Source organism: Populus alba, chromosome 10 (assembly GCF_005239225.2).
Source record: "Populus alba chromosome 10, ASM523922v2, whole genome shotgun sequence".
Classification (NCBI taxonomy): Eukaryota; Viridiplantae; Streptophyta; class Magnoliopsida; order Malpighiales; family Salicaceae; genus Populus; species Populus alba.
Window position 1 is genome coordinate 15,980,769 of NC_133293.1, and position 136,137 is coordinate 16,116,905.

Sequence of the window (136,137 nt, forward strand, 5' to 3'; positions counted from 1 at the left end):
TATTTACGATAATGCCATCACCTTCAACCTTTCAATCATTACTAGCGTCTCCAATAATGACAGATGCAAGAGTACAGTTCTGGAAACAAGCATCATATCTGGGATTGCTGCCTGCTTCTTTTTCTAAAAGCACTTGCTCCATTTGTATCTCTTCCTCCCTACGTTTCTAGGAAGGCAACAAATTAATGAAGGAGGCATACCAAACCCCAAGAACTCCATCGTCCTCCCAGGGGCAAGTACCGTCCAACCCAATCCCTGATTGTGCAGTTTGAGGTGCTGTCTGATAAATTTTTAATTTACGATAATGCCATCAATCCCAACCATGTCCTCACCATTATCTAGCGCCTGCAAAACTGTACCCGTCTTGTAGTTATTGATCGCAGTTCATTCGTTTTGAAGAGTAACATGCACGCTAGAGAAGACACGAGAAGCCGTTGTTGTTGCTAATTGTCATTGGTTGCCGTGCTGTGTCAAAATAATTTTTTTTAGTTTTTAAATTTTATTTTTAACCTCAGGCACGCGACAGAAGCCATCCTTGCTGTTATATTAAGCTCTACTTCATGGGCTTCTGCTGCTGGCTGCTGCTACGGTTTCCTGTCCTGATTTGGATCGAGTGGTATTTCTTCAAGGCAATTCTGCTCTGTATCAATATTGTTTGCGTAAAGAACCAGAAAAGGCAGTGACCAAGAAGACTCGTTAGCCAGATGTTTATTTAACATGATGGACATCAAGATAGAGGATTGTAGGCGTCCACATACCCAGAATTGCAAGGATAATATTTGTAGTAAAATCTTCACTTGGATTTTGGAAGATCGAACTCCATACATATGTCTCTCGCATATTCATGAATCGTATGTAATAACAGTACATCAAATGTGGGGTTTACACCATTATAGATCGCACCCCCCGCCCTGCAGATATAATCAATTCAAGGCAATAGAACAGGTTGGATCCTCCATATGTCTCTTGCATATTCGTGAATCGTTCTGTCACTGCTGAACTTGTATGAGCCAGCCGTATTCAAAATCGACATTTTTGTCCATCTCTGCTCCAGTTATCATTGAGTTATCAGCACACATCTAGCACTGTAATCAATCCACTAGGCATGCCTCTATATATAATAATTCCATACATCTATAAATATAAACTTTAGGCATAAATGTAAACATGATTTTACCTGTGGAACAAATTACCTCCAGCCACATATTTTACAGGGTTGAATTTGCAAGGGAGCACATACATGCAGGATATTCATGGACATTGTACATGTATGTTTCATTGAAGTTCAAAGATGATTAGTCATATAGATTTGTGTGTGCGAGCGTGTCTAGCAAATACTACTTACTTTCTGATCTTTATATGCCTCGTCAACCTTCTCCTGGCACTCCACATAACTAGGGAAATCCTTGCCAACAAGGAAATAATCAGCTCGGCCATAACCTTCATTTCCTTCCAAGGATCCCATGAGTTCTTCATAGTTGTAATGGCCAAAAACACCATTTCTGACGAACGCCTTTACTTCTTCGAACCTCGGATCAGGGATAAACTGCAAACAAGATGAGATAGATAAAGTGAATTGGATAATGATAGACTCACTTTCTTTCTTTTTTTTGCCTCAGTTTACTTTAAAACAGGGAGTTGGTAGCGGAGTTTTGGTCAAATGTCATGAGAAGTTCTGGAAATCAGAAGAGAATGTCTGGGAAAGTAAAAAAAGAGTTTAGTCTTGTACAGCAGGCCTACTTTTCCCTCAGCCCTTTCCTTTCTTAGGCCTGCAATTTCGTGTGCCTCTGCACCAAAGAGGAAAAAGTTATCTTCGCCAACCTCTTGCCTTATTTCAACATTAGCTCCATCTAAGGTGCCAATAAGAATGCAGCCATTCATTGCAAACTTCATATTGCTGGTTCCGCTGGCCTCCATTCCAGCCGTGCTGAGCAATCAAATAATAAGATACAGTTGAATCAACAACTAAAATCTTGAATTAATAATGGAGCCAACATCCTGCAGAACTACCAGCAATAATTAGCAATCTCGATGTAATTTGGGTGGCAGTTTTTGCAGTAATTCACATGCTTATTTTGTCAGATTTGTGGTAGAAGGTGCCAAGGATATTGAACACATCTTATTCATATGAATTGTAAGGAAGAAAAGAAAGGAAACTCTGCAATTCTGAAGTAACATGAATACCTGATGTGCTGCGAAAGCTCGCTTCCTGGAATCAGTAACTCTGCCACACTGACATTGTAATCAGGTACAAAGACAACCTGAAATATGGGTGACAAGCAAGAACGCAAATATGAGAAGAAGCCCACGATTTTCAGCCATCAGCATTTGGACATAATTGATGAGTATCGATGATCACTTAGCCAAGCTATACCTTCAAAAGGTCGCCTATGTCTGCATCATGATTAACAGTAGTTCCCACATCTGTGATAAATTTCACAATCCTCTTGGCTTGGACATATGTAGCAAATGCTTTGCCTCCAAATATACATACCCTAGGCACATACCTCGCCCTTCTTTCCTCAGGACTCATTTCTTTCATTTTCTTATAGCGATACACAATTCCCATTATATTCAGTAACTGCCGCTTGTATTCGTGGATGCGCTTTACCTGAGAATTAGAGTTATTATACTACTTATAGACTCGAGATACTTTTCATTTGTAAATAAAATAAAGACGAAGAAGTTATCCTTTAAGATGAATTTTATTTTTTGCTCAACATCACTTGTATCAACAAAGGTGAGACCAGTACAATTCAAGAAATGATTGTCGCCATTGATCATCATCATCGCCAACTATTCAATTTAAAGTGTCAATGTTTTACTCGGAGCTTTTTAGGACCAGAAACCAGATATCAAGAACCAGGACTAAAGACCGAAATGACTTCTATAGAGTCGTATGATCAGATAAAACAGAAACAGATCAAGGTAAGGGTAGGCAGGAAATAACCTGTACATCAAACATTGCGTCAGGATTGACAATATATCCAGTCTTTTCCTTAAGGAAGTCCGCAACCTTGATCTTGTTTCTTTTTTTGGCTTCCCTCCACTCAGATTGGAGGTCCTCATTATCAGAAAACTGCGAAAAACTTGCATTTGTCTGTCAAAATCTAATACGTATGAAGCTGATGAGGTCAAATTTACTGTTGTCCTGAAATGTAAAAGGAAAGACTCGCACACATGCAAGATGGCACATCAAAATATGGGCGTCAGAAAACATTTCGAGTGAAGTTCCAATTGAAATGTCACCATAGATCTAAGTTGAGCACAGGGCAACCAGTAGGTTGTAATGTAACAAATAACAATTTACCTCTGCAAGTGTCGACAGTTTCTCAGTGTTTAAGGTCCAATCATCTGTTCCAGTCCACTTGGTTATGATTTTACTGAGATCTGGATTGCAAAAACGAATCCATCTTCTTAGTGTCACCCCATTTGTTTTATTCTGAAATTTCTCAGGCCACAACTGCCAAAAAGTAATGGATACTGAAATTACTTTAATCCCGAAGAAAATTCAATGCACAGTAGTCCTGAAGAAATACAAGATCTCATTATTTACTTTTATCCTCAAGAATATTCATGCAATTTCATGATCAGAAAGTGATATGAGAAGCAGAACAGAATACTAATTTACTTGCCTTATAGAACTCATTAAATACTTCATTTTTTACTATTTCACTGTGAATCTCAGCAACTCCATTTACAGCAGACCCGCCGACAACACATAGATTAGCCATGCGGACCATCTTTGGCAGATTTGGATCTGGATCAAATGTCACCACATCTTTCGCATCAGTGTCCTGTTCTTCAGCCTGTTCTTCATCAGCAGATTCAGTTTCTTTATCTGAGACTTTATCTTCCTTAATGGAGTCAACAGCAGAACTTTCTTCTTGTTTAACTAACAATTCTAGAACTGAGTCAGGCAGCTCAATATTATCAAGAATTCTCATTTGCTTTAGCTTATGCTGCAACAAGTCGAGATCCTCTGTGCCATACTCCGCAATTATGGTATGAATCAGCTGGATAACATAAGGAATGGATGACAAATGACAACAGAATTGAAGAGGAAAAAGTCTAAATAATTGATGTCTGTAAAAATCATCCCACCTCTTTAATCTTACCTCTTCATCAATCATCCTAATGATCTCAACATGTCGTGGCAGAAGTTTCTGCAAAAGGTCTAAGCTCCATTTCTCCAGAGCCTCAGGCAAAACTGTGTGATTTGTGTATGCAACAGTTCTGCATAAATCACAAAATCCTGGGGATTATTAGCAACCACAACTAGAAGCCAACATATAGCCAATCGATGTGTAACAAAATTATTATACTGGAACGGTGATCTTTGTATGGATCAACTATAAATTAATTCAAGTGCAAGCAGATGTGCAGCAGACACATTCATACGCTGTGGAACAAGCATAGTTTAATTACTGCCCCACTGGTTGCCACAGAAGTGCAAAGCCCATGTAGAGAAGTACCTCTGAGTAATATCCCATGATTCCTTCCAGCTCAAACCCTTCAAATCTATCAAAATTCTTATCAGCTCCGGGATGCAAAGTGTTGGATGAGTGTCATTCATTTGCACTGCAACCTTATCTGGAAAATTTTCCCAATTTACAGGCTTCCCTGATCTCCTTTCAAAGTGAGCAATGATATCTTGGAGAGATGCAGAGCATAGTGTATATTGTTGCTTCAACCGTAAAATCTTGCCCTCAATTGATTCATCTCCAGGGTATAATATGTAGCAAATCTGATCACAACAAATCAACAAATGGAACCATCAGCTTTGGTAATAGAAACACTAATAAACCGTTTCTAATCCCTATAGATATGTACTGAGGTGCTGTCAACAAATCTGGACAGAAACACACTCTCACATATAATTTGCCATATAGTGTCCGAGTGGATCTTAAAATTTCAGTGTCTTAGTTTGTTGATCATAAACAGATTCATGAAATTAACTGCTATATGATTGTTACTTCACAGACCTTTTCGGCATTCTTTAGAGCTGCACACGCCTTGGCATGATCGCCAGCATTATAAGCACGTAAATCAAATTCATTCGGTGCAACTTTAGTGGACCACAATCTAAGGTTTATTGTGGTTTTAGTTTTATATCCAGGAATTGGGACATCATACGCAACAGCTGTGATGTTTTCTCCTCCAATCCATTCTTTACTTCCATCAGGCTTGGAAATAACTTCTCCATAGAATTTAACAGAATAGGAGACATCATTTCTTACAATTTCCCATGGATTGCCCATCTGCCAAGAGATGCTTTAATTATTAAACAAATAGAGGAACATATAAATTATGCATTATGCATAAAAGCAATCAGCTTTGAAATTTTTGAACAATACTAAACTCAAATGAATACCTCAAGCCAATTTTCTGCAACTTCCTCCTGCCCATCTTTTGTGATGAGCTGTTTGAACAAGCCATATTTGTACCTGAGTCCATACCCCCAAGCAGGATAATTCAGTGTTGCTAACGAATCCAGAAAGCAGGAAGCAAGCCGCCCTAAGCCCCCATTCCCCAGTGCAGCATCTGGTTCCTGACATTCGTAAATTTAACAGAAAGATTTCAGAATGCTTATACACAATGTTGCTATGTTCAATAAATGTATTTATAGGAATGCCTGATAGAGAACAACATATAAAGCCTGGCAAAGTTTTCAATGAGTGTGTGTTCCAAATCCCGATACAATAGCATAAGATTTAGTAAATAATTTAATTCATTCCATGTAAAAACTGTTTCGAAGCCAGTCATTTTATGGAAAGAAAGTCAGACTGTTGTAGGAGTTGGATGCTGTTTTGAGTTAAGAAAGTCCAATTTACCAATACCTATAAGCAAATCATTTGTATTGCACTCATAAATCAGGAGACGTGGCATAAAGGAGTGATTCGAACATCTCCTTTGTAACCCAAAAAAAAGGAAGCGGTCAGCCATGATGATTGAACAAAACACTTATCATAAGAACATCTTACCTGTCCAGCTACATCCTCTAACTCGTGGCCCAACTCTCTCAAAGCATCAGCGTAAGCTCCTGAAAGCTCCAAGTTCCCGATGGCATTTAGCAATGCTCTGCCCTGCGACATAAAAAAACACGGTACATAACAAATCATCAGCAAGAACTAACCGAGCTAGCACAGTAGGATTGGTTTTTAGTAGTTGTAGCCACCAGAAAACCGATAGTACTGAACCTGTAGAAACTCCATAGACAGGTAATAAGCCTGCTTTACATTCATCTTCTCGTAGTACTTATATGTGGCATTCCAATTTATAATTATCGAATCGCGAACGCTTTCTGCAGTTGCCACAAACGCCTTGGGAAGATCAAAATGTTCTGGAGAGAATAATGGTGTGAATTCTGCATGGTATTGAATACTGGCTGCAATAGATGCAGAATCAGGTTCGAGGGTCTCTAAAGAAGCTGTAAACACACAAAAACACATGAAAAATACCAGTACACGCTATTGAACGAGAGAACGCCAAACTGAAAAAGAGACTAGAAAGGGAAGAAATTTATTAGTAGCACAACAAGAACCTTCTCCATTGACAGAGGGATCTTTCAATTCTTGCCTTTGGTCACTAGCAATGTTCTTGACGGACAAGTTTCTTCTTTTTAAACGATTGAAAAATCGTGGGGCTCTAACAAAGAAAAGATTGGAATGACGGGCTCTGTAGTTGAAGCCCGAAACTGAAATCGATTGAGCTGCAGAGAATGGTAAAGTAGCCATTAATTGTTTTTGCTCTCTGCTCTTGGTTTGATAGATTGAACAGGAAATGAGTGAAAGAGAGAGTAGCGTTTTGTCTTCTTATCTTCGTTTTATTTTGGTGCCAGTAGCATGACTTCATGTTCAAAACGAGGGAAATATTATTGATTGTCGTTTTCCGTCACTTGTTAATTACTACTTGGAAATAACTCCCCGCTAGTTTGATGATAGTCTATCTGCTGGTTCCAAATTTCCAAAACTGGAAGTCTTTTTTCAGAAAGATATTTTTGCTCTGCTTCAGAGAAGAAGGATAGCCATCCATTCAGGGTTGCTGTTGGCCCAATTCTATGAGGGGAGTACCTGAAGACATTAGTGTCTGTATGTCTTCAGCCTTTCTTGCAAGATTAATATTATTATTAGTATTACGTTTTAAAAGTATTTTTAAAAAATTTAATTTTTTTTATTTTAAATTAATATATTTTTTATATTTTATTTAAAAAATAAAAAATATATTTTTTAATATATTTTAAACTAAAAAATACTTTAAAAAGTAATCATAATAACAATTTCAAATACGCTCGCAAGAGTGTTTGACTTTGTAGTACCGATTATTTTTTAAATTTTTTATTTACATTTTTTTTAGAATAAATATATATTTTTATTTTTTAAAAAATTATTTTTAATATTATAATAATAATAAAATATTAAAAAATAATTTAAAAAAATAAAATTTTTAAAAACAGCGCAAAAACACAAAAACAATTGAGGTCCCATCTTGTTGAGCACCAAGAATTGAGCCCATATTCCCTTTTTGAGTCAACAACCAGTTAGGCTTGATCCCGTAGGAAACAAAATTTGAAAACTAATTGGGCCTGGCTAGAAGCATCGAACATGGACCTTGACCCATCCAAAAACTAATAAGCTAAATATTCTTTCCTTAAAAACTGAAAACGCCAATTATTTTATTAAATTATAGAGAAGGGAAAAAGGACAAAGGAATCGCAACGGTCTGAAAATTCACAAGGGGAACTTATATAACATAAGTACTCTTCTTCCATTTCCATGGGGACGAGATTTCAGATTAGAGAGGGAGAAAGAAGAGCCTTTCTTGTTTTTCGCGGCGCCTCCCATCTGCTTGAGTTTTTCAAACACAGACAGATAGACACAGAATATTGCTAAAAATTCTCTCTCTTCCTTGTATTACTTGTATCAGAAGGAGTTTAATAAACAAACCTCCCTCTGATTCCCATCCTCTGGCTCTGGTCTTCTGCGTGAAACTTTCTTGGCAATCGCCCAAGAATTATAATATCTCCTCTCATTCTTTCATTCGGGTCTAAGGTACCCATTCTTTTATGGCTTTCCCTTTTTTAATTAGTTCTAGTGATATGGTTTTGAATTTCCATTTATCTTGCATTTCTTTAAAGCAAGATTTTTTTTTTTTTTTACTTTTTCCTTCGTTGTTTGATTCTTATGCTTTTCTTCGTGATCTCTTCTTCTTGAAAATATGACTCAATTGTCTGGATAAGATGGAAAGACCAGGAATTTACTATTTTGTATTCGTTGGAACGTTAATTTTCACTCTTCTGCGCCAAATTCCGTTGTGCGTTTCATTAATTTGGCTTCTCTTTTTGCTGTTGTTCAAGACCCGAGATAACCAGAAGGAGCAGTTGGGATCCGTTCATGTTTGTTTAACTTTAATGTCTTCCGAAATGCAGCTTACAGTTTCTGGTTCTCTCTCGTTTTTCTCATCTGCTTGTGTCAATTGGAGTTGTGTTAGTTATTAATTTCTGGGTTTTTCTAATGTTTGTGTTCGTCTTGAGATTTAATAAAAATGGTTGGAAAATCACCTGTTAGCATCATGAAGCATTTATTTCGTTAAGGAAAGAAAATGGAAAGGAAGAAAAATCTTCGTTGTCGTTGCAGCTGATTGGCATTGTTTATCTTTAGGTGCCAGAATTGAAGTTTCACGCAGACACTATTGTTCTCTTTTCCTGGTTTTGCACTCCCAACCAAGCAAGTCTTCAATTGATGTGTTCAGTCTTTGCTCATACTCAAAATGTTTGGATTTAGGAAATCACCTGCGAATAATAAAGCTACCAAGCAAAGTTCAGTGAGCCCTCCAGCCTCTTCTACCTCTAACCCTTTTGATTCAGATGATGAATCCAATGCCAAGCAAACACTTCATCTCGGAAAACGAGCTTCTTCCGAGGCCATGCTTAATGTTCCCGATAATGCTTTCGATGATAAAGACAGATACAAGAATGATTTCCGTGACTCGGGAGGGCTAGAAAACCAAAGCGTTCAAGAACTGGAGAAATACGCTGCCTACAAGGCTGAGGAGACAACAAACAGTGTTAATAACTGCCTCAGGATTGCTGAGGACATCAAACAAGATGCTACAAGGACTCTAGATACGTTGCATGCTCAGGGTGAACAAATCACCAGGACCCATAACATGGCTGTTGATATGGATAAGGATCTCAGTAAGGTAAGCTCAATGTGTTGTTATGAAATCATTTTCCGTACGCATTACTCGAGGCGGAAAACCGATTTTTGTTCTATTAAAAAGAATGGTGAGAAGATGATGATGATAATACTGAAATTCTAGTCTTTATTATCTTCAGAGTTCAGGCTTGGTTCATTTTGGCTGATTTTGCTCTTTGAATATAAATAAATCCATCAGCCTAGGGATCAGCATTCAACAAATTTTCATGTTCTCTGACTCGCTGCAATAGCAATCCATAGTGCATCATGTTAGGTTGAGCAATTTGTATGTTTATGTCACCAAATTTTCATGTTCTCAGACTCGCTGCAATAGCAATCCATAGCAATCCAAATTTTCATGTTCTCTGACTCTACGAAGATAAATCTGTTTCGGTTGAATTTGATAACACCACCAAGGATTTTTCCAAACAAATCTCTATGCAATTACTGAGCATATGCTTGAAAGGAAAAACAGAGTCTTGGAATGCAACACTTTTTCTATGCCCCTAACCAGATATGCTTGGCGTTTGGTCCATGCTATTATGAGAGAGAATTTATGTTGGCATCAGTTCGATTCAATAACTTGGTTGAATTCTTTGTTTTCTCTCTGAGATGTGAGAATTTATTTAGAAAGAAAGGAAACCATGATGCTATGCTGCGTACCTAAGGCTTAGTATTAAAATTCTACAAGGATAATGTAATTTCATTTCAACAGTCTGCCTGGCAAGAGAAACCTCAACAGGGAAAAAAAAATACAGTTGCAAAAGAAGGGAACTTTTTACTTTGCTTGAACGTTCAAAACATACACATAACCTAATAATGGATTACCATCGAAGAGCATACTGATTACCATCAAAGAGCATATCTGATTGTTTTAAAAAGACCTTTTTTTCCCTTTGATTCCATTGGGTCTTGTTACTGGGATTCCCTCCACAGACATATTACTACTGTCAGGGATAACTTCTGATGATTTTATACTGCTATTGTCAGGGAGAGAAGCTCTTAAACAATCTTGGGGGCATCTTCTCTAAGCCTTGGAAGCCAAAGAAGACCCGGGACATAACAGAACCTTTGATCACAGCAGGTTTCCATCATCACTGGTTTGTTTTATTTTATAAAAACCGTTGCCTTGAACATAAGCTTATGTTCTTCTACGATCTGCTTTACTGGCTACAGATAAACCATCCAAAGTAAACCAATACAGCAAAGGAGAAAGAGAGAAGCTGGGATTAGCTCCTAAAGGACGTTCAGCTTTTACAACACCGCCTCCTGAACCAACAAATGCCCTGCAGGAAGTTGAGGTTAGTGTACTTCACTGGTGATTAGAACTTGGGAGAATAGAAGTGTGGTGTAATGTTGAGATTTATATGGGTGTGCTGATACCAGGTAGAGAATGCAAAGCAAGATGATGCGCTTTCAGATTTAAGCAACATCCTGGGTGATTTAAAAGGCATGGCAGTTGATATGGGAAGTGAACTTGACAGGTCAGTTTGATGTCACTCGTAATTGAAAAAGTAAAATGTTTTGGGGCATTACAAGTTCATTATCAACATTTTTTGCTTCTCTTCCAAGAATATTTCTCATTATCAACCTTGAAAAGCAACATTTTATCTGAGCAAAGTTACTTGCTGTTCTAACCAATGTCACCAACGCAGGCAAAATAAAGCCCTTGATCACCTTGGTGATGATGTGGATGAGCTGAACTCTCGAGTGAAAGGAGCTAATCAACGTACACGTCATTTGCTTGGGAAGTGAAACCTTCAGCATAACTGCTGTTTTAGCTGTTGCAACGGCATTCATTTGACATCTTGAAATCCCAGTTGTATTCAAAGAGAAAGTCTCTTTCAAGATATTGTTAATAAAAAACTATATTCTTTGTTTCTTCGGCATATAATTTATCCATATGATCTACTTCACAAACTCATAGGTAGGAGAAATGGGGTTTCTGATCTTCTACTGACCCGAAAATAGAACAGCAAATCTTCCCGTGAAATTATGTCAGCTCTGTAGCGATTAGCAGTGAAATTCAGAATACGTGTTAGAAGCACGGCCGGTAGAGCACATTGTGTTACCTAACCTAAAAGGGAATGCAATTTATAAACACAACGCAATCGACTTTACAAACAGATTAGTTTTTGCTCCATCAAAACATATTGCTACAAAAGCGAATGCTATCATACAATCCTTTTTAATGCTTTTATTCTCACAAAATACAGAACATAGATTTAGTATTTAGTATTTACAGTATACAAGTACGATAAGGTAGTTTTTTAGCAAACCTTATTTGCCAAAAGTAGTAGGAGGGCTTCATCTTCTCAGAAAACAATTAGAGAGGGCTTCATTTTAGCGCACCAGAAACTTTAACGACACATTGCACACAAGCTCCAAAAATACGAGGAACCATGTCCTGCATGTATAGCCCAGCATCATAATTTCCTCGTAATCTTTCATATATCCTCACTTTTCACAGGAGTCCAGCTGGCCTTGTTACCATTTTGCTTCCTGGAATGGGATGCGTAGCCAAGAATATAGCCCACAAAAGCCCCAAGGACAAGAACACTTGCCCCCTTGACATACCATGAGAACGTAGAATCAACCACCCCAATCCTGGCTCCAGCATCCACACTAATGCTGTCATCACCACTGAGAACTTCTCCAGATGCCAAAAACTCAACCATATCGTGCATCTCTCCATCATGGTTACCTACATAAGTAAGTGTTAGCTTCTCCTTTGTGGCAACCAATTTGGTGTACCCGAACTCCCCCCCGCGGAACATAGACCTGGCTGGCTGTGGAAAAATTGGATCATTTGGGTGGTCTGGTCTTGGCTCCCAGATGGATTGCCAGTCTTGTCCTCCCATGCCAATCACAGCATGGACTGGAAATCCCTTCCAAGTGCTTCCGCAGATGAAGTTATTCACTGGACAAAACCTTTCGTATCTATGCACATGACCCCACAGTGCAAGGGTAACATTGTATTTCGCAAACAAAGGTTCCAAGTGCTCAAGCAGTTTGTTCCTCATTGGGGTATCCCTGTTTTCATTGCTAGTAGTATACATTGGTCTGTGCCCTTGGACTACCACAAAAGGAGTCTTGCTCCGGTCAACTGATTCCAGATCTTGCTTTATAAAGTTATATTGGCTGCTCCCAGCAACAAAATTGGTCTCAGTTGATATGTACACAAAATGCACAGCCCCTGTGTCAAAAGAGTAGTAAAGGTTTCGGGTTGCAGGAGCACGGGTCCCGGTTGAGTCTGAAGAGTTCCCTGGCATGTTAAATTTAAGGCTGTAAGGAACCCCACATTCACCACCACCATCAGTTCCGTAAACTGCATTGGCCCAATCTGGTTTCCAGGGCTGTAAGGGCCAATCGTACTCATGATTGCCAATGCACACATGGTATGGCACTTTGGAAGCAACAGGTTCTATTTGGGTAAAAAAATGGTCCCACAACCATGAGTACCCTCTTGCATAGCTGATATCTCCTATATGAGAAACAAAAGCATGCTTGTCACCAATAGCTTCTATGTCTCGGAGGATCCACTTCATGGTTGATATGCTTTCATCTTGTGTACGGATAAAGGTAGCATATGGTGTTGAAGTTCCCATGTCTCCAAACAGGAAGGCTATTGTTTCATCCGAGTCTCCATTCCGAGAGACAAAGCTCCTAGTTTTGCTCCAACCCTTAGAGTCGCTTCCAACCTGTTATCAAGATTTTCTAATTAATGATGGTGGGCAAGCTAGCTAACTGAACTTCATCAACTACAGTTGTTGCTGCAGTGAAGTTAGAAGTGTGTCATCTGGGTAAGAAGCAGATAATACTACCAGATTTATCCACTCATGAACGTGACATGGAGAAATAAGGTGAATACAGATCAAAGCGCAGCTGGTCATATGAAAAGAGCCAGCGAAGGCAGAATTTTACACTGTGGATGACCATGAAAACTATGATTGACTCCAGATTTGACAATTGATGTCAGAATGTTTCTCAAAACGTTATGTTGTTTGGCAGGCAGCGCAAAACAAGGAAAATGAAGTGAGATTGAAACAACTTGTCAAGCCAATAACATGTAGTTTTAAGAATGATATTCGTAGTAGAATGCAATCTACAATTAAATAGCAAGCGGAAGAAAAGGAAAAATGCACATTAGAAAAGCAACCAAATTCCAAAAATCATTCTTTCACTCAATTATCAATCTCGTGAAAAGCATGAGCCTGGCACATGCAGCAGAAAACTTTGCCTTTTTCCATCTAGCTTTCATCCCTAAAGGCATGGATTTATGTGATTTTGAAAATAGAAAAAGAAATTCTAACATGCTGCAAAACCAAGGTAGCTCCAGAAAAGCAACCACTAAACCGTGCAGCAAAACAAAATTGAACTCTTCCAAACTAAATCATGGACTAGAAGAATGGAAATGAGCAAAAACAAAAACAAAAAAAAGGATATTTCTCATGCCTGAATTATAAATTATAAAGAAAAAAACAGAGATTAAACATCAATTAAAAATTAGATTACCTGATAACAATACCTGACACCTTTCTTCAAATCCTTCATTACCCCATCATGGATCCAACCCGGATCTCTCCACCCAATACTCCCATTTGCCGGAGCATCACACATATCCTCCCTTTCGTACCTCACCACACGTGCCACACTCACGTGACTCCACTCCCCGTCCCTCTCTCCCCACTTCACACTCCTCTCCTCTCCATCACCCACCACAAACATCACCCTCATCTCGTCCTCAACATCCGTGTATGCCAAATGGATCTGCTCAGGCCCATGACCCGACTCGAACCCGACAACATCCGACTCCGCCAGAAAATGGGCCGTCCCAGGGAGGGGGTTGTGATCATGGTCATGGCGTTTGGGGTTGATTTCGGATTCGGTCCAATGGAAGATCCGGAAAGAGTAATTAGAGCGGAGGTTGGTGATGGGCAAGGAAATGGAACCCGAACCGGATTGCCATGAAGGAGAGGAAGAAAGGAACTTGTAGCCAATGAAGTGGTCGTGAGGTGAGTCAGGAGGTGAATAGAGCCCGAGCCAGTCGAGTTTGGAAGGTGAATCAACGTTGGACCAGGAAATGGTTACAGTGTCACCGGATTTCTGGAGGGTTGTTGGAGTCACGGAGATGGTGACTTTGGAGAGGGAAGTTTGAGTGGTGAGGGAGAGGAGGAGGAGGAAGATAGGGAGCTTCATCATCTTTTGTTCGTAATAATGAAGGCAAGGCAGAAACAAGAAGGTGACTTTGATTAATGTTGTTGAGATCTGGAAAAGAAGGGTTCGACTTTTTTTCTTTGTTTTGGAGGTTAGATTGGAAGGCAATTATCTTATTTTATATGTTTTTGTTTTTTATAAAAATATCTTGGCATGCTCTTATAGCTATAGAGGGTGGGATGGTTAAAACAAATAGTAATAATCGAGTTACCGTGTGTGAAAAATCAAAAAATAAATATAAATCAATATATAAAAAAACAAACTCTCAAAACTCTAGAAAGAGAAAAGGAAAAAAAGGAAAGAAGCTAGGAGTATTGGGGGGGCCTAACAGACTTTTGGAGTCCTGTCGTTTTCAAGACCACAGTGAGCACGCTTCGCATATCGAAGGAATAAAGAGAATGGATGGTATCTGGATCTTCTATAAACGTAAGAACCTCAGAAGGCCATGGCAGGATCTTGAATTAAAAAACAGAGGCCTTTCGAGACGGCAATGAGGCCACGTTCCTCGTGATCTCATCAACCGTCATATATAAATTACAATGTCCTTGTTGTGTGTAGGAATTTACGTAAAAATTAATTGGGGTTGTGATTGTTTTTGTTTTTTAAAATATTTTTTATTTATAAATATATTAAAATAATATTTTTTTATTTTTAAAAAAATATTATTAATATCATTGCAATAAAATGATTTAAAATACAAAAAATATATTCATTTAAAAAAAATTAAAAAAAAAATTAAAAAAAAATAAAATATAAAAAACTAACAATATCTCAATCTTTAAGACCATAGCATTTATCTGCAATGCCCGTGAAGAGATTGGAATTAGACTGCAAATTCTTTTTACTCGCACCTACGGTCTCCAGTCTCCACCTCTTCTTCCCTAATGGCACTCGTACTTAATGCGCATAAAGTTCGAGTTCCGAATCCATGTGACCTCTCTCTCTCTCTCTCTCTCTCTCTCTCTCTATATATATATATATATATATATATAATCACGGAAATTGAATGATTATTAAATCAAACGGTAGAGGCATACGTGGTTCCTAGATTTACACACACCTTGTCCGCTGCCCTCGCAATTTAGAGCCGTTTTATATCCAAATAAATATTATTTTTTAAAAAAATATTTAATATATTAAAATAATTTTTTTTTTTTTTTAAATTTATTTTTTACATCAAAAACATTAAAATAAATAAAAAAAATTTTTTTTACAGTCACTTTTAAGATATAAAAATAAAATTTATTTTTGGTATATAAATATAAATTATAGTTATTAGCATAGTTATCTTACATGGTCTAGTATAACAAGTTAACTTCGGTGTATAAATATAAATTGTAGTTATTAACAATATGTTTCTTTGGTATCAAGAATTGAACTAAAATTATCGCGGATCACTGCAAAAATAGAATGTTAATGTTACAACAGACAATGCAATAAAATTTCATGAAAAAAAAAAGATTGAATGTTATTTAATCAATCAACACAAAGGGCTGTTTAAAGAGAGCATTTGTTAATAATTAACATATATAAAAAAAGCTATGATTTTGTGGAAAAAAAATTCAATGATACTCAATAAAAAAAATACCAAACTATCCTTTAGTAATGGATTAAAGTGTAAAATATAGAGAAAAAAGAGAATAAAAAAGTCCAAGTGCACACATGCGAACTTCCGCTGCCTCTTCAATTTTATATTTTTAAAATCAAGGGATAAATAAATATGTCATCTTGTATATCTAGTTTTAAGTTATTAGAGGGCTGCTGAAAACTCAGGTCATGAAGTTTTTTTTATCAAAAAAATTTATTTTTTAATTTATTTTTAATTTAAAAAAATTATCAAGTTTAAATTTACTATTTCAGACAATAAAAATAATAAAAAACACGTATTAAGTGAAACCAATCAATATCAAAATTAATATTTTTTATGGTAATAATTAGTATCAACCAAAACTTTCTCGCTCTCAAATTAAAAGCTAAAAAAAAAAAAAATTATACCATAATTAAATTCTTGAAATATTGAGAAATTGAAATGTTATCATATTTTAAAAAGGATCAAAATGAATTTTTCATCTTTAATTTTGAATTGCCATTTATTTTCTTATTTTTTTCCACCTTTGATCCTCCATCTTTAATTAATATTGTAATTTATTTAAATTGGCTATCAAATTGATCTTAAAATGGCGTAATTAAAAAAAATAGGAATGAAAAAAAAGTGCACAAGTGGCAATTACAATGATCTGTGTTTCCGTTTTGTGCGGCATGGTAAACAGTATTTTCACCACGTCTTCTTTTAGTATTTGTTTATTAAATTAAATAATTGATCATCAAAATAGATTAGTCAATTTCACCCAAAAAAAAAAAAAAGAGTCAACACCCAATTATTCACCACCCGCCCTCCCCTCCCCTCCCCCCAACCATCTTAAAGAATTGTCTTTGATCATCCCTACAATCAATTAAGTGAAAAATAAATCTTGGGTTTCTAGGCTATATACCCTACAATATTTTCACATACATATATTCGTGACTAATTTGATGAGAAAGGTAATGTCGAAAGTGGCCCCCTTGTTCTTGGGCGAAATTATATTCGTTCATGTGTCTCTTGCTTGGCATTAAAACCCCTTTTCTTCTATCCCCACCCTCCCTCCCTTTCTCATTTCTCTCCAAGCCATCCCTTCAACAATCGCCATCTCCCTTTGACCTCTCTATCGATCCCTTCCAACCATGAAGAGCCCTCTTTCTTCAACCAGCTCCCTGTCTAGTCACCGCCTTCTAATCTTGACGCTACTCCTCTTCTTTGTCATGTCAACTGCAGCCACTAGAATCCCTAACCATGCTTCGCTTGATACCTCTTCAAGAAACCACCACGACAGCTTCAAGATTCAACGCGCCATTCTCCTAGTTCTTTCCCTCGTAAAAGTACTTCAAGTTATTGGTGCAATCAGTTTCAAAGAATGAAAGGGGGGCTACATCTCGGGCCGCCGCCGCCACCACCTAGCGAGATTGATCCAATATACGGTGTAGAGAAGAGGCTAGTACCTTCTGGGCCTAACCCTCTTCATAATTGATCAGAGTTCTTGATTTTCATCGCCGTAACTTTATATTTAACCAGAACTGTCAATACCATCCTTTTTCTCTTCAGTATTAGCACTTGCTACTAAATATATATGGCCAACTTCTTCCTATATTTGGCCAATATCTTCCTCTTCATTGAATTATAAATGATCTTTTCATTACATTTCTTCCGGTCTTTCTTGGCCTCTAACCCTTCTCATGCCTGCCTTAATTATTTCTCGAGCATCCGATCGATCGATGGATTTCTTGGAAGGAGAGTTGATATGTTAATGGATATACAGTGACTACTATGCATGCAGAAAAGGATCAACTGTATATCTTTGCCGGCTTTCGGGTCTGTTACATAGCAAGGTCCGAGGAGACAGTTAATATATATATATATATATATATATATATATATATCATGAACTTACTGCTATTTTCACGCTTGTTTTTTATTATTAATTAGCTAGGTTGTGTTTTATGAGATGATGACTAGCTTGTAATGTGTAATGTGAGAGATCGGGCAAACAATTTTTGGGGCCGGGATTAAGCATCTCACACAAGCAAGGAAATGGTCTGCTTGCCATGACCGTTTTAGCTGTGGATGAATTTTGCTGGAGCTGGTGGACTTCAAAAGAAACCCATGAGTTGCATTAATTAGCAGCTGTACAAGAAAATGCCAATCAAGAAGTATATAGAGAGGCCAAGAGAAAGTTTGTCTTCTCCTACAGTGTTGTAGGTCTACGACCATCATCCTAATTAATATCGATGGTGTTTAGTTAAGTTGATTAATCTAAGATCATATTTTGATAAAATGTCAAGTTTTGCTGTGTTCATTTTGTTTATGCTGTTGCCTCTCTCTCTCTCTCTCTCTCTCTCTCTCTCTCTCTCTCTCTCAGATGTGTCCTTGATGTATTCATGGTCAGTTTTCACCTGTTTTTGGATGACTACGTACACAGATCACCGATGAGCTATAGCTATCTAGATAACACTCTAAGTGGGCAATGCTCCTCGGCCAGTTATATATATATATATATATATATATATATATATATATATATATATATATATATTAAAAATATAAATTTTTTATTTTTCACATTAATATATTAAAACTATTTTAAAAAAAAAGTACGAAATATGACAACGACTTGTGCCAGTAAAATTGCTGAATTCAAATAGAAGTTCCAAGTCTTTAATGGGCGACCCAAAAACCTTGAAAATCAAATACACTTTCCATAGACATTTTTTTCTTTAAATAAACATAATAATGTCAGCTTTCAATTAATTGATACTGACTAATATTTAGTTGATACGTGGACAGTTTTGGTTAAACTTTATTGATTTTTTAAATTTAAATTTTGAAATTAATATTTAAAAAATCTATTAGATTTTTTAAAATATATTAAATTGATGTAAAAGTTAGCTTCAATATCATTCAAAACAAAAAAAAAATCTTCCGAGACAAAAAAAAAAACCTTTATTTATTAAATATTTGATTGTTGAACAAATACTCACATAAATATAAATTTAAGAACCTGTTTGAATTGTTTTTCAAATAATTTTTTATATCAAAATACATATTAATAATATTTTTTATTTTTAAAAAAATATTTTAAATATTAGCATATTAAAATGATTTGAAAACACTAAAAATATATTAATTTGAAATTAATAAAAAAATAAAAACAAAATTAATTTTTTTCAAAAATACTTTTAAATGTAAAAATAAACAATCCAAACCCATATATATAGCACTAAAAAAAACGTAGTGAAATTTTATTGAATGGATCTTGACTTCCATAACATATCACTCGCCATTTTTTATTTTTAAATAAAAACAGAAAAAATGGTTTATTTCGAATTTTAAAAGTAAAACCAATACTATTTTACCACTTTTGAAGATCAATTTGTCTAGTTTTTTTAAAAAAATTTTCACATGTTAAATATTAAAAAAAAAAATAATAATACCATACAAACTGCATTCCACAAAAATTAATTTTTCTTAGCAATTGCAATTTTGAATTTATTTTTTTCATATTACAACAGCTAAAGCCATCGCAGACTTTACCCTCTTTGAACTAGATCCCTTATTTTCTGAATTTTTGCATCACATTCTCTATCCTTACTTTTATTTAATTCGGAGCCTTCTCAATTTCTCTCTTTGTGAAATCAAGCATAAAAACTATCAATTACAAAATTTACTAAGATAAATATATCAGGGTTATACAGAAATATTTACTCATCAAGAATATTTGAACTAAAAAAATTAAGAAAACTTACCTTTTTTGTGTAAAAATACACCTAGATCTATAGTTTTAAAACCCGACTCGACCGGTTGACCTGACTGAGTTGAATCCAATTGACTTAGTAAAACCCAGTTAAGACCCAGTTGTAAATTCATTGACTTTTATTTTATTTTTATTTTTTTACTAAAATAATATCATTTTAATTTTAAAAAATTGATCTAATTAACTCGATAACCTAATTAAAATCTAATAACCTGTTAAAAATAGAATCTAAACTTTCAATCGAACCGGGCTGTTAAAACTATGCTAACATTATCATACAAATGTATTCCTAGGGAATTAGATTGAAGCCCACTGTAAACCCAAAAATTGAAAAGAAGGGCTTAAATATTACAGGTCATAGTCAAACTTCAGGGAGTGTATATACCTTTACGTTTTAACCTAAATAAATAAGAATAATTAATAATAATAATAATAAAAGCACCGACGAGACGGGCCCCCCATTCCGCGTTTGGCGAAGCTAGGTGAAGAACCAAGCACGCACCGAGTCTGAACTCTGAGCGATAATTATGCAATAACAAGTAATAATATATTACTATTATTACTACAGTAAGTATAAAAAGAAAGAAATTCAGATCTTTCACTTCCATTTCTTCTCACATCATTTTGACAGTTATCTTCATCACACTTAGATTTCCAGAGTCCCGGATCTCCGCTTCCTAAAAATGGCGCGTCCATCACTCTCCCTCCCTCTCATTCTCATTTTCCCTCTTCTTTTCCATCTTGCTCTTGCCAAAACCCTTAAACGCGACGGTATATCTTCAGATCTCTCTTTTAGATTCGATCTACAGACCAAATAACTCTTTGAATTGATGGTTTTTAGTGTATTTTTTCTTTTGTAGTGAAGGCATTGAATGAAATAAAGGCATCTCTAGGCTGGAGAGTGGTATACGCTTGGGTCGGCGACGATCCTTGTGGTGACGGTGACCATCCGCCGTGGTCTGGTGTCACATGCTCTACTGTAGGAGATTATAGAGTCGTCACCGAATTGTAATTTCTGATAGTATTTTTTTTGGCATTTTTTTTCTGCAAATATGTTAATAGGGTTTTGAGAAAGATTAAAAATATGTCGTCTTTTTTGGTTGCAGGGAAGTATACGCGGTGTCTATTGTGGGGCCATTTCCTACTGCTGTAACGAATTTGCTGGATCTTACCAGACTGTAAGATTTGGGTTTTAGTGTTTTTGAATTTTGTTGATTTATTGCTGCTGCTGTTTTAAATTTATGGACTAAAAGTAAAATTTTGCTATTTTTAAATGAAGACTGGCGTGTTCTTGATTTGATAGAGTTTATGTATTGGAATTTTTTTTTTGATTTTTCTATATGGGTTTTTTTTTTTTTTACATAACAGGGATCTTCACAATAACAAGCTCACAGGGCCCATTCCTCCACAAATTGGCCGATTGAAGCGTCTTAAGATACTGTAACAGCTCATTGCTTTTTCTTATTTTTAGTCTACTTTGTGCTGAATCCTTAAGCTTTGAAGTAATTTGATTTAGTTGTTGCAAATTGTGATCCATAATGCTGGTGTTCTGTTGTTGCTGTGTCAGTAATTTGAGGTGGAATAAACTACAAGATGTTATTCCTCCTGAAATTGGTGAACTGAAGAGTTTAACTCATCTGTGAGTGATCTTACTTTCTACAATGTATAATTTGATGTTGTTAAGGATTATTATTTCTTTTTTTTTTTTCTGGAATTCATTCCGTTAATCAATTTCTACAGTTATCTGAGTTTCAATGCTTTCAAAGGAGAAATCCCCAAGGAGCTTGCAATTCTTCCTGAGCTTCGGTATCTTTATCTACATGAGAATCGCTTTTCTGGGCGAATTCCTGCAGAGCTGGGGACACTGAAAAATCTTCGGCACCTGTATGAGTCCATCCTCTTCTCAGCACGTCTTTGTCATGTTTTAACTGTTAGGACTATAGTTTCGGCAATCTAATTGTAATAATTCATGTTTAGTGATGTTGGCAACAATCATTTGGTGGGTACTATAAGGGAACTAATACGTCTTGATGGTTGCTTCCCTGCTCTTCGCAACCTGTAAGTCTATGTGACTCTGTAAATTCACACTTATTCCACTGATATTTTACAGCGAAGCTTTTGTGAGTAATTCTATTTCTGACCTTGAAATGTAGTTATTTAAATGATAATTATCTTACTGGAGGAGTCCCTGCACAACTTTCAAACCTGACCAGCTTGGAGATCTTGTAAGTTCTCTTCATTTTTGTTCTTTCTTTCTTTAGGCAGCTAGATTCCATTGCTTTACCATGATTGTAATTGGCTGTTTTATTGGTTTCAGGCACCTATCACACAATAGAATGACTGGAATAATACCTGTTGGGCTTGCTCATATGCCTAGATTGACTTACTTGTAAGATCCTTCTTCAAAAATTTATGGCTGCTACATTTTTCCAGTGTTGATAATGCCTTTCATTGGGTCAAAGTTATAATCAGGCTCTTGTCAAAAGCAATGCACACCATGGTGGATTGAATTGCAAAAATATGTCAACTTAGACTAGCATTTTCATGATCCCTCATGCGACTTGTTGAAGCATTTTCATGAAGAAAAAAATGCCTAAGAATGCACATTATCTGGATATAGGTTTCTCTTATATTTTATGTTGCCATAAATTATTCAATCATTCTCTTGCAAACAATTTAATATCGGCCACCTTTACACAAGTGTTTTGACACACTTACAGATGGTATTGAGGTTGAGATATCTTTGTCACACAGAACTGTTCCCAACTAAAATTTGAGAATTCCTGCCAATTTTCTTCATCTGAGGAGACTTTAAACATTTTGCCGCTCCCTTTTTGGCATTCATGTGCGTTCTTTAGATGATTGTGTGGCCACATAAGCTTATCTGCTCTCCAAGAATTTCTGTGCTGTTTCAACATCATTACACTGAATGCACTGCTCTGCTGGCATTTGGTGAAATGTTAACTCTTCCCTTTACCACTCCTATTCCCCTCCTCTACCCTTCCTCTTTCCTTTGAACTGGTGAAATTGTTGGATACAATTGTTAGTGAATTATCTGTACACTGTCTTCATCATGGTCCAGGTACTTAGATCACAACAATTTTAATGGGAGAATTCCTGACGCCTTCTATAAGCATCCATATTTGAAAGAATTGTGAGTTCCTTTCTCCCCCTTGGGCTTGGGAATGTGATAATTCCTTACAGTGCATCTTGGTGATCTACAGCTAATTGAATGTTTTCTGCAGGTATATCGAAGGAAATGCATTCAAGCCAGGTGTAAACCCAATAGGTCTTCACAAAGTCCTTGAAGTGTCTGATACCGAGTTTGTAGTTTAGTGTAAGCATCAACCTTTGTTTATTTTTGAATACTACAATATTTTTGACTTCACAAGGCTTTATTTATGTTTCTGTAATGAAATGGGAAAATTTAGTTGCTCTCTAGTTCAAACTTTCCCATTAATGATCTCAGTGTTTATAAGGTATACAAGAAAAGTTAAAGTAGAGCCCAAAATGGGTCAAATCTCCCCATGTAATTAGTGTGGATTAAGAGAAGCTTGGTCTATCGGTATCTGGATGTGCCACGAGATTCCGAGGAAATTAATGCTGTCATTTTTCTAGAACTATTATCATGTTCTCCGTTTTCTTCCGTGCTATATACCGAGCGCCGCCGTCACACCCTTGATCTGAATGCTGTCAAGACGCTGTTAAATCAACCAAACGACTGCATTTAAATACAAAATCCTAAGACGAGATCCCTATCTGCATTCACGCATCAACCTTGAAATCAATGCCATCTAGATCGGGAAAAAACATAATCTATATTGGGTTCTAAAGCTAGTGGCTCACTGAATATAACATGAAATGATCTTGCAAGTTAGTTTTGTGAAATGCCTGACCGGTATGAACTAAAAACAATCAATGTCGCATCCCAGATAATTCAACTGCCTGTTAATCTTCTCCAAAGCCGATCCAACTTCTTCCATGTATTCGCGTGGTTCTCTCGTCATGCAATGCACTCATGAACCATGCCATGGATCTCGATTGAACTGCAACCTGGCTTCTTCAGAAGAAGTGTTTGGCCTAGGCGTTCTCTGATTATTTTCTTCGCCCCTGCAAGGAGACTGCCCGTTCTTCTGCTCCATATTGTATGCACACGCAATCCGCCTATACGGGCCTCAAACCTTCAGATGCTATGCCTGAATTGTTAACTACAAGCAGATAGAATATTAGTCGTTGGACCCTAACCCAGCCTCCTCCATCTCCAAAGGAAGCCGTTCTTGGATTGGGCCCACGGTGTTTTATCAATAATGACTAATAATAATTATACAATACATTTAAAGAAAACGTTTTTTTTTCATTCTCCCATTCACAGAAATTGTTTTTTATAATATTTAAACTATTATTCCATTCAAGATCATTCAATCTTGTTTTTTTTTTTTTTAAATAAGATTATAATATTAACAATCTTTTAGTTAATTATTATATATGAACCTAATATGCTATTTTTTTTAAGATTTGTGAGCATAAATTTTCAATAAAAATAAATTTTATATTTTTTTATTAAAATTTTTTTTACAAGATTTTCTTGGATTAACTTTTATTTTTCCCTTTTAATTGCGTACACAATATCTAGACATTGTTTGCAATGTTTTTTTAATTTATTGAAACTTGCTTTTGAGATCATAAATTTTTTATTTAAAAAGCATTGCTTCTAAAAAAATTATTGGGGAAAAAATAGCTTAGATTGAAGGGATATATGTTTTCCCACTTATTTTAAATTATTGAGATTTTTACAAAAAAAAATATTTCAATGGAATTATGAATTGAATGGGAATAGAATTTTGATTATATAAAGCATCTTAATTTTATTCAAAATCAATCTTACATACTTGTAAAATGAAATACAGGAAAATTATGCAAACAAGAGATTATCCTCTCTCTTATCCTTCTTTTTTCGCATGCTGTAAAGTAGGAACCTATTTGGGGGGGCTCCAGCTCAGGCTAGATCAGTTGAGATAAGTCAGTAGAAGACAGAGTTATGGTGAATCAAGAGTCGACGACAATTATAGCTGTACAGATTTGTTATTATCAACATCCTAACAGAATTCAATCTGTCACAAAATCAATTACTATATCTATCTATAAAGATGTCTCCTCTATCATTGTTATCTCGAATCAAAGCTCTACCAGAATGGCTGGCCTAAGACTTGCTGTGTCTTGCATTCTTGCATCGCTGTGCTTCTCTTCTTTATGTGCAGCAGATGATGTGAAGGTTTTTGTTAAAGGGGTAACTTCCATAGCGAAAACCGATGATAATTTTGTATGTGCAACTTTAGATTGGTGGCCTAGTGAAAAGTGCGATTACAATCAGTGCCCATGGGGGAAGGCTGGCCTCCTCAATCTGGTTTGTCTTTTCTTTTTTCGTTCTGTAAATTTCTTTGCCAACGAATACTCTTATTGATTGGGATGCTAAGACTTTAGGGGCTCTGCCATATTTGCAGGATTTGAACAACAAGATTCTGGCTAATGCTATCAAGGGTAAGTTTTGATTGGACAAACTATTGAAGTTTTCTTACTGATATGTTTAATGCTTTTTGGCGTCAATGATTTATTTCCAAGACAAAACTGTTATTCTTGCTGTCATATTTACAATAGCATTGAATAATTTTTTTTTTAAAAGAAAAGTTGAAGTGGATTTCTGAATATATTCGTGCACAGGCATATATATATTTTTTGCATGGTACTCAATAGAACGTAGCCAAATTAAACTCTGGATGATTTGGTAATTACAAATTCGTTTTTCTTTTAACTTCTATCAGGTTTAAAATGATTCGTGATTATAGATGTATAATTGCTGCTTGGAAATCATGTTTGGAGTTATCAGGTCTGAATGCTGGGTTTGCAGAATATATTGATATATATATCGTGCTTCTACATGTCTTTCGGAATTGCAATGTTCAAATGTTGTCTGTGGCCTTTAATCCACATGTTTTCTTTAATATTTCAAGTGTCAGAGGTCCTGATTGGCTACATTAAGAGGAATGCTTCTGCATAATGTACTAATCCATGTCAGCGTTTTGCCTTTTCAAGATGATCTGGTGACTACTTCTGTTTAGCTTTAAAACAATATGTAATCCTGCTCCTGCAAGAATTTAGAAATTGCAGGTTAGAAATCATGGTTGTAATCATTGGCTTATTATCCTACATCCAAAAAATATATATATATCCGCTCCTACAAGCATCTAGAAATTGCAGAAATCCTGTTCTTGGTGTCTTTGCCCTTCTACTCCTTTGCATTGACCAACTCTCTTAGCTTCAAATGTCCTGATTGCTCATTACGATTTCAGCATTTGATCCTCTGAGAATCAGACTTGGAGGCTCATTGCAAGATCAGGTTGTTTATCAAGTCGGTGACTCCATTAAGAAATTCCCTCATTTCAAGAAACAAGATAATAGTTTATTTGGATTCAGCAAAGGTTCTCTGCCCATGGATAGATGGGATCAGCTCAATGACTTGTTTAAGCAAACAAAGTACGTGTACCGCATGCATTCCAAAACAATTACTCTCCCCGAAATATGATTTAATAAATTGCTGCAGCTAAAACTCACACGATTTGTGTTTTCTGGCAGTGCTAAAATCACATTTGGCTTAAATGCCCTTATTGGGAAAAGGAAATCTGACAATTCTACTCTTTGGGTTGGCGAATGGAACTCAAAAAATGCCCGAGATTTCATGAAATATACTGCATCAAAGGGATACAAGATTGATTCCTATGAATTAGGTAATTAAGACCATGCTTTGCTTGAATGCAGTAGCAAAACTTCTTGTGTTTTCTAACGTGTCTTATTACGCAACTAATTCCATGTCCTGATTATCTGTCAGGAAATGAGTTGTGTGCATCTGGGGTAGCTGCAAGACTGGAGGCTGGCCAGTATGCTAAAGATATTATTCAACTTAAAGAAATAGTGAAGGAGCTCTACCCAGATCGCGAGACACAGCCTAGGGTGTCGGGCCCTGCTGGTTTTTACGACACTGAATGGTTTAAAACCTTCCTTGAGGTCTCAGGACCACATGCTGTCGATGGAGTAACCCACCATATATACAATCTTGGTGCAGGCATGTATTATTAGTTCACTCTCTTTCTCCTTCCTCCCCCATTCCTTTTTTTTTTTTAATCTTTATATATTAACAAAACTGAGTTAATGCGTCCAGTACCGATATGGTTAACTAACAACCAAGTACGCAGGTGTCGATAAAACCCTGATCAACAAGATTCAGGATCCATATTTCCTGGATGAAATAGCAGAAACATTCAAAGACCTTGAAAATGTTGTCAAGGAATTTGGTCCTTGGGCAGGACCATGGGTTGGGGAATCTGGTGGTGCTTATAACAGTGGTGGCAAGGATGTCTCGCATACTTTTGTTAACGGATTTTGGTAAGGAGACTCCACTTATTTTTATCTTACCTCCTGAGAATTGCATGGATTTTACTCGTAATTTACGTGATTGTTATGGAACAGGTACCTGGATCAACTAGGCATGACAGCAACCTTCAATCATAAGGTCTACTGCAGACAGGCCCTCATTGGAGGAAACTATGGTCTGCTTAACACTACATCCTTCATCCCAAATCCAGACTATTATGGGTGCGTGTTACTCTCTTCTTGACAAGAATAGTCTTAATTCTGTATGAATTCCTTCTTATTTTATTTACTTAATTACTGGTGAATTTATTTTATTACCTTGTATTAGTGCACTTCTGTGGCATCGCCTAATGGGAAAGACTGTGCTCGCTACCAGTCATTTTGGCTCCCCATATCTGAGAACATACACTCATTGTTCAAAGCAGAAGGTAAATCTAAGGCTACAAAATCTCTGTCATTGCTATTCTCCTTTGCACCATTAGGCACTAATTATAGTTTTACTAATCGCAGCCTGGCATCACAATGCTTATCATTAACATGTCAAACTCCACTTCCATGGATGTTTCTGTCACCAATGACGAAAACAAGTACCCACATAATTACAGAATGACTGTTAATGGTTCAAATCAAAGAGAAGAGTATCATTTGACCCCAAAAGATGGCAACATCCAGAGTGATGTGGTACTGCTGAATGGAACTCCTTTGCAGCTTACAAGTTCTCAAGACATTCCTTCACTGAGTCCAAAGATTGTTGATTCTTCTTCCCCGATCACAGTCGCCCCTGATTCAATAGTTTATGTTACTATTAGAGACTTCAAAGCTCCTGCATGTGCTTAGAAGTTTACTTTTCTCGTGTCTTTTCTCTTCAGTTTAGTTGATTTCAATAGTTTATGTTTTCCTCTTCCTTTTCTTTTCATACCAATTTGTTAGAACTTGCAAGTTTATTAGAAATAATAATAATAATAAAAAAAAAAAAAAAAAAAAAAAAAACAGATTTAGAAAGTAAAGTTTTGCCTGAATTTGATATCAACCTTCGCTTCCGCATTTGAGCCCTGGCTGGCTGACCGCCATGGAAGAAATTGATGCTTACTATAATTTCAGTTATAGCGTTGTTAAATCCCAAAATCTTCTAAATTTCCTTGTAAGCCTAACTGAGTCACCATTGCGAGCTGCTATCTTTTTTTGAAATCGTTATAGCATTCTCAAATACACAAAAGATAAAAATTATCTAATTAGTATGTGCCACTATAGATGGCAAATAGGCGGGTTAAGTTGCATCTAAATAGGTTGGGTTACGTTGTACTCGTTTTTTATTTCTTGTTTATAATCTATTTTTTTTTAAATAAAAAAAAAAAAATAGTTATGTGTACCCACTTAACTTACACCCTACATTTCAAATCATTTAATTTATGTTTGATATGGCTTTTACGAGTTGATTTAAATTATTTTTTGACTCAAAGAAAAATCATGAATATTTTTGGTTAAAATTAATTTTTTAATTTAAATTTAAGTCAAAAGGTTGTTATAAAATTGAGTTAGAATATTGATTTAGTCAAAAATCATAATTTTTAATTTTTAACTTATGGATTCTCACTTACATTGTATATTTTTTAAAAGTAATTTTTGCTGGGTATATTTTTAACTTCAAGTCGTTTTAACTTATTTTTATCATAAATTGTTTATAAGGAATTTTTGAATTATAACTCAAAATAAAAAAATTATAATTCAAAAATCATACTAATTAACCAAGCTTAACTAAGTTTACCTAATTCTATAACAAAAAATAAAGTAAAAATAATTTTGGGTCAAACTACCAAACCCAGGGTTTAGGTTATAAAATCAGGTAATCTTATAAAAAACAAATAAAAAACATTACGAGTCTAATTTCTCACCAACTTAATATTAAAAAATAAAGTCGAAAAAGAAAATTAATTAGAAAAAGACAACTCAAAAAATTGACTTTAATTAATCCAAGTTAACTTGGTAAACTCTTGGCTTGAATCATAAAATAGAGATAGATTTATAGAAAGCAAGTTGAAAAAAAATATGGAGCTTATATTTTTAATGGTTCTAATGTTGAGAGTTGAAATAAAAATAAAATAAAAACTAAATTCATAAAACTGATATATAACCCAATAAAAAAAAATAAAAAAATTACATATCATAACTCTCAAAACAATTTTATATTAAAAAATAAAATTAAAAAAACACAAATATTCTAATAAATAATGTTTGATGGGGGTAAAAGTAGTGGTATCTTTAGTGTTTTGTTAATAATTAATAATAATTATGCACTGCCTCAAGGGGACAGATGGTTGTGAAAGCCGAACCCAAGTGGTGCAGGCTACGTCTCAAGTGCTGCACCTTTTAGGTGAAGGAAGACTTGATTCTGTTCAGAGAACTCAAAGTTCACAATTTAACTTTGTAACACGTGGTAAAAAAGTTCTTGAAGCTGCCTTGAGGATAAATCAAGAATCACCAGTTTCTCTTACACTAGATTCAGAGCTCATAAGTTGGCTTCGGGGGTTGTATGATTGTTCTTCAAAGATGTTCCTTTTTGTGCCAAAAGAAATTTATGGAGAGCAAAAGGACACCTTTTTCAATCCCTAATTTGAAGTTTCCCATCAAGATTCTTATCCACTTCCTCCAGCAGAAAGAAACCTGTAGAAAGGTTGTTAGAATGTAATGGAGATGCTTTTTATCATGTTACATGTTTAACGAAAAGTTAAGCATCAAGACTATTCTTTCCTTGACAAATCCAAACCAGGCAAAGCATATATCCAAACTTTACTTGACTCCTACAACATAGTCACAGCCTACGCCACGCCTAACTTCAACAAATCGCCTCCTTTCCAAAAGCTTCACCTTCAAATAAACGCAGAAAAGATGCATCCTGCACAAAGTCCAAGAACTTGAGATTTCAGAACAGCCATTTCCTCGAGAAATGGAGAATATGCTAAAGCAAGTCAGGTAAACGCACGACTCTCATTAACATTAAAATGTTCTCAAGGACCCCATCATGACTGGCCATTTCTGTCAGGGTGAGATTTTCTGGACAGGAAAAACCAGAAGAGCCTCGAAGCGCCAGACAAGGAAGAATTCCACCCCTTAAGACTCCATCCTTCAAAGACGGTTCTCGTAAGATTTTTATGAATTTCCTTTGAACTTCCATTACCGAACTAAAAAGCTTGATGTGTTTTTTGTATTTACATGCTCATGAAAAATAGAGTTACTCAGATGTCCGTACTGCAGATAATTACCAACGGAAGAAAAAAAATCCAAGATTTGACAGTTGAAGGTAGTAAAATATATATAGATGAAAAGACTAATGAATCTCATTGATGGATTTTGCAGAAAACAAGAGACCTGGGAACTGGTTCCGGAGACAATTTTCTGGACAAACGAATCAAGATTATGATTCCAATAGAACAGAGCAGGCAGTTGCTGTGGCAGCTGCGGCTTCTGCCATAACATCGTTGAACGCATCAAGCACCCCGGAACAGAAAAAGATCAGCATGGGACCTGAGACTTCAATGACCCAGCCTGACAGAAAAAGGGAAGGATTGACAGGTTTAATCTCAGAATCTGGAAGGATATCTAAACAATTTTCAGGTAAAACAATTTGAATAAACTAGTCTCCCAATTGTACTTTATTGAACAAGCATTAATTAACTAGGTCTAATCAGGTAAAGGTTCGAAAAGCCAAGATAGGGAGGTGCCAGAAACAGCTACCAAAGAAAAAACACCTAGCGAGGTTGCCGCTGCTGCCTCGCGGGTTAAAAGGACCTTAACACCTACTGACAAGCCTGCTCCATCAATGAAGAAAACCCCAACCTCCATTGAAAGTGCGGAGTCTATGACTGACGAGCGTCCTATAAAACCAGAAATTACAGTGCCAAAGCCTGAAACAAGCAAGCCTGCAATCCCACACACAAGACCTGCAATAGAAGACGGGACAGATGCAGATGCTTGGGAGAGAGCTGAATTGTCTAAGATCCAAAAGAGGTATTCAATTCATATGGAGAGTGCTTTACTAAACCGTAAAATCAATTACAAGCAAAACCAAAAAAGTCGTCCTAACAAAAATTACACATGCCATGTACACGGAAACAACATCATCCAAGATTTGCAAGGATTTGCTTTGATTTTTCATTTACAAGCAAACACAATGTGATATTGTTCTTCCACTAATCCAAAGAATTGTCAGGTACGAGCAGGTGAATGCCACAATACTTTCCTGGGAGAACAAGAAGAAAAAAAAGGCCAAAAAAAGACATCAAAAAACGGAGGTTGGCTTCATTTACATTTTTGTAATCCAACTCAACTTTTTCTCAGGAGCTGATAAGTATTTATTGGATCTGCAGAGTGAGCTGGAGCGAATACGGTCAAGAGCCTTGAAACAATTTCACGATGATATTGTTGATATTGATCAGATTGCAGGAGGAGCAAAAGCAAAGGCAGCAGAAAGGCAAAGAAATGAAGAGTTCAAGGCAAAAGAAAAGGCAAATACAATCAGAAAAACAGGAAAGCTTCCTCGGACATGTTTCTGCTTTTAAATCCACCAGTTATAAAAAGTTGCCTGTTCCAGAAAAGAGCACCAATCTTCTGTTGCTACAAAATGTATACGAACAAATTCGCAAGGATATGTGCAGACTGATACTGCTGGTATTATAGTGATCAATAGAGCACTGTTCTTTCTTTTATGATGCTTATTTTTCATGGAGAAAGCAGGGAGCAGCAATATTAAAGCTGCAGGGGAAGCATAATCCTCGATCAACTTCTACCGAGTATATACTTCCCTGAAATTTCATACATACTTGAAGCAAAACAGAACTCATGAACTGATATGCCAACCAATTATCTAGACCATCCTCCTTCCTGTCTTTTCTTACCTTTTTCTATTCCTTGTCCCTGCAAGCGAGAATGCTCAAGGAACATGAGCAAGAAATACAACCCAATTACAGAATTTCAAGTGTAAAAAAATTGCACCGAAAATTGAAACTTTGACATGGCTTTCTTGTTTAATTTTTAGGGAGATAAAACAAACTACCGAGAACCAGATAGATGAAGGAGGACAGTAATTTAATGCTGAGTCAGATCAAAAAATTGATAAGTGTTATTGTAGCAAAGAAATCTAATTCCAAACAGACAGAGTGGATAGAAGTAATACTGTAGCCAACTCCAATTAGTTTACAACAAAACCTTGGTTGAATGGACAAGTAGTTTGCAGCTACCAACTGATACACAGCGCTTTCTTTATCCATTTTTTCTTGTGTTAATTGAAGAAGACTGCTGAAAATAATAAACCAGCAAAAAAGGAAACACTTAAAGCAAGTCATTTGTAACTTTCATAAAGATACAGAACACAACATGTAATTGTTAGAGATCCAGTATACCAGTGGGTGGGGGGAAGAACCCTTCTTCGGTTCTTCTTCACAAACTGAAGCAACAACAGCAAAGAACCAGGGAATACGGGAGGGTTTAGTGAGCAATATGCCCTCTAATTTATTGGCTGCCCTCGGTTTATAAAGGGAAGGAAGCAGGTATTATACTGGCACCTAATTCATGCCTCAAATTCTGAAAGCATCTCTATAAAGAATATCCCTGCACTATGGGTTAACGAAAAACAGACACAACTAAGAAGTAGTCACAACAAGCCAAAAAAAAGGTATTGGCCAGCATGCCACCATTGTACTTGACAGACATGCGAAAGGTATGTAAAAATGGAACAGTGTGATGAGAAAAAATCAAAACGTTCTCAGGATGCAAATCAAGATTTCTTGCGAGTCCAAGTAGAAGGGCGGGGAAAAAAAAGCAATTTAGAAATACAAATGCCAAAATAGTGCAATTTCCCCAAATCCACTCCAGTATATTTGGACCATTAAAAGATCAAAATTATATGCTAAATTCCCTCAATAATCGTTCTAAGAACAAATGAACCACTCTCGGAGTGAATAAGGAACAACTAAGACATCTTAACAACTCTTTGATTAAACCAGCCATAATCAGGCTTCTGCCAAGCATTTATGGAAACTCTAATGTTTTCGACAACCAGCCAGACAGTGAAAGAGATCTGTGAAAGAAGTAGAGCTGGATCAAGACATACAACACCACTCGGGGCAAAAAACAGTATTTGGAACATTAACCGCAACTCGGATATTTAAAACCCAGTCAGGCAAATAAGTCCAGTCACTGTGGCCTCTTTGAAATCTTCACTCTATCACAGAAACTCTCTAAAAATGTAAAAGTTCCTGAACATCCAATGGTCAAATAATCAGGAAATGGAGTCGTCAGTTTAAAATAAAAGGAAATGAAGTGAAATTTTAGAAACAGACAAGCTGATAAATTGAACTACTATTGAAATGCCAGTGAAGTGAATACTGAGAAATGTCAGGGCTGCAAAATTTCTTAGATTGTCTGAAATGAGAAGCCAACAGAACATCTCAAGACGCTATCTCTTTCACCAGCCTAGCCAAAGTGGGGTATGCAAAGTACAATACCAGGAAAGATGGTAGTGCAAAAAGAACTGTCACTAACAAGTAAAGAAGTACAATGACAGCACTGATAGGTACCACAAAAAGAACAATCAGTAGAAATATGATGACCAGTGGAAACTTCGTTGTGAAGTCAAGAAAATAATCCAGAGATTTGTGAAGAGAAGAGTGATTCCTCTCTCCATTTCTGCTACCACCATCTCCATTAAAGCCCAATTGACCCTGTCCCTGATTATATGGAGCCCTACTGAGGCTACTAAAATTGATGTCCAAAAATTATTTTTCCTTTCGGGGACCAAATTGGTTGATTGTCATTAGTGCACAGGGAGGAACTAAACTTCACTCTGTCACCGTTCAATTTTTGAACCATCCAGAGGAGAAAGAAATTCTTGCGAGGGAACGTCAGACTCCCCCGATAGACTAGTCGGAATGACAACAACTGACACCAGGGGCAGGAAACAAAGAATGGAATCCTTATTTTTTGCATAGAGAATCCCAACACAGCACACTGAAGCCCCAAGACACAGTTTTCACAGAGGGAATGACCACACCATAAGACATAAGGTACATTCTCAACAATGTTGAAAGATTCCCAGCATATCGGGCATTCAAGTCCTTCTTCCCCGCTAACATTCGAACACACCTCATCATCTGAAAACTCTAAATGAGCCCGATTTGCCTCTCTTGAACTTTTCTTCAATCCAATGGAAGTGAGGGCATTCGACGCAAACCTCCACATCATCCTGGACCAAAAATAAATAAATGGCAGTAACCGCTAAAACTGCTGAGATCAAGCCATTTATCCTGTGAGAAAAACAGAGTCATAATCCAGAATGTTAAATTTTTTCTCTTCAGACATTAATCAACACCGTTTAGTTCCAAAAATGAAATCTGAAAATGAAAAAAAAAAAAAAAGTTTTTAGCAAGATATAAGATCAGGAATGCATCTGTCCACGTGCTTTCATTAAGATGAACAAATAAAAGTTAAACCCTTGACCAAATTCAAGGCAAAAATGACACAAAGTTTCTATCTTTACAAAAGATTCTTCAAACTCACAGCATATATAATTTCTGCAGAATTCACCTACATTGCTTGTTATTACTTTGCCTGCAGTTTAAGTAACCAAGTCCGATTTGAATACGAGAAGGAAAAAAACATTTAAATCATTTGAAATCATTCCAATCTAAATAAGAGCTTATATCCAATTAGTTTACATTGATCAAATTACTTATAATTTCCATAAGATCATGTAAAGAAAAATTATCAGCATGAAAAAACAAAATCCCTGACATAGATTTACGCTCACAACTGCAATATTAAGCATTCGTTAAAAAACCTCAAAACGACAATGAGCATAAATGCAAGGAATTAACAAGATTGACAGAAATCTGGAAATTTTCTATAGAAATTAGGTACTGCATCATTGAATTGTGATGAATTACAAAAAAATGGGGGGGGGGGTTATAAGCGAAATTACCTTTTAGCAATTGCAATTTGGAGGAATTAGGAGTGGGCAAGAGATCCAGAGAGGAAGAAAATTACCCCCCCCCTCTTCCTCCTTCACTTGTTGGCTTTCTGTTGCCGCTGCTCCTTGTCCTCGGCTAACGTTATAAGAAAATGGAAAAGAAAAAAAAAAACAAAATCAAACAGCGTCGTTTCCTACCCAAAAGTTTCGGAGGTGAGGCCATCTGATTTAGAAATTACGTCTGTTGACTGGCGCTCCGCTTCCTATCATCTAGAATACAAGAAAGGATTATTTTGAATAAATGCATCGATGATCTTTTATCCGGAGAATGTGATCACCGTTTATAATTCTTATTGGGTTTGACTTCTCTCGTGCAAGCTATTGATTAATCTATCTATCTAAATAAAATCTCACCATGGTAATATGCTTTCTCCATTTTGTAATGCATTATTTAGATTAATTTTTTTTTTAAATAGAAAAAAATAATTTAGGCATTATTACTGTTTTTTAGTTAAAAAATTAATTTAGGCATTATTACAATTAGCAACCAACTAGTTCAGCCATTACATAAAATCCATGGCGCGCAGCTGATTCAAATAATAAAAAATGAATGATTCACATATTATAAAACCAACTGATTCAAACCAAAATATAAGTCCTATAAAATAAACCCAGTACCAATAACAAACAATTGAATTTCTTTTGAGAGGAAATGAAAAGGTAAAGCCCATAAAAATTTCAAAATTCAAAAGTTATTGTAAATTCAAAACATATCATGTATTTTTCTTCAAGTTTTAAAGTTTGCAGGATATATATATCCGAGACAACCCACCTATCATTTTGCTTCTAATAATATCAAATTGAATCTGTTGCCACATCCAGGCTATTTTCAACTCGATTATTACCTTTCTAATAATACCTTTCCTTTTTTTCAATCCTTGAACTTTTAAAACTAGAGTATTTGTGTTATTTTTATACTGATTAAGTTAACTAAATTATATTAAAATAATTCTCATGTAATTTAAATTTAAACCAAAATTAAATTAAGAGTTAAGTTAAAAAAAAATTTATATCAATTTCACTTTTTTTTCTCGATTTTATCCTCGTGTTTTTTCTACCTATCAGTGGGGTTGTCTCTAAATTTATCAAGTCGAATGATTCACGTCAGAACAACTTTCATACAGTTTAATTTTAAACTTAGATTAAATTAAAAGTTAGATTGAAAGGTTTTTTTCATGCTAATCTAAATTTTTTTTTCTTGATTTCACCCTCGTGCTTTTTTTACTAGCTGATCAAATTGTTTTCAGACATGTCAAGTTGATGGGGGTAATAATAGATAAACTTCAACACATTTTAATTTTAAACTCGAGTTAAATAAAAAGTCAAACAAAAAGTTTTTTTATCAGATCAGGTTTTATAACAATATCAAATAATTTTATATGATGTAAACATTTAAAAAAAATTTAATTCAATACACAGCGTAAGATGAATATATTAAACTAATATCAGCTATAAACTAAGTATTTTGTTAATTAATTTCTAGAACCTTCCATTAGCCCCCCTAAATGCACTCCTTTGAAGTTCAAAAACTCAATTCACTCTTAATAGCTTTAGATTCTTCACAGAAAAAGGTGAATAAGCTCCATGAATCTTTTTAGTTACGAGTTATTGATACGAAGAGAGAAGAAAACAAACAATATCAAAGGGAGGAGAAAGAAGAAACCATTGATTGTGGAGAGCAGCAAAAAGCCGTTTGTAGTCGTTTATTGTTTAACACAATAATGATGGATCCATTTGTTTTTGACACCATCGATATTACATGAGAGTATATTTTATGGATTGTGGTTATTTTTAACGTATTTTTTATTTAAAAATATATTAAAATAATATTTTTTATTTTTAAAAAATTATTTTTGATATTAATATATTAAAATAATATAAAATAAAAAATATTAATTTAAAATAAAAAAATTAAATTTTTTTAAAAATATTTTTTCCTAACGCCTCATTCAGTATCTTAACAGCAGAGATTATGGGTTAGTTGTGACGACAAAATTGACTAATTGAGTCAATTTTTTATAAAGACTAAAGGTCAGGGACTGATTCGTGATTCATTGTGCAGTAATTTTTATTTTATTTTTTTGGATCGGAGAGGAGAGAGGACTAAGGAGTCGATCACAACAAACCGCTGACTCAGGGACCATATCGTGCGATTTGTTTTCATCTCTAAGCTCTCCAAGAAATTAGCTGTGATGAAGAAACGAAAATTTCCGAACAAAAACCAGATATATAAAACTAGAATATTAGATTAAAGAGTAACAGCATACAATAAGCAACATATAATCAAGCTCCACAAGTACATCAAACACATCAGTACATATAACACACCTAGAGGATTAGGATTGAAATTTAAAAGCTGCGTAGCACTAAGCACATTAATTTATTTGCAGAGACTTAATTCCAAGATATATAATCTACTTGAAGAATCCTTGAGCCATCTTGAAAGCTCCTCCGAGCCCACTTCCAGACTGGTCATCGTCAACACGAGTTGAAGGCGGGGCTGAAGTTTCTTTTTTGTCAACAGGGGCTGTGTCGCCGGAACCAGTAGTGCTCGGGGTGGCGGTGGGCAGGGTATTAGAATGGTACTGGTGGAGATAAGTCTCAGCCTTTTCTAATAGCTGGCCCATGCCTTTCTCTTGATCCAGCTTTCCGTACTTAGAGGCAGCTTCAAGAAGATCTTCTGCAGCACCAGCAACCTTGGCCCTGTCTATTTTGTCTCCTTCGTTGCCGAACGAGGCTTGAGCTGCCCCAGCCACTAGCTTGGCACTTGAGAAAAGCTCAGAGGTCGTGGGTTGACGGTCATGCCCGGTTCGTTTGTCCTTGGGAAGTAAATCCATGGCTATTGTCACTGTTAGCTAGGAAACAGCAGCGAGAATCAAGAGAGGATTGCAGATAATTTTCTTGTTTGGACAGACTGTAGAGGTGGAGGGATTGGATTTATTTATTAGGGTGATGATAACGCGGAGGGACAATGGGTAGCTCAGATATAATGACATTGATTGTGGTGGTATAGGATGTAGGGCCAATCTAATCTAATCAGTGAGCGAGTTTCTTGGCATCCTGTGAGTACCCTTTCAGCGTTGGGGACGTGTTTACTTCTTGGTTCCTCGAGCAACAGCGAGAGCCAAGTCGATATTGTGTCGGCAACACGTTTGTGGCGTATATTGCACCTGATAACGTGAATCCGTGATGGTGAGTGAAGTGTCTCCGTCTCGGGAGATCAGGGGCCCCTAAGAATTTTTAGCCCCTATTGTATTGCTTAATTCTCAAATGAGTACCAAACTTTTTATACATTTCTCAATAAGGTTCTTCTATCCAAGCTTGTTGAGTTTCCCATCAAGTCTTGTCCACCATGATCCTGTTTTATTGCATAGGCCATAGAGTATGCACATTAGGTGAGAGATATTGACGTATATTAATGAAAGTATCTAATTGACAAGTGTGTGAAACATTGGGGATCTAACTGTAAAGTATTTTATTTTGAACGGGTTTATACATGGAAAAAGTTAGAAACCCAAATAACCTCCAGAAACACATAAGCCTTCCAAATAACAAAGAGCAAAACCGTAACTAAATTATTAAAGTCCATAGTATAAACACTCACAGTCCAGGTGCTTTCCTGGTCTCTTTGTTTCTCTTTCAGTTTAGTGTAGTTTTGTTTTTTCAATGTCATAATGTGGTTCAGGGTCTCTTATTCGACCTGTCACTTTATGAATATTTTTCATTGAATTGAAGATGCCTTTTGAATCCATCTTTCAGAGCTAGAACTTTTGTAGCTAAAATACGATAAATAAAAAAAAAAAAAAAAACCTGATACGTGTATAAATATTATCTTTAAAAATGTTTTCTTAACACATGCTACTTTTTAAGATTCAATAAGTTTCTTTTAAAAAAAAATACAGAAATAATTAAATCAAGATAAAAAAAAAAATACCAGCAATCTTTGCAAACACATGAAATAAATTAGAGTACTAAAAAGCTGTTACAACAATTCATAAAATAAAAAAGTTATTGGAGAATTAAAAAGTTATAACTGTTAAAAAAAATTTTAAAATAAAAAAGTAACTAGTAAAAAATTAATTCCAAGTGTTTAAAGAATAGTGGTTTTAGTTTAAGAGGTAAAAATAAATTATTATTGAAGATAAAATGTTCAAAAAGTACAACCATTGCTTCACGCAAAGGGATAGTCAGAGATTTTTCTTTTACTCTATTCAACACTATCATTTCTTTGGTTTATTCACAAGAAGTAAAATATGTTTTTCCAAACCTTTTGAAATATTCTTTATTATTTACAACAGTAACTTCACATACACCCCCTGAATATTGCAAGGATGACAACATTCTGTGATGTCGTTAGAATGACCACATCATTAAACATTGACTTGAGATTCTTCAGCCCAATAAGATGGCCAATGCTGTTGAACCTTCCATAACCAGTTTAGTTCATTACCAGTCTTCAATAATATTGATTTATCGAGTCTCAGTTTCATACGACAGCCGGTAGACCCCAGAGGAGTGGCTCCTGAGAGCACAGGGGGGTTGGTTTTCTAGCTGCAAGCTACAAGATGGACAAAGCACCCTGTGTTCTCAGGTCACCCCTTTGGGGCACCCTGTGGGCATGACATCATCTGCTTTTTATCCCTTGTTCTTCATAATTCTGCATATTTATCCCTTCTTCTTCATAATCTATGAACTATATGTCAACATCTAACATGCTTGTTCGTCTGTTCAGGAGAAATGAGGTTGAGAATCATGATATATACTGTCTCGTGTTGCATGCATCCTCACCGTTGCAAAGCAGCTAGCAAGCTTGATAACGGAGGGGTGTGGATGATCCAACAAATGTTCGGACGCTGCTGTTAAAACTCTCATGACCTCTTTTCTTTTACTGGATAAAAAGTAATCTAGATCCGTCTACAATGCAATGATGCATGCCGCATTTTATAGCCAGCCAAAGATCAGCTACACGTGGGCAGTTAAAGCTGCACTTATTTTTTTATGTTTATTTTGATCAGCAAGTGAGTGTATTCCTAGCATATTATACAAGTTTGAATCCTAAATGTCAGCCATTAAAAGGGTTTTTTTTTTCTTTTTTTTTTTTAATGAAATCATAACTTCGAATGTGCCTATAACTCCACTAGCAAGAGACTTGTATTGGTATGTAAAAGTTGAATAATATAAAATTATTATTGAGATTTCACATAATAACTTAAAATATAAGGTTGGCATGTTCAATTTTCAATTAAGAATCTTATTATCTTTATTTCTTAATTAAAAAAAAAATCACTGCCAAAGAATGTCGCCTTTAGTAGTTCAAGTTTTTGAATTTTGTTTCATGCTTAAAATGGCTATTTTTAAAAAAATTTCTGGCAGGAAAATATTGTCACTATTGATCCAAGAAAAAAACTGAAAATGCAATGTAAGTCTCTTTTTATTTGAGCTACCTTTTATGTTCTGGAAAAGGTTGCTCAAATAATTTGAGCTACCTTTTACCTTCATCGAGACTAACGGGACGTTGGTGTCGTGAACTAAAGGGGAAGAGTTTTTCTTGTTATTATTAAGGGCTTATGAAACAAAGAAATAGAACCAATTGTAGCTCGGTAATAGTTTATCGACAGCCGCTTGGATAAAAAAAAAAAAATTACATGAAAAATAATATTTGGATTATTGTAATTTTTTTAAATTAGTATAATTGTTCAAACTTAAAAAATTCTAATATGATTATTTGTTTAATCCAGGATTTTAAATTAAATTATGTATAAATTATTCTAATATGACCTTGTTCCCTGAATAAGTTTAAAATATAATCAACATAATACTAAATAATAAAATTAAATAAAAACCATATAGGATGATAGAATTGAAAAAATAATAATAAAAAACTAAGAAAAATTTCAAAAACCTCGTATTAAAAAATAAAAAAATCAAAAAAATAAGTGGGCCAAAAAACTTTTATATTAATATCATAAAAAAATAAAAAAATATTTATCATTAATAAAATATTAAAGAATAAAATTAAATAAATTGTTATATTAAAATATATAAAATAAAAAAAAAAAAACACTCAAATAATTAATAAAAAAAACCATTCAGGAACATGGGCTTGATAAAGGCCCATGTACTTACTTTTTATTTTTTATTTTTTTTTTAAAAATACACAACAAGAAAAACATTTTTGCTCACATAAAACACTGTGATCCTGAAACAAAATGCTATTTTATTAACTAAGAGCATCTTAAACAAAATGCTATTTTATAATTTATCTTACAAAAATGCCATCCCTACGTATATTGTAAAAATACTAAAATAATATTCATTACAATAATATTTTTTTCATTTGCTTTTAAATCTATGTTTTTTTACTTGTTTTTTATAAGATTATCCTCATTTTATGATTCGTGTTATAGGTTTGATAATTTCACTCGGGTTGACTCGGATTTTTTTTAATTTTTAATTTAATATTAAATTAATTAAGAATTATCTATATTATTTTTAAACATGTAAACTCCAACCCAAGTTGTGTATCAAGTATATTAAAAAATATATAGTTCTTTTAAATGGTGTCTTACAACTTGAGCGCATATAAATAAATAAAAAAATTGTATTTATATTATTCAAAAAATCATATAACCAATTTACCTCTCCTAAATGATTCATATGACATATTCATCTTTTTAACTGTTAATTTAAACAATTAAACCAACCTCATACCTTTTAACTGTTTCAGTAATGGTTTTACAAGGGCGAGAAAGAAAGAAAGAAAGTTAGTTATAGGTTTCAAGTTGCATCTTTATTGGCTTTGTCCTTAGAATTGAAATAAAAATGGAGATAATAAATCTGTAATTTATTCATTTACTTGTGTGTAAAGATTTCAAGAGACAGTTTTTGCCTTTTTCCATTTACATGTACGATTATCCAGTCACGAATTTGGACGGGCCTTCTCTTTCGGCCCACTGACGCGTCGCTCATTATCACTTCTATAATCTCTCCGTAACGTCTCTTTAAGCACCACACCCCAAAAGAAGAAGACCCAAAAACCCTTAAAATCCCCATAAAAAAGCTCCAATCCCCCATCAAAAAAATAAATAATGGAAATGGACACCGATCCTCCTAGCCAAATCAAAGACAAAGACCTTTTCAAGGCAGCAGAGACAGGTGATTCTTCGACCTTCAAATCCCTTCCACCAGAACTCCTCTCCAAAGCCCTCTCTCTCCAAAACGACGACGGCCGCTCTGTCCTGCACGTCGCCGCCTCTTCTGGTCACCCTGAGGTAAGATATTTTTTTGTGGTTGATATTTTGCGATTTAGTTGGCAGTGAATTTGAGTTTTAATTTTTGGGTTATTGCGGTGTTATTGGAATTAGGTGGTGAAAATACTATCAGATATTGATCAATCAAGTAGCGCAGTGGTAAATGGTAAAGATGAGGAAGGTTGGGCCCCACTTCATTCTGCTGCTAGCATCGGAAATGTTGAGATTGTTGAAATTCTGTTAAGCAAAGGTAGTATCAAGTTGTCAATGTATTGAGTAGGAACTGTTTTTGTGTCTCTGAAATAGTTTTTCGCATTTCAATAACAATGGGAATGTTACCATTTAGGAGCTGATGTTAATTTGAAAAATGATGGCGGGCGCGCTGCTCTTCACTATGCTGCTAGCAAGGGATGGTTGGAGATTGCTCAGCTTTTGATCTCGCATGGTGCAAAGATCAATATCAAAGACAAGGCGTGTAACTTCATGCATCTATTCTTTAATCTTGTATTATAATATTACTAGCAGTTCATGTGCACGTTATGTGCTGATGGGTCGGTTCAAAAGCAACGGACTCTCTTGTAACTCATGTGCTGTGCATGATGCATTTTAGGTTGGTTGTACTCCGTTGCATCGAGCAGCAAGTACAGGGAACTCAGAGTTGTGTGAACTCTTAATCGAGGAAGGAGCAGAGGTTGATGCTGTTGATAAAGCTGGTCAAACTCCTCTCATGAGTGCAGTTATTTGCAGTAACAAAGAGGTAAGTTTGATCAGAATTACTTGAGAAAGAGATGCTTACATTGTATGATGAACTTTCCTTAACGATCTGGTTGCTACCTATAAAGCTTATTTCGTTCTTCACCTGCCATGTGATTTGTACACATCTTGTTTGGCTCCCTCTATCCCTAATCTCAACCAGTGCTATTAAGCATATGTCTATACCTTCATTATTGTATTAATTTGTATCTTGTAAGGTTTGGTAGTAGATTGTAAGCTGGATGAAATACCACATAAAATACAGGTTGGGGAGATGGAACTTTTAGTAATACCGTTTTTATTTTTTTTATCGATCCTTTCCATTTTATTGTCTGTTCTCTATATTTACTAGATTTTCCTGCCTAAAGATCAGAATTTTTTTTCTGCATCTTTTTATTTAATCATTTTCTTTTCACCAAAAAATGTCTGCGGGCAACCTTTTCCTTCATAATGGAGCAAATTAAATGAAAGTTGAGATTGGTTTGGCCAGTGAATCCATTAATGTGATACTGTCAGTTACTTTGGTTTCTAATGTCTCCTTGAGCCAGTCCAGCAAACCATGACAATATTTTGTAGGTGATAACAATAGACTTCATTTACCCGTGAAATAGATTATGTATGGTTCAATAAACTTGAATCTAAATCAGGCATTGATTATCTTACCTGATTATACATCTGCGATGCCTGATTCCTGTGGATTTCTACGTTTCAACTATCTTCTTGTTGTCATCTTAGCGGCAGGTTATCTTACTGTATGCTTTGTGCTTATGTTGACTATTTGCCAACTTGACTTGGCCAGGTTTCTTGTTGCCTAATATGGACCCATGAGCAATCAATTGATGAGAGTTGACTAAACTAGACAGTCTTAAATTGTCTTGTAAGTTCTTGTTATTATTTGAAAGCCTATTAAAATCTGTGTTTGGTTGGTTTGTAGGTGGCTCTCCTTCTAATTCGACATGGAGCAGATGTGGATGTGGAAGACAAGGAAGGATACACTGTGCTGGGTCGAGCTTCGGAAGACTTTAGGCCAATTCTGATTGATGCTGCTAAGGCTATGCTTGAAGGATGAGTTTGGATACTCTAGGATGGAAGTTTGTTGATTTTTCTAAGTGGCTGGGTTATGCATCTTGAAGAAAAGTGTTTTGCGGATGACTCCACTTGCAGCTAAATAGAAACACAGAAAAATTATTGACAGTCTTACAGCAGCTTATATTACCAAGCGCCATCGTTCAGACCTTGTTCGCTCTGTAGTTTTTCTGGCTATGTTTTCAACAGATGAGAGTTGCTCTGTGATAATCGCATTTTGTCACCCAGCTTGACTAGTTCACCTTTCTGGCTTGTTCCAATTTTTTAACTGCTTCTTTCGTTGTTTTTGTGAATGTTGCCAACAAAAAAAAAAAAGAACTTTGCACTTATAGATCCAATATACTTAAAAACTCTAGGCAGGGCAAATTAGCAAAGCTACAATGAAACCATTGAAGGAGATTGCTTAGCGTATAAACTAATCAGGCAGCCTTTTTGTGTATGCTTAAGGGGCTTGTCTGGGAATGGTAGATATTGTTTATTGAAGTTTTTTTTTTAAAAAAATATTTCTTTTATTTTTTAAAATTTATTTTAAATATCTAACAATTTTAAAAAAATAATTCAAAAAAAGCGCGCACACCTTCGTAATCCCAGCGAAACAATTTCGTGAAATGAACTAGCTCGCTGAAAATCACAAAGGGAAAACTTGAATTTGACTCGAAGCCTACCACATCATCATCTGACATGTCATATTCTAATTGGGTAGAAGATAATGAATTACCGTTCACACACACTAAACTTGATCCCTCGTGTCGCGGTTTTGCCCCACACGTTGAATCAACGAGTCCCTGACACGAAAGCTTTCTTATTGAATTTCAGTTTGGTTAATATCTACCGTTTGTTTCCTTCCCCTCCCTCTCTGACAAGTTATAAAGCCTTATCTATCCCTCAAAACTCAAGTGAGGAGAGAATGAAGATCCTCTCCCAACCTCTCTTTCAGATTTCATCTACCAAATTCATCGTCTGTGAGAACCCCAAGATCAACCATCGAAAGAGAATAGAAACAAGAGTCGGGTTCAATGAAACGCCGAAGAATTTATCTTGGTTTGCTTCTTTACCATCTTGCCAAGTGACTTACAAGTCTCTTCCTTTGGTTGTTTCAGTTGCTTTGCTTCTCTCAGCAACTCCAGGTAATTTTTTAAATCTATTCTATTCTGCTCCCGGTGTTTTATGTTTTCTCTAGCTAGCAGTATTCTGACCATTGTATATGCTTGCAAATATTTATTCACGATGACATGCAACACTTGATTGAGTGTTGAAAGAATTGGGCTTGAACAAATTACATGGAAACCTGGCTTGCTTTTGCTAGTCATGTATATTTCAAGAAAGCATTTTAAGGAAGTTGCCTAGGCCTGCTGGGGAACTAACAAATTCCTCAAAATGAAATGCAATTTTGTTGGTTAGAAAAGAGGAGGTTACTTTATGGAGTCCATCATAGATTTTGATGGTTTTTTGGCGGTTCTTTGTATGCTTTTACTCTTCTATTCTGGGATCCTCTTTCCCCCTTTCTTTCTTCTTTCCGACAGTTTTCACCAAAGGTATTGTATATGGTGATTAAATTGATTATAGTATGCCAAGGATTAGACATTTCATTGATTTATGTCTCTTAAGAAAGGTTAAGTTTGTTTGCAAAGTTGTGCTAAATAACATATATATGAAGGTGGGGAATCCCAATGCCTTGTTGAACACAAACTATTTGGTTAGAGAGAATATATAAAATCGACCCAGGAGCAAAGCTACAGCGTGGAGAAGGTGGGCAACTGACCCCATTAAATTTTGGAATACTTGTAATTAAAAGAAATCGTTTGTGACTTTAGTTTTGGCCCCATATTTATAGCGATTTGCCCCTCTTGTTTCTTATGATTGCAATTGTCATTGCATCACATCTTTAATTCTCCATCAGTGCATTAGTTTGTTGAAGGATTTTGAAACCTTTTGGCATTTATTATGGGACTTTGTGAAGAATAACTGCCAAGCAAGAGCATGTTTGATCATCTGTGCTTCTGGTTTTGCAGCTAAAGCTGGAATTATGTCGGGATTTTCTGGAATAGAATCAATTCCTGGTCCCCAGTTACCTCAAATTGACTTTCTTAGCCGTTTCAATGGTTTGTTCTCTTGTAGTGATTATATTACAACTTCCAAATTTTTAATTCTTTGACTTGACAACCATTTTCAAGTTTTATAATGAACTGTCATTGTTTTGCAGAAGAAAACCAGAAGAAATACGCAGAAGCTGATGAGAAATTCAAATCATCTCCCATTCTCAAGCAGCTACTTGAGCGATCCAAGCTGAACAAAGAAAAGTAATTCAAAACTAGTTTTTAATTTGGTTTCATGCATATTGATACGCCGTGCTTCAAAATTTCTAATGGAGCTAAAAGTGGATGAGCTCTGCATGAGCTTGAGAGCTACATGTATCATGCCATGCCCTTTTCTAGCGAGGCTAATGCTTTCACAGGACCTCTAGGTTTGGACTTTCACGTGTAAAGAATGGCCCTTCTCCGCAATCTTCATTCTACTTCAGTGGAAAGAAGATGATGGGGAAAAAAAAGAGAGGAACTGCTCCATTCACACTACTAGTATTGGTATTTAGAAGTGAATTTTTATGACAAACGAGTCAGGAAGCAAAGCGGCAGTAGGTTTAAAACCTGTTAGGCCATAGCATTTTAGCAGATCAATATGCATATACCAATACTCTAGATTAAACATGAATTTGCCACGGGCTACTGATTTTACATGTTATTATGTTATGTAATGTCCAGAAACCGGCAAGAAATTCAAGACAAGTATTGCATACGAGGGGCAGAATGGGGCGTTGGAGATTGTTCAGCAGAAGGCATGTCACCGGAAGATAGAGAGAACTTCATCGCTATGCTAAAGCAGAAGGCAGGAATGAAATAGATGAAGCCATCAATTCTAGTGAATGCTTTCTTGAGTCTTGTCTTGTTCTAGTTATTTTTCCAAGCATGTATGGTTAGATGTAATATAGCAGGTTTTGGATTACTCCCAAAAAACAGTAACTTTTTATGTTATATTTCCAGTGTATTTGATGAAATAATTTTGAAAGAGCACGCATGCAGTGTTCTTTTCCCCCTTCTGATCTGACGTTAGATTGCTGCTTTCCTCGGGGAAAAACGTCCATTTTTGGAAAATTTCCCAATTTTTATTACAAATTACTAGACAGAAGTTATCTTTTATCAAAAAAATAAAAAAAGAAAAAGAAAAGACAGGAGTTATCTCTTTTCCATAATGGACCCAGTAAAGCCCTTCCAAACTTTGAAAACACTTGTACCAATGAATGTTCTGGTCATGTTTTTTCATTTCTAAATTAAAAGGGCATTTTCCCATTTTCAACTCTTATATAAAGAAAAAGAAAATACAAGGTACGCAATTGCTATTGATATGGTGAATAAATCCTTTTTCTTATTATTTATAATATTTAAAGTGTTTGAAAGTTTGATGTTTTTTGTTTTTTAATGTGTTTTAAAAGTGAATTTTATTTTAAAAAATATTAAATTAATAATTTTAATATACTGAAGTTAAAAAAAAATTTTTTTCATATATTTTTAAATAAAAAATATTTAAAAAAATAATTTCCACCAAAATATATACATGTACTTCAAATCCAAAACCACATATTTTCTATAAATATATTAGTTTGGATGTGGCCCATCAATATTCTCACTATTAAAAAGAAAGATTATATATCTTCTTGGCCATAACTTTTCAATTATCTCTTATATCATTTTAGCCAAATTTTATTGGCAAAACCAAGTACAGCATGTAGTTAATAATAAAGAATAGTATTCGAACCATGTTTTTTTAAAGTTTTAATTTTTTTTTAATTGTTTTGATAAACTAATATTAAAAATGATTTTTATAAAATAAAAATAATATTATTTTAATATATATTTTTTTAAAAAATTACTTTAAATTACAATTATTAATACACTTATAGAAACCCTTAAATGTCATCGAGAGAAAGATGAAGGGGTGATTTTGATACGTTTGAAATTTGACGTGAAGCACCCCACAAAAAGACAAATGGTCAGATGAGCTTGCCATCTGCAGACCTGATAGAACCAGCAATCATAATTAATCATAAAACAAAACAACACCACACCAGATGATTAATTAACCCAATAAATAAAATATTAAAAACCTTTTCCAATCCCTACCCTAAAAGGTACGTGAGCATATCTTCTCTCGGATTCATTTCCTTTCATATTTTCTTTCACGAGTCGATTAATTTCTGTCGCGAAATTTAAAAATTAGGTTTTCAAAGCACAAAACTTGACTTGGAGGTGACATTGAATGTCTTTGTTTTTTCTTTCAGCTTCAATGCTGTCTGTTGCTATTAATTGTCTTAATTAAGCCAAGTAGTTGAATTGGATGGATAGAGGTTGGGGATTTTCTGCTGTTTTGTTACCTATGAGTAATATTACCATGAATTGTGGAATTGGGTCACTAGGTTAGGTTATGCAATTTTCTTATTCAATTTTCAATGCAAATTTTATAAGGAATTTTAAGGAGTTAAAATGTAAAGCAAAATGTGGTTAGGTCAAATTTTGCTAGTTTTGATAGGAATTGTGATCTTATTTTCATTTATCTGTACATGTGATGATTTGGATTTTGAGTTTGATTTGGTGTTTTTTGTTTCAGGAAAATTATTTGATTAGTGTGATTTTGTGTTAAGAAATTTCAAGTGGGTGGTTGTTGGGTTAATCTTCCCAACAACTTCAGGAGCTGAAATTTTAATTGGTAGCTACAGAAAATGTACCAGCGTGTGCCTACAGCTGTGACAACCCGAGGTGGGTCGCCTACTGATAACGGGTATTCAGTTGTGACTTTGGATCAAGTTCCGCGATGGAGTGATGCAGAGAGTAGATCTTCCTTCAATTATGATAATGAAGACCCTTCATTTACACATTCATATTTCCCTGATCCTTTAACGGCTCATCCTGAGGGGGAAAGTAGTAGTTATGGGATGGTATCGAGATTTCCAGTTGATCATGAGATCAACTCAAAGATATATTTATGGAGGGGACACCCTTGGAATCTTGAGGTGGATGCTGTTGTGAATTCTACAAATGAGGTGAATGTTGCTCACTCCCCCTTTTCTGGTTGAACTGCTTGAGCAGTGTTATCTTTGGAACCGATGATTGTTGCCTTTTTACCTGTTGTGCCAAAGTGATCTATGTTTATCTAGATTTGACATCTGTAGTTAGAGAGTGAAACATTTGAAGAAACCTTTTGCTACTTTTGCAACTGGTCTGGATAGCTATATGGTAGTGGAGTTTGGTTTTCGGTGAACCCTAATATAACATGAGACTATAAACCAATGGTTTCCACGTATTCTACAATAAAATCTGAATCTTAGAACCTGCAATCTGAAAGTTTTTGTTCTGTGCTTGGGTTGTTGGGCTCATAACCAGACTTTAAGGAATGTGAACTTTCCCATTTTGGACCATGGAAAATCTTTAAAGCTTTTATTGAACCTGATATAATATGAGACATTAAAGTACCATGATTGTTTTATCCTTGTCCTCTGTGGACACACTTGATATATGAGCTATATGTTTTACTAACAATGTCAAGAATAGTTGGTTGTCTCTCAACTCAAAGTGAGCACCAAGCCAATTCATCATCTCATCTCAGTGCATCCATTGCTAATTTGTGTGCTCTAGTGTGAAGATCCTTAGTGTGTTTGGGAGTGTGATTGTGGTTGCTTGTAAAGTGTTTTTCACTCGGAAAAACATCAAAATAATATTTTTTTTATTTTTAAAAAATGATTTTTGACATTAGCGCATCAAAATGATATGAAAACACCAAAAAAATATTAACTTAAAGCAAATAAAAAAAATAAAATTTTTTCAAAATGTTTTTAAAACGCAAAAACAAACGAGTAAATTGCATTGCTGTAGCATTTCAAATCTTTTTTTCTTAGTTGCATTAAGCTTTTTCGTGGATATGAACACCAGTAAAAGGAACCAGCAACTCACTTATATTATCTCTAATATGCTTCTAATTGATGGTTTATAGAATCTGGATGAGGCACACAGCAGTCCTGGTCTGCATGCAGCAGCTGGACCTGGTCTTGCAGAAGAATGCATGACACTGGTATGCTATCGATTGTTTGCTGGCTGCTAATATTTGAATATTTTCCTTTGATATGCAGGTTATATTTCATTTTTTTAGCATTATTTCCTGGGATTTTTAACGATTCATGGACCATATATATATATGTACTGTTTTATCATGCAAAGATAGTTGATAAAAGCGATGCGAATGTCGCTGCACAAAATCTGTTATTCATATTCTGAGGCGAATTTAGACATTTTCAAAGCTTTTGTAGTTGCTAAAGTTAGCTTGTTTGATTGTTAGGTGCTTTTTATGGAGATAAGAAAATACAAGAGTGGGACTAACTTGATGTGCATTTGTGTGTCAGGGTGGATGTCGAACAGGGATGGCAAAAGTTACTAATGGATATGACCTTCCAGTTAGGTATGTATGCTGGCATGTTCTACTTGTTGATAATGAAGCATTAATTTGTTTTTGCATTATATCACAAAAATTCCATGCTTGATGACTTGATTCTTGTCTGTCTAATCTTGTGTTCATCCTTCAAAAGCCGTGCTTGATGACTCATGTCTTCCATACCTTAAATATTTCACTCCTTGCACATCAACTTATATTTTCCTTAATTTACTTTCCCTTTTTTGTCCTCGATGTTTTGTTTGCTAGTTGCAATTTTTTTCAAATTATTTGTTGCATTACATCAGGTTTTCTTTCTGGTAGCTTTAATTCTTAATTATTTTTTTCTCAGGCTAATGCTTTAATTAATATTATGCTAGGAGAATTATCCATACTGTTGGTCCTAAGTATGCAGTGAAATATCATACTGCCGCAGAGAACGCTTTGAGTCACTGCTATCGCTCTTGCCTTGAGCTTCTCATTGAGAATGGGCTTCAAAGGTTGTTACTCCATTATTTTCTGGTATTTTGTTAATTTATTGTGCTCCTTTGATTTTCAAAAACATGGAGCTAATTTTTTCTTGAAATACAATGCAGCATCGCTATGGGGTGTATATATACAGAGTCTAAAAACTATCCACGTGAACCAGCTGCTCATGTGGCTATAAGTGAGGAATTTTTATTTCTGATGATGTCTGTGTTTGGATAGCTAAATGTTTCTTATGTGATTTGCTGTCATCTAATTGATTGTGTTTGGTTTTGTTCAGGGACTGTCCGGCGTTTTCTTGAGAAGCAGAAAGATAAGATTACAGCTGTTGTTTTTTGTACTACCACATCAACTGATACTGAAATATATAAAAGGTACTTCTATATTGTAGCTCCATTCTGTTGCTTAGAGATGCAAAAAGTGTCCAATCCAACTGAATGAGCCTTAGCCCAAACTAGCTAGTGCAAGATGCACATTCTGTCATTTCTTTAAACAAAATGACCATGCCTCAATCATGACATTTCACATCAGTTATTTTTTTTCCATTCCAACCACTATTTTGTAAGGATTCCATCTGATGTGGTCATTATTCCCTTTTCCCTTTTCCATTGTAGATTACTTCCACTGTACTTTCCTCGAGATAAACATGAGGAAGAGGTGGCCATCTCAAAACTTCCTGCTGATGTTGGAGACGAGAATGGTGAGACGATAATAGATGAACGCAAAATCAGAATAAAGCCTTTGCCCAAGAAAAATATTCCAAGACCTCTCCAACCCCCAGCTGACCTTCCTGTCAGTGATGTTGGCTTGGTACGAAGGTTAGTTGACTTAATTGCAATACAAAATTAAACATTCTTGTCTGTGTTGTCTTCTTTTTCTTGTTTAAGATGGTCGCTTTTCAGTTTAGATCACTACACTTTATTTCTTATTATTTGTAAATTTTGAATATTTGTGTTTAATTGGAATGAAAGTATAATGGCTAATTCTCAGGATTCTCTCAAAAAAAATATACTCATTCATGAAGAGTAATCTCATGTGGTGGTTCTTTGAATATGTCACTCACAGACACGCTCATCTGATCAATGTTGCTCCATTTTACAGGAATTCATCGTACTTGGATTCGTATTTGGATCCTGCCTTCATGTCCTTGATTAAGGATCCAGATCAGAGACGCAAGGAGCAATGGGAAAAGAGTGCACAAGCACAAAGTGGATGGAATTGTGCCAAAATGCTTGGATTCGGTGATCTTGGAGGCCCTCCATTGTCTGCTGCTGAAGAATATTCTCTTCATTCAAGATACCTAGCTAAAGCAAATTCTCTTAATCTTTCTGAAATTGCAGAAATGAAAATTGTGTAAGCATTTATATATCTTTATTTGCATGTGCTTTAGATTGTAATTCTTTTCTCTGAAGGTCAATTGTTTAAAAGTCTGATTGTCCATTGCATAATTTATTCCAGTTGAACCAACACAATTGGTGTAGCGTTCATTGGCTGTGTCTATTAATTATATTGTTGCAAATCTTCTCACCATGACTTTGTCCACCTGGCCATGTAACACCTTTTGTGCAAATTGCGTTTCCTTCATTGTACAGTATTTGTCACTTTCATTAATGCTTAGTGCTCATAATCTTGGATTGCCTATAACTTAGTTTAGATATTTTCTTGCTACTTTAGTTACCGTGGTGGGGTAGATAGCGAGGGCCATCCTGTGATGGTTGTTGTGGGAGCGCATTTTTTGCTACGATGTCTTGATCTAGAGCGATTTGTGCTTCATGTGATTAAGGTAATTTGTTTATCTAGCTTATTATTCTCATTTATTAGCTTCTTGATCCTGGATCATACTCTCCAGATATCCTTGTTCTGATCCTTTAATAAGTTTCATTTATCTGGTTGTTGGTTTAGAACTAATGTTATCTTGGTCCTTAAATTTCAGGAATTTGAGCCCTTGATACAGAAGCCTTATACGATTGTGTATTTTCACTCTGCAGCCTCTTTGCAATTGTGAGTAATGAAACTTCTGGCAGTCATATTTCTACTCAATTCTGATTTTTTTTCCTCCTCATTTGTTCTAAATTCTTTAGCATTACCCCCCCCACTCGGGGGATGATGGTAACTGTTTGTCACCAGCCCTTTACTCACGTAGATGTGCCTGGGATTTGGAAAGATCAGGATTTTCAAGTTCTTTATTTGAGTTTCTATGATTTTTATGCGAAGTTCATTTTCCTGAAACTTATCAGCTTTCCTCATTTTATAATTGCCACTTTGACCAACAGTCAACCAGACATGGGATGGATGCGAAGATTACAGCAAATACTTGGCCGGAAACACCAGCGAAATCTGCATGTATGCAATGCACATGTAATCTAACTTCTTAAATGTATATATTTATGTTCGTAGATTTGAGCTCCTCATCTGATGTGTAGGCAATATATGTTCTTCACCCGAATTTTCACCTGAAGACCACAATTTTCGCTCTGCAAGTATTTGTTGATAATGTGGTATGTATTTTTATTTGAGTTTTTCTCTAGTAAAATTTGAATCTATTTTGTAAGTTTACTGCTTGAACTTGACCTCTAGACCTGGAAGAAAGTGGTATACGTGGATCGGCTTCTGCAGCTGTTCAGATATGTTCCTCGTGAGCAGTTGACCATCCCCGACTTTGTCTTCCAGTTGAGTTTTCTGCTTCTATTACAGTTCATATTCATTTATCTTTGATCGTCAGTTGGAGTTGTGGTAAATGTATCGGAATGAAATTGGTCTCCTCACCTGGTTATTTATGTTTTAGCTTTTAGCATTTTGGTGCTGTAGATGCTTACCTACTGGCCCCAAAATGCAAAGAAATTGCAAGCATAACTTTAGTGGGTTTCCTTAAATTTTAATTAAAAGAGAAGGTTAGTTATAGGATCAAATACCTTGCCATCTATTTGTGGTCCGTGCATTGTATATCCTCATCTTGGTCTACAGTGGCAAGGATGGAATGGACAAGGGAAGTTTCTTACACAATAACCTGACTACATGATGTGGTGGATGCAGGCATGATCTAGAAGTGAATGGAGGAAAGGGTCTTATTGTGGACCCTAGAACAAAATATGTGTATCATCGACCGTAGGCGTTAGAGATACAGTTTCATCACGTGATTTTGCAATTCAGGTTGTGGTTCTTCAATTCTCTTCCCGTCGTACTCCTCTGAAGGTGCATTTGATGCTATCAATGTACAAATTGTATGGGTTTTTTTTTTAAGAAAAAAAAAGTGGGGTTGCATCTGGTGTTGAAACTTGTATAATAGCATCTCATTTGTTTATTTTATTTGTTGAGCAATGATTGTTTTTGAAGATGGAAATAAAGATAGTTCGTGCGCAGTCTTATCTTTGGAAGATTATAAATAAAATGTAATGTGGTTGTATTTTCAGAGGTAAAGTAGAGCTTGCTTGGCATGGTTTATGAAGAATAACTTGATTTGAAGCCAGAATTCAAAGCTATTCTTCATAAATAACTTGTGAAAAATTGAATTATATTAGAATGATCTGAATTATTGCTGCTATTATTTTGATGAAATGAGAGTATACAATATAATAAAGAAGTCAAAAGTCTTAAATTTGTTTTTTCATCAAAGCATAATCTTAACTCGGATTTTTAATTCAGAAGTTATTGATGGATAGGCGAACCCGAACATCACAAGCCTCTGTTCGGAGGGGGTTACAAGCTTGAAGGCGCCCATAGGGACCAATAAGCAAATACACTAAAATAAATCCTTCTTCAATGCGTTCTCACACAACTTCAAAACCCAAGAATGGCCCTTTATCGAGCTGGTAAAATGGCGTGAACTTTTTGAATCGTTTCCCAGTAAAACTATGGAAACACGTTTAGAAATATCAACAAGTGAGAAGAGGCAAAATTTGTGGAAGTGTGTTAAAAAAATTCTCATTTCTGGCTAGCTCATTTATGTGCAATTATTTTGTTTTTCGCTTACAAAAAAAAAATAGAAAAAACAAAAAAGAGTACCACTGTACCATCCATTCTACATATTTACAAATCTTCACCATTCGTGTTACCTAAATTGTTTTCAAAGTAATATAAAACCGTGAAATTATATATATATAAGCATGAGATATGAAATATAATCCTGATATTTAATTATATACACATGAAGCCCCCACCACAAGCGTTACACGCGTCTGCATACCTCGACGCAGAGGATCACACACTATCTTCACTTGCTGAATTTTTTGAGAGGTCAGGTCTCTGCGGAAACTGGCCCATTTTCTTCCCCTGCGTATTTCCGGTGAGTTTTTTCCTCCAACCAGAACCGTTATTATTTTTGTTCAATGATTGATTGGGGTATTTTGGAACCGCAGATGCAAATAGAGGACGGTTAGTTTACGCTCTATAAGGAATTTCTTTACCTGGCCAAAAAAATGGTGCAAGGTGCGTCGTTAACTTGTCTAGCAGCTTCAGTAAACGGTGGAGTTTATGGATTGATCATACCGCAGTGGAGGAGGCATTCCAACCTACTGAGGAAAACTCATGCCGTTTCTGGGTTTGATAGCCAATGCCCTTTACATCACTGCCTTCAAGGTTTACACTTTATGGGTAACCCTAACACATTAAAACGAAGAAATTTAAGGGTTGAAGCTGGATGGCTGTTCAACAAAGGGGGTGAGCAGGAGCTGGACGCAAGCTCTGAACGTAGTGAGAGTGCGAATGAAGATATACTGATTTTCTTTTTCCAGTTAGATTTGGCCACTCGAGTCCAGGTTTGCTGGCAGTCTTTTTGTTTAGATTTTTTATTTTTTGTAAAAGAGTGGAGCATTTTGTTCTGTCCCCTGGTTTTTGGGTGTTTTTCAATGCTCACAAGCTCTTTTTGGATGGATGTTGTGAAATTTGCAGTATGCTTTGAATGTGGAGCAGTATGACATTGCACAACAACTTAGAAACAAGCTTACAGAGGTTACATTCCATCTCCAGGCCTATTATAATTGATTTTCAATTGTGTTGTTAGTTAATTTTCGCTGAAAATCATCTTGTTTTATACAACAACTTTTATTTTATCTTATATTATTCAGTTATTGCTGGGACTTTTGGATTATATTTTCTTTCACTGAAATTGTGCATGCTTTTTCCTAACACCAATAAATATCAGTGTCCATGGAGAATAGGCTAGCTGGTAAATAGAGTTATCAAATGAATTTGCAGCATGCTGAATGAGTTCGCTTCTTGAAAGGTTGAAGGTGAGGTCATTAGGCAGCAGGAAGCGAAGAGAGGATCATCTTCAAAGAGTGAAGCTCAAGATAAGGCTATAAGTATCATACGACTACGGTGAGTCCAACATTTTTTCCATGTTATTCTGCTTGGGCTCAAATCCAAAAAATTATATTAGATAATATTAAAAAAGGTGTAATATATCTAATTATTAACATTTTCCTTCAGGCTTTTCTTTTCTTTCCCTTATTTTTTTGGATTTCTTATGTTGCATTTTACTGGCTCAACTAGAATGTGCTGTAAACTGTTTCTGCTTCTTTGCTTGCAGTGCAGACCTCCAGAATGCAATTGAGAACGAGAATTATGCAGTGGCAGCTGAATTACGAGATCAAATTTCAGAACTGGAAGCAGAATCTTTGGCTGCATCTGCAAAAGCTCTGGTATATGAAAATGCACAGTATGCATTTCGTTTAGGGCAGAAAGTGAAGCACAAAACTTTTGGTATGTAAGCACGGCTCTGCATGCCCATTTCAATCTTTCATTTGTTTTCAGTTCCTGTATGAGGTGCAGTTGAATTAAACATGTATAAAAAGAATCCATTGATATGTATTCATGCCATGAGAGCATATAACCGATTGTTATGATTCTGGACTCTGTAAAAAACCTATGAATTCTACAGCCTTGTAGAGTCTCTCAACAAATGTAGATAAGAAGAATTAAAGTGCAAGTACTAAAAATTAGGAGTTGTTTATCCTGTTGCGATGTGTCAACAATTCATACTTCACTGATGTTTATGTTTCCATGACTCTTGAGACAGTCTGGATCTTGGCCCTGTAACAAACTTCCAGAGCTGCTTGCTGGCTTTTCTTTCTCTAATATTTAGTAGTTCCTAATTTCCGTATTGGTCAAATAACTATAATTTCCATAGATGTGTTCTCCTTTGCTATGTGCGAGCAGAATTTCCTCATGGAAGAATCCTAACTCTACTGGTTGCTTTTATATTTGCACTTATTTGCCTTTCTAAATTATCTTATTGCTACTGAAAGGTATATTATGAACTTAGGCTATCAAGCTGTGGTTTGTGGAATGGATCCAATATGCTGTGAGTCAAGTTCATGGATGGAAACAGCACAGGTTGAAAAGTTAGCTCGTGGTTCTAGTCAGCCATTTTATCAGGTTTAATTAAGCTTAAACTTTGTACCCCTTGCCCTTCTTTTTTAAAATGTGGAAGAGGATAATTGAACACTTCGTTTTTGGAGTGAAGTTTCAAGGAGCCTGGTTTCCCCCAGCCTCCTTCATATCATGGAATCTCTTCTCTTTTGAGATAAAAGAATTGAGGTTAGAGCCTTAGAGGCTTGGTTGGCCTATGTAATGGAGTTTCCATGGACCAAATTCATTTCAAATGCTTCGGTGCTGCTATCTTTGGAGATCATAACATGATAAGTAGACACATTTAGTTGATTTTATTGAATAAGAATTTTTTGTTTTTGTTTTTTGTTTTTTTAACTTTGGTTGAAAAATAATTGTGCAGTTAGATCTTGAACAATAGGTTTCTTGGGGTTGCAGCCATACTCTGTTATAATAAAATGATTTGTCTTCTTGGCCAATTTGAGATGATTGTCATTAAAAAAAAGAGTTGGTGTTGATTAGAGTTCATCTTTTCCGTGCATCTATTTTGGTAACACTAGCCTCCATGGTATAATGCAGAGCATTCACGATCAAGTTCTTACATGCTTTTCAGGTTTTGGTTGATGTACATGAGGATCCCAATCTACTGGTGGCATATGGTAATCTGCATTCTGTTTACTTTCCTTTTTGTGCATTACCACAGATTGTTTGCTTGATGTTATGTGGTCATTCTTAATATTCATAGCGATGCCTTCATGAACATGAGATTGGTGTTCCTTTCTGCAGTTCCCGAGGAAAATTTGGTTGCTCCTGAGAAACCAGACATGGTAAGTCAAGTTTTTTTTAAAAAAAAAAATGAAGCATGCCCCTGGCTTTTTTTGGCTCGACTGTATTTAGGCATATGATAAATGTGCAGGGAAGGTTTGATCATCCCTATACATCATTTCTATTCTATGGGATGGATGCAGCAGGGGATTTTATCCCAATCAAACAGCTGCGTGAAAAGTACAATAGGCCTAGGCATGAAGTGCCAATGGATCCACCAGATGACGATAGCGGTGGTGGTGCTGATGCTTAAGCAAGAGAGGGCTGCCTTCTGGTCCCCATGAGATCTTAAAGATTTGGAGCTAAAAAGCTTATAGAATTATCCCAGCTCTGTATGATTTGAAGGCGCTTTCTTCCTCTTGTTTTTCAGGAAATTTCAGTTGTGATTTGATTTAGATCATGTGTTAGCAACGTGGCATAAAAACTTTGTACATGGCTATTATATATTTAAATCACAATATAATTACTTTCCAACTATCTTTGGAAATCATAGCACGATTGCTGTTCGTTGAGGTTCCAATTCTCTATGGACATGGAAACATCAATCAATGTTGTATTTATGTTTCGCTTTGTTCAGAACCAAAATAATTCAATTATAACGTAGTCCTTGTAGTTTAAAAAAACTAATTAACTAATCTCATAGTTTCAGAAACTATGTTTTTAATTAATATTTTTCAATCATCTTGTTACTTAGCCCTGTTTGGCATTGAACAAATTTTAAATTTTTATATATTTTCAATCATGTTTTAATATCAAAAATAATTTTTAAAAAATAAAAAAATATATTATTTTAATATATTTTTAAGATAAAATACTTTAAGAAATAATTATTATCACACTTCTAAATACCCTTTTAATCCTTCCATAACATTGGTAACACATTCAATTATTTTTCTTTTTTGGAAAATCAAAGAAAAAAGAAAAAACCAAGTTGGGAAATTTTGATTGGAAAACAAGGCATTTTTTCAATAAAAAACAAATGCTATGCTGGCAGTGAATTATTTAATTATTTAGAGTAATTGGTTGGTTTTAATAAGCTTCAGGGACCAAGCTAGATTAACTCCCAAAATATTTATTATGATCAAGTTTTCGTCTTCCTGAACTCTTTGGCTTTTGCTGCTGCTTAACTCCTGAACAAAAATAGTTTCATTCATGAAATCTCAGACGCTTCCCTCCAAAGTGGAACAGGCACTTCCCGTTTCCGGAGCTTGCATAAGCTGGGGAGGTTGGATTTGGATATCCCTGAATGGCCCGATTCTAAGTTATTAGTGCAATATCGTGGTATCTCATTTTACTTTTCGCTCAACCAATCTTTTTTCTGCTCTCTTTTTCCAATGATTTAATGGACGTTTAAACTCTTAGCAGGGAGGGCGCCCTTTCTGTCCTGGCCCATGTAACCAATCTTTATTTGCTATTGCGTGCTTTAACTTCAGCATTTCTTCATAACACAATCCACAATGTCGTTTGCTTGTTAACAAAGAAGCAGATTGACATGCTACAGGCCCTTGTTCAGGTCCTGCAAAACTTTAAGACAATTGATCCAGTTCCATGCCCACCTTTTAGTCACTAATCTCTCAAAAAGTGCAGTGTCAAACAGTGCACTGTCAAGTGCAGTGTCAGCTTGTGGAAATGTAGGTTTACTACGGCTTGGGCATCAGATACATGGTTATGCCATCAAACAGTGCTTTTTGGGTGAGTTTGTCAAGAATGCTCTAATAATATGCATGTACTCGAGATGTGGTTCTTCGGATTTAGCATGCCTTATATTTACTGATATCAAATAAAAGAGTAGTGCAATCCAAGCTACTCTATGATTGTCAAGAATGCTCTAATATGCAAGGGACTCTATGATTTCTGGTTCGCTCAGAGCGGTAATTCACTAGAGGCAATTCATCTGGTTGATCAAATGTATCTCGATTGTCTTGAGATGACTGATATGGTCTTCTTTAAGTGCAATTCAAGCTTTGCGAGGACACGATCCATCTCGAAAAGGGAAAATGGCTTCACCACAAACTCATTATGTGTGGTGTAGAAAAGGATCTTTATATTGAAACTGCTCTAACTGATATGTACGCAAAGAGTGGAGATCTTCAAACTGCCGAAGGAGTTTTTCGTAGCATGTCAGAAAAGAGCGTTGTGTCATGGAGCACCATGATTTCTGGACATGAAATGCATGGTTGTATTGATGCTGCAATCACTATCTTCAATCAAATGGTAGAATTGGGAATAAAACCAAATCATATTACCTTCATGAATATCCCATCAGCATGTTGTCATTCAGGATCTGTGGAGCAAGGAAAGTTCTATTGTGACTTGATGAAGGATTTTGGCATTGAACCCGACTCGGAACACTTTGCCTGTACAGTTGACCTTTGGAGTCACCCTGGTGATATCGGTGGAGTCTAAAGAATAATCAGCTCAATGCCATTCCCTGCAGATTCTAGTGTTTGGGTAATTTACTTAATGGGTGTCGAATTCACCAGAGGATGGACCCGATCCCAAGAATTGAAGAGGATCTCTTGAAGATGAGAGCACGAAACACCAGGGTGGGCATTACACCTTGGTATCTAATATCCACGCAGAAATTGGAAACTGGGCTGCCGTGAGAAAACCAGAGGAATTAGGGAGCGTTTAGACCTGAAGAAGGTTACTGGATACAGTGCAATTTAACTTAACTGGAGAATCCAGATGTCGACATCATTGGAAATATAGATAATTTTTAGATTCACTCTGGACCACAAGTCAGGATATGACAGAAATTAACTTATGAATGATACATTAGTGTATTCTCCAGAGGAAATTTTATTTCAAATGGTGAAATTTAACAACAAATGTCCTGAAATAATATGCATTTACACATTGGAATTACTGTTGTTTTAGTTTCCAGAAGTTTCTATCTAGATCACAGAGTGACAACCTGAAGTAGGTGGTATTGATCATCGATGCCATTGAGGGAAAAAAAATTGTCCCAGAGAGTAATCATAAACAAGCCATCAGAACTAACCATGGAATCTTTTGTTCCCCACGAGCAGGTTTAACTAGAAAGTGATCTCAGGTCACCATGTAATCTGCCAGACGGTCTTTCATCCAAATGCAGAAGATGACAATCATCATAATATAATCTCCAGTCTCCACGAGTATCTTAATACATCGTATGCAATGGTTTGAATTTGAACTCCCTATACCTGCAGTAAATTTTATTTTCCTTGAGATAAAAGTCACCCCGAAAGAGTATCTTCTCTGATGACAACACTAGTGAGATTATGAAATGTAACAATGTCCTCTTGAAAAATCTCTGCACATGCGTTTTGCAATTTACTTCTCTCTATAAGACTTCTGAATTGCAAAAGATAAATAAAATGAAAACAGAATCAATTTTATAATCGTTTAGTTCAGACTCTTAGTCACCACCGTTATTTGTTTCTCACTTTCAGAATTTATTGCCTTTCTGGCAATGCGTTGAAATATAATAGAAACAAATTGTGAAATTGTGCAATTAAATAAATTAAGTTAAAAAATATGATCACAATAATAAGTTGCTCTTGCAGGAATTAAATGGGCTTGGTAAATCACACTCAATAACTAATCACCTCACTTCCATGATGACCTCCCACCAACAATGACCTCATTATCTTGTACTAGTCAAATGCGGGTCATGCTGTAAAAGATGATCTTAATATTGTGGATCAAGGTAAGAAATAACGACAGCAACCAATGATTGACCAAGAAAACCAGCTATACAGTAAAACTGGGTTTATAAAATTTTGATTACGTTCATCAAAAGAAAATCTGTGTAATTTAAATTGCGAACCTCTTACCAAATATGTTAGGCACATCCATGGCCCCTCGGTTTGGTTGTTGTCTATTTGTTTCTTCTCGTGTATCTTACAGAAAAGATAACCGAACAAGATTCTCGATGGCCTTGTTTGAAGAACTGGAAGAAGTAAAACATCACATCAATAAAACGACTAGACCACAGAAAGCTTTTCTGTGTGATGGCATCATATGTTTGTATCCACATCCATCATGCAGTTCCAGCTCATTGCTCAGGATACAAGAAACCATCAACATAGATCTCATCGCCAAGCACTTCCCCAATGACCATCTTCAATCATCTTTAAGATGACAAAGCTCTAATTTTTTCAGTGCAATTCCAAGTACATCATGGCATCGATGCATGAACTATGCAAGAGAAGCAGCTCTAGAAAAGGAGAAGTCATGATCAACATCCATCTCCATCAGGCTACAACCTGGAGTTTTCATCAACCCTCTCTGTTTCATCAACTCTCTTACCTGTTTAAGCTTGCTCCATCTTGCATCCGAAGCATACAGATTGCACATTAGCACATAGTAACAAGCTTCACCAGGATGGAGCTCTACCATCCTCTTGATTGCCAACTCTCCAAGATCAAACCTTGAATGGAGTCCACAACCGTGAAGAAATGCACCAAACAAGCTAACATCTGGTTGAACTGGCATTTTCTGAATGAAGTCCAATGCCTCCTTAAGCCTTCCAGCACGAGCTAATAGGTCAACCATACATGTATAATGCTTCGTTGAAGGCACTAGGTTGTAGTCCTGACATATCATAGTGAAAAGCCTCCACCCTTCCCCAATCATCCCTGTATGGCTACAGGCAGATAAAATGGATGTGAAGATCTCTTCATTGGGTTTCAATTCTGCCTTCAACATATCACCAAAAATTGAAAGGGATCCACGACCATTACCCTGAATTCCATAGCCACTAATCATTGCACTCCATGTGACAATGCTCTTCTGGTCCATACCATCAAAAATAACACGAGCAGATTCAGCATCCCCACACTTGGCATAAAAGGTCAAAAGCGCAGTGCCAACATAGACATTAGAGGATAAAAGACCTCTCTTTACTGCGTAAGCATGAAAAGAAGAACCGACTTGGAGAGCATTAAGGGAAGCACAAGCTGACAAGACACTCACTAAGGTGACTGCATCAGGCAAGACGGATCCCATTCTCATTTGGTGAAACAATTCAAGGGCTTCATATGCAGAACCATTCTGAGAAAACCCAGAAATAATGGAATTCCAGGCAACCACATCTCTATCTGAAATTGTCTCAAATACATAACGAGCATCTCTATTCATTTGGCATTTAGCATAAAAATCCACCAAAGAGTTTGTGACAATAGGATCCCGTGACCCGAGCTTAATGCTCAGACCATGAATTGATCTTCCTAGATTCAAGTTCAGCAGCTGTGAACATGCTGAAAACACACTTGCGATGGTAACGTCATTAGGCAAGACACCAACCTGTTCCTTCTGCAAAAACAACTTCAAAGCCTCCTCAGGACAGCCATTCTGGGTGTACCCAACGATCATAGCAGTCCACGAGACAATATCAATATCATGCAGCTCATCAAATACAGACCTAGCATCTCTAACGACTCCACACTTTGCATACAAGTCTAGAAGAGCTGTCACCAAGTAAGAACCAAGTTCGATACCACATTTAATCAAGTATCCATGAAACCACTTCCCTTGATGCAAAGCTCCGAGCTTTTTACATGCATCAACTAAGATCCCTAATGTAATTTGATTAGCCTCGATCAACTCCTCTCTCATTCTATTAAACAAAACTAACCCATCTTGAGCAAGATTATTCTGTACATAGCCAGCAATCATGGAGCTCCAAGAAAACACATTCCTATCAAGATTTTCATCAAACACAGAACGAGAACACTCAATTTCCCCACACTTGGCATACATATCCACAAGACCAGTGAACACAAAACTATCAGGATTCCCAAACTTGACAATTTGACAGTGCACTTTCCTCCCTTCATCAAAATTTCGCGATTCGCTACATGCCTTTAAAACATGGGAGAAAACAACATTATCACACTCTTTTAAGCACACTCTCATACGATTATAAAACCCAACAATATCTCGAAACTCACTGTTCAAAAAATACCATCTGATGATCACTTTCCATGAAAGAAAGTCTGGGTGAGGTATTGTATCAAACACCAGGCGTGCAAGATCAAGACGGCCAAAAGAACCATACAAGCTAACCAATTTGGTGCTGCATGAAAGATCACGAGTGATGCCCTGAACAACGAGGTAAGCGTGCATTTCCATGAGAGTATTGATGTTATCGCAGAGACTGTAGAAAAAGTTGTGGTGTATTGGGGGCAAAGGCATATTTTGGTGGTGTACATGAGGCTGAGGTGGGTAGTCTAAAGGCAGTTGATGGGTTGCACAGCCGTGATTTATCCATCCAAAGTAGAAAGGTTTTTTGCAGATGTTTTGGTGTAATTGAGAGGTTACTTTTACCATTTTTTGTGTGTACATAGATATAATAGAAGTTGAGGTTGTTGTTCCCCGCCATTTTTGTTCATTTCTTTTGCCTTGTATTGTCAGTCAAATCAGTGAATGAAACTGGGCTAACGATTACTGCTATGAGTTTGGATTGGGCCTGACAGAAGCTGACCTGGTCCCTGGTTAGTATAGGAAGAACTGGACATGGGCATTAGGTTTGGGCTGTCTTGCGGTTTGTGGGTTTCGCCAGCTAACTGATAGGGATCGATCAATAACAAAGTGAAATATTGAGCCATTGTGGCTGCACCATTTGAGGTTTTGACCCGATTGGAAGTCTTGTTTTGTTTTAAGCAGAGGGGCTGCCTAAATCATGGATTAGATGTTGGAGTGGATAAGCCCGAACCGTAGTTAGGCAAAACTCGTGCTCGATAAGAGTAGCCACCATGAGGTTGGGTTTGTTATTGAGCTGGCAATTTATTAAGTCTAAACGGTTTTGAGCTTCATAAATTTACAAACCGAATCAGGTTAAACCAGGTTACTTTATGCGCTCCGTTGAATATATATATAAGAATTATTTTGAAATCTAACAAATTTTAAGAAAAAAATAACAAAAAAACCTAGGGGCACAAGTAAAAATGCCACTTGAACAACCAATTAAAACATGTTTTGGTTTTTTTTTTTTAAAATAAGATTGTATTTTTTAAAATATATTAAGATGGCAATATATTAAATTGATCCCAGGTTAATCCAGAATAACCCACAACTCATGTCATAGACTCAACTCTATTTAATAACTTTAATTTTTAAATTTATTTTTTTATCTAATTATATGATAATAAAAATAAATGTTTGTAAAATAGAACGTTAACAAAATGCTGAGATTTTATTTGAGATCGTGATAATCTCATAAAAAAAAAACCGAAACAGATCATGAATACCAATTAAAAACCAACCAAATGTTGAAGAGTAAAATTAAAAAAATAATAATAAAAAACCCAAACTTTAAAGATGAATTAAATTGAAAAAAAAAAAACATGAACATACAATTATAAACTCTCTTATTATTAAATTGTATGATAACATGATATTCTCCAGCACTATTAAAAATTAAAAGAAAAGAATAAGAAAAAAAAATACTGGTCAAGGTATCATTTAATGAACTTAAAATTATGTGAAAATATTTTGAACTCTTTACCGAATGTTGAAAAAATAAAAAGAAATGGCGGTCCACATACAATCTACCAAAAAACAAAAAAGGAGTGAACCATGAAGTAAAAAAAATGGAAGTGTTGACTGTTAGAATCAAACCATTCTGACTTGTTAATCATTTACGTCAAAATTTTTAGAAAACAAACCTTTTTTAAAATAAAAAGATGCAGCAGACAATATGTTGATTGTTGAAACTTAAAATCTAGCCATCAAAAATCAAGCAAAGGGGTTTTTTAGGTTAAAAGATCAATTTTAAAGTTATTTCAATCTAAAAACACCTCTAAAATACCACAAAAATCTCCATAATTGAATAACACAACAATTTCAAAACATCAAAAAATATCTATAAAAAAATCAACAAAAAAAAAAGCATAACTTGATCTTATTTTTAATGTATGTTTTTTTAAATAAAAAACAACCACAATCAAACTCTCTTCATCAAATATAAACAATTAACACTAGAAATAAGGAGTTCCTTCATAAAAAATAGTCAAATTAACAACCTTTTTACGAATAATTTTTTCTATGTTTTATGGTTTGGTCTTTTATAGTTTAATTTTTTCTATCCTCAACAAAATTGGATAAATTTGTCATCAAAATCAGCATATAAAGCTGTAGTTGGAAAAAAAATTGAGGATGAAAGTAGGAAAAAAAATATTCATTGTAGATTTCTATGTGGTATTTTTAGTATGAAGCTTTAAAACCGTGGGAAGCAATTCATTTTGCCTTGAAAAATGATCACTTCCAAAACTATCATTGAAGGCGATTCAAAGTCTTTGTCTGAAGAAGTTGTTGTTGTTAAAAAACTTCGGGACAGCGAGGTTTCACGTAGCTGTGCATGACACTGCTTGCTCGGCTATGAGTTTCATTGTGCTAAATCGTGTACCCTTTAGAAAACCCATCCCCATCTACACTCATACTCATAGGAAGACCTCAACATTAGCATAAGAGAGTTTGTTTGTTTTTTTAATAATAAAAAAAAAACAGCGAAATTATTGTGAATTTTGAGATGAAAATGGGGAAATATATGGTCAAAAAATGAAATTGGTAGTAGATGCTCAAAAGACCAAGATCAACATCGATCATATTTAAATTGTCCAGATGTTCTTGTGCCTGTACTAGTGAAAGGAAAGGGGGGCGATGATAAGGGGGAAATAGAATCTTAATTTCAATAAAAAAGGACACGAGTGAAGAGAATTTCATTGCATGGAACTCCATGAATAAATAAGAGGAAGAAAAGGGGAGCAAAGAATACAAAAACAAAAGCACAAGGGGCATGAGTGCAATAAGCGACTCTCAAAGACTCTCTCTCTCGTCAAATAAAACAAAGTGAATATATATATATATATATATATATATATATATATATATATATAAAAAGAGAAAGGGAAAGGGCAGATGAGTTGGAGTAGCAAGGCAATATATAAAAAGGTGTTGCTTTTGCATGGCGATTGGTAAGATTAGTCGTATGGCGAATAATATAGTATTATATTATTATTTGCATATAAATAAATAAAAGGTAGAGAGAAGAGGGAAGAGGTGAGAGGGAGTTTTGGCGGAATATGATTGGTGAAGAGAGTATCTAATCTCATTAATCTAAGTAACTTTGACCATGACCACACCACAAAGATTTTTTTTTTTTCCCGTAAACAGATTATCATTCCTTTCGGACAACACCGACATCATATTATCAACAAACAACCTGCTGCTGCTTAGATCTTCTCTTTCTCCCTCCCACTATGTCCCCCACGCGCGTATCCCTTGCGCGTCTATTTTCTCTCTAACTCTTCCTTTTACCGGGCGCTACAGGGGTGGTGGGCAATTATTTAGTAACCCCGATACTTATTTTTTTAATAAATTATTAGATATGTTAGGAGTTGCTTTTTTTAATATAAGATTTATTATAAAATCTCTCTCATAAGAACATAGAACTGAGTACCTAAATTAATAATGAAAATGTTTTCAATAGTTTCAAGTGGATCTGTCCCAGGTAATAATAAAAAAAAAAAAAAAGAGAATCGTTGGAATTCATGAAGTCAAAATGCTATGTCAAATACTCCTCCCAAAGGATCTTTTCATGTATTTTTATTTTTTTTCTGATTTGTAAAAGCTTGATATAATTTGTATAGACTTGGTTTGTACGATGAAGTGGATTTTCTCCCCTATCAAAACCCAAAAAAAGAAAACGACAAAGATTGGGATTACTTGTGATTGAAGAAGATAAGCAGCATCGTTATTCATCTCAATGAAGTCGAAAAGCAAATGAGTAAGAACTGAAATGGTCACCATGATTTGATGATGAAGGGTCTTGCAAGAGTTTCTGGACAGAAAATACCGGGTTTTTCACTTCCACTGTTTTTTCTTTGGATCAGAATATCAGCCCAGATGAGATAAATTCTTTACAGACAAGCCAACAACCCAAGATCTAAGGATGCTTTTGCCCTTTTGTTACCTATTCGTGCACGGCCTTAGGGGCATAAGTCCTAACTATTAAGACATGCACCCCACCGCCATTAATAAATCCAGGCCACTCAATTCAGTAGCCAACACTGGCCCGAAAGTCTCTCTGCGTTCTCGATTCATTCTATAGGTGCGGTGCTAGCTGCTAGCTGCTTAACCAATAATGGCACCGTGCTTCATAGAAGCATAGTTTTTGAGAAAATGCATCCCTTCATGCATGAAAACCTCTCTTAAAAGGATACCCTTCGCCTCCAATTACATGGAAGCAACTATTTCGAGGTATTTCCAAGAATTTGAACATTCCCGAGGCAATTTATCATTTCATGGCTACGTTCGCGCATGTTTAATCGGTGCCCTTTTTCTATTTTATTTTTTTCATCCAATTCTACAAAAGCTTTCTAATGCGAACTCGATTATATACTACTATTTTTCATTAATTTGATTTATCTCATCCTAAGAACCGCAAAACTTAAACCTGTCCTTGGCATCTGAAAAAGAAAATGTCAATGGCCAATATGTTTTATGTGGAAGGATGCCCCTTGAACCAAGGCCAATTTGAAGCAGCTAAAAGCCTAACAACCTAAACAGGATCCTGATGATTACACTTCTAGAATCCAAGTACTGTCCAATAAGTCAATGCGCATGCACAACATAAGCAATGCTTGGTATATATCCTGGAAGAAATCATGCAACATTATTTATGAATAATACAAAGTTGGTTACCACCCAAAGGCAGAATCAAGGGGACCCAGATTATGGGCTAAATGTACAAGGAACCCCCAGTGGATCACAACTCCATCCCCGGCGACATAGAAACAAACTTCCTGCTTCCCTCTATAAACTCTGAATTGACAAATGGAAGTCTCTTCCCGTAATTAGGTTAAAGGGTGAGACGGGGGATTACCTGCAGGGCATCTCTGCCGGCGGGGGCGTCTGGTTGTCTTCCCCCACCCTGTTAGGTTTCTATCCTCCAGTCCCACTTCAATATTATGAAGCTGCTGAACTAGTGGAGTGCAAGGTGGGCTTGCTGCCACCAGAGGCAAGGGGCTAACCTGCATGCGCCGTCTCCCCCTTGCACAACCATTTCTAGTGGAGTTCCTTCTTGTTAATCCTGAATGCCATGGATGGCCAGTTGCTCTCATCATCCCTCCAAATGTTTGAAGATCTTCTGTTACCTCGTGTCTTGATAGTGAACCAAGGCCAGGAAGAATGTCCCTCTGGAAGTCCCTCCGCTGCCTTCCTCTTCTTCCCTGCCCCCTTCGGCTTCGTGTCAGTACAGTGGTGGTTCCTGTATCTTCCAGTTTAAGGTTTTCTGGAACCAAAGGCTTGGGCATGTAATCTTCTTCCTTGGTCTCTATCAATCTCAAAGTCATCGACTCAAAGTAATCAATAAATTCCCACGATGTCTCCATATTATCTTCACCATCTTTGGCTCTCAAAACTGCATCAAATTTGCTCTCTAGATCCTCTCCACATGATGAAACTATCTCCACAAACCAATGAAGAGGATCTGTCACAGAAACTTCAGGTGGGTTGCAAGTGGCATCATCCAAATGATTCTGGTAACCTGATGATGAAATGGCCACTATCGCATCGGCTGCTATTCTGATAAGTTCATCCGTCAGGCTTTCAGCTTTGTGCTCTGTTGGCTGTAAAGGCAGTTCATGTGCCTTTTCTTCTCTGGAAAAGGTATTCTCCTCACTCTCAGGAACTGCAGGGGCTTCCAAATCTATTCCTGCAACCACCTTTGCACTGGAGCCTGGAACAGAAGACAGCATAGAAGTTTCATCATCACTGATGCAAGAGTTCAAATCAATATGAAATCTGAAATTGGCAACTTTTGTATCTGCTTCTTTTGCAGCAACGGCAACTTCTTCTGCAGTCTGTTGAGCCAAGTCAGGTACAGCTGGATCACAAGGCAAGTTTATATCAAGCAACATATTTTTCTTGCTATCTTCCACTTCTTCCGATAACTGAGGAAGGGCCAAGGAAGAAGAGGGGAAGGAAGAAAACTCATTCTTAGGAACATGAGGCTTTTCAAATATTGGAAAGCCAAGAATTGTTCTGCAACTTGAGTCACCACCTTGGATACTACTGGTCTCAACAACATTGGAACATTTAGTCGATTTCATGTTCTGAGCTGCTATTTGATTAGGACCCTTTCCGAATTCACTTTTATCTGATAACTGATTCAGTGAAGATTGTAAGAAAGTCGATCCCCCTGCATTCAAATCCATCCCTGCAGTGCACTCATACTTACAAGCAGGCTTAGCTTTAAGCCAAGGCAATGCTGCAAGATGATCCTCATGCTTTCTATCTAAAACTATGACCTCAATGCCCACCTTGTTAGATGAGCTGTCCAATGCATTCAAGTTCAAATCTCTAGCAGACTTCAAGTCCATACAATTTGGACTCTTATTGAACTTTGCTGAACTGTGATTGATGAAGTGCTCAGATGCTCCATTATTAGTACTTGCACAGTTCCAATAGTCATAGTTTCCCGAAGGAAGATGAACTGATGGTTCCTTGGACCCTGATGAGGACCCATGGTAGAATCCATTTCGGTTGGGCATTTCACTTGCAAAGCTTGGGTTAGATGTAGAATTGCTGTTATATTTCCGTTGGTCTCCAAAAACCCCATGGCTCTGAGTTGACGACAGCGAGCTCCTACTCAAAGTTGCTGATGAATTCAAATATTGGTGCATTTGATCTGACATTGATTTCTGGCTTAAGCTAACAGCAGGCATTTCCCAAGAGGAAACAGACTGACACCAAGGCTTGCCCACATCAGAGGGAGGACCAATTGGATATGGACTTGGTCTATGAGAAGCAATAACTGACTCTGAATAGTTACTATTGGCATTCTCATGATTTCTTTCAGAGAGTTCTGAACCGCAAGTTGTTCTGTCTCTCAACTGATCAATCTTGCCTTGATCAGCTAGAAAGAAGGTTGGAGGTTCGCGAGTTTTACTGAATAGAACTTGTATTGGCTGTGAAGAGGTAGGTTTTTCTGGTTGAAGATCTGGAGAAACAGACTTCAAGTTGTTTTTGCTATGTCCTGCAATAGGAGACAGTGGCATTGAAATCAATAGAACCAAAGGGAACAACTGCAAGAACTTGCCAAAAATGCTAAATTTTAAAAGAAAATAAACCCCGGCAAGTTATAGTGCGCCAAATCAACTTGCCAATAAGTAAAACCATTTTTCACATGGTACATTAATTCATGACAATATGACATGCTTTCTTTGCTGCTGTATGCTTATTCAATTATACATTCCACACTAAGAAAAAAATCCTTCAGTCACTATAACTAAATCTAAGTTCTCTATCATCATGCCACCTTTTTATTTGGTACAAGTTAAGCCAACTTTACAGGCAAAAAAACAGCAAAAACTTACTAAATATCTGTGCATGAGATTCACTGGCTCCACCATAAACAAATAAAAAAACTAATTACAATAATAAAAGTTGGTGTGGTGAAAATTTTGAAAGAAACCGAAGAACAAAATTGTAATTTTATGAGGAAACCTCACCTGAGTCGAGTGCACAAGGAAACCAGCATTTTCCATTGGCATTATTTTGCATATGTGGGATATTGAGAGTCTCATTGTCACCCCTGTAACGGAAATTTGCTGAAATTTCCTTGGGGAAACCTAGAAGCTCTTGTTTTGGCTTGGAAGCCAGTTCATGCCCTTGGCTCCCTGCTTGGGAGGAGGCGCAGCCTAGAGGATCAACATGGGCAGAAGCATTTGCCTCTTCAACCTCAACAGGCTTGTTCAGGTCACCCACATTAATTGGGCTCCTTAAACATGATTCAGATCTTGATGCATCTACTTGTGAATTATTCTTCCCACAATTGCCAAGAAAAAGAATTATTTCATTCTGAGGTGCAATTTTATGATTCCTGCTGGGCAGATAACTTGAATTTTCATCCCTTAATTTTTCCCCTTCTTCTGTGTCTATGTACTCATCAGCTGGAAGCTGAAGATCAAACATTCTTCTTCTCACCTTTGATGGCCTGGACTCCAGAATCTCCACATCTTTTGAGGTACCACCATTTTGGGATGGCAAGGGACTTGCTTGTGCACTGCTTCCTTTCATAGAGCTCAAAGGAGAATGAATGTCTTCAACACCCAACACAGATGGTCTAGCACATATTGAATTTGCCAATGGGAAACTAGGGATATGCCATTTCCGAGCATCTTCAGATGTAACCTGAGAAGCTAAGGGGCTTGATGAAAATGATGTCTCAACAGGTAACCGATTTTTAAGTGGTTCTTTCCTTTTAATTTCATCCATTAGGTCCCTTTGTATTCTGTATAGACGGTGAAGTTCTTGGAGCTGGATAACAGAAGAAAGAAAGAAACTTTTAGGTTTGTAGCAAACAAATAGATACTGTACACATCACTCTGACTTAAAATGAGACATACCTGTTTCCTGAATATGGCCTCATGCTTAAGCATTGTCCGCTTTACTACATCCTTATCATTCGCTGGATAGGCATCTGCAACGACCCTTGGCAAGTAATCATTGTAATACTGCCCATTTGTAAAGGTTTTATCTCCATAAAAGGGAGGCCAGCTACAACTGTTAGAATCCTCATTAAGATCCCTCATTGAGAAATATCCTGGGAAGTAACTTTCACACTGCACTTTTGTTCCCATTCCTGGCAATCAGTCAAAGATATGTAGCAAATGTGAGATACATAACCATCAAGCAGAACTATTATTTAGTTTAGCAACGGATATAAGAACTTTAACTAGAAAGATCACGGGTTTTCTCTACAAATTTTTCATGGTAGCAAAACAAATGTTTTCCGTTGACAAAGGGTCAACCTTTGACAATCATCGTGAATAATGACAAGGTTTCACAAATTCAACAGTAACATCACAACCAATCCAAAAATTAAAAGATTCATATACGCAACATGCAGTTACATGCTTGGCTCATTCACAAATACAGGCATTTCACATCCATTGTCATTGCAACATTAATGTAAAATACTGTGACATCAACATATCTGGACAGAAAGGCATAGATCAATAACCACACTGCTTAATCAAGTTAAATCTTGTTCTGATCAGCAATAAGAAAGAAAACCAAGGTTCTTTTCAAAAAGCAGTAAGCTATGCCAGTTATTAGGCATAAAAAACTGCAGTTAAGGAAGGGCGATGAGTTCAAAAAGTCTGCATACTACAGCCATCACGAAAGTTATTTCCTAAAAGGAGGGATATTTGTCTCAAATGACCATTAACATATTTAACATAAGAAAATGGGTGACCACATTTACTAAGATGCAGTAGAAACTACAGATGAATTTCTAAATAGTATTTGACAGAACAAAACTTTTACGGCTTACAATCTCTAGAAAATTAATATCACCCCCCAATCCCAAACTATCATATAAAAGGAAAATAAAAATAAATTAAGAGACTGCTTAGATAAGGAAAAAAATAGAGGAAAGATTTCTAACAAACCACAAAAAAACAGTATTTAACTGAAATTGTACTATATCAATGAATATGCAATGGTTGCCCGTGACTGATTAAATTGCTCACATGCTTAAATCCCCAGGAAGAGGATAGCAGTTAGGCAAGTTCTAGGGTCTGATTCATTTCGATTCAAGGATCAAAAGAGATGGCCTAGGTATACAGTAATAATGACAAAAAGTAATACACCAGATCCCTCACTAATACAAGCTAGACTAACATTGCATATTAGCAAATAACAGCAACAGAATCCATCATACAAAATTCTAAACTAACCCATCAAAGCAATCCAGAAACACTAGAAACTCAAAATAAATTATTAAACCCAAAATTCAGAGAAACATACAAACACAGACACAATAAAGCAAGTGGAAAAACAAATTACGAGAGTCATAATCCGAACAACTTATCAAAATCAAAACTACTTCTAAACTAAATCATGAAATGAATTAAAACCCAGTTAACCAAATCACTGAAGAAGAAAAACCCATAAATCAAATTATACTGAAAAAAATGAGAAAAAATATATTACCTCAGACCCACATCCTATTTTTTCATCTGCTCAAAAACCCCCCATGGATTCAATCATTCAACGGTTACCTCCACATCATAGACAAAATTCAAAGAGTCCAGGAGACTGACACTATCAAAACACATACCCAAAAGAATAAGCTTAAAAATAAAAAAGAAATAAAAAGTCACAATAACACGACAAATAAGAAAGTGGGTATCATTGCAACTCCATTAAAGAAGCTTAGATCTTCTCCAAACTGAAAAAAGATAGAAGATTTCGATCTACTGGGCCACTCTCTCTCTCTCAACAACTAAAACAAAAAAGAAAAGAATTGAGTTTTTATTTTTAGTGAGAGAGAGATTGTATTTTTATTTATGCTATAGAGAGAAAGGTAGAGAGAGTGGGAGGGGGAGAGAGAGAGCGATCCCAGATAAGAAATCTTTACACAAACAAACGACCTTCTAAGAACAGTGACATGAAATTTGTCAACATCCGGTCTCTTTTTATTCTCTGCTTTTTCTCTACCCTTTTCTCTCTCTCACTAAAAATCTCTATTATTTTCCATTTATAATAATAATATACCACCAGTAAGAAGTGCTTGTTGTTTTGTTTTTTCAAGTAATTTTATGGGTTTTTAAGGAAAGCAATTAAGAGAAATGAAGAGCATTTCTAGATTCTCTCCACCTTCCTTGCTTTGCTTTCGGGACAGATATTACAAAATATTATCACATTAGACAGGTAATTAAAAAAATATATATATATATATATATATATATAGACAAAAGCGTGCATTGGCTTTCCTTACCAACGAGCACAACCAACTTGACAAAAACAACCTTGTGTGTCCCTCCCTATATCACACCATACTCTCTATCTCTATAAGCTTAAACGTTGTTTACTGCCTAATTAAGACTAAGAGTAATCAATTGGCTAATATTAATCTGCACTTATTTCCATATAAAGCATCCTTTAATTGGCTGATACAGCAGGCAAGAAAAAAATAGAGTGGGTCCCGTTGATACTATGAGCAGGACTGGGTTTCTTAAGATTTTGGGTCAGATAAGAAGTACCCTTCCTTGTGGGGTATATTTACAAGATTGAATTTTTGATGCTCTGCTGCTTCTTTCTTATTGGCTGATCCTTTCTGCTTTAATATCCCAAGGACAGGTAGAGAAAAAGAAAGGCCATAACAAATTTATGAGATTACTGCACCTCGTTAAACCCGAAAATAAATAAATTAATAGGCAAGGGACACCATAGCACGTGGCGTCTTTTTGCAACGGCATCAAAGATTGCAGACAGTAGGCGCTCAAGTCAATTAGAATGTTTAGTGGATTAAAAAAAAATACACTTTTATTGCTACTGAGGAAAGTTACTGGGCACTGTAATGATTTTCCTACAAATTACAACCACGGAGCTCGGGGCTGGTTTTGAAATTACAGTATATTTGTATTGTTTGTTTTTAAAAATATATTAAAATTATTATCTTATTCAAAATGCAAAAAAGAAAAATATCCAGACAAATAGTAATGACCTGTCAGAGATTGCGATTTAAACCATACTTGACAAGAAAACGCTGATTCTTGCTTTTAAATGCGTGTTCAGCGCGTGTATTATAAATGGGAAACCACTGTAGCTTTTTATTATTATTTTCCTGCAAAACACTTTAAAAAAAAAAATCAATTTGCTTATAGAAATATTTTTTTCTGCATAATTAAGTTTAAATTAGCACTCATTTGTACATTTATTTAAAGAGAGAATTGAATTGAAAAATAGATGACTAAAATACAAAGAACATGTAAAATAAATGGCATTTTAATTTGAAAAGTTCATTTCAACCTCTCATTTTTTCTAGTTACAAGTAATAGGTCCCTTTAGTATTCTAAAACTCAATTGTAGTATTAAACTACATTTCATTTTTTTTTTTATGTGAAGGAAAAAGAGGGGCTCACCGGATTTCAATATAAAAAAAGAAATTCATTGTTGTTGATGATTTCAACCATAAAAAATAGTTGATTTTTTGTTAATGGGTTTTGTTTCATGTGGAGAGTTTCATCTAGTTTTTTTTTTCTTTCTCCATGATTGAGAAGGTAGGTCTGACCGCAAGAATAATTATGGTTTGGTTATTTTTTTGAGCTATTTTTTAAATTTTTTTTATAGTCGTGAATAAGGATTAACCAATGTATTTTAGATAAAAAAAAAGTTGAAAATGAATTTTTAATAAAAAAAAAACCTTAGTTTTATAGCAATCAATAAAAAACAAACAACATATCATCTGCTATCTTTAAAATAAATCAAATAAGACGTGCAACATGTCGATCTTTCCTTTATAGGAGAAAAAGACATGCCCAGACATGCGTGCTAGAATAGAAAAGGCCCTCGTGTTGGGCTCTTTTTGTTTTTTTTTTTTTTAAAAAAAATGACAAAACAAATAATTAAACTCCAGTGAGTACACCAGTCAAGTTGTAAATTTAATGGGTTAATCCACAACATTATAGTTATTATTTTTTTTTTTCCAATGCTTTTCCTACCCCTCAATGTTTTTTTAAAAAATATAATTACATCATTTATTATCAATTATATATAAATTTCTCTTATTTAACTAAAAGCTAAAAGAATGCAATCTCACTATTTTATGGTCAATGATATACCTTTGTTATTCCACTATATCATGTTTTTTTTTTACGTTTTAAAAATATATTTTACACAAAAACACTTTTCATGATAAAAAGTTTTATCACGGTGTAATTAAAATATGAAAAAATATGTTTCACTAAATGAAATTGATAGTCTAAAAAATACAGCTATTAAACACAATTAAATATATCATTTATGTTGGGAGATTGAAAATATTAATATTAGTTATTTATTAATTAAATATTAATTTAATTAATTAAACATGTCTATAAATATTCTGATACGTTATTCAAAAAAATTTACATCCAGAAATTTGTTAGAAGAGCATGTACATTCTTTTTCTTTTTTTCTTTTTCCTTATTTTGAAAGAAAACCACTCTGATACGGGGAGCCCGGGTACAGAAGTAGTATGCACTAAGATCATATCATATGATGCATATGCCACGTACACATGCATTAGCACCTATTTCAGGCCCGGGACTTGATCTTTACACATGATTTAAGGAGGAGAATCGACGCCTTAGGTCTACGCCTGGATGCAAGCTATGTGCAGGCAGTGGAGGCGGACACATCTGTCATGTTAGATTTTGCAGATGACACTATTTTTTTGTCTTCAGTGTTCCTATTGAAACCTACTCTTCTGTCCACCTCTTGATGAAAATTCAAGGGATCGTGTTTAATATGTTGTCACAGTAAAAATCTGGGCTATGGGCCAATCCTTTCTTTCCTTTTCCATTTTAGAAAAGAATACATGAAATCCAGATTCCTCCACGTGTACACTGGCAATATTGAATGGTCGCAAATGCACCATCACATTGCACGTTCACGTCTGGCGTGTTTTTAGTCAATGTTTTTTATTTTAAAAAATTTGTTTTTAATATTAATACATCAAGATAATTTAAAAATACTAAAAAAAAATAATTTAAAGCAAAAAATAAATATTTTTTTCATCAGTAAAAAAAAATGAAATCCCATCTGTTATAAGAGATTGAAGGATGGATTTGAATAAGAAATATCCACGTCAAATTAAAAATCCACAGGATTTTAATAAGAAGGATGGGCTTATCAGAAGAACATCCCAGCTATTTAACTTTCAGATTTTTCTCGAGGAGGTTCCAGGCAAAAGCATTCTTTAGCTCTTTCTTCAGAGATTAAAGGGAAGATATCATCAATACATAACCCAGATCGCATAAACAATAAGGGAAGCAAAATCCATGTGCACGGACACCTTGACAAACGTTGTTGAAGGAACACATAGCAAGCAGCAAGAGATCCCTGCAAAAAAAAAAAACATCCAGAGTCCAGGTGATTGATAAGGATTCAGGGGATGCAATCAATGCATGGCAAGGCAAGAAAATTTATGCTGAAAAGTACTGTCGTCTATGGTTTATGCGAATCCAGTCCCTTCACCGATCATTTAATAAACGATAACAAGATTTTAATGGAATCTATTTTATTCTATTTTTTGTATTTTTCTCGCAGATAAGGGAAAGGGAATATAACTCGGCTGTAATTATGTTCGGATTTGCTTTTCAGCAGCAGCCAGAGTTCTTATCGCGATAAGAGAGAGAGACAGAGAGCGGCGAAGAAAATTACAATTGCCGCTAGATTTGCTGCCCAGTACATTTTTTTTGTATCGGTTAAAAAAATACATTCGTGCGATACAAGTGTATTTAAAAGAAATACAAAAAATAACTCAGGGCACAGACTCAACTACGTAAAAATAAATAAACACATTTTCTCCATTCCCAATAAAAAAAACAAAAGCTGGAAATGGAGAAGTATGGAAAATTATTCTTTGTAAATTAACAAACCCTTATATTCTTCGAAATAATTATGGCCTAAAATATTTCATTCAACGCCAAAAAACATTGATTATTTTTGGAACGAGGAAATGTAGTATCAAACCCCTAGAAATCTTATGATTTCAGGCTGAACCTAGCTAGTAATTAATCGAACAAATAGGCAGTCATATTGTGAAAATATTATTAGTTAGAAATTAATTAATTTTTTTTTTTTTTTACCATTGGTGTAATTCTCTCTCACCTTTTCTTTTCCTTTAATCATTGTGTAATTCATCCGAGGCATGAAAGTAATTTAACTCAAGCCGCTGAAAATTAAAAGTTTTAAATAAATTTTCCAGCTGAGTTAGCTAGCGACCACCAGCGAAACCATTCATGTATATTTAATTACACAGGCTGTCTGTATAGTTTAATAATTATGAAATGTTGAATGTATATCGGAAGAAATTCTTGCTTTTCCACCACTGGTATTTGACTTACTACGCCATAACAAACGCCAACTGCAATTTTAATTACCGTATATTTGTATAGTGTATAAAAACTTGGAACGGGCTTCTGATTGGACAGAAATAGAAGGATGATATACATGGATGCGGACAAAGTTCAACATTTTGGTGGGATACCATTTCAAACAGGACCACAGGGTCGTCCAATAAAGTTTTTTTCTTCTTGCCCGACTGTTTTCACACCTTTTTAAATAATAAAACTAGTTCTGTTTTGGATGTTTTTAGTTATACTTCTCAATAAATGTGTTTTTTAAGAATCAAATTTGTATTCTCATTTTTACAAGGGGTATAATAATGCTTTAACTACTAATAATTTAATTACAAATAATATTTAGATATTATTTTTTATAGTGTTTTTTTCAAATATATTAAAATAATATGTTTTTATATCAATATATCAAGGTAATAAAAAAGCATTAAAAATATTTAAATTTTGATAAAAAAAAACACAACGCCGAATAGAAAAGTGTGATAAATATTACTTTTCAAAATATTTTTAATTTTAAACTATATAAAATAAAATAATATTAGCACATCAAAATAATATAAAAAAAATTAAAACAAACAAAATTCAAAATTTACTAAACTCTATTATAGTACAAACACAGCCCTAAAGGAAGCCTAAGGTGTTCGTTGATTGAGCAAAAGCAGCTTCGTGCAAAAGTGAGTTTACCTGCTTTTCTTAAGACAACACTACTTTCCCCTTTTTTCTTATGAATATATGTTATGCTATACGTGGCCTAAAATATCTCCACTCAACATTACTAATACCCTAATATGAAAAAACTAAAGTTTTGGTCTTTAATATTAATGGTGAAAAGGGGGTAAAAATTGAAAAGAGAAAAGCCAACAATTCCAGCATTATCGGCAATATTTTTAGAAGAAGGTACCCGAGAGGTGGCCTCGATAAGTGGAATTAATCGATCGATGTACGTGGAAAAACTATTTCATCATCGGAGAATAAAGATCGAAAGCTAGAAAATACAGGATGTCAAGATCCAAAGCATTGTATCGGAAGGTGCCTCTTGAAATATTAATGAGGGCTAGTCCCACAGGTTAAGGTATAGTTGAAAGATCACAGGGGATAACACGTGGTGAAGCGGGTTTGAACCGGAGGTCGGCCAAAATTCATATCCACTTTGATATTATTGGCGAGAGGAATATTTGTTCAATGGCCGATTCGAGCTTGCTTGATAACCGGGTAATGACTGTTTTTTTTAATATATTAAAATAGTATTTTTAAAATACAAAAACAAACAAATCTCTTATTATTATTATTTTTATTATTATCATGTGGAACAGTTACCGTGGGGTTGCCGATCGAGTAAGTTTTCACTGAAGAGCTGGATGAGATATTTTTAGTCGTAAATCCTCGAGCGTGAGAGCTAATTAATGTGGTCCCATGCTGATATCCTTCCATTGTCGTTGTCGTTGTCATGGAAAAATATGTGAAGCTTTCTGTAAGTTCCAAACTAAGGGAAAGAAAGATTTGGCTGACTAAACTCCAGTGGGCCCCACCTCAGGGATCGTGATGGCCCACGTCCCGTGAGACTTGGATTGGCTGTTATGCGATGGTTTGGTCTTCGGTCACGGTGTAATGATTTTATTTCCCGCAGAACCACTAGCTTAGATAAGAGGTCACGAATTCGCAACGTGGGGTCAAGCTCTCTGAGTCTCAGTTGCAACCAAGCTCTGTATCGAACTCGGCTGTTCTGTTCTTGCTCAACTTAAATTAATCACACTGCTAAAAAAATCTCACCTTACAAACCAGATTACTAGCTTGGGTTTCCCTCCCTTTGAAGTCTAGTTTTCAATTATGAATTTATTTATTTTTAAATTATTTTTTTATTATAATAATGTTTAGTATTACGATCCAACCATACTCTTAAGATTTTGTATTATTGGTGGTGTTTTTTTTCCCTTTCATTTTAGATATATTACTATCCCTAATCCATGCACTGTTTAGCTCTTAAAGTTGGAATATCATTTGAAAAGGCAAAAAAAAAAAAATAAATAAATAAAAGAGATGCGAAATATGTAAATTATCAGCGTGCCAAGGAGTAATTTCTCTCTTCTTATACAACTCCTTAATGATTTTCTTTGAATTTTAAAATTGAGAACCAGACTGACAAGAGAAAAATACACGGGTGAAAATACGAAAATGTGTGAAGGAGAGTGGATCAATTTAGAAATAAAACCGAAAATACGAGATTATCTGTGGCGTGTGTTTGACTTTTCAACTATCATAAATATTTAATCTTCCACCCGTTACTCAGCCTTTTCACCATAATTGCGATACCCGGCCCACCAACCACACTTGGCGAAGGTTTATGGTCGCCGGGTTATCGACTCAACCCTCAAGTCTCTGAGTCAACCCACTGGATTCCGTTGGATCGAACACGATTGAATGTTCAATCTCTCCTTGGTTCCAGTATTTTTCAATTCACACTGCCGCGAATACCTGCTCGGCAATGAATCGCTAGCAGTCAAGACAACAACTAGAGAATATCCAGGGAGAGAGATCAGACTCTATTGTCGGCTCTTATAAATTACAAAATAAAACTAGTGGGGGACGCTGAAAAAGAGAACTGTTCTAGCTGATAAAGAATAAACATGGACATATATTTTGGAAGCGAGATAGAAAAAAAATTGGCAGTCATTATTTAAAATTAAGCCTGGGATTGGAAACGCAGTTCAATGGCATTTTATAAAAAAAATATTATTATTTATTTTGATAAGTCGATGTTAAAAATAAATTTTTAAAAATATCATTTAATATATTTATATAAAAAAAACCTTTAAAAAATAACTATTACCTCAAATCTCAAACACCCCTTTAAGTAAAACATATTTGGCTTCTAATGGAGCGGAATCGTTAAGATAATTTTGGCAGTCATTGTTAATTAAGACATGGCTTGGAAACGAATCCAAATGATGTTTTACATAAATTTATTTTTTTATATTTTTTATACCGATATTTAAAATAATTTTTTTAAAATAAAAAATATTTTTTTAATATATTTTTTAATAATTTTTTTTTTATAAAAAACAATCACTATTTAACTCTCAATATCCTTTATATAGGCATGATTTGCTTCTGACAGAGCAGTATCGTCAAGAAAATAGAGCTATCGAGGAATTTAAATTAAATAGACGAATATCCTTTATATAGAATATAAACATGATTTGCTTCTAACGGAGCAGGATCGTCAAGAAAATGGAGCTGTCAAGAAATTTAAATTAAATAGACAAATCGCCTTTTGTACCAGCTTAAAGTCAAGCATATGGACCCTGTCAGTTGCCCGAGGTCCTTAGCTATTGAGTTTTGCTTCTTTTGTGTAGGAGAGCACATTCCAACAAGAAGAAAAGTAAAACTTCCTTGAAAAGAGATGCTAACTAAAGCTACTACTCCAGAGGATGAAGGGGAATCAAGGTCGAGATTTTATGTTTTGAGAATTTCTAGGGACCTGATTGATAATTTGTCGAGGATTTCATAATGCATCTCTATGTTTTAAAGATCAGAGAACGACCTGACGGTAAAAAGTGTCCTTGGAGTTTGAGTTTAATTAAAAGAAAAGGGTTTTTTTTTTTCTCTTCCAAATGAATCAAGTAAAGTAAATCGGATTTAAATGGATCGATAATTTGAACGGTCCAATTATTGATATAATCCAGGTTTAAATTTGGGTTACTAATTCCTATAGTATTTTTCTGCTGCAATCAAATTGGGCCGGTAATATAGTCCTTTACTGATTATGTATTTCTTGGTGGTGTTTAAACATTAAGAGTACAGGATTACGGGCAACAACCATTAATTAAATATATTAGGAGGTGGAGCCAATGCCTTGAGGGAACTTTTTCGAGTTAAATCACGATTGAAGCTCAAAATTACGAGCTTAAATCTCAGATTAGTAGCAATTTTTTGTCCCAGAAAGAATAACAACAATTTAGCCAAGAACATGTCAGCGGGTCCTGTGTGCAACCTTTCTGGATGCTCCTCGTTGCAGGCTATCTCTCGTTCAAGGCGCAGATTGTTTTCTCTCTCAGCTATGCATATTTTGTTTGTGTGCGAATTGTTGAGAGATGAAAGTAATCCCTCAACTTGGAAGATGAGCTATATGAGCTGACAAGCAACATGTTCATAACACTAAATTTTAATTGTTTACAGGTTAAAAGAGAGAAACATCGAGGCATGATTTGATTGCAGCAGGAAAGGCATTTGGCAGTCTAGTGTACTGTTTTGTACTGTTTGATACTATATTTAATTTTTTAATTTTTTTAAAGTGTATTTTGTTTTAAAATATATCAAATTAATATTTTTTTTATTTTTAATATCACTATATCAAAATAATAAAAAATATAAAACTTAACTTGAAAAAAAAACAATTCAAGATTTTTTAAGAGTTCAGTTAGGTCACAAAAGCAAACAACCCTTGAACGAATATTTTGATGGTTTTCAACATGGTTGCTGGATTGGCTTGGGATTTGATTGGAAAAGTATTGGACTTTTATGTTTATAGGGCTGACTTGTGGGTTACTGTATCAATTTATGCCAATTATTTTTATTTTATTAAAATAATATTGTTTGGTTTTTTTTAATTTCTTGATGTAGTCTTGGTTGGGTTTAGTCTGGATTAATCAAATCAACTGAGTTATAGGTTAGCTCGTTGCAAATTAGGTTGATAATTTTTCTTTTTCAAATTAAAACATAGCATAAATAAGGTTTTGGATTACAAGTTTTATTAAGTGATCCAATGAGCTAAATAACATTGAATAATTACAGTTTACAAAGAAGATACGATGATTGTTTTTAACAGGGAGCGACGAATACCTTAAATATTGTGAGAAATTTTGTGATTTTTAAAGAGCAATTAGTGAAATTTTATTATTTATTTATTCGAATCTACTTTGAAGAAAAAAAATATATAAATACGAGATATAAATAACACGAATTCTATTCTCTTTTTTGTTTTTTTCTTATTCAAAATAGATCCCAAATAACTGCTAAGATGCCATTAATTATACCTTTTGCAGCTCAAGATTTTTCAAAGTTTTGCTAGGATCCATCAATGTTAATATTAGGCCATTAAAATAAATCAATTCCCCTTGAAATATATTGTTCATCTAAGCTCAAAATCATTATTCAATAGAACAGTGTAACAATGGTCTTGTCATTCGTGTAAAAAATAATTAAATTGACTTTAAGGGTAATGAAATATTTTCACAAGATCCACTATTTATTATTAAATTAACTAGAGATAAACAAATTCTTTCGTGTTTTAAAAACATATTCAAACGATCAAATACCATTCAAAGCAAAAACTTTTAAACTGACATCTAAGATTTTTTATTTTATTTTATCATACTAGTTTTATTACTACAATCAAATTGCCTAAAAAATAATTTAAAAATAAAAAACAACTAAAGCTTGTAACGCGCATGCTGCAAGTAAAATGTACTCATCTTAACGATATGGGCGACGTGTACCAGTGGCTAAAAATGCCCCACGCCTTTTCATTAGAATCCTTAAGGTGTTGGTTACACAGCTATTTAATTATCTATAAATGATTCAAACCGTCTGATTACTTATTGTTACTGCATGTTAGAGGACTGCGAGTGAAAGTTTTTGTCCTGCAGCATGACCTGTCAATCACTCACCGTTGATTTCAGGTATAGCTTTGTGGATTCATGGACCTTTATTTGATTACTTGAACTTTCACTTTAGTTAAGTTATGTTTGTTTTTATGTTTTAAAAATAATTTATTTTGTTTAATTTTTTTATATATTTTTAAAATATTTTGATATACTGATGTAAAATATAATTTTTTTAAAATATTATTTTTAATGTATTTATGTATAAAAAATATTTAAAAAACAATCAAAATTATATTTTCAAATACACCTTAAATTTTTAATTAAAAAATTAATTTCTAGTTGAAAAATCACCCTTTTTTTAAAAGAAAAGGTTCAAAATCACTGAAAATGATGTTACCAGATAAATCACGGAAAACTCAGTACATGCGTAGGTTTTACACTCTGTTCCAGTGAGAAAAATCCTGTAGGAATCCTCAGTGAGCTGTCAAGCACTGTCATATCCGCACACAGTAGAAGTAGTTCACAAAAACGAGAACAATCACAACATGAAAAATCTTGATAAATCCATGTGATACGAAGAAAAAGAGAGGCGATAAACAGTGTTATAAAAATAATTTAGCTACCATATAAATTATCCACAAAATCATAACATTGGATATAAATTATTTTTCTCTCTGTAGAAGCTCTGCTCTTTTGTCATCCTTCTATTTCCTCTTTCGGGAAGATCCAAAGGGCACATATTAGGGACAAGACAATTCCAGTTTGTTTTTAGGTTTTTAAATGTTTTTTAAAAATTTTAAATTTATTTTATTTTATTTTAAATTAATATTTTATTTTATTTTTAGATTATTTTAATATATTGATATTAAAAATATTTTTTTTAAAAAAAATATTATTTTAATATATTTTAAAATAAAAAATATTTTAAAAAATAATTTTAACCACCATACAATCATGCTTTACAAACCACTCAACGGGCTATGCCTAAACGCTATGATTGAGGATAAAATGGGTGTTTCCTAAAATAACTTAGCTGCTCCATAAATTACACTGCCAACCTGTATGCCTAGATGAAAAGGCTAAGATTCCATAGAGTGCCCGTACAAGTATCTTTCACGTAAACACAACGAAAGGCCCTTGCGGCGAAAATTCTCTACATAGATCCACTCTGTTTTTTATTTTAAAACACTAAAAAAAAAAAAAAAACCCCTCTCGAATTCCTGTGTCGATCTTCATCCACGAACTTCGGGCTTCGAGTCTCGAAGCGACCATCTCGTATATTTAGAAAAATGACAGAAATGCCATCAAATCTCGTTTTTCCTTTTTTTTACTAACGAGGCGGATAAGAATCGGCATACGTGAAGCTAGAGAGCATCCTGCTTTCTCCCGGTTTTTTCGAGAAAGGCCCCGAAAACTGTGCCCCTCCACCTCTACATTCACCGTATTTGTCTCTTTAAGGTAAATTTCGGAGCTTTTACACTGTGCGAGTGACCTCATCCAGAGTAAAGTGGTTCTGGATGCAACTAGGCATGGTCATTGGCCATCATCTGTTGTGTCAAACTATGGACCCCGTATTTTCAGACTGATACCAGGGGGCTGAATGGTCATGTCTGTTCATTTTAAAGTATTTTTTTTATTCATTCTCCTTACTGTATAATTTCTTGTTGGATAGAAATGCAAATTTTAATTCAATGGTCAACGAGAAAAGATAATTCACATGCCTCACCAAGAAGGTGAGGAATGCTCGATTCATATATGAGCAGAGTTTACCAAATCGCATGCACATGAAAAGAGATGCCTCGAGATGTGAATTGAGAGAATTTTTTTTTAAGCTTTATATATATATATATATATATATAAACTTAGCTTGGGATATGAAAGATTTAGTTATTAATTTTAGGACTTCTCAAGACATAAACTGACTTTAACATTTACATTATAAAAACAAAAAAAAATGATTAAATATTATAGCATAAGTAATTTAAGACATCTTTGCTTTGTGGAGTTTTCAACGAATTTGTACTCTATTTCTGTTGATTTCTTGATAAATGCGAATTCGAATCCCAGCTTGCATCGACAAACTTGCAGTTCAATATATAATACCCTAAAAAATATAAATAAAGAATACGCCTTAAGTTGCACTTCTATCTTTGCCATTTCATTGCTAAAAAAAAAATCCTTGATATATTGAAAAACTAATAATTAGCTTTTAAAACAAAGGGAAATAATTAGTTTATTTTTTAAAATCAAAATTAAAGTATTAATTCATAATTTACTTCATGAAACCTGATAAGTCTAAAAAAAAACCACCTTTCACCAGTTTCTTTTCTTTTCTTTTTTTACCAACAAAGTGAATATGTTTTATTAAAAAAGAGGACCAAGCCCAATATTACATGCATGGAGGCTGGATCGAGGCCCTACAGGTAAAAAAGGAAGAAGCTAATTACATGTTTTTTTTTTCCCGCAAGTTTTTTGCTAGAGACTCGGAAGAAAAATTAAGTAGAAACCGAGCGACAAGAATAATATACTCGAAGGAAAAAGAAGAAAATACACGCAAAAAGTAGAATTTATTTCAACAAAAAAATATAAAAGAGCAAATGACGAGTCATGGGAATTAAATCTTTCTTATTGAGTTTACTTTACCATGTACCAATAACCACACAAACCAAAATAAAAACAATAAAGTTAACTATGTGGTTTACTACCAAGAATTTGAGATTAAAATATTTATTTATTTATAATTTGAGATTCGAGCCCTATAATTATTAATATTAATAACCACTAAAAACTTATTTAATTATTAATTTCAAAACCTATAAAACTTAATTAAGATACATATATACTAACCAGATATCTCCTCATAAAGAATAATAACAATAATAAAAAACAAATTAAGTCCAAACAGCCACGAAGAGGTCCATAAAATTGCAGCACAAGGACCACCGAAATATGGGCAAACCTCCTCGTATCTCTTTAAGGTGGGCTTGCAGTGCAAAAATTATAGAGTTACACCGTTACATGCTAGAACTAAATCAACTAATGATGTAACATGTTTAGTCGGTTTTTTTTTTTAAAAAAAAATCTTTAGGAAAAGACTACACGGTTTTGAGCCATTTTTGTGTGTGTAGCTTAAAGGCAGCTATGGTTGTGATTAGAGAGAAGAGTGACTGGTTAATTACCATGTCTTATAGAGGTTCTATTCTTTCTGTAACGGAATACATAAATAATTTATCAGTCCAATCATTAAAAAATTCCATATGTCTGTAGAAAATAAAAAATTCGATGTAATTTTTTTTTTAAATTTATCCCAGATAAAAAATCGATGTAAATCGATCTTGGACTTTTTGCGAGAGAGCCATGTGGCTATCACTTTGTTTTTCTTAGAAAAAAAATAGTGTTTTATTTTTCTTCGAAAGGTTAAGCATCTCGCTCAAAAATCTGTGTTACGTGGTCAATATTTTTCATCTCAGCGGGTTTTAATGGAGCAAGTAGATGTTTGCTAACAATCGAGGGCTTTTTGAATGAATTTTTAAAATTTAAAGAATGTAGAGTTAAATTCATAAAGTTCCTTGTGCAAGGTTCAATTTGCTAATTTGATACAAATACTATATCTTGAGTTAAATCCTGAATGGCTATATAAAAAAAGAGAGCAATCGCTAGTGTTGTAAAAAAGAATGCTATATCCATTTTGAAAACAAACAAAAAAAGCCAAATATTGTTTAATCAAACAATATCCGGAAAAAACTAGCGATAAAATAAAATAAAAATATTACTGTAAAAAAAGAATTTATTATATAATTCAGAAAACTATAATTTTAGTCAAAAAAATATTTCAAATTCAGTGGTATTTAATAAAAAATTTCTCAAAATAATTTTCCACTGATCTATTTTGATGGACTGGAATAACAATTTAGAAAAAAAATCAAAATGAAAAAAATTAAAGAACAAAACAAGCCATGAATGAAAAAAAAGGAAAAAAAAAGATAAAATCACTATTATAACATATCTTGTTTTCACTGCGAGTTAGCAGTGACCGTACAGTAAAAAATCAGTAGATTTTTGCTGACTAGAAACTTAAAAAAAAAAAACGCTGGATCCATTTATTTTTATGATGCTATATAATATAATATACATTTTACTACGATCACCGATATAAAAATATTTAATTAATCCACATATTCCTATTTAATTAATCGACACACTCCACAGTTTTACTTCAAACCCGAAGTACAAAAGCCACCAACAGTGCAGAACACGCAAGTAGTAGAGGGGCACCCAGGCATGTGGTACAGGCTGGCAGGGAGCAATGATCGAGTAGAACGTGGTTAGTCATTTTGACGTCAGCAGAAATATTTTAAGTACAAAAACCTTGTACCTTTGGACAGTTACACGTCAACCGCTATCTGGGGCCACTGTCTTGTCAATATAGATATGTGTGTGTGTGTGTATATATATATATATATTCGTTTCTAATTGGAGAAACAAAAAGGCAATACAACTGAACTGCGAAAAATATATTGCGCAGTAGGACCCACTCAATCTACGATCCTCTTGGGTTTCAGAATCAGCTGCGAACGTGCCCATTTAACGTTAGGAGCAATAGCTATTGAAAGTAGGTGTGGTCGGTCACCTACACACGCAAGTGTTCCATCCCACACGTTTCGCGTTTTGTTTTTCTTTTTATAAATTGAATATAGTTTGTTTTTTTTAAATATTTTTTATTAAAAAATATATTAAAATAATTTTTTTATTTTTAAAATCAACATATTAAAATATTTAGAAATACTAAAAAAATAATTAAATTTAAATAAAAAATAAAAAAAATTAATTTTTTAAAATATTTTTAATTTATCTCATTATCATTGGTGGTTGACAGCAAGGACTGATCCCTTATCCCACCTTGGAGTACGATACAGCTCTAACCACAAAAAAAAAAAGAAAAAGAAAAAATTCCTGTCTCGTTGCAGTAGGCGCCGTATTAGAGCACATTCAATAAAAACCTTAATTTTAAATTGATTTAAATATACCTTCAGAAAAAAAAAAAAAAAACAAGGGCTTATGTGTAAAAAGTCCTTACAAGTTATCCACCTTTTTTTCCCCTTTTAAGAGCAAGACGAAAGAGATGATGATATTCGTCAGATAATAAATTCTATTATATTGAGGGTAATTTAGACATTTTAAATACGACAAACTTAGGCAATAAAACTAATATATTTAGAGAGACGCCTTTGTCCTTTTTGCGCTGCATTCACGAGGAAAAAATAAGACGAAACCTCAAATTAGTTTCCTAGTTATACAGTGACTCTCAATTAATTTTCTAAAATCCTATTTTTTAAAAGAAAATATCAAATGAGAAATCATAGATCGAATGACTTGGTCATAGTAAATTGGTATCATTAACATCAAACAAGGAGGGATTTTTTAAAAAGTTTTCCAAACTATATAAAATACTTGATTGAGGTCAAAACGACACAAAAGTTAGCGTAGGCATGCTCAGGCCTCAGGCCCACATCTTCATAAACGTAGAGTCACTGGGCAGAATTTATCTTATCAAGAAAGAGAGTCGGCCAATTAGAGGGCAATTCGAGAATCTCCGAGGGCCAAGCTTGATCAAAGCAACTGCTATGGGAATTGGGATAAATTACACGATTTGACCTCCATATGGAGGTTTTTGCTTCTGGGCACTTTCAACTGTTTCATTGACCATGTTCAAAGGAACCAGAGAGTAGTGTTTCAATGTTCCGTTTCATTCTTTTCATTACCGTGGGAAGATAGTCCATTCTCCCTGTCTTGCTCGTCTCCTCTCGAAGACGATAGGCAGAGATACCTTCTGCTTTCATCATACATGCATGTGTTATTACATCAAAAAAATAGATATAGTGGCAGTAAACTCATGTCTGGAAGTTCTAATTCTCTGGAAAAATGTCCTCTAACATCTGTTTAAGCATTCTATTAACAGATACATAAAAAAAACAAACCATTCACTTTGTTCCTATATGTCTTGCCTTAGACGAGAGGAGGATAAGTCCGATCGAGGAATTTCATGGTCATTATTTTTGCTACATATACTTACTCATTTTGTGACGCACCTGTCTACACTCCACTGTTATTAATTTGCTTTCTTTTTCCCTTATCTCGCATCTATTTGTTTCTAATTTATTCCCTTCATGAATAATTCAACTTGAGACATTGAGGGGTCGCTTTCAAGATCAATATATAAACAGATCCGTGATGCATTATACATACAATCAAGCATTTGACATCGATGACAAACCAATAAAAAATTGATCTGGTGGGTAGTTTCCAGCATGACTTAATAGGCATACCTCGCTGTCATATTCCTAATTTCCTATTATTCGCACCCAAATTCTTTCCACGTCTTCTCATGACCACCATTTGATCGATCAGACCATACAGCATGTTAATATTAAGGCAGCCTTAACAACTGATCATAGCTTCTTCACAAAGTCTCTATCTCGCTCGCATTAAAGTACAATCTTCTTACCGGCAGGCTTCACCTATGCAACAAAACCATGTTGAAGAAGGGAATTTCTAAAACTACAATTGTGTTCCTCGTGTTGATGGTATTCTTCTTCATTTCCCAGGTAAACCTCTCATTGCTCTCAAGATCAAATGTATCCGAGGCTTCTTCAATATCCAAGAGTAGACCAGGTATGAGTTACTCGATCCTTCAGTTAATAAGAAACTCTAGCTGTTCGTGCGTGTTATGATTTTTCTTATCAATTACAAACTCAGAAATCAAGTATCACGCTGGCCAGGTTATATACCTGCAGGTTAAATAGAGTTGACCTCCTGCAATACTTCGTCGACACCTAGCTAGTTTGGAACGATTTTCTTGTTTTTTGATTCTTGTCTAGTTTTAATTTCATATATATATGGATGTGTGTCATTAATGCAGTTAATTTCATTTTTTGATCTTGTATAGCTTTGTATTACTTGCGAAGATTTCACATATATAGTTGTAATTAATTCGTTGGTATTTCAGTCCCCCGAACAAAAACATAATTACCAGGCTGAAACAATTACTGCTTACGTGAGTCATCTCTGATAAAGGAACAGATCAAAAACTGAATATATAATTTGTTATCCAAATGGGTTTTCAGCTGATTCAATTTCATGTAGCCTCAGCTCTTTAAAAAAATCAATTCAAAATAATTAACGTGAGTAAACTCATAAAGAGTGTAATTCATCTATCATTTTCTAATAATTTAACAAGTAATTAGTGAGATCAGATCGTTAGTATAGTAGAAAATAGGAGATGCAAGTACGAGTGAGTCAAATTAGAATAGCGGTACAAATTGTTGCCAATTTATAAAACTATATTGTATTCGTTTTACAGGACTAATTGTAAGCGAGAAACGGGAAGAAAAGCCAGCAAGTTCATCCATCCATTCAGGTGTGTGTTAGAATCAGTAAAACTTAATTGGTCTAAATTGAATTTCAAGACCAAACTTATTTGATTTGGTGTATTCAACGCGATAAATTTGGTCTTAGTTCGTTTTAAATAATAGTTCATTTATTTCAGCCTGTTTTGATTTCCGAGAAACCAAAACAACGTGAAAGAATTGATTTTTTTTTTTTTAAGAATCCATTTATCATGATTTCCAAACATAAATATATGAACTCAAACCGCATAATCCGAGATCCAACATGTACAATCTATTCAGTTCTATTTGATTATTTTTTTTAATCTAGTTCAATTTAATAAAATCTTCCTATTAAAAATAAATAAAAATGATCATCTTTAAACAAAACGATTCATTTATTTCCCTCTTAATATCTTTTATTATATAGAAAAATAGGTCAACACTAAGAAGAAAATTTAGACATCACTTCTGGTTACAATGAGAAGGTGTATGAGAGTATAATAATTATTGTTTTTTAAAAGATATTTTATTTTAAAATATATTAAAATAAATTTTAATATTAGTATATTAAAATAATTTTAAATAAAAAAAATAAAGTCTTCATGATTCGCTTTTTAGAACACAGTTACAAACAACTAATTAACTTCAATTTTCATCGAGAACTTGATTAATTCACGCATCATTCGAAATATCTAAATGGGATAAAGTAGGTTTTGTAATTAATTAATATAGTAGATAGAAAGAAAATGCGAGTAAGAAATAGAATACTAATTAGCACCAAATGATTGTCAACAGTCAGCATTGTGTATCTGTTTTACAGGTATTGTAATAAACAAGACCCGAGAAGACAGGCCAGCACGGTCACCTCTCCATTCGATCTCAGAGGTCAAGAGACCAATCACATGCGATTGCTCTCACAATGACTATGATTTGTGGTTTATCAACGGTCCTGCGCTTTTGGATCCATCCACTTCAACATTCTTCACAACAGGCCCCACTATCTCGACCCCACCAGACTTCGCAGTAAAATTTCGTCCTTACCCTCGGAAGACGGATGAAAGGGCCAAGTCTAAAGTCAACGAACTAACACTCACCTCAGCTCCACCAAGATCCTCCTGTGGAATCACACATTCTAGTCCAGCCATAGTATTCAGCACGGGGGGGTACACAGGAAACTTCTACCATCAGTTCAATGATGGGCTCCTTGCTCTCTACATCACCGTCAACTCTCTCTCTCTAAATCGAGATGTCATCCTAACGGTCACCAATTGGAGTGATTGGTGGGCCCAGAAATATGCTCATCTCCTGCATCGATTCACCAAGCACCCCATCATCAACATGGACAATCAGACCAGGACACATTGCTTCCCATCAGCAATCGTAGGGCTAATGACGCACGGTCCCTTGTCTGTGGATCCCACGCAAACCAAGCAAAAAACACTCCTGGATTTCCATGCACTCCTAGAAAGTACATACAGTCCACCAGGTAAACATGTTTCAACGCTTGATAAATCGAAGGGAGCTAGGCCACAACTTGTTTTGGTGAACAGAAAAAATGGTGTTGGTCGTGAGATCCTGAATTTAAAAGAAGCTCTCAAGGCAATCGAAGAGGTGGGATTTAAAGCAATTGTGTTCGAGCCGAAACGAAATGGTGCAGTGGGTGACACATACAGGCTACTCCATGGAAGCCATGCAATGCTAGCAGTACACGGTGCTGCGATGACACATTTGTTGTTTCTCAGAGTAGGAATGGTGCTAGGTGAAATAGTGCCAATCGGAACAGATTGGCTTGCTAAGACATTTTACGAGAAGCCGGCTAGAGTTTTGGGATTGGAGTACATGAAATATAAGATTGAAGTCAATGAAAGTAGCCTGGCAGAAGAGTACGGGGCTAACGATTTGGTGCTAAGGAACCCTCCAGCTTTTGTTAACGGAGATTGGCCAAAAGCAAAGGTGTATATGAAGACCCAAAATGTGAAGCTTGACATGGTTAGGTTTAGGAAATACTTAAAGGAGGTTTTTGTGAAAGCCAAAAGATTCATGGACAAGGAAGGCTAGCTGTCGACTAGCAGCATCAACTAGCGCAAGCATGTTGATACCGATAAGTTTCTTCGTCAAATGAATGTTGATGTTGTCATTAACATTGTATATACAATTATCTATTCCATAATTCTTTAAAAGATCTATCTTCATACCTTCCCCTCTCCCCTGTTAGCTGGCGACACCGAATTTTGTCTTTAATTAACCTATACCAGTATTCAGTCCTGAACATATTATATAGCTTAATTAGCATCGATCACCTTTAATAATATGTGTGGGTTGGAGACAACCTCTCATGTGTGATTTGTAGCTAGTTTGGTGATACTTACCCGTTGTGATCGAGACAGTTCCTCTCTAGCCATTGAATACTCAATGATCGCTCGGTCCACTCAAAACAAAACTGAGAGAAGTTTCCTTTCTTGACTTGGTTAAAGAATCCCTGTCAGCATCCCCAGTTTGTCGTTTGGTAGAGCCTTCTAAAAACTAAGTGAAATAAGAGAAAAAAAGAAAGAAGGATGTTTGTTTTGGACAGTGGACCAAAATATGTATTACGGGCCAGACTGTCCAGGTCCATGGTCCAGTAGGCCAGTCCTAGCCCGCGATCTTCTAAGAAGAGTTGGATTTAAATACTGGACTTCACAAAATATGTATTACGCACTTAGCCAACGGAGCTGAAGGCCTGGTGGAATCCTCAAGGCCCGGTGTTTCCCCGCGGAGGACGGTAGGTCACTTCATTTTATTAGAGGATGACCTCCGAAACAATTCATCAGCCATCAATTTTCCTATGCTTAGGAATATAATTTTCTTCTCGTTTTTTTCCCTAATCGGAGGCTATAAAACTTTGAATCACGTACGTAATAAAGAAAACCATTCTCATTATATAGTAATAGAGCAAATTGAAGTTGTTAATATTTGAAATTACTGAAAGAAGAAAGTCATCAAATACACAATTGTTTGAGTGTTTACTAGTTTTTTTTTTCCATTTTACACAATTTTTTCCCCATTTCAAACCCATATATCAAGCCACTAATTTTTGGAGGAGTACCAGAAAAGAATGAAGAGGACCTTCAAACCCACCAACGTGGCACGCTCCTATGCTTGGTTGGAGCCAATTCATCTGTGACATTGCATGTACTCACGTTTACGCTGTCCCTGTGTTCCAACATTAAATTTGTTCCCTTCTTCAGATATAAGACAGGCGAGGTGCCATTTTCAGGTGAAACACATTACTAAATTACTAATACTCGGTAGGTGAATTTAGTGCACAATCTCATACTTATGATTGACTGTCCTATTCTGTCAAATCCCACCCTCAAATTTTCCTTTCATGCATGGATTCGAGTTAATTCTAACAGACACACCAATCCTATTATCAAGCCTTCAGAACTGACCACCGCCTTTCATCAACAAGATTCTTCCTCCGGTCACGACAGTAGACTGTTTCAATCAAGAAATCCAAGGGTTTGCGTTAGCAGCAAAATCTCAAGTCAGGTACTTATTAGTCTGTCCGATCTCATCTCCATTACTTTTATATGCTTAGACTACGTAGCAGTTGATAGACTACGTAGCAGTTTAGAAAATGGTCCAGGCAGCTTGCAAGAAATGAAGCATTTTCAAAACTCTCCCCTTATAATATTGACTCCCGATCCATATTTTTTCAAGACAGGAAATGGCGAGAGGGCAGATTTTGATTTCTTAAGGCCAAACATGTTGTCCTGAGCACAAGCTTGTAGCCAAGAAGCTCCTTGCACTCATAAACATATTAATAATCCGTGGAGCCTCACTGCAGATCATGGATAAAAGAAATTCAAAGATTGCAACAGTACTGTGCCTCGCATTCTTCGCGTACTTCTTTATATTACATGCCATTCACTTAAGATCAAATGTGCCTTATTTGTCCAAGGATATTCCAGGTATGCATCGAGTACAACTTCGAGTTTTTTTAATAGCTGTTATGTTTCTGTGGTAATTAAGAATGTTTACTCTCATCCTGGAGTTTTAATTTGAAATCTTGAGACTATTTCTAGAATAATTTTTAAATCTCTCTGAATGTATCAAACTGATGTACAAAGTACACTCTTAAGATCATAAAAAAGGTTGATCCGGATTGCTGCCTAAGTTGGAGATATCCTTCATTTCAAAAAATACATATAATTAAGTTATGTTATAATTGTTTGATAATAAGCTTGCCTACTAAATTTGACTCAACTTGATGAGTTGATTCAGAAAATTCATGATTTAGAGTTTAACTTGGATTAAGTTTCAATTTAAATAAAAAAAATATATTGATAATTGACATGGTCTTATCTAGTTCAAACCCGACTAAATTAATAACAAAAAATATTAAAAAATAAAATATTCAAGATTAATTGTTTTTTTATTATCAAAATATGGTTGATTGAAATTTTTCTCTTTTGTCTCTCGACATACATGGATTGAAATACAAGAAAAATAAAATTTTAGGATTAAAATGTCAAAATTAAAAACTACAAAGGACCAAAGATGTAAAAAAAAATATTTCAAAGACTATATACCTAATATTCTACATCTCATGAATGCACTATACCAATCAATAATGCTCGTGTAAGATAATAACAAGATGGTAAAATCTCTAGTTATTTTAGTGTTTTTTTTATATATATAATAAAAAGAAACTAATTTTAATCTTTAAACTCATCATCACTTAAAAAGGTTATGGACAACCACCGAAATTCTGAACTGAATATGTATGAGAAAATATTGGCGAGATGGCCAAGGGCATGTGCTCTCTAATTATAGTCATCGGTGTTTAAATTTATGCTAATCTGTATGAAAAGTAAATTTTATAAATAGTATTAGATAAATTCTTTATTTTCATGTTGTTTAATTTGGGCAAACTAGTGCAGGTCAATCCACGCATTGTTTGGGACATCCCTGTAATTTCTTGAGTTGTGCTTGCAGGAATTGAAGACTTCAACCGGAATAATGTTTTCCAGAAAGACCCAACACCTCCGTCTCCGCCACCACCGCTTTCTCGACCTCAACAAATCAGCTGCGACCGATCTCACCGATTCTACGATCTTTGCACAATCAACGGCCCAACTGTTCTGGACCCTGTAAACTCCACACTCTACCTTTCGGCCCCCACAAACTCAACAACCGTGGAGAAGATTAGGCCTTACCCAAGGAAGTGGGAAAAGCCGATAATGGCAGGAATACAAGAGTTCACTCTAATTTCAAACTCAAAAAGCCCATTATGTCAAGCACAGCACAACCTTCCGGCAATCGTATTCAGTGCGGAGGGTTACACTGGAAACTTCTTTCATGATTTCAACGATGGGTTCATCCCCCTCTTCATCACTGTTAATTCGGTTTTCCCCGACAATCAAGATTTCATCCTCGTGATATCACAAGCTCAGAATTGGTGGATTAGCAAGTATGGAGATTTGCTACACACTTATAGCAAGCACCCTGTTATAATTCCTGAAAACGAGACCTCCACCCATTGTTTCCCTTCTGCCATATTAGGCCTCATATCACATGGATCTATGACCATAAACCCTAAATTAATGCCAAATTCACAAGCGTTAACCCATTTTCGTGCCTTCTTAGATAAAGCCTATAACCATGGCCAAAATCATCCCTGGAAGTCCGATCCACCAAAACCGAGGGCACGACTGGTGCTGGCGACTCGAAACGGAGGTGTTGGGCGTGTGATTTCAAACCAAAACGAAGTGCAACATTTAGCTGAAGAAATTGGTTTTGATGTGATTATCTTTGAGCCTATACCTCAAACCCCGTTGCAACAAGCTTATGCACTGATAAACTCAGGTCATGCAATGGTTGGGGTACACGGTGCCGGACTCACGCATTCATTGTTTCTTCGGCCGGGCGTGGTATTCATGCAAGTGGTGCCGATAGGAGCTGATTGGCTGGCGGAGGTGTGCTTCGCAAAGTCAGCCAGGGCTATGGGATTAGAGTACTTGGAGTACCGGATTGGAGCGGAGGAGAGTAGTTTGATAGACAAGTACGGTAAGAATAGCTTACTGATAAAGGATCCGGCGACTTTCCGAGGTCAAAATTGGTCGAGTGCTATAATGGACATATATTTGAAGGAACAGAATGTAAAAATAGATTTGATTCGGTTCAGGGAATATCTGAAGGAAGCATATAAGAAGGCCAAAGAGTTCATGGAAAAAGAGGGGGCTAGCTAGTGACCATATTCTGGATATGTATGTTGTGCACCGAGGCTTCTAGAATAAAAGCTTATATATATATATATATATATTATATATATATATATATATCGTCTTCACATCTAATTATCCAAACTGGAAAAGATTTTCTTTTCCTAGCACCACGTACTTTCTTTCTCCAGGAAATAGCGGATACTTTGGATTGCAGAAAAATCAATCGTACAGATAATATATTATGTTATGAATAACATTATGGACATTATAAAACTGTAATTATATTTAATTTTTTTTTTTTAATCTCATTTTATGACCTTCTTAATTATGAGCTTTCATAATGACTTTATATACACACACACACAATTCCATTCCTATAGAAATTTTTTATTTTTCTCCACAGAACAATTAAAGTGCCTATTATAAGCCCCGTGCAAGAAAACATGTATGATTTATTATTATTACTGCTATTTTATACAAGGAAGACCTAATAATAAGTTTTGGGCTACAGTTCATCATTTCCTAATCCCAGTTCAATTAATCTGCAAGTGGAAATTTCCAATCTTAATCCCTTTAGGAACTAGGACATGTATGATGAAAATGTTACGGCGTGTAAGCTCTTTTTCAATTTTGTTTAACAGTCAAGAAAAAAAAATAATTATACCGTAGAGCAAGATGGAAACAGCAGGGATCAAGACAAATCCAAATGCTCCAGGAGCAGAAGTATCGTCCATCCTAGTTAAAAAAAATAATAATTTAAGAGCCTAGTCACACGAGTGTGCTGGAATAATTTTTTTTTTTTTTACAAAAATAAACTAAGATTATCAAATTAAAAACATATTAAACTAATTTTGAGAAGTATAATTAATCAAATTATAAATTTATTTTTTAAAAATTACTAGATTATCAAATTAAGACATGGAAAGGAATTTATTATGAATTGGATAAATAAATAAATTAAGATATGCATTTACTCGCATTTTAGCTCCCAATCTGAAATATCTCCAAAACCCCCTTTTCATTTAGTGATATCAAACCAAATATGAATGGGTTTCGAAGATTTTTTTTTGCGTGTGTCAATCATCACCAAATAAGAAATAACCCTCTAATTTCTCCGATCGAACTTTTGAGCAACTAGGTCCCTCTTTCTTCAAGTCTCCTCCTTTTCATCTTTGACGTAAGCTTCGATCATAAATGAATCATACGAATTTGAGTTAATAGGGCCCTCATTTTTCTTTTCTTTACAATAAAAAAAGAGAGAGAGAGAGATTCGAGATGGAAAGAAAAAGGAAGTTCATGCCTTTATGGACACCTGGCACGTTAATCCATTTACGCAACCTTTCCGTTGGACAGAAGTGATCCAGATAAACTACTATTTTCTCCATTAGTTAGCGAGTCAACCAGCAACGCAAAGCACACATCAGTGCTTAAACAATTAAAAATAATTAAAAAAAGAAGAAGATAAAAAAAAAAGAAGCAGGCACTGTTCTAAAGCTATACATTTTACTCCCTTTTACAGCTACGACAGCACCTAATATGGATATAGATGTTAATGTATTATACTCTTATGTCTTCTTCTTGTTGAGTTGTTGGATCACTCTGTATAAATGTAATTTATTGACACACACACACACATATATACATATGATATCACATGTATTGCATACAATGAAGATTATTGTATGCACTTAAACATGAGTTTTTTTCTTAATAATATTAAGAATAAATGAAAAAAGACAAGGTGAAAATTGCAGAAAAACTTGGCTTCAAAATTAATTTTTCAATATAATTAAGATTAAGCGCTAGCTAGAAACTCCGTTTTTTGTTTAAATATAAACTTTTTTTTTTTTTTTTTTTTTTTGGAGAAGGCAATACAAACTATTGAACATTAAGAATTGCAATTTTTGTTTTGTTTTTTCCCCCTATTATACAAATAATAATTGGTCTAGTGAGCAATCTCTTTTCTCCATTAAATTATTTCCTCTTATAAAAAAGTTTACATAATATATATGAGAAATTAGACTATATATATTCATAATTCAAAAGATAGAAATTCACTCGATTAGTGATCGATCCTCGAAGCAATTCGAGGGTTTGTAACTAGTGTGTTTTCAATTCGAGTGGTGGTCAAGGTTTGTGCACTTGCTTTGAGTGTAAACCAGAGAAGCATGTTCATCCATGGTTATTTTTGCAATTCATTGCTAATAATATATATTTGATACAGCTCAAAATCCATTTTCATATGATTTTGCGTTCTCTTAGAAGTATCATATGCATTAAAAGGAACTTTGCCTTTCAATTAAAAATATCCAGAGAATTTCGAACATATTCTGCTTCAAAACAACGAAATTGTGCCTAGCAAAAAGCTGCCGGGAACCATCTCTTCAGGTTCATGGGGGTGTGTTTTTATTGAAACAGAACTCACTAAAATGCCAAAAAATTACGCGTTTTTATGTGTTAAAACCTCTTGTTTACATTTTCAAGATGCCTTTTCATTTCCCTTTCCTTGCGAAGCTTCCTTTTGTGTAACGCAAACAACTTGTTTCTCTTTTGCTTTTCGCAATTACATTTCTCCCTTTCTTGTCTGTTTTTTTAAGTATTTATTTGTTGTCTGTTCTCCTTTAAGGTGAGAAACTCTTGAACATTGAGTTAGCACTCCCAAACTTCCTGCTAAACGTTAATTGCTCTCTCCTCATTAGTCATCAATGGAGTGCAAGCTACTAGATGTTGTTTTTGCTTCTATTTCAAGCCTCAAGACCCCGAGTTCTCTACCACCTCATTCGTATCTCGCCCATCATCAACCAAACACCCTCAAATTTCTCCAGTCAAAATCTGGAACTAATGGGCATCATCCTCTTCATGCCTCTTCATCTTTTCGCACAAGGTAACCAGCAAAATATAAATGCTTCATGTATACATATTTAACGTTGTAGATTACTTGTTATGGATGCTGGTAGTACAATGCCCTTCTGTTCTTACAGCAATAAAAAATGATGCCTGTTCAAAGTCAAAACATTGTTTCACATTGCTTTTACTTTTAAGTTAACTACTCGGAGAAGGATCTTCTAGAGGTTACAATCTATTCATGACTTAATTAGCTTCAAAGAGTTATGAGCGTCTCAAGAAAAAGCTTTGTCGTGCCTTAAAAAATCTGTTTGCGGACTGCTTGAGCATATCCTTATTGTGGACAACGGACATTGTAGCAAAGCAATGATATGTGATGGCCTAACATCTGAATAGATGCATGGGACCGCTGATACTCATTGGGATAGGCTTTGTGATTATGCTAGTTTGCTATTTCTTGACTTCCTTGGATGCTCAAGTATTGTGGGATTTTGCTAAATAATTGATTAGTTGCAGAGAAATCACATAAAATTGAGTTCAACATGACTAATTTGTTAGAAAGCCAAGAACGCTCCAGTTCTGGCATATGTGATTTTAAACTGTTGTCACTATTTCCTTGCCATGTAGATATGCTAAAGAAAGGGTGGACAGCAGCCAGACCTTGACTCTGGATGCGATAAGGAAGTCTTTAATTTTGCAAGAAGACAGTATAATTTTCAACCTTTTGCTCAGAGCGCAGTATGCTTACAATGCAAACACTTATAACGATGGTGCTTTATGTATCGGAAGTTTCCATGGGTCTTTTGTCAAGTTCATTGTAAAAGAAACCGAAAGGCTCCATGCTCAGGTATATTTTATAAGAGAAAATACTATAACAATCATGAATCCTCAGATTTTATATTATGTCTCTCCTTTTACATTAGGCGGGACGGTATACAAGTCCAGATGAGCACCCGTTCTTCCCAGAAAATTTACCTCACTCAATGCTGCTTCCGTCGCAGTATCCAAAGGTGAGAAATATTCTGTTGCTTAAATTATTTGCACTGATCCTTGTTGTGAGGTTGTAACCTTAGTTATAAGACGTGTCCTAGCGGGTTAACTAGTGACTTGTCAATTTGAGGCCTGGTCGGGGCTGGTTCCTTGAAAAAAAACCTGTTTTTACCAAAATAACATTGTTCCCAGCTCTTTTTCAGCAAAAAAAAAAAGTTAAAGGTTTGTCAATCCCCGACACGCGATCCAAATCTCAGGCCAGGTTGACCTCCGGGTTAGGTCTTATAAGCCTAATTGATGCTGATGGTGAAGTTTTACAACTTCAGAGTTATTAGATTTATGTGCTTATGCTTACTAATGACTTGTGAGATTGAATAACCTTTTATTTAGTCTGTTGTGATAAGTTTTACCATCTATCTGCTAATTTATTGAACAACTCAACGTAGCCTTAGAACCAATATCTTTCGCTATATTTGTCATCATTGGCACTTTGGCATTCAAATTTGTAGAATGAAAGTTGGTTTGTTTGGCACAAATTCCCTCAATTTGGCCCCCCAGCTGATTTCACCATCATTTCCAAGTGGAATTAGGATCAGTTGTAAAACTTACAAGTTAAAACCCAGTAGGCATTTCAAAAGAAATGAGAAGTACAGATTAATTTGGCTGCCAAAGGTAAAATTTTGCTCTGAAACTGTTTTCTGCATAGTATTGAAATTATCCAATCATTAATTTAGTGTTGTAATAATATATGCACTTTCTTAACAGATTACCTGACACGGTAATGTATTATAATGCTTCATCTTGAACCTAGGATTATGCAGCTGGTATGAGAATTATAGCTTCAAAATTCTGATATGACTGATTGGCATTCACCGTTTTAAATTTAATGTTGATGCTTTATGCGTAAACCTGGATTATCCCTGGGATAGGCTTGATCGGCACATTTTATCCTTTCCTCGCAACTTTCTTTAATAGAATCTACTGTATCTCAAGTGACAATTGCCTGTGGCTTCTAGTTTTGTCTAGTTGAATTCAGTGAGTAGCAATTTCTTTCTAAAATAAGATGCAGAGTTGCTTCTATGTCGACTGATTTGGGATGCCTACTGATGTGACATTAGGTTTTGCATCCTTGTGCTGACTCAATTAATATCAACAAAAAGGTATGGAATATGTATTTTACGGATCTTCTTCCAAAATTGGCCAAAGCTGGAGATGATGACAATTGTGGATCTGCTGCTGTTTGCGACACAGTTTGCTTGCAGGTGTGCTATTGGGAGTGATACTTTTACTTCATTACAGATAGCTCCTAATTGAATGGTACTATCATACTATTCAATGGTGTTAAGATGCTATCCACTGGATCTCTGTAAATGATCCCCTTCACTGCCACGAGTGTACCAAGCAGACCCTTATGAATGCTCGAGATATAACTGCACTGTTTCTTTTTTTTTCTTTTTTTTTTTTACGGAGGAATTGAAAAAATCATTCATGAAAAGAGCAGGAAGTTTTGGTTTCCCTTTTCTTTTTGGCGACCAAGCATTCAAAATCCCTCGTAGAATCCATAAGTCTGGATTCTTGCCTCTGAACCGAGGATTGGTACGACATGGTATAACGAACCTTGACCATGATTTGCTAAACTTCTCTGGCTGAGCCAAGCAACATGCAAGTGCACAATGGTGCTTTTCTGCTATGTGCCATGTGGATTTATACTCATCTATTTGTTAGTAGATAAACAACCGGGTGGTTTCTGCAAGATAGTATAGGTGTGAAATCTCATATTTGTTTCTACTATATATTGGACTCTTAATGCAGGCTCTGTCACGGAGAATTCATTATGGAAAATTTGTGGCCGAGGCTAAATTTCAGGAATCCACTGCTGAATACGAGGCTGCTATCAAAGTGCAGGTAAAGCTGCTTATATACTTGTGTCCTGATTTATTCCTCTGGATGCACCCTGTGATTCGTCGATATAAAGATGAACTTCTCACGTTATCATCCTGTCCTTATGCGTTGTGGTTATTGTAGGATCGGGATAGACTCATGGAGTTGTTGACGTATGAAACTGTGGAGGCAGCTGTTAAGAAGAGAGTAGAAATGAAAACAAGAAAATATGGCCAAGAGGGAAGAATCAGCCAGCAGGAATACGCAGCCGATCCCATATATAAAGTAGAGCCACGTTTAGTTGCCCAACTTTACGAGGATTGGATTATGCCTCTGACAAAAGAAGTTGAGGTTGAATACTTGTTGAGAAGGCTTGACTAATCCGAGGCCATGCGGGTTCGTTGTTTCACGATATTGATATTTCTAGCATGTCCTCTTAATGTCAAGGTGCAACATGTATAGAACTTCTGGTAATGAAATAACTAATTGAAGTTCAAACAAGAATGGTTGTCCAGCATGACTACACAAATTTTACTTCAACAAGATATTCCAGTAATGTTTTGAATGGTTATGGAATCTGTAAAGGCCATCAAACTCTTTCATGACGACTCTTGTGAAATTTTTTTTAACATGATATTCCAGTAATGTTATGAATGGTTTTGTACACATTTAATTGTACAAATGATGCTGATGTATGAACTGGGCAAGATTTGTGGCATGTTGTGCTTGGATATTCTTTATATTGGTTTTTGGTTTAGTTCTGTATGTGTTAAGATGTTTATTCCTTACAAACCTTTGTGATATTTTGTTCAAATAACGTGGCTTTTTGTGCTTTCTGTGACTCTTTGTTTCCTCTTCAAGACTCTGTTCTCTGCAATTCTCAATCCATGTTAGTTTCTTTGATTCATGGGCTTTGTCTGGGGGTAATCTAACTAGGGTGCTTCTTGGTTTCTTTGAAGTTTGGAATGTGTATCTTGTTGATTTCTATGTATATGTATGAGTGAGTCTCGTATTTTTCTTTTTCTCTCTTTGTTTTTTTTCTTTTACATTTTCTATAATTTGCTTAGGGTTTGCATGATTTGTTGTTTTTATGTAACGGTCTCAGATCGTAGTTCATTATCGCAGCAACCTCATAGAAGCAGAAACAGATGCATGCAACATCCACCATACCCTTTCTTTCTGAAAGGGAAGTTAAATAGCATTTAAGTCCACATTTCATTCTTGGCATCCGGAGCTAAGACACGTCTATAATAATGATGCCTTTGGTGAGCCACAACATACCATTTCTGATCATGGTTCATAATTGTGCTAAACAACATGCCATCCTTTATTTTGTTTGCTTTTAAAGTTCCGAATAATGTCCCATGGTCTGGTCATGAATCATAACATAAATAAATTTTGCAGTTTCTCAATCATGAAATATTATCAAATCTGAGCATTCAAACTTTTACTTCACAGGAGATTCCAGTCATGTTCCGAGCAGTAATCAAATCTGTATACCAGCGCCATCAAACTCTCTGTTTGTGGTAGCATCAATTTGAATTTTAAACCTTATGAACCAGGCAAGAATATGTTTGAAATCCATTTGCATCTAAAAAGAAAACAAAGGAAGGAAAGATAGAATATAACGCCAAAATTCCAAGAGAAGAGAAACAAACAATCCAATACCTTTTCTGTTGATAAAAGTTCAAAATTCAATAAAGATGTCACGTAGATCAGAGACCAAACTTGAGAACATTCATTCCAAACCATAAATGTATATAAAAAAGGTGGTATGATGCTTGGTATAATTATGAATCAAGATAACAAATAGTATGTTTTGGCACATCACGGATGTTGCTATTATTGATGTGCCTTTGCTCCAAAGGGCAAGTTAAAGAAGTTTAGGGGCGACCATTGGGCAGATTAGTCCATCTGCACCGCCTTTCCTGATATTTGTTGAGAAGGCTGGACTAATACCAGGTCATGTATGCTTCTTCCTTTTTAAGACTTCATTTGCAGACAGCTTTGGATGATTATAATTTTCTAATATTTTTTATATGTTAGTGTCCATCTTTCGTTGCTATAAGTTTTCTTCGCTAGCTCTTAAACAACAAGGACACTGCCACTGATGGAAGTAGTCTGCCTGGTGACCCCGCAAGAGGTAAGCTGCATGGCATCATCTCTCATTGGAATGATTTTGCCGAAAAGAAAGTTGTCATTGTCGACTTATGAGCTGGAAAAATCGTGGGTTTAGGCCCACCATGTTCCATTGCTTTTTTAAACTGTCTGGTGTAAACAGATGCGTGGACATGAAGCAGCCGATGGGAGATAAAAATTTGAAGACTTTTCATCAGTATTTGCTGCAGGGTATCAATCTACGTCATTTCTAACAGTTTAGTATGCAGTTTCCTTCATAGTATTAGGGCCCTTGTTATCTGCATTTTACCACACTCTGTATGGCAAATTCAGTGATTCTTCCTTTAATTGTCAGCCTTGTTTTAGAAGCATACCAAAAACTGACTGATCTTTGGCTTTCAAACATTTTGCCTGAATTTGCATGGAAGAAAGATTCGATTGTAACTTCTATGTGTTTTCTGGCATGCTGTATCTGTCGGTGTAAATTATGAACTGTACGCTCTGTAATCCAATGCGAAACTGGGTGGCAAATGCTGCAATTGAAATCGAAATTACACACTGACAAGTTTTGATGCCTCCTGTAAATGACTTATGAATCTACATCTGAGTTTTAGCGTTAGGAAATCTATCTTTGAAAATTTTAAATAAAAAGAATAGCTTGTGGAGCTTGAAAGATATGTAATTTGAGATGTTCGTATTCATGCAAACACACAAGCACGCAGGCAACAAAGAAAAAAAAATACAGAAAAACAGGGAGAGCAGAACCTCACCCCTTTCCTCAAATTTACAGAAACACCCTCAACTAAAATTGAAAACAAGGTGCCTCGAGAACTGTGAGGCGCCGCTTTTTTTCAAGTGTGAAGCTGCCTTTATTTTCTTTTTGGTCTGTCCCTTTGCTTTCAGATTTTAGCCAGAAAAGAGATCCCTCTCCTTTCCTTTTTGCTATTTCCAGTTTTCCACACCCCTCTCTCTCTCTCACAATTCTCAAGTCTTAACAACAAGGAGAGTGAGTGCTTAGTACTCGAGGGGGAGAGAGAGAGAGAGAGAATGGCAATGGAGAAAGCATTAACAAAAGTGAATAGCTTGAAAGTTGGGAGCCTATGGATCTCAAAGAAAGCAAAAGAAGAGTTCTCTAACATTACTGAAGACCTCAATGTAATTACGGCTGTCCTCTGTAGTCTATTCTTCTTCTTCTTCTTCTTTTACTTTATGTTTGTTTAATGATGGTTCTTGTCTCTTCCTGTCTTGTCTTGCCTTGTCCATACCCTTATTCAGTATGCCTTATGTTTTGCGTGATTTTGGTGTAATGTGGGTTGATCGAGGATGCCCATTTTATGATTTGTGCTAATTTTAAATGGATCTGTTGATTTTCATGGAAATAGGAGTCCATTCGGAGATGGGTTTTAATTAGTAAACAATTGTGCGTGGTGGGAACATTGTGTGTGAATGGAAATGATATATTTTTTTTACTTTGTATTGGATCCAAGGGTTTCAAAAACTTAAAATATTACGTTTTAAGTTTCTTTTTTTCTGGGATTTACTTGAAGAAAAGAAAAGGAGAATATATGAATTGAAGGAGACACAGTTTGAGTTTCTTGTTTGAAATTATTGTGTTTGAATCAATGGAAGTTGAAACTTACCTGTTAGAAAGGAATTTTAAGATTTCACATATAACTCTTGTCTTGTCAATTGAAGTTTCTTTTACATATAGGGTAATTTTGCTTTGCTGTGAAATATGTTTTGAACGTAGAGTAAATTCACGCTTGCTTGTGGTTGCAGACTTTCTCAACTACTGTTGAAGAGAAGGCAAAATGGGTTTTCAACAAGCTGAAAGGTAGGGATTATGTGTTATCTACTTAGATTATCTAAGGAAATGATTGATTATGCACCATGTCTGTATTTGTGCAACAATGATATTTAACGTGCCACTGGATTTTTCTTTCAACGTCTTTGATATTCGTTTTCTTCCTCATCCCTGATTTCATTACATACAAGTTATTGCATTCATTTATCTGCACTACTATTGCATGCAATTGAGATGATAACATGCTGTCATATGTAGATTGGAACTCTGTAATAATGTTCTGAAGGCGGAATCTTTCATCATTTGTATGCCACTGGCTCAATTTGGTGATTGTTGTTTTGCTTTTTCAAAGAAAGTTTCATAAATAACCAAGAGATTGGGTCAACAATGATACATTTTCCTCATTCTGATGCCCATATTGTTTTCCCTGTTCGAATTCTTTTGACCCGTTGCTTTTGTACTAAATTGCTCTACACATCACACACTTTAGTGAATGTTTTACCACCTCTTTCTCATCTTTAAATGTGATATTCCCATTTTGATCCTAGAATTGGGCGCCTGAAACTATTTAAAAGTAATTCAGGGCTTCATTTCTTCAATTTACTTGAGATTAATTAATTTGGGTTTGTTAACAAGGACAACATTTTTTGAAAGATTCTTTCATTTTCGAAGCCATGTCCGTTGTACCGGATGCTTACATGTATGCTGCTTCTTTCTGTAGGAAAACCACTAAAAAGCTTGCCTGATCTCCTCCGAGAATACAACTTGCCACCAGGTCTCTTCCCCCGGAATATAACCTGTTATGAATTCGATGAAACAAAGGCCAAGCTGATTGTGTACTTGCCTTCTGTATGTGAGATCAGCTTCAATGACTCTTCTGTAATTAGGTATGCAACTCGAGTAAAGGCAATACTTGTGAGGGGAAAGCTCACGGTTATAGAGGGAATGAAGACAAAGGTGCTAGTGTGGGTTAAGGTTACAAGCGTGGCAGTGGAGGGCTTCAAGTCTGATAAGGTGTGGTTTACAGCTGGTGTCAAGAAGTCTAGGCCTAAAATTGCATATGATGTGCCACAGACTGCTATCAGGGTAGAAGAATTTTGAACCGGGGATATGGAATATTATCATCTTCATCAATGGTTAATGTTCGTTCTTTAGTAATTTCTTAGCACATTAAGCATAGCACGTGCTTTGTAGTCACAATAGAAAAATCTCTTGCTATGGATGTAATTTTCGAAATCCAATTGCCTCTATAGCACGCAATTCAATGAGTTTGAGGTTTTGCACTCACCATTATTAGCGTTTTTGCGTTCGTGCATTTGGTGGAAGGAGGATCGTTGAGAGCCATCCATGTATGGAAACCACAAAAGAAAACAACGTCCTGCTTCTCCACGGACAAATTGCGATTCTATCGTGCTGGCAACTTGTCGAAACTACTAACAAATGTCACCACGTCGTTTCAGCTGACATAAATAATCCACAAAAAGAAAACAGATATTCCACAATTCATCATTGAATGCATTCTCAGAGCTGGTGTAAAAGAAAAAGGAAACAGTTTTGACATGGCAGAAAGGCAGTGCTGTCATAGCAAAAGGCAGACATTTGCTTTTGAGGATATCTGGACGGTTGATGTGGACTTATACATGCACAACCGGCCTCCATTCACGGTCTGAAGTTCTATGCGCAGCATTGCCACCTGCTGCAATCATAAAAATACAATGCTGAACTTTCGATACAGTGAACCTGCTTCTGTATTGACCTTTCATCTTGGAAAGAGAAACACTAAGCATTCAAACATGTTATGCACATAACTGTTAACACAGAGACATGCCAGCAGTTGAAAAGGTTGCCTTTGGCTTCGGAATTTTCTATTGGTAAAAGTGATCGTACAAAATGGACACCAGGAATTCTCATGCTATACTGCAAAAATAATATCATGTATCACAGAAAAATATTGAAGAATTGATCTTCTCTATAAAAGATTGAATTGTTAACTTGTCACTCCATCTGATGATTCCAAGTTCCCAACTTTTCTCGTATGCCTAGGGTCTATCAAATCAGTGATGTATCTGCACTTCATCCTTGAACTATCTCATATATTGATATAACATTCTCTATGCTCAGCAGGAATATAATGCACCATTCCAAAAGATCAGATCGTCTGTTTTGGATAACTTCTTGAAGGAAATGAATGTTGTGCTGCAAGAGGAGAGAAAAGGGGTGAGGGAGCAGCTCCAGATAAATATATCACAATAACTATCACAACAGATTCTGAAAAGTGAAATGTGGGAGTTGTGCTCATGGAGATTATCGAGCAATTGAAAATGAAGTCTTTGATCTACTACTTCCGGTTGAACTCTAACATTTTGGAAGAAACCTGAAAAAGTCCTGAAACACACTACAAATCAATCAACTGTTTACTCTCTCTAACGATGTCTGCTTGTTTAAATTTCTACATTTTGTGAAATATTTCAAGCATCCTCTAATTCATGCAAGTGCTTCCTCCAGCGAGCACCACAGATTATCAGCTCTTTCAAGCCTAAATCTCTATGAACACTATCACTACAATAACCATACAAGTAACTGTCTAAAATTCAGAAATAACCAAAAGCCATTATATTCATTTATAGGTCCAATAAAAGCAGACACATACCTCTACAAATTTTAATTTGAAATCCAAATTTCCAAAGCGTTGAGTAACTTCATACTCCTCCCTGAGGTACTCATATATTTGAGCATATTTTGCATCCCTCCAAGCAATTTCAGATCTGGAAAGTGAAAGAACAGAGATGGTAAAGGCTGCAAAATGCACATTAAAAGATCACAGCATATATTGAGCTTTTCAATTTTACAATTTCGTTCTTGTTGACTTGTAATTGCTGTCTTTTCTAAGTGAGGCTTGCCTTAACACTTCATCTTAGAAAAAGGAGTCTACACTTTTAATAAGCTAAAATGAGATTCTGTGAGGAACTGAAAAATCTAACAAGGCTGAATCAAACACCCAATCACTCTCATAATAACAGACTAGTTTGACAAGGAAGTTAAGGCCAACTTATTGAACAGAACTAAAGAACATCAATAGTTTATATGCTCCATGGAATCAAACAAGGCTGAAGCAAGTGCACAATCACTCTCATAATACCAGACTAGTCTGACAAGGAAGTTAAGGCCAACTTATGGAACAGAACTAAAGAACATCGATAGTTTATATGCTGCATGGAATCATCATTGTCTGAAGCAACACCCAATGGATCCCATACAGAAATCCTCTAAGATAAGCAGATTTATTCAGATGCAGGGTGCATTTCCAAAAATTTGCGACAACCCTCCCCAAGAAAAAGAAGATTCTTTTTTTAAAATGTTTCCTGCTCGTTAAGTTTTTCATGCTTCAATCAGTTGGCTTATTGCCATGAGCTTCTTGTAGACTAACAAAGGTGGAGAAATGTCACCACGACCTAAAAGGTTCTTCACTGCATGCTTAACGATATGATCTTACTGAAATTTCCTAAAAGCACATGGTTTTACATCTAAAATGGAAATTCGATCATAGAATACGGGAAAGAGACCATTTGAATCTATCATATGCAAAGAGAAACTAAACAAGCAATGGTAACAATGGATTACCTCTCAAAAAGACCAACTTTAAGAATCACATCAGCTAGATTTGAATTAGCCTTCCCAACAAGTTGAAGGAGCTTTTTCCTATCCATTGAGAAAGTTCCAGTTTTTTCCATTGCACGATTTATGCCAGCAAACTCTTCAACCATTCCATCAACCTGAGAGAGAGAGAGAGAGAGAGAGAGAGATTAACAGTTCAAATTATATTTAAACTTCTGAAAAAAATGGCATCCTGTTTCATATTGTTCTAGCCATTTTTTGATAATAAATAAAAATGTGCCAGAAGTTGAATCCTGACATCAAAATGATTAAAGCTTCAATATTTGAAATTTGCTGAAGTGTATTATGATTAAAGGACAATTTAATGCCTTCTTCTCATACATAGGTTTCAATATTGCACCATAAATAAAGTACTTGAACATGATATTACCTGTGAAACAAAATAGTCCAAAGCAATACTTTGCCCAAGCACACTTCCAATAATGCGAATACTATCAGTGTCTAAAGTTTTTAGGACAATGTAATCGAGGCCTCCCTGCATATCCTCATCCAGAAGTGGTTTCTCTTTTATGGAATAATCTAATAAAAGACGAAATCAAGGTCAAAACAAGAATATCATTCATATATTCAAAACTTATCAAGTTCAAGTGGTTAAAGAACAAATTATGGGGCCGACTCAAATTTGGAAAAACTGAGAGAAAAATAAAACCATGAGAGTTCAACTCAACTCAACCAACCCCAGTCCAAAACTAGTTGGCACTGGTTATATAGATTATGGTAACTGTCCTAAATGCAATCCTCATCTCAATCATTAAAGCACAAAAAAATAATGTTTGCACAAAATCACAAGATGTTAAACATATCTACTAAACAAGACAAATGAACCAAGTTTCCTGTTCGAATAAAACAAGATATAGGATCTTCTCAAAGAAATATACCATCTTTCCTCATCTCGGAGAGCAATCCAGAAGTATGCCTCCTTACCATTTCCAGGTACCTTTCAACTTCAGGATCCTCAATATTGAATAGAACAGCAGATCCATATTGGAATACAACCATGTAGCGGCAGCTGATATACTCTCTTATTCCAAGTGCCTGAATTAAAAGTCACATGTTATAAGATGACAGTCAAACCAATCACCTTGAAAACTACAAAAATGAAAGGTTTTTTTGCTGGAATCGGGATCTGATCTTAAGTATACATGATCCCCACGAATTTTATACATATGCGCAAGGAGGTAGATGTTTGGAACAATTACAAAGCTCAAAAAATCACAAAGAAAGTAGGAAAATGTCACCAAAAAAAAAAGATGTGATTGTTTTCAATCATCTTACACTAATATCTGAAGAGAAATCGAAAAATTTGAGGACAACATAATTCGTTGAGCGAGAGGTAGGAGGAACAACATAGCTTAAATTCTCTGCTTGCATGCTCTTCAAATTAATACTGCCAAAACCATGAATCTGATAAAACCAAACCATCAAGGGGAAAAAAACAGAACCACAAAGGTAGAAAAAGGAAAACACAGAGCATAGAGAAGACAGCACGTAACGAACCGAAGAAAGACTCTTGCATTAAGAGAATAAATGCCAGCAAAAGTAAACGTAAATAATTAAAATCGTCACCTTTTAACGAGCAAAGAGCCAATACAACAGACACTGTCTCTATCTCGACAACATTTTACTAGCGTCAAAAAGGTCACTCAGCAGGAGAAAAGAAAATCCTTCAAAAGAAGTTGCTCAAATTTTGCATGCAAACACAATAACCCGCCAATTTGAGTCAATAGAAAACCACCCAAAAAATAATTAATTAAATACGCATAAAACCCTACAGCAAAAATACACATTTCTACAAACACAGAACAAACGAAACCCATTAAGGAAAAGAAAAGCAAAAAAAGAAGAAAAAGTGACAGACCTGGTACAAAGGAAGTATGCTTTAACAGGGATCTTTCCAGATTCTTCACCTTCTTTAGGTCCCAGATCATAATTAATATCCAAATCATGAGACCCAGATTCAATTTCATTACTGTAAACCGAAACCCGAGAAGGGATTGCAGAAAATGACCTGAATTTGAAGCCACAAACAGTTTGGGTTAAAGGGTGTGAGTGATAAATAGGTCTGGGAAGATTAGGTGAAAGAAATTTTAAAGCTTTTGTGGTTGTGTGGTTAAGGAGAAGAGAAGCAGTAGCTCTCCACCTGCTGCCCATTCGCTTTGGAAAGGAAAGTTTTTTTAGGGCTAGCAGTTTTTTTTTTTTTTAGCTTGGGAAGTAAAAAACTATGATGCGATCCATGCCCTCTTCTTGTCTTCCCCGTTCCTTGGCTGCGGCTGCGGCTGCGCCACCACTCCTCCACTTCTCTTGTTTGTCAACAATTATTGCGCTTTTTTTAACATACTATACATGGGCAATGCTCCACCGTGTCTGTGTTATTATTTTTTTTTCTTTTATTGAATTATATTTAGATGTCGTCATCGTGTTATTAAAAAAAACTGCGGTTCATGTGATGGGTAAAAAAAACTGCGGTTTATTTGAATTATATGGAAACAAATAGACAACGCGATAAACAAGCAATAAAAAAATTTATGATAACTTGAAATTTAAAAAAGTACGATAACTTAGAAGAAAAAATGATGTTGTTAAATTTTCAATTGATTAAATATAAAATAATAAAATTAAATAAAAAATTAAAAATAATTAATTTAAGTCAACTCTGAATAAAAAAATAAGAATAAAAATAAAAAATAAATTAAAAGGTAGTTATAAATTTTTAACAAGAAGGTGAAATTGAAATACAAAAAATTAACAAAAAGACAAAAAAAACTTAAAATAATAAAGATTAAATTAAAAAAATACACCATAATTGAATTAAATAATGAAATTAAAAACCAATAAAATTTTTATAAAAAAAAAAAAAAAAAGAACACTGATTAAATTGAAAATAATAACATGTGACAAATTGTGATTGGATTATGAGATAAGTGTGTTTGGTATTGCGGTAGCTGTTGTGGTTGTGGTTTTAAAAAAAGTTGTTTTATAAAAAGTACTTTTAGTTGAGGTTGGTTTAAAAAAATAGGTGTTTGGTTAAAACTATGGTTGAAATTGAGGTTGAAGAAAAAGTAATCTAATGTGTCTGGTTAAGAATGATTTTAAAATTTAGGTTATAAAATAATTTTTTAAAAAATATATTAATATTGATGGTTTTAAATTTAAATATTGTAAAATTAATTACTCCTGTTACATCATGAAAAAAATAATACTTTATATAAAATATTTTTTATTATTCCATTAAACTATTTATAATTCCATTACGTACAAAATTCATCCGATAACAACTACAGTTTTTATAATTTTTTAAGCGTGTAATAAAATTAGATAAAATATTATCATATATAAAATTGATATTACTGTGCGAGTGAATTTAATTCACTCTATACTAGTTTTTTGAAAAAAAATATTATTCACATCGCGAATGAATTTAATTCTCTAAACTAGTTTTTTTTTTAAAAAAAAAAAAAAAAAAAAAAAAACAAATCAATACAATTAACACACTAAAAAAAACTGCGGATAGAGCAAGTGAGTTGCACTGTTTACGTGAACAGTGCAATTCACTCGTGAACAGTGCAGTGAATTGTACCATTCGTTATTTTTTATCTGCTACAGTGCATGAAAAGCATGTTTTCGTAGCTTTTTCTTTTCAGCATTTTAAACGCAAAAATGACATGGACCCAATGCATAATAAATCAATTTTTTTTATTATCAAATAGCTGCGTTTTAAATAAAACACAGCCGCAACTGCGTAGACAGACGCCCTCCTAGCCACCAGTCTTTGTGCCAACGACATGCTCTAAATTGGAACCAGTATACGGTTCAACCCTAGCGTCCCGCTATGTTTCTTATGCCCCAAACTAGAACCAGTATATGGTTCAACTCCAATGAGATCTGTTACGGGTTTTTGACGATAAAATTGGCGAGACTTGGTATTGCTTGTAGCAGCGGAGATGGTAGCGTGACTGGGTGCGTGTTTAATAATGCCTGGGTGCATGATTTTGGTGCTGGAGGGAAAATATTAATTGTTGTGTCAATTGTCATTATGTATGTTTGTGGCGTGTTTAGACTTCAATGTTTATGGTGGTTGTGTGCTGCAGAGGTGTCGTGTGGAGGCAGGGGGGAGGAATGAAAAAGCAGAGGTGAACAAATGAAGATGCTGTGCACGTTGCTTGCTGGGCGTTGTTTAATTTTTCCAATCGCGATGGATTATTTGACAAGGACGACGGCGGAGAGGATCGTGGACCGGGAGGGGGGGGGTTTGGATTTTTATTTTCTGATTTATAATTTTAACTAACTTTATCTTGTCCTTTTGTATTTAAATAAAAAGAAAAGGTTTGTAATTTATTTTGTCAATGGAAAATGGATGGAAAGAGTTAAACAAAGTTCAAATTTGGTGAGAATGAAAAGTAAACTAAATGAACGGTATGATGATTTTACCATTATAAAAGGTTGAGATTGCACGAATAGATGATCATGCTTTATTGCCATGGAGATATATATATATATATATATATATATATATATATATATATATATATCACAAGCTATCAATGATTTTTCGTGATGAGATTGTAGTTTAATAAAACAACAAAACTAATTTATATTTTATAATATGGATAGTTAATAATAATGCTTATATTCTTACTTACCAGCTTTGTAATTTATACATTTCTTATTAGTATTTTTTTTTGTTAAACTAGCAACTTAATATTATTTTGCTATATTTTTTTTATATATTAATAATCATATATTTCTTATAAATTTGAAGCTATGAAATTACTTTATGTTCTTTTTAGTTATTATATTATCTACAATGATTTTAAACAAACACTGTTACTTCTTTCTATTCACCGATATTTTTAACTATAATTTTAATTAAACATGTATTTTAATTCAACCAACAACTATATATTTTTTTTTTAAATTGTAATGAAAAAAAGAGTAGCTTTTGGGTCATCAACAACAAAATAATTGCAAGCCAAACCAAACAAAAACGCCGTCGTTGGAAGAGGCCATTTATCACTCTAGGACTGCTTCTGTAGAAGGCAGCGTGAGAATCAGGATTGCCACTCCGCCAGCAGAAAAAGAGCAGTGAGAGTGTACGCGTGTGAGCGCCTGAGCGAGAGAGAGAGAGAGGAAGAGAGGTTGCAACAATTGAAAATGGCGATATCAGGAGATCTGAGGGTCTCGGCAACACTGGCCTCTTACTCTAAACACCCTCCTCGATGTTCTTTGCCTCCCTCAAATTCCAAGGTCTCTACTCCTCTACCCTGTTACCTTGTTAAATTATCTCTATTTTCTTGTGTGTTTTCTGTTGTTCTTCCTCTACTATGCCAATTTATCTGCTTGGTTAAGGAATTTGAGAAATACAAAGGGAAATGAAATGGGGGAGAATTGGGGTTTTGGGTTATTTTTTACGGAAGACTGGCTTTTTGTTACTAAAACGGGGGCATACAAATGTTATTTTTAATTGGCTATGGATGGTAAGTCATGGGTATCGTTACTTGTTTCATTTGGTGACCTTGGTTCATAGTTATTTGGCCTATAGAGTATAGAGTTCAGTGCATATGAGATCATGTGTCATATCTACATATTATCTGAAATTTTTTAAATCTTTATGCAGTGGTTAACAATAAAGTAGGAGAAAAAGAATCTTTTACAAAATCGATGGTTAAGAAAGTTGCTTGCCGTAATGTATTTGGCACACTGATGTATTCTGAAACCGGATTGTCGTGAAGTGAAATTGTTGGCATGAGTTCTTATACAGGTTTCATATCCTGGCTTTAGATTTGAATACTCTTAAGGCTGAGCATTTCTTGTTTTAAACTTTAAGAAACATTTGTCCAATGCTGTGGATACGTTGAATTGTGTTAACTTTTGATCTTTCCACACATAATTTCTTAGACTGCAGAATTGAGAGGCATTTAAACTGCAAATTTCTCAGCAATGGGAGTGGCCCAATACCACAAACTGTTAGAAATAGAGAAAACAATAATAAATTAAACGGGCTTCAAGTGATAAAATTTACTTTGCCTCTATCACAATTATTTTCTGTTTATTTCAATCTCACTCTATATATATAACTCGATTATGCGGTGTTTTGTGCTTTTAATTTGGTTGATGTGGATGCATGGCAGCAGATGGTGTTACATGAACACCTTGTAATAGGAATACGATGAAAGACTTACTGGTTGATTTTGAAGAGTTGAGACACAGCAGTGAGAAAAAATAAATTTGGAGTGCTGGGTTGTTTAAAGTTGAGGGTATATATACTAATTCTGCATTTACTTAGGAGAAAAACAAAGACTTGGTTAATATATATATAAACCATGCCACATTCAGTAAAATGAAACAGCATGGATGCAGGATGACCAAATGCTATTCAGATAGATGTTATGATATTCGTTTGTGGAATCTACTTTAGTTAGCAGAAAATCTTTTGCCCTGTTTTTTCACACCTATGTATTTTTAGTATTGAAATATTTTGGCTAGCAGAATTTGGCATCTGTATTGTTGTATGTCTCACTGCAGTTAGGTCTTTTGTTCTCTAATGTATAGGTCGAGTTCCTTGGTTTCCTCAATGGAGGATGTGGCACTTCTCAAAACATGCTCAAGTGGCCTGGTGGCGTGTTTGACAGCCGTAAAATGCATGGTCACTTTAAACGATCTGCTGGAATTGCTGAAGAATATCAACTGTCCTCAACTGCTATTAATCAAGAAGCTGAAAGGTTGCTTTTAAGTACCATAAACATGAGCTTCTTTGAGCGTTTGAACTTGGCTTGGAGGATAATATTCCCTTCACCAACACAAAGAAAGAGCTCAAATGCAAGGATTGCCAAACAGCGTTTGAAGATGATTCTCTTCTCTGACAGATGTGCAGTTAGTGATGAGGCAAAACGGAAAATTGTGAACAACATTGTGCATGCTCTATCAGAATTTGTGGAGATAGAATCACAGGATAAAGTTCAGCTGAGCTTCACAACTGATACAGATCTTGGGACTGTGTACTCTGTGACGGTGCCTGTACGGCGGGTGAAGCCAGGATATCAGGAAGAAGAGAGTGGATCAATAACAAACATTGAGTACAAAGATACTGGAGAAAATTCTGGTTCTGTTGATGTTCGTTTTGATTTCTACCTCCCAGATGAAAGAACACGGTTCTATGATTAAGAGGAAAACAAAGGAGGATTTGGCTAGTATCAAACGTTTTTCTTTTTCATATTTGGATCTTTAGCCGCAAAGATAATCTCACTCTGTATATATGAAACTACTTTTGAGTGGTTGAAGATTTTGCTCCTTTTGAACTCTCTTCGATTTGGATGTTTGGCTTAATGACACTGGAGCATGTGAATTGGCATCTTAGAATCATTTTAGGTTTACTGTGTGTGCATCTGTACTTGTATGTTTCACTATCATCAGAAGGTAGCCTGTGGTGTGCTGGTTGGTGATTTGAGCAAAGGAAATGATTTGATGATTTTTTGTGATGTTGATTAAATTTCTAGTCCTTTGCCAATGAATCAGTTTGCACGACAACACAAACCAACTCGTATATCCCTTTATTGTGTTTTTCTTCCATGTATCTTATCGTATCCTTTCAATGTGTTTGTGACGTTTGTTGAATTTGAAGTCTTACTTTGGGTTTGGTTTGATTTGAAAATGGTTAGTCCCCATCTGAGATTTAGAGAAATCTCAGGGGATCCCAATGCGATTGTCCAGGCCATTCCAGATACTGAAAGATATATTGCTGCCATCTCCTCAGATCCTCATTCCTCAAGGCATGGGAGAGGACAGCTTTTGCTTCAGGTTCACAATATGGAGGTTGATGGATCGGAAACATTGAAGTTGGTCGGTGTGCTTGTCCATTAAAAGTGTGCCCTAATTCCAGTTGCCAATCATGCACACTTGTTAGTAAACAAATTATCATAATTATAACAATTTCAGTTGACATCTTAGACACCACGACTAAAAACAAGACACTTCCAGTTGGTTGTGTACTTCCCTTGGATAAACATTTTTCTTCTCCTCCACTTCCCCTCTTTACATCCTGTGGTTTCCTTTATTAGGGCAAATTAATTAATTCAAGACTGAAAGCACAGTTGCTTCCCTTATCTCCAACACATCACAATAACCAACCACACATAGGTTTCCATTTCTCCCTCTTGTTTCTTTTAACTTTCAAACACCTCCTTTATATATATATATATACCCCCAAATGAGCGGCGAGTGTTTAAATTTTGAAAACCCGATCGGAGATGCACTTTCCAGGGTCCAATTCGCCCCTCAATCCAATAATCTCCTCATTTCTTCTTGGGATTCCGTCAGTACCCGCTTATTTTATTTATTTATTTATTACTCCCCTTCAAAATTGCTTCATTTATTTTTATGTGATTTGACTCTGCAGAAACTTCGATTATACGATGTGGATAGCTCTCTGCTCAGATTAGAAGCTCCTGCTCCCTCACAAGCTGCGCTTCTCGATTGTTGTTTCCAGACTGAGTCTGTGGCTTTTACAGCTGCCTCTGACGGTTCCATTATAAGGTTTGTTGTTGTTAAAACAACTTGAACTCTAAAAGTAAAACCCGGCTTCAGTTTCGTTGTATTTCCTACATTTTTATCTTTCTTTATTCTAATATGGATCAATTTGTGTCATTGTTAACTCCGACTGAATAATTGCTTCCAATACAATGATCATAACTTGCTTAGCATTTCAGTAGCCTACGTTTTTGAAAGGTTTCTTTTGACTTTTGGTACACATTGCTGGCGTTTTTTCTTCGTGTAGTGATTTTGGTTATTTTTTGTAATTGGGCTAATTTGCTTGATTATGCTTTTGCTTACCATGGTTTTATTGGAGAGAAAATCTTTGGATTGTAATCGTGGTTTTACTTATTTTTGTAGTTTGAGGTGGTATGCCATGGTTTTCATGCATTATTTATTGACTCTTTTCGGGGCAAATTTTTCTAGGTATGACTTGCATTCAGGAACTAATGATGCTATTGGAAATCATCAGGATATAGCAGCATGTGTGGGATACTCTATTGAAACATGTAAGCTACCTGTACCATGCTCACACGAATTTAACTTCGAATTTGACACATATTGCTTTCTTTTTTTGTAATTTTCTGCAAGACGAGATATGCGTGCTCAACCTAACATTATATTTTTTTTGTTGGAGATCTTTATATTTCTACGGAGCACTATTAAATCCCGTCAACTGTTTGCAGAATATGATCAGTCATATATCTAGTTAACATGTTGGAACTATACACAAAAAGGGTGAATATCAAAGACAACCAAGTTGAAGCAACCAAAAATAAGACCTTTGCATGCATTTTCGTTGGGGATTTTACCATCCATCCACCTTGTAGAATCTAGAGATCTTGCTTTCCATCCTTTTGATTTCTTTTTAAAGGTTAGGGTTTCTGTTCTTTGCATCATAATTTGTAACATTATGATATGTATGATTGGCGATGCAACATATATGGTTGTAGAAGATGGGCGCTAAGACATACAAAGAGTCCATTCCCCCCTATTTGCTCATGGATATGCTATTTCCTTGCTGCCCCATTGCTGACAGAGTTTCTGATGATTCTTTTCTATTCGACTGTTATATAGGTCAAGTGATTTCAGCTGGTTTGGACAAGAAGGTAATGTCTTGGGATGTCCGCTTGGCAAATCCTCTTACACTCTTCAGAAATCTAGATGCAGAAATTGAGTCCATCTCTGTCTCTGGGTTTGATTTGATGGTAGCTGTTGGAGCAGCGGTGAATATATATGACTTGCGGAACTTTGAAAGAGCAGTTGATTTAAAAGAATCATCTATGGATGTAGGGATAAGATGTGTTGCTTCAACTTCATATACCAGAGGTACTAAGATACTGATAGTGTGAGCTTTGTATTTTTCAGCATGTAGTTTCTGGTAGAAAACTTCCTTTGAGGGGAATGTCATTATTATTAGAACATAATAATTCCTTAAAAGTGAATCAAACAAACTGTAATTGTTTTTCTATCATATATATCAAGTGTGTGGTTACTTGTAATATATATATATATATATGGCATGGTAAGAAGGTTTAAATCATCCTATAACCATTTTAAAAGGCATTATATTCCCTTTTTTTCCTTCTCTTCCCCTCTCCCTCTCAATCTTTTGAAATAGGATTTTTTTTCTTGAAGGATATGCAATTGGATCAATAGATGGACGGGTAGCTGTAGAGATCTCAAATCCATTAAATTTAAATTCCATCAGGTCAGTCTTTTGCTTATATTTCTTCAAGCATGCTTCATTTGTTGAAGATCTCAAATTTCTAGTGCATTTCCAATTATTGTTAATCTTTGGATTCTTTGTTTTGCTAGAGGTATTTGTGTTTTTTTTCGCCCCACTGCTAAAGTTATTCACAGTGCAGATCCTCAGAATGTCAACACGCTTTCCTTTTACTTTTAACCAAGACTGAACTTAATGCCATTCCACATTCTTATCATCCTATCCCAAGGTCAAGGACAATTCTGCAAATGTGACAAGAGTTCTATAATACATGAGGCATCCTAGAGATCATAGGATATTTCCAACTATATTACTAAGCTAGAACTTGACAAGCAGAATGGAATTGCATCCTATTGGTTATTGAGTTCTAAATCTTTTAGAGCAAAGAGACTTAGCCCTTATTTTTCTTTTGTTTTTTCACATACATGTGCACTAGACTAGATATACTTCTATGGTTTCACTGCTCCACTTAAGAAGTTGGATTTAAGGTACTGATGTTGAGATACTAATCCTTCATCATCAAATACATTTTTAATGCAAGTAGTATATAGTTTCTCCTATTAGTGATGATATCAACTGCGAGTTCCATAATTTGTTCTCAAAGTTGCAATCTTGCTCTTAGTGCCCTGGATATTTCAATTTGATCATTGTGATACGTGTTTGCTTTCAAGCTGCAGAACAAAGTATTGAGCTGGTATTCATCATATGTGTGTGTGTGTGTTTGTTTGGTGTGTTCCTTTCTATGTTTTCTGAGCATCTGCATATTTGGGATGTTGATGTGGACAATTTGCTAATAATTTTGCCTTGTGCATTTCAAAATGAACTGCAGATACACTTTTCGGTGTCACCCTAAGACAAAGGATGGAAAAGCACATCTAGTATCAGTTAATGACATAGCATTCAATCCACTGTAAGTGCAATCAAGTCAAATGTTTGCCGTTGTGTACCTCTGAAACTAAAACTGATGAATGTTTCTGATTTAGCATGGGTGGTACTTTTGTCACTGGTGATAATGAAGGCTATGTTACTGCATGGGATGCTCAAAGTAAAAGAAAATTACATGAGGTATATTCCATCTGATCAGAGTATAATAGTTAGCTGCACAATAATTTCTTTTTCAATCATACTTCTTTTAAAAGTGGTTAATTTCTCGTCTTGTTTTTAGTTTCCTAGATATCCAAACAGTGTGGCATCCTTATCATACAACCATGTGGGGCAACTTTTGGCTGTTGCATCAAGCTACACATACCAAGAAGCTAATGAAACGTATGCCACTCCTGTAGCCAACTGCTTTGTGATTTTGTTTTACTATACTCTTCTAAAATATTAATGCTAGAAATCATGATCGTGTTTCTTTCGTATCTATTATGCTTGGGTTACTTTGTTTTCATTGTTGTCATTTGGTTTTCCAAAACATCTTGATGCATCTATTCACAATCTCCAATCTAGTTTTTTAATTATGAATATTTTTGTCCTTTTCTTCTCATATCTACTCCACTTTATCCGCGCTGTATGATCCAAGGAGACCTGACCACAACAACAATGTTCTCGTATTTGATTGTGGCATGGCATTACCACATACGTGTTTATTGATCAAATTGCCTGACCATGCATATTTATCAATGTGACTTTTCCATGACAGGGAGGTGCCCCCTCAAATATTTATTCAGAAAATGGATGGCAGCGACATTGGATATTCTCCTGAAGTTTCAAGAGATTCAAGTAGGAAATGAGCTTTAGTATGCTTGGTAAAGAAGGTAATAAATCCAATTTTAGAAATAAACCTGCTTTGCAATTTTTATCGTAGTTGCGTATAACAGTGACACTAGATGGCATGTTGGTGCCCACATATTAATAAAGGAAGTCAATTCCCTTTTTTTTTGTGAATTACTTTAGCCCTTTCGTTCTCAAGAGCTTGTTCCAACCTGCAAAATGTGGAGGATAAAGTGCATAGTCATTTCATTTACGATTGCTGGCTGTGGTCATTTACCTTGTCCCTTCATTTATTTGTATTTCAGATTGTTCAAAACGGCCAAACCATTTTCACACTGTGGCGTCCATATTTTTATGTCCTTACATAGTGCACCGCATTCTTGAGCAGGTGTAGCGGATTTACCTCCTTGGCTTCTTTACTGAAGGTTTGGTATTTCTCCTTGCAGAGAAATCCAAGGCTAATCATGGTGTAATGCTTGTAACATTAAAATCTAGAGCTGATGATTTGTGACTGAGAGAGGAGTGATTTGTGACTGCAAAATGATTGAGTTTAGAATTTTTAGAAACAGCGGGTGCTTTTTTATTAAACTATGTAAAAATTCGTTGTATCTGTAACAGATACCAGTCGATACAATGGTTCTTTTGTCCAGCTTTAATTCGATACATGCACAGCTGAATTGTGGGTACTAACTTGTAAGACCTTTTTCGACTCTTCACTTTTTCTCTCCCTGTTTTCGAATGGACTCGGATACTGGGAAAGAAGGATTTGTTTTATGTGAGGCGATGAGTGAAACGGAATGGCTGTTGGTTGTGTTCGGAAAGATTTGAAGTTCCAATTTTATTACTCAGCAGTGCTGCTAATAGTTTTTAAAAATATATTAAAATGGTATTTTTTTTTATTTTTTATATTAATACATAAAACAATACGAGAAATATTATTAATAATAATAATAATAAATTTTCATAAAGTATTATTTGGAACGTAATTTTCAACTGTTGTTAACATAAACTGAGCTTTATGGGAAATTATTGTAGCTCAAGAGAAAAATCACTATTCATTGAAATTGAAATAGTGAAGTGACAAGTTTGGTCTTCTCACCATGAAACACAAAGCTTTCTATTAGAGATAAGTACGTCTTTTCATAGATGTATAGGTTATTATTTATTTAATTGGGGGTAGCTTAGTATTTTCTTATCTTATGGTGCATTAAAATTACTTAAATGCTTTAAAAGCAAAATTTTTGTTTACTTGGGTCTAGATGCTCGTTGGATATTTTTACAAGTATATTGTAATGATTATGTAGTCTTTAGATTTTTTTTTTAAAAAAAATCTACTTTCATCTTAGTTTTTTCATATTTTTCATGTAGTTTTATAAGCAAATTAATATTTTTATATTTTTCTTCTTTCTTTGCCTTGATTAGTGTGATGCTCCTATAACCCTTCAATTTATTTTTTTCTTGGAATTTCAATTCTTATTTTAATTGCAATTCTTTTATTTTAATTAATTATTTTAAATTAAAATTATTTTCAATTTTATTGTCTTTTAATCTTTTTAATCTCTTATATTTAATTCTCACCTTTTTTATTGTTAATTTTTTTAGGTGATCTTTCAAGTTGATATCTTTTTTTGTAATTTCATTCTCTGTTTTTTTTTTCTATGAAGTTTAATCCATATTTTTTTTATTGTTGTTTTTGTATATTTTTGGAACATATTTTTTATTTCATTCTTCAATATTAAATTTGCTTAGGAATTAAACTTTTTTATTGAGCTCAGTATATGATTTCATGCATTACAAATTTAGAAGATAAATCAAGATGTAAAAGATTTAACGAAGTTTGCATAGTTTCTCGTACTACTAAATTAAAGTTTTTTTTATATTATTAAAATAATTGAGCTTGCCAAATTTGACTTGATGATTTGAGTTTAGAATTTTTTTTTTTTAATTTTCAACATTAAATTTAGTTATGAGTTGGGATTTTTTGTTTAAACTCCAGTCTAAGATCTAAGATTTCACATATTTTAAATTTAGAAAATTAACCCATGATGGGAAAATTCACTCATGTTTGCCTGATTTTTTATATTATTAAATTAGAATTGTCTTTTTTTTTTTTACATATGATTGAATTAAATGATCTCATGAAACACAAGCAACTCAATGACTTGATTTTTGGATTTTTTTGACTTGTTTGGAAACACTTACATTGCCTTGACTTCTTCTTTTTTTTATTTAGTTAAAATTCCTCTAGCCTGTAATGTAGCTCCGATCACTAATCTAGGTTTATTTGTGTCATTTTTTTTTCTGTCTTTTTAGATTTAATTTATTCTTCTCACTTTTTACTTTTAATATTTACTTCATCATGATTGACTTGACTTTCATGATTTGTTTATAGGTTTCATAGGATTATCACGTTTTCCTGCCTCAAATTACAGGTTTCATAGGTTAACTATAATTGGCCGAAGTCAATTTAACACACTGTCATCTTAATATATAATTTTTAAAAACAATGTCATCTAATATGTCAATATTTAAGTACTTTAAAAGTTTTTTTTATGTAGCATGTATCAAATTTTTAACTAGATGTTTTTATATTTTTAAAAAAGATTTTAAAAAAATTACCCAACTTATATTTTGCAAGTAAAAAAAAACTAGTTAAGTTCTATTGTTCAACCTCTTAAAACACTATTAATAAGATAAATATATTTAAATTAACAAGGTGATAATAAATTTGTCAATTAAAATGTTATTATTTTTTTATAAAAAAATAAGCGTATATGCATTGCTGTGTGACCATTTAATTATACTGGGTTATCGGGGTGATAATCTCGGTTTAGGATAAAAAGATTTGAAAATTATATTTTAATTAATTTAGCAAACTTAAAAATTAAGTTGTATAATGCGGACTAGTGTCCGTACAAAAACAAATTTCCACATTTCAAATCAAATGCCATAATAATAATATAAAAAATAAATGTATTGAAGTAAAAAATTATAAGAAATTTGAATTTCAAAAACTTTTCTATAATCAAACAAATCTCAGTAACAATAACAAATGCAAGCACCTCAGCCCATCCCAAACAGTATTACCCCAGGCATGCCGTACTAACTGTCAATCACTTAAATCCAATGGTTCAAAATAACCCATTTTTAACTGTTAATCCCTTAAATCAACGGTACAAACTTGCCCAAAATCACTGCTATCTTGGAAAAAAAAAATCACAACTTTAGAAACCCTAAAAACCTTCTACTCATCTAAAAATGCATCCTCTATAAATAGCACAAATGATAAATCAGTTGCTCTTCACACTATCTCCCTATCCTTTCTCTATCGGTATTTTGTTTGTTTTGTGATTGCAACTCTCTTAACAATCGCGGCCATGTCTGACGAGGAGCAGCACTTCGAGTCAAAAGCTGATGCGGGAGCTTCGAAAACTTACCCTCAACAAGCTGGTACCATTCGCAAGAACGGTTACATTGTCATTAAGAATCGCCCTTGCAAGGTCTGGTTTCCTCATATATCTCATTTTTTCCTCTTTTTTTAGATCTCTTTTTTTTACCCTTTTATTTTAGATCTGTATGTATTCCTTTTGTTTTGTTTAATTCAGTTTCAGATTTATACATATTTTTTTGTTTAATTCTGTTTCAGATTTATGCACGCCTTTTACATGAATGTTGGTTGGGAATGGATTATTTATTTTTCTTGTGTTATGATTTATTTTTTGTTTAGTTCTGTTTCAGATTTATGCATGCCTTTTATATGAATGCTGGATCGGAATGGGTTTTATTTGTGTGTGTTGTTTTGATTTGGATTCTTTTCGATAGTGTTTTTAATGGTCTGGAGCTTATCCTCAGTTATGTTCTGTGTTGGATGCGGCAGTGAACTTTACAAGCGAACGTGAAAATAAATAGATCATTTAGATCTGATAATAAACTGTTAAGAAAATTTGAAGTTTTTTTGTCGAATAATAACTTGGGTAAATTAAATTCACAGGCAGAAACCCTACTGCTGGTGTTAGTTTTGTAAGGAAAAAAATACATAAAACCAACAACATGATCGAACTTTAATTTGGGTTTGATAGAATAAATTATTTGAGGAACCTGGGATTTTAGGATGGTTGGACTAATTAATATAAATACGAGTTCAGTGGAATCTGCTCATAGGCTATTAGAAATTATTTTGTCTGCTATATTTGGATATTTTTCCATGGAACGTGTTGCAATTTTTGCTATTTATTTTGAAATCTGAGGGGCTGTTTGTCGTATGTAATTCATTATATCATATTTTTTTAACCCAATTTAACCATCCTATTGGTTCTTTAGAGATGCTATTGTCCTTTTCCTTTTCATTCCTCTTATTGGTTTTTTATAACGATTCTTAACGAGGACATGCTTTTAATTTTCTTTCACAGGTTGTGGAGGTTTCTACCTCTAAAACTGGCAAGCACGGCCATGCCAAATGTCACTTTGTTGCAATTGATATCTTCAATGGAAAAAAGCTTGAAGATATTGTTCCTTCTTCCCACAACTGTGATGTATGCAATTTTTTATTTTTTCTTGTATAGTTTGTTTTACATGATTTTTCAGTAAGTATCACTGAAACTTGTTCATGATCTGAATCTCTCTTTCCATTGCATTGCAGGTTCCCCATGTCAACCGTACTGACTATCAGCTGATTGATATCTCAGAGGATGGATTTGTATGTTCCGTGGTCTCTTTTACGTGTATGATTTTTTTCGTAGGCTAGTTGAACTTGGGTCTAATCTGCATTTAAAATTCAGGTGAGCTTGCTGACTGAGAATGGCAATACTAAGGATGACCTGAGGCTCCCAACTGATGATAGTCTCCTCTCTCAGGTTAGTGGACATTTTGTTTTTCCCTTACGAATTCAATTAGGCATTAAGGTTGTGCTGCCTCTCAGGATTCTAACTGTTCTTTGCCCTTTAAATGAATTTTTTTTAAAAAAAAATTATGATTGCCCAATCTGCATGTATATTTTGTGCTTTGTAACTGTTTTGGTATGCAGCAAAAGTCTTGTGCTGGCCATACAGGGGTGTTTGGGAGAGTGGTAGTGGTTGATTTTCAAAGTGTTTTTTGATATAAAATGCATTAAAATAATATATTTTTTATTTTTTAAAAAATTATTTTATGATATTAGTACATCAAAACAATTCAAAAATATAAAAAAAATAATTTTAAATAAAAAAAAACAATTTTCAAAATTTGGCCAACCTCGTGTTGAACGCAATGCCAAACTGCAGCCCATAATTTTGCATATGTGCCTCAGTTTCTGTGCTGTTGTTTTCCATCCATTTGAAATATCTCCTGTTGCAAGTGAAGCTAGTTTGGATAATTTGTGAACTACCGAATCTAGATAATGATGTTTTTTCCTTGCTATGCAGATCAAGGATGGATTTGGCGAGGGGAAAGATCTTGTTGTGACTGTGATGTCTTCCATGGGAGAGGAGCAGATCTGCGCCCTCAAGGACGTTGGCCCGAAGTAAAATGTACCCTGCTTGATGCCGCCCAAGGTTGACGGCTGGTAGTTGTAGTTTAGCAAGTGGTTCTATGTGGGTTTGAGAATTGGTTCCGTTTCAGGAACATTCCGTACTAGATGCGGCCTTCCCTTATATGAAGACTTGCCATTATTTGAGTGGCGTTTTATGCCTTATGATATTTTTGTGGTTCTTGGTGTGGAGAAGTTTACTCTGCCAGCAAGACTGCATACTCTTCTTGGCACCTGTGGTGGTTTCAAACAATTACAGTTTTTATTTCCTATAGATTCCGGTTCTTTTCCTCCGGCGTCCTGGTGATGCATGCGTTCCCTTCTATATTTCTGTTGGGTTCTTTTTTCTTTGACGAGTAAATAAGTTTTTTGCCTTTTTGATTAAAGCGTGGTTGTATTTTGTTAAAAATATTTTATATATATATATATATATTATGATATGCTGATTTTAAAAAAATAAAAAAATATATTATTTTGATTATTTTGTACATGAAAAATATTTTAAAAAGTAATTGTAATTATATTTTCAAACAAAACAGGTCCTAAAAGGCAAAACAAAACGGCCTTTCAAAAAATATTTTTTAAAAGTAATTGTAATTATATTTTCAAACAAAACATGCTCTAAAAGGAAAAACGAAACAGGCCCTAAAAGGCCGTTTTCAATTTGCTAATCGTGGTTACACAATCCTCTACCACGTTGTGAGGTCCTTGCTGCTCTAATGCACCCAGAGTGAATCCCAGCAATTTTCCTGGTTCCAAGCTGCTCGTCATCGAGGACGGGCTCCTCACTAACTGGTGGAATCACAACTTTATACGACAGTAAGCTAACAACCTATTTAGCAAGATAGAATGCCGTTCTCTGGAAGGTTCTTGCATTTGTTACGTTTCTTAAGAGATGTGGATGAGCACTGTCAAGACTGGAAATCCAATGTAGCATGCAAATTGCTTCAATCAATTGAATTCTTAAGAGATGTGGATGAGCTATCGTAGAGGATTCAACAATTGAGCATCACTGGTTGGTAATCCTGATGAGATATGACCAGGGCAAGTTACTCAAATAATTACCAGATAAATTTCAAGGAATCCTGTTCGGCCAGGGTGGTCCTAAAAGTAACATCTTTCTAACATTTTGCGAGACATGTCTTCGGTGCCTCTGACCAAAATCTCCCAACATTCAGCAGTTCCTATTTCCTTTACCAACAAACCGAATGACGGTCCCCAGCCAATCTTCAGGAAGAGTGCCTTTCACCTCTCCACTTAAAGCCCTCGAAGAATGGGTTGTTGCTGCCTGTGTTCAACCAAATATATATATATATATATATATATATATATATATATATATATATATATATGAAAAAGGATCAAGAAAAATAAAAACAATGACAGCGTATAAAGCAAAGACCAGGCTGAAAGCTATCAATCACCTTCACAATGTAGACATCAATTCCAAGTTTTGCAATCAATGCAGCTTCTGATATCTTGGTCGCCATTCCACCAGTCGTATCATGGGCTGCAACAGTTGTTTCAACTGCAGGCAAGGAATAAAAAACGTATGTTGATCTCACAGCAAAGGACTTATAATCCCCTTTTGGAATATCACTTTGCGAGGACTCTAATCAAGGCGAAGAAAAATCATATTTTCCACTTGCATCAACAAGCCAGGAAAACCACCAGGCACTTGTCCTGAGATTTGAATCTCTTAACACTAATTATATATCACTGGTGTAAACAATATCCACGGGGATGCCAAATGTTTATTTAATTTCTATTGCACAAGAATCTTCCTACTGAAAAGGAAGAGTTCATCTTCTAGAGAAATACCATACTGCAGATGAAAGTACAGATTTAAGGTCAAATTTTGTGAAAAACTAATTTTTGTAGATGCAAATAAGAGGGCATTGTTTTACTACTGCTTAGCAACGCCTATTTCAAGTGCTATGAACTCGCCATGCATATTAATACAGGACATCCAACTCACAGATAGCAATTTGCAACATCAAATGCTGAAACAACCACACAAACCTTGCTTTTTCATGTCCTCAAGTGTTGGTTTCACAACAGACCAGCTCCCATCTTCACTCACAGCTGTGTTTTAGAAATTGGTTACTTATGCCCTTCCAGGGTGACATATCAAACTAATTTTGGAGACTATCATCCATTGAAAAGATAGAGTTTGTTGTGAGTGCTCACCGATCTCCCTCAAGAGGACTGCATTAGGTTCTGAAGGAGGACGGTCATAGACACCCAAAACATCTGTCTGTAGTCCAAATTAATTGGATAACAAGAAGAGAATTGCGCTTTTTATTACAAAATATGCAGGTTAATGCCATGGTGACTGGCCTAGCTACCCAAAAACAGAGGCCATCTAAGATTGTCAATTTCAGGAACTAATTGATCAACTTCATCATAAATGCAACATCAAACTGACAAGAATTTGATCCTACTTCAAAACTCATCATTTGTACAGTTTATATGGAGAAATGGATAAAAGCTAGGAGTAGAATTAATTAAGTGGACCATCTTTGAGCTATCTGATTCTGGTTGTGCAGAGAGAAACAGAAGGTGATTTGACAATGAACCACAAAGCTCTGTCCAAGAAATGCAATAATATGAGATAATGTCATGGAAAAAGGATACCAGGAAAACAACATATTCAGGTTTCAAATAGGCTGCAAGATGACGTATAATAACATCACCACTCAATATGGTGCATCCCTGATTAAATAAGCAAATAAAAAAATGTCAGTTTCAATTTAAAAACCAAGAGAGTATATCAACCCTTAGAGTGAACAAACCTGCAAATCATCAAGTACAGCATCTCCATGTAAGACCTATAAAGCAAAACGAGATCTATGATAGTACAGCATGTTGAAAAAACCCAGCCAACAAAGAACATGAAGAGAAAGAAAAATGATCACTCCTCCTTCAAGAATTAGTAAACACCAAAACAATGGGTTCACACTAGAAATATGTCCTAGTGGTTTATGCTGACTAACAAAGTGAGAAATCCATCATCACCTCCAATAACAAATATACAAATAAGCTGATATGTGTTGCTGGAGGTCTAAGAGAGGATTTTTCATCTCCATAACTTTCACCTTCTTCTTTCTTTCTTTTCTCTTTCTCCGTCTTTTTTTTTTTTTGCTGCTTTGCAACTTAAATTTCTCCTCTGCCATTTATTCAAATTTTATAGTACAAAAAGACCTTACAACCTCTAAAAGCCTTGCATGATTGGCGTTTATGCGTTGATGAATTGAGATAAGGATTTCAAAGTACAAATTTGTGTCCTATATTTTGTAATTTCAGAAACTTATATGATGATTGAGCAATCCCTAAATTATGGCAGCCAAATTTCTATAAATTAAGTTTTTAGCAACTTATTGAATTTACAGCTTCTCCAGAATCCAAACATTGAGCTTTTCTATATTGTTGGTTGCTAAATATAATCCTGTGAGTGTTATATGCTGCACTTTTAGACACAAGAATTCAATTGTTTGCTTGCAAAAACATCATGACCAGATAACTAACAATTCCTGTTTTTGAGATTTCAGAATCCTTGGTTAGTCATTTCCATCCATTTGCAAAGTCAACAAGTTTATACGATATGTTTGTCACTCATTGAAGATCAGGATCTTCATGTATTTCCTCATATCTGGGTACTGCATTCCAAGCAATTTCATGTGCTGCAATTTTACTGCTGACATACAAGTTCAGTTTCATTTGACAAGCAAAACAGCAAAAAAAGAGATAAGAACTGGTATGTTTTGATCAATTGACCTCAACTAGTTTGGGATTGACGCGTACAATTATACATACTATTCTTGTTCCTTAAATAGTAAAGTTTATAGAAAGCAATGATTCATAAGATTTCAATTCACAAAATAAAGTAAAGAGGAAGAAATCTATCTTACAGGTACGAATCCAGAGTTGATTGCCTGAGCTACCATTGATAAATCAGCAGATGCCATCTGTGGAAACAAATTAGAGACCAGAATTAGAAGAGATCATACAGAATTCTCCATCATCAATAATGAAGATAATCACGGAAAGTCCCATATTTGAGCCATATTAGTAAACAAATACACTCATTTCTCAATGCCTCTAACATTTCTTTCAGAAGTTGTCCATCCACATGAAAATGGAGACATTCCAATGGAAGGAATGCCCTCTGCCATAAAAAAAAAAAAACCTTTGTTAGAGTCATATGCTATATTCCCAGAAACACAATGCAGAAATAGCTGCCAATGAGAAAATAGAAAGAATTTTCATGGACAAATTTCAAGAGTTATGAAGTAATATCCTATTTTGCAAGAGGAAGTACCATTTTCGATGTTCAAATTTCAAATATCAAATGTTGGAGGAAGTACCAAATTTCAAAAGATGTTAGAGCAAAAGGCACCAAAGAAAATATGAAAACCAAGCTTAAGAAATGATAAAATTCTCCAGCACTATCTTCATTTTGGAAATTGAAATCTGTTTTCGCATGAAATTTCCAGTGATTAGAACTATTCTACAGTGTACAGAAGCTGTGTAATTTCAAGGACTATTAGTTGAAATTTACAGCATATTAGCACCAGGTTCTTGAAAACTCAGATTAATACTAGTTCTAGCATTTTTTTCACTTGTTCCATTGAGGTAGGTTGAAGACTTGTACAGCAGGGGCTAACAAATTATTTTCAGATCAGTGGCCTAGATCAGTACCTCTGGCTAGTGCTCGAACAATTTCGAGATTAAGAGTCGTAACCTGTAATAAAAAAAAATTACCAAGAAAAATGATAAATATGTGAGCAGGCAAAGAGTCTGTGCAAGAGTAATGACACAAGTTTAGAAAAATTCATGTTGCAAAAATTACATAAAACTTGATGGGTTTGAAAGAATATCCTGCAGTCCAACAAATAATGGAAGGAACAAACAGGTTTGAAAAGCATATCGAGCATTTTCTGTTGGTATTTCTCTTCGATGCCATACTTGTTTCCCATTCTATTCAACCTTACATGCTCTTTGTGCATCCAGCCACCCAGCACTAAAGGTCTGATACTCCCTGATTTGACATAAGATCAAGTGGGAAAGGCAAAATATTAATCTTACGGAAATGCGTGTGGCAACAAAACCAGCCTTGACAAGTGGTTTGTTCAATCCTCCTTTATGAACCCCTGATTTGCTTGCCTGAAAGTGCCCAAAGGAACCTGAAGGCAAAAACAATAAATCAGCATCGTAAATCTTTACCAAAAGACTGTGGACATCACTTTGAAGACCAACTCCTACATATCTGGAAGGGGTCAATCACTCAGCTCTCCTTTCTAAATCCAATATAAATCCAAGGTCAATGCGCTCCACAATTTTTTGTTGTTAATTCATGCAAATGCATAGCCGAACAAACAATCTTCACTCATGCTCAATGTCCTTAATGCTGATTCAAGAAATAGCTATGAAAATAACCTGCTCCATGAACAACAACAAAACTGCTAGAATCCAAGTTTTGGTCCTCAAAATCGTCAGCATCACAAGAAATTCCTGATTTTCCAGGTCTCTTGCTCCAATCCATCCCAAGAACCTTTCGTGAGCTAGACCCAGTAATCATGGCTTCCCTCAGCTGTGAGGAAACAATCTCAACATTTTCTTCATTTATTTTCTCTAAATCATTCTTGCAAGTAATTGCCGCGCCTCCTGAGACAAAAAAACTGTAACATAATCAACAAACTGTAGAGAATCACACATGATATCGAATCTTTTTCTTCATTCCTTCATTTTCTTGTCACGGATATATATTAAGAATACCGGTGTTGGCTTTATGGGATATTAGATGCAATTTACAGACTTAATCACATGCATGATGAAAAGAAAAATCACAGCCTAGTTTCAAATCGAGATCAAATATATCCTCAAGAAAGCAAGCAACAATAAAAACTGAAAAAGTAGTGACTTTACACCAATAAAGATCAATCAAACCAAAACATTGTGAATAGAAACAATTTGTCAGGCATGAAGCAGAAATATTTGAAAGGGTACGAGAAAGAGAGACAAACAGACCAAGTTTAACAATGCAACGGATTGGTTTGGTTACACTGAGGGTTGTTGTGTCCTCCATCTGTTGGCTTCTCTTCTGATGTTTTTTCTGCCTCTGTTGTTTGCAAATCTCTGTTGGGGTTTGAGGCACTGCCTGTCAACACAATATTCAACTACAGTGTACTGTGACTCGAATGTTCGACTCTGGTTTAACTTGGAATCGGTTGGGTGTGACTCGTTAGCTTTTGTGTTTGGCTTTGTTTGGATTAAAGTTTGTTCTCCAACCAGAACAAATAATCACTTTGTTTATCACCCTGTTATTACCAAATTTATCCTTTTCTTTTTCTTTTTTTCTGTCCACTTCAATCAGAGTTTATGATTTTACAACTTGATTAGATTGTTCTAGGAAGAAATGCAACTGAATTTAAACTTATACTGTATTTTTCTTCCCTTCTTAGTTCTTGGGATGCAAAATAAATGTGTGTATAATCTCCTTGATTTATCAACCTGTTAAAACAAAGAGTTATATATATATATATATATATATTGCAAGAGGTTTTTATTCTGGAATTTCAATTTCATGACATTAACTCGTGCCTCTTATTGATATGGAAAAAGTCACGCATGGTGCGAATTCATTTTGTGCCTCTTAGCATTGTTTTTTTTTTTTTATTTTTATCATGTCTTAGCATGATTTTAATTTTTCTTCCAGATGTTTTAACTATATGATAAAGCATGACTTCTTTATATAATTCCCATTTAATATACATGATACGCCACATATCAATTGAACTTCTGTGTTAATGTATTGGATTGTGGGTTGGAACTCGGCTGGGGGTTTTATAA

At 35.1% G+C, this 136,137-nt stretch overlaps 22 protein-coding genes and 2 pseudogenes across 30 annotated transcripts; 16 read left to right on the forward strand and 8 right to left on the reverse strand.

Annotated features, from left to right (window-relative positions):
- Positions 1-764: 764 nt before the first annotated feature.
- LOC118043305 (alpha-1,4 glucan phosphorylase L-2 isozyme, chloroplastic/amyloplastic) lies at positions 765-6,921 on the reverse strand. The gene is made up of 15 exons (XM_035051248.2): positions 6,545-6,921; positions 6,201-6,430; positions 5,985-6,086; positions 5,375-5,551; positions 4,986-5,261; positions 4,476-4,747; positions 4,119-4,236; positions 3,636-4,016; positions 3,311-3,463; positions 2,951-3,079; positions 2,375-2,611; positions 2,185-2,261; positions 1,741-1,927; positions 1,346-1,546; positions 765-1,045 (listed from the first exon to the last, which is right to left on the reverse strand). The coding sequence occupies exons 1-15, from the start codon at positions 6,735-6,737 to the stop codon at positions 929-931; spliced, it is 2,850 nt and encodes a 949-aa protein (XP_034907139.1). The 5' UTR covers positions 6,738-6,921; the 3' UTR covers positions 765-928.
- A 778-nt stretch (positions 6,922-7,699) lies between these two features.
- Positions 7,700-11,077, forward strand: LOC118042976 (putative SNAP25 homologous protein SNAP30). Its single transcript, XM_035050747.2, has 6 exons — positions 7,700-8,051; positions 8,661-9,201; positions 10,188-10,281; positions 10,374-10,498; positions 10,584-10,681; positions 10,853-11,077. The coding sequence occupies exons 2-6, from the start codon at positions 8,770-8,772 to the stop codon at positions 10,950-10,952; spliced, it is 849 nt and encodes a 282-aa protein (XP_034906638.1). The 5' UTR covers positions 7,700-8,051; positions 8,661-8,769; the 3' UTR covers positions 10,953-11,077.
- Positions 11,078-11,313: 236 nt separating this feature from the next.
- Positions 11,314-14,516, reverse strand: LOC118042975 (probable inactive purple acid phosphatase 2). Its single transcript, XM_035050746.2, has 2 exons — positions 13,713-14,516; positions 11,314-12,898 (listed from the first exon to the last, which is right to left on the reverse strand). Exons 1-2 carry the CDS (start codon positions 14,397-14,399, stop codon positions 11,645-11,647), a joined length of 1,941 nt encoding a protein of 646 aa, XP_034906637.1. The 5' UTR covers positions 14,400-14,516; the 3' UTR covers positions 11,314-11,644.
- A 5,729-nt stretch (positions 14,517-20,245) lies between these two features.
- On the forward strand, positions 20,246-23,262 carry LOC118043348 (uncharacterized). Its single transcript, XM_035051316.2, has 11 exons — positions 20,246-20,530; positions 20,620-20,767; positions 20,866-20,937; positions 21,128-21,199; positions 21,327-21,398; positions 21,500-21,643; positions 21,737-21,817; positions 21,913-21,984; positions 22,077-22,148; positions 22,842-22,913; positions 23,005-23,262. Exons 1-11 carry the CDS (start codon positions 20,443-20,445, stop codon positions 23,093-23,095), a joined length of 984 nt encoding a protein of 327 aa, XP_034907207.1. The 5' UTR covers positions 20,246-20,442; the 3' UTR covers positions 23,096-23,262.
- A 1,383-nt stretch (positions 23,263-24,645) lies between these two features.
- Positions 24,646-28,083, forward strand: LOC118042979 (heparanase-like protein 2). The gene is made up of 9 exons (XM_035050753.2): positions 24,646-25,163; positions 25,261-25,297; positions 26,107-26,290; positions 26,390-26,541; positions 26,643-26,876; positions 27,007-27,196; positions 27,281-27,406; positions 27,513-27,612; positions 27,695-28,083. The coding sequence occupies exons 1-9, from the start codon at positions 24,798-24,800 to the stop codon at positions 28,019-28,021; spliced, it is 1,716 nt and encodes a 571-aa protein (XP_034906644.1). The 5' UTR covers positions 24,646-24,797; the 3' UTR covers positions 28,022-28,083.
- Positions 28,084-29,659: 1,576 nt separating this feature from the next.
- Positions 29,660-31,887, forward strand: LOC118042980 (uncharacterized). Of its 2 annotated transcripts, XM_035050754.2 has the most exons (6): positions 29,672-30,154; positions 30,225-30,322; positions 30,539-30,796; positions 30,871-31,189; positions 31,392-31,473; positions 31,549-31,887. In XM_035050754.2, the coding sequence occupies exons 1-6, from the start codon at positions 30,129-30,131 to the stop codon at positions 31,738-31,740; spliced, it is 975 nt and encodes a 324-aa protein (XP_034906645.1). In that variant the 5' UTR covers positions 29,672-30,128; the 3' UTR covers positions 31,741-31,887. The 2 variants fall into 2 exon arrangements, with proteins under 2 accessions (XP_073268248.1, XP_034906645.1); XM_073412147.1 differs by having other exon boundaries at positions 29,660-30,154; positions 31,392-31,887.
- Positions 31,888-33,572: 1,685 nt separating this feature from the next.
- On the reverse strand, positions 33,573-35,543 carry LOC118042981 (uncharacterized; annotated as a pseudogene).
- A 1,889-nt stretch (positions 35,544-37,432) lies between these two features.
- On the reverse strand, positions 37,433-38,213 carry LOC118042982 (nodulin-related protein 1). The gene has a single exon (XM_035050755.2). The coding sequence runs from the start codon at positions 38,039-38,041 to the stop codon at positions 37,619-37,621; it is 423 nt and encodes a 140-aa protein (XP_034906646.1). The 5' UTR covers positions 38,042-38,213; the 3' UTR covers positions 37,433-37,618.
- Positions 38,214-42,193: 3,980 nt separating this feature from the next.
- Positions 42,194-44,566, forward strand: LOC118042984 (uncharacterized). Its single transcript, XM_035050757.2, has 5 exons — positions 42,194-42,475; positions 42,569-42,704; positions 42,801-42,925; positions 43,065-43,211; positions 44,142-44,566. The coding sequence occupies exons 1-5, from the start codon at positions 42,293-42,295 to the stop codon at positions 44,274-44,276; spliced, it is 726 nt and encodes a 241-aa protein (XP_034906648.1). The 5' UTR covers positions 42,194-42,292; the 3' UTR covers positions 44,277-44,566.
- Positions 44,567-45,143: 577 nt separating this feature from the next.
- LOC118042983 (uncharacterized) lies at positions 45,144-47,387 on the forward strand. Its single transcript, XM_035050756.2, has 4 exons — positions 45,144-45,420; positions 46,306-46,395; positions 46,497-46,593; positions 47,053-47,387. The coding sequence occupies exons 1-4, from the start codon at positions 45,201-45,203 to the stop codon at positions 47,189-47,191; spliced, it is 546 nt and encodes a 181-aa protein (XP_034906647.1). The 5' UTR covers positions 45,144-45,200; the 3' UTR covers positions 47,192-47,387.
- Positions 47,388-48,314: 927 nt separating this feature from the next.
- LOC118042985 (uncharacterized) lies at positions 48,315-54,667 on the forward strand. Of its 2 annotated transcripts, none has more exons than XM_035050758.2 (15): positions 48,315-48,476; positions 48,953-49,385; positions 50,333-50,410; positions 50,739-50,794; positions 51,145-51,264; positions 51,361-51,431; positions 51,531-51,624; positions 51,865-52,068; positions 52,352-52,603; positions 52,925-53,033; positions 53,184-53,251; positions 53,524-53,593; positions 53,674-53,748; positions 53,828-53,919; positions 54,284-54,667. In XM_035050758.2, the coding sequence occupies exons 2-15, from the start codon at positions 49,065-49,067 to the stop codon at positions 54,357-54,359; spliced, it is 1,686 nt and encodes a 561-aa protein (XP_034906649.1). In that variant the 5' UTR covers positions 48,315-48,476; positions 48,953-49,064; the 3' UTR covers positions 54,360-54,667. The 2 variants fall into 2 exon arrangements, with proteins under 2 accessions (XP_034906649.1, XP_034906650.1); XM_035050759.2 differs by lacking the exon at positions 48,315-48,476 and adding an exon at positions 48,571-48,594.
- A 707-nt stretch (positions 54,668-55,374) lies between these two features.
- LOC118042986 (clp protease adapter protein ClpF, chloroplastic) lies at positions 55,375-58,879 on the forward strand. Its single transcript, XM_035050761.2, has 9 exons — positions 55,375-55,532; positions 55,606-56,004; positions 56,138-56,197; positions 56,472-56,566; positions 56,778-56,950; positions 57,513-57,625; positions 58,191-58,236; positions 58,364-58,404; positions 58,494-58,879. The coding sequence occupies exons 2-9, from the start codon at positions 55,666-55,668 to the stop codon at positions 58,653-58,655; spliced, it is 1,029 nt and encodes a 342-aa protein (XP_034906652.1). The 5' UTR covers positions 55,375-55,532; positions 55,606-55,665; the 3' UTR covers positions 58,656-58,879.
- A 1,333-nt stretch (positions 58,880-60,212) lies between these two features.
- On the forward strand, positions 60,213-61,214 carry LOC118043351 (putative pentatricopeptide repeat-containing protein At1g69350, mitochondrial; annotated as a pseudogene).
- LOC118042987 (pentatricopeptide repeat-containing protein At2g03380, mitochondrial) lies at positions 60,792-64,814 on the reverse strand. Of its 2 annotated transcripts, XM_035050764.2 has the most exons (3): positions 62,221-64,814; positions 61,407-61,587; positions 60,792-60,999 (listed from the first exon to the last, which is right to left on the reverse strand). In XM_035050764.2, exon 1 carries the CDS (start codon positions 64,730-64,732, stop codon positions 62,585-62,587), a length of 2,148 nt encoding a protein of 715 aa, XP_034906655.1. In that variant the 5' UTR covers positions 64,733-64,814; the 3' UTR covers positions 60,792-60,999; positions 61,407-61,587; positions 62,221-62,584. The 2 variants fall into 2 exon arrangements, with proteins under 2 accessions (XP_034906655.1, XP_034906654.1); XM_035050763.2 differs by lacking the exon at positions 60,792-60,999 and having other exon boundaries at positions 61,176-61,587.
- A 4,206-nt stretch (positions 64,815-69,020) lies between these two features.
- On the reverse strand, positions 69,021-74,834 carry LOC118042988 (uncharacterized). Its single transcript, XM_035050766.2, has 4 exons — positions 74,390-74,834; positions 72,799-73,034; positions 71,902-72,709; positions 69,021-71,426 (listed from the first exon to the last, which is right to left on the reverse strand). The coding sequence occupies exons 2-4, from the start codon at positions 73,030-73,032 to the stop codon at positions 69,244-69,246; spliced, it is 3,225 nt and encodes a 1,074-aa protein (XP_034906657.1). The 5' UTR covers positions 73,033-73,034; positions 74,390-74,834; the 3' UTR covers positions 69,021-69,243.
- Positions 74,835-91,221: 16,387 nt separating this feature from the next.
- LOC118042989 (xylan glycosyltransferase MUCI21) lies at positions 91,222-94,575 on the forward strand. Its single transcript, XM_035050767.2, has 3 exons — positions 91,222-91,580; positions 92,269-92,325; positions 93,117-94,575. Exons 1-3 carry the CDS (start codon positions 91,442-91,444, stop codon positions 94,352-94,354), a joined length of 1,434 nt encoding a protein of 477 aa, XP_034906658.1. The 5' UTR covers positions 91,222-91,441; the 3' UTR covers positions 94,355-94,575.
- A 2,508-nt stretch (positions 94,576-97,083) lies between these two features.
- LOC118043352 (xylan glycosyltransferase MUCI21) lies at positions 97,084-98,529 on the forward strand. Its single transcript, XM_035051320.1, has 2 exons — positions 97,084-97,093; positions 97,277-98,529. Exons 1-2 carry the CDS (start codon positions 97,084-97,086, stop codon positions 98,527-98,529), a joined length of 1,263 nt encoding a protein of 420 aa, XP_034907211.1.
- Positions 98,530-101,055: 2,526 nt separating this feature from the next.
- Positions 101,056-105,061, forward strand: LOC118042990 (chorismate mutase 1, chloroplastic). Of its 3 annotated transcripts, none has more exons than XM_035050768.2 (6): positions 101,056-101,389; positions 101,977-102,196; positions 102,273-102,359; positions 103,458-103,601; positions 104,152-104,244; positions 104,365-105,061. In XM_035050768.2, the coding sequence occupies exons 1-6, from the start codon at positions 101,211-101,213 to the stop codon at positions 104,599-104,601; spliced, it is 960 nt and encodes a 319-aa protein (XP_034906659.1). In that variant the 5' UTR covers positions 101,056-101,210; the 3' UTR covers positions 104,602-105,061. The 3 variants fall into 3 exon arrangements, with proteins under 3 accessions (XP_034906659.1, XP_034906660.1, XP_034906661.1); XM_035050769.2 differs by having other exon boundaries at positions 103,458-103,499; XM_035050770.2 differs by lacking the exon at positions 103,458-103,601.
- A 2,050-nt stretch (positions 105,062-107,111) lies between these two features.
- Positions 107,112-109,429, forward strand: LOC118042993 (uncharacterized protein At5g01610). The gene is made up of 3 exons (XM_035050773.2): positions 107,112-107,493; positions 108,118-108,172; positions 108,864-109,429. The coding sequence occupies exons 1-3, from the start codon at positions 107,386-107,388 to the stop codon at positions 109,241-109,243; spliced, it is 543 nt and encodes a 180-aa protein (XP_034906664.1). The 5' UTR covers positions 107,112-107,385; the 3' UTR covers positions 109,244-109,429.
- Positions 109,430-109,976: 547 nt separating this feature from the next.
- On the reverse strand, positions 109,977-114,174 carry LOC118042992 (protein RETARDED ROOT GROWTH, mitochondrial). Its single transcript, XM_035050771.2, has 7 exons — positions 113,676-114,174; positions 113,093-113,204; positions 112,696-112,852; positions 112,188-112,336; positions 111,764-111,915; positions 110,793-110,907; positions 109,977-110,338 (listed from the first exon to the last, which is right to left on the reverse strand). The coding sequence occupies exons 1-7, from the start codon at positions 113,966-113,968 to the stop codon at positions 110,216-110,218; spliced, it is 1,101 nt and encodes a 366-aa protein (XP_034906662.1). The 5' UTR covers positions 113,969-114,174; the 3' UTR covers positions 109,977-110,215.
- A 2,634-nt stretch (positions 114,175-116,808) lies between these two features.
- LOC118042995 (cell division topological specificity factor homolog, chloroplastic) lies at positions 116,809-119,120 on the forward strand. The gene is made up of 2 exons (XM_035050778.2): positions 116,809-117,061; positions 118,367-119,120. Exons 1-2 carry the CDS (start codon positions 116,969-116,971, stop codon positions 118,976-118,978), a joined length of 705 nt encoding a protein of 234 aa, XP_034906669.1. The 5' UTR covers positions 116,809-116,968; the 3' UTR covers positions 118,979-119,120.
- A 148-nt stretch (positions 119,121-119,268) lies between these two features.
- On the forward strand, positions 119,269-124,431 carry LOC118042994 (mitotic checkpoint protein BUB3.3). Of its 3 annotated transcripts, none has more exons than XM_035050774.2 (10): positions 119,269-120,125; positions 120,210-120,346; positions 120,770-120,852; positions 121,421-121,672; positions 121,982-122,054; positions 122,899-122,979; positions 123,053-123,134; positions 123,235-123,335; positions 123,712-123,826; positions 124,088-124,431. In XM_035050774.2, the coding sequence occupies exons 1-9, from the start codon at positions 120,021-120,023 to the stop codon at positions 123,800-123,802; spliced, it is 1,005 nt and encodes a 334-aa protein (XP_034906665.1). In that variant the 5' UTR covers positions 119,269-120,020; the 3' UTR covers positions 123,803-123,826; positions 124,088-124,431. The 3 variants fall into 3 exon arrangements, with proteins under 3 accessions (XP_034906665.1, XP_034906666.1, XP_034906667.1); XM_035050775.2 differs by having other exon boundaries at positions 124,171-124,431; XM_035050776.2 differs by having other exon boundaries at positions 124,229-124,431.
- A 2,570-nt stretch (positions 124,432-127,001) lies between these two features.
- LOC140956042 (eukaryotic translation initiation factor 5A-like) lies at positions 127,002-129,575 on the forward strand. Its single transcript, XM_073411966.1, has 5 exons — positions 127,002-127,282; positions 128,192-128,314; positions 128,422-128,478; positions 128,561-128,635; positions 129,182-129,575. Exons 1-5 carry the CDS (start codon positions 127,160-127,162, stop codon positions 129,281-129,283), a joined length of 480 nt encoding a protein of 159 aa, XP_073268067.1. The 5' UTR covers positions 127,002-127,159; the 3' UTR covers positions 129,284-129,575.
- Positions 129,576-130,203: 628 nt separating this feature from the next.
- LOC118042996 (isopentenyl phosphate kinase) lies at positions 130,204-135,629 on the reverse strand. 2 transcript variants are annotated; one of them, XM_035050779.2, is made up of 12 exons: positions 135,316-135,629; positions 134,725-134,952; positions 134,374-134,471; positions 133,987-134,029; positions 133,392-133,453; positions 133,197-133,253; positions 132,081-132,116; positions 131,923-132,000; positions 131,476-131,542; positions 131,308-131,370; positions 130,710-130,813; positions 130,204-130,573 (listed from the first exon to the last, which is right to left on the reverse strand). In XM_035050779.2, exons 1-12 carry the CDS (start codon positions 135,371-135,373, stop codon positions 130,460-130,462), a joined length of 1,008 nt encoding a protein of 335 aa, XP_034906670.1. In that variant the 5' UTR covers positions 135,374-135,629; the 3' UTR covers positions 130,204-130,459. The 2 variants fall into 2 exon arrangements, with proteins under 2 accessions (XP_034906670.1, XP_034906671.1); XM_035050780.2 differs by having other exon boundaries at positions 134,725-134,966.
- Between the last annotated feature and the right edge of the window lie 508 nt (positions 135,630-136,137).

Bases quoted from the DNA above. Each gene is read 5' to 3' on its own strand.
- LOC118043305 (XM_035051248.2), bottom strand. From the start codon at position 6,737: ATGGCTACTTTACCATTCTCTGCAGCTCAATCGATTTCAGTTTCGGGC. The intron at 6,431-6,544 runs GTTCTTGTTGTG...GTGTGTTTACAG, and splicing joins TCCCTCTGTCAATGGAGAAG to CTTCTTTAGAGACCCTCGAA. The intron at 5,262-5,374 runs GTATTCATTTGA...ATCTCTTGGCAG, and splicing joins TTGCAGAAAATTGGCTTGAG to ATGGGCAATCCATGGGAAAT.
- LOC118042976 (XM_035050747.2), top strand. From the start codon at position 8,770: ATGTTTGGATTTAGGAAATCACCTGCGAATAATAAAGCTACCAAGCAA. The intron at 9,202-10,187 runs GTAAGCTCAATG...TGCTATTGTCAG, and splicing joins TGGATAAGGATCTCAGTAAG to GGAGAGAAGCTCTTAAACAA. The intron at 10,682-10,852 runs GTCAGTTTGATG...TCACCAACGCAG, and splicing joins ATGGGAAGTGAACTTGACAG to GCAAAATAAAGCCCTTGATC.
- LOC118042975 (XM_035050746.2), bottom strand. From the start codon at position 14,399: ATGATGAAGCTCCCTATCTTCCTCCTCCTCCTCTCCCTCACCACTCAA. The intron at 12,899-13,712 runs GTAATCTAATTT...TCTTGATAACAG, and splicing joins GTGTCAGGTATTGTTATCAG to GTTGGAAGCGACTCTAAGGG.
- LOC118043348 (XM_035051316.2), top strand. From the start codon at position 20,443: ATGGCGCGTCCATCACTCTCCCTCCCTCTCATTCTCATTTTCCCTCTT. The intron at 20,938-21,127 runs GTAAGATTTGGG...TTTACATAACAG, and splicing joins TTGCTGGATCTTACCAGACT to GGATCTTCACAATAACAAGC. The intron at 21,985-22,076 runs GTAAGTTCTCTT...TATTGGTTTCAG, and splicing joins CTGACCAGCTTGGAGATCTT to GCACCTATCACACAATAGAA.
- LOC118042979 (XM_035050753.2), top strand. From the start codon at position 24,798: ATGGTGAATCAAGAGTCGACGACAATTATAGCTGTACAGATTTGTTAT. The intron at 25,164-25,260 runs GTTTGTCTTTTC...CCATATTTGCAG, and splicing joins AGGCTGGCCTCCTCAATCTG to GATTTGAACAACAAGATTCT. The intron at 26,877-27,006 runs GCATGTATTATT...CCAAGTACGCAG, and splicing joins TATATACAATCTTGGTGCAG to GTGTCGATAAAACCCTGATC.
- LOC118042980 (XM_073412147.1), top strand. From the start codon at position 30,129: ATGGAGAATATGCTAAAGCAAGTCAG. The intron at 30,155-30,224 runs GTAAACGCACGA...CATTTCTGTCAG, and splicing joins AATATGCTAAAGCAAGTCAG to GGTGAGATTTTCTGGACAGG. The intron at 30,323-30,538 runs GTAAGATTTTTA...TGGATTTTGCAG, and splicing joins ATCCTTCAAAGACGGTTCTC to AAAACAAGAGACCTGGGAAC.
- LOC118042982 (XM_035050755.2), bottom strand. From the start codon at position 38,041: ATGGATTTACTTCCCAAGGACAAACGAACCGGGCATGACCGTCAACCC.
- LOC118042984 (XM_035050757.2), top strand. From the start codon at position 42,293: ATGGAAATGGACACCGATCCTCCTAGCCAAATCAAAGACAAAGACCTT. The intron at 42,476-42,568 runs GTAAGATATTTT...TATTGGAATTAG, and splicing joins CCTCTTCTGGTCACCCTGAG to GTGGTGAAAATACTATCAGA. The intron at 42,705-42,800 runs GTAGTATCAAGT...GTTACCATTTAG, and splicing joins TGAAATTCTGTTAAGCAAAG to GAGCTGATGTTAATTTGAAA.
- LOC118042983 (XM_035050756.2), top strand. From the start codon at position 45,201: ATGAAGATCCTCTCCCAACCTCTCTTTCAGATTTCATCTACCAAATTC. The intron at 46,396-46,496 runs GTTTGTTCTCTT...ATTGTTTTGCAG, and splicing joins CTTTCTTAGCCGTTTCAATG to AAGAAAACCAGAAGAAATAC. The intron at 46,594-47,052 runs GTAATTCAAAAC...TGTAATGTCCAG, and splicing joins TCCAAGCTGAACAAAGAAAA to AAACCGGCAAGAAATTCAAG.
- LOC118042985 (XM_035050758.2), top strand. From the start codon at position 49,065: ATGTACCAGCGTGTGCCTACAGCTGTGACAACCCGAGGTGGGTCGCCT. The intron at 51,265-51,360 runs GTTGTTACTCCA...AATACAATGCAG, and splicing joins ATTGAGAATGGGCTTCAAAG to CATCGCTATGGGGTGTATAT. The intron at 53,920-54,283 runs GTTGAGTTTTCT...TGGTGGATGCAG, and splicing joins ATCCCCGACTTTGTCTTCCA to GCATGATCTAGAAGTGAATG.
- LOC118042986 (XM_035050761.2), top strand. From the start codon at position 55,666: ATGGTGCAAGGTGCGTCGTTAACTTGTCTAGCAGCTTCAGTAAACGGT. The intron at 56,005-56,137 runs GTTTGCTGGCAG...TGAAATTTGCAG, and splicing joins ATTTGGCCACTCGAGTCCAG to TATGCTTTGAATGTGGAGCA. The intron at 56,198-56,471 runs GTTACATTCCAT...GCTTCTTGAAAG, and splicing joins TTAGAAACAAGCTTACAGAG to GTTGAAGGTGAGGTCATTAG.
- LOC118042987 (XM_035050764.2), bottom strand. From the start codon at position 64,732: ATGTACACACAAAAAATGGTAAAAGTAACCTCTCAATTACACCAAAAC.
- LOC118042988 (XM_035050766.2), bottom strand. From the start codon at position 73,032: ATGGGAACAAAAGTGCAGTGTGAAAGTTACTTCCCAGGATATTTCTCA. The intron at 72,710-72,798 runs GTATGTCTCATT...TCTGTTATCCAG, and splicing joins AGGCCATATTCAGGAAACAG to CTCCAAGAACTTCACCGTCT. The intron at 71,427-71,901 runs GTGAGGTTTCCT...CTCCTATTGCAG, and splicing joins TCCTTGTGCACTCGACTCAG to GACATAGCAAAAACAACTTG.
- LOC118042989 (XM_035050767.2), top strand. From the start codon at position 91,442: ATGTTGAAGAAGGGAATTTCTAAAACTACAATTGTGTTCCTCGTGTTG. The intron at 91,581-92,268 runs GTATGAGTTACT...TTCGTTTTACAG, and splicing joins AATATCCAAGAGTAGACCAG to GACTAATTGTAAGCGAGAAA. The intron at 92,326-93,116 runs GTGTGTGTTAGA...TCTGTTTTACAG, and splicing joins AAGTTCATCCATCCATTCAG to GTATTGTAATAAACAAGACC.
- LOC118042990 (XM_035050768.2), top strand. From the start codon at position 101,211: ATGGAGTGCAAGCTACTAGATGTTGTTTTTGCTTCTATTTCAAGCCTC. The intron at 102,197-102,272 runs GTATATTTTATA...CTTTTACATTAG, and splicing joins CCGAAAGGCTCCATGCTCAG to GCGGGACGGTATACAAGTCC. The intron at 102,360-103,457 runs GTGAGAAATATT...ATGTGACATTAG, and splicing joins TTCCGTCGCAGTATCCAAAG to GTTTTGCATCCTTGTGCTGA.
- LOC118042993 (XM_035050773.2), top strand. From the start codon at position 107,386: ATGGCAATGGAGAAAGCATTAACAAAAGTGAATAGCTTGAAAGTTGGG. The intron at 107,494-108,117 runs GTAATTACGGCT...TTGTGGTTGCAG, and splicing joins ACATTACTGAAGACCTCAAT to ACTTTCTCAACTACTGTTGA. The intron at 108,173-108,863 runs GTAGGGATTATG...TTCTTTCTGTAG, and splicing joins GGTTTTCAACAAGCTGAAAG to GAAAACCACTAAAAAGCTTG.
- LOC118042992 (XM_035050771.2), bottom strand. From the start codon at position 113,968: ATGGGCAGCAGGTGGAGAGCTACTGCTTCTCTTCTCCTTAACCACACA. The intron at 111,916-112,187 runs GTAATATCATGT...TCTCTCTCTCAG, and splicing joins TGGACTATTTTGTTTCACAG to GTTGATGGAATGGTTGAAGA. The intron at 110,908-111,763 runs GTAATCCATTGT...TTCACTTTCCAG, and splicing joins AAAGTTGGTCTTTTTGAGAG to ATCTGAAATTGCTTGGAGGG.
- LOC118042995 (XM_035050778.2), top strand. From the start codon at position 116,969: ATGGCGATATCAGGAGATCTGAGGGTCTCGGCAACACTGGCCTCTTAC. The intron at 117,062-118,366 runs GTCTCTACTCCT...TCTAATGTATAG, and splicing joins TGCCTCCCTCAAATTCCAAG to GTCGAGTTCCTTGGTTTCCT.
- LOC118042994 (XM_035050774.2), top strand. From the start codon at position 120,021: ATGAGCGGCGAGTGTTTAAATTTTGAAAACCCGATCGGAGATGCACTT. The intron at 122,980-123,052 runs GTAAGTGCAATC...TTTCTGATTTAG, and splicing joins GACATAGCATTCAATCCACT to CATGGGTGGTACTTTTGTCA. The intron at 123,336-123,711 runs GTATGCCACTCC...TTTCCATGACAG, and splicing joins TACCAAGAAGCTAATGAAAC to GGAGGTGCCCCCTCAAATAT.
- LOC140956042 (XM_073411966.1), top strand. From the start codon at position 127,160: ATGTCTGACGAGGAGCAGCACTTCGAGTCAAAAGCTGATGCGGGAGCT. The intron at 127,283-128,191 runs GTCTGGTTTCCT...TTTCTTTCACAG, and splicing joins TTAAGAATCGCCCTTGCAAG to GTTGTGGAGGTTTCTACCTC. The intron at 128,479-128,560 runs GTATGTTCCGTG...TTTAAAATTCAG, and splicing joins ATATCTCAGAGGATGGATTT to GTGAGCTTGCTGACTGAGAA.
- LOC118042996 (XM_035050779.2), bottom strand. From the start codon at position 135,373: ATGGAGGACACAACAACCCTCAGTGTAACCAAACCAATCCGTTGCATT. The intron at 134,953-135,315 runs GTCTGTTTGTCT...TTTTTGTCTCAG, and splicing joins CCGTTGCATTGTTAAACTTG to GAGGCGCGGCAATTACTTGC. The intron at 134,472-134,724 runs GTTATTTTCATA...TTTTGCCTTCAG, and splicing joins TGTTGTTGTTCATGGAGCAG to GTTCCTTTGGGCACTTTCAG.